The sequence below is a fragment of the Lemur catta genome, chromosome 1 (assembly GCF_020740605.2).
Source record: "Lemur catta isolate mLemCat1 chromosome 1, mLemCat1.pri, whole genome shotgun sequence".
Classification (NCBI taxonomy): domain Eukaryota; kingdom Metazoa; phylum Chordata; class Mammalia; order Primates; family Lemuridae; genus Lemur; species Lemur catta.
Genome location: NC_059128.1, coordinates 112,183,051 through 112,319,967, shown reverse-complemented (window position 1 = coordinate 112,319,967; position 136,917 = coordinate 112,183,051). Strand labels below are relative to the sequence as shown.

Here is a 136,917-nt window from a genome sequence, read left to right as displayed (position 1 = left end):
AAGTTATCCATCACCTCATGCATTTATCATCTTTTTGTGGAGAGAACATTCAAAAGCCTCTTTGAGCTGTTTTGTGATATGCAACATTAACCCTCATCACCCTGCTGTGCAACAGAACACCAGAACTTACTCCTACCAGTTGTACCTTTGTACCCACTGACCACTCTCTCCCCATCCTCCTGCCTCTGCCTCATTTTCCACCCAGGTCTCATGATAGCTCCAGAACCCAACCTGCTCTAAACAGCAGACGTGAAATGGACCTACAAATCAATCCTGCCTCCGCCACTTAGCCGCTGGGTGACCTTGGGCTGCCTCCTTGACCTCTCTCTGAGCCTTTATTTTCCTCACAGATGGGATGGGAATGACAGCATCACCTACTAGCGAGAAAAACGTTGCTCTGAGGGTCACAATTAGGCTAGCAGTTTCCACCATGCCTAACACACAGCAGGAATGAAGGAAACGGGTGGCAACCCACTAGAACTGATAACCCCCCAGAAAGGCCTGGGGAGGTGGGCAGGGTGGGGGCTGGGAGGGGACCTGACACAGGAAGGGCTCACTCAAGATCCAGCCACCAGGGTACAGGCTGAGCCCACGACGCTGCCTGCCCTGACTTCTTGTTCCCACCACCCCCAGGAGAAATGCCACTGACCCAGCAAGCCGCCAGGAGGCCGCCACAAGACCCGGCACCCAGGTGCCACGGGGCAGAGCGGGGAGGACAGGGTGGGGCGAAGCTCTGGGAGGACAGTGGAAGGAGCCCTGGGAAGAGAATGAGCACGCTTTGCTCACAGGCACCCCGATTCCTTGGGTTGGGGGGACCAGGAAGGAGAAGGCCTCCCAGCCACAGCAGGTGCCGCCCACGGACCCAAAGTTGCTGAAGCAGATCAGGAAGGCAGAGAAAGCCGAGAGAGAGTTCCGGAAGAAGTTCAAGGTGCTGATGCCAAGACAAGTCAAGCCAAGAGTCCTGGGAGGGCTGGGCCTCAGGCCCCGTGAATCCCGTCCTCAGAAAGAAGATGGGTGGGTGCCCAGGGGTGATGGCACGAGCAAAAGCTCTGACGTCTCACCCTCCAGTTTGAAGGGGAGATTGTGGTTCACACGAAGATGATGATCGACCCCAACGCCAAGACCCGGCGCGGGGGCGGCAAGCACCTGGGCATCCGGCGCGGGGAGATCTTGGAGGTGATTGAGTACACCAGCAAGGAGGAGATGCTGTGCCGGGACCCTAAGGGCAAGTGTGAGTGAGCCTGGCCCCGCAGACTGGGGTGGCCGCCCTGGTTCCCCGGGCGGAGAACCCACCCGAGCCTGCTCTCTCCACAGATGGCTACGTGCCCAGGACAGCCCTCCTGCCCCTGTGAGTGCCCTGGCCGTGGGGGGCTGGGGACGGGGGCCATGGGCCAGGGTGCCCGTGCTGACCCAACTGTGCTTTCTGCCAGGGAAACGGAGGTGTACGACGACGTTGGCTTCTGGGGTACGTGGGTGCTCCCGGAAGGCTGGAGGGGGCACGGTGATGACCTGGGGGGGGCTGCTCACTACCCTGCTTCTGGGGAAGGGGGTCCATGGGAGTCACCCTTCCTTGGCAGACCCTCTGGAGAGCCAAGCACTGCCCCGGGGACCGTGAAGCTGCAGATGTGGGCACCCAGGACAGCCGGCAGCCCAGCACCCAGGAGCCCCACATCCCGGTTTGGCAAAGTCACAGGGATGCCCAGGCTCCCGTATGGCCACATAAAACCCCTCTTTAAAGCAAGCCCTGCTTCCTGTCTCTTCTTGGCTCCTGATTGGCATGCACAGTGTAGCAAAGGCACAGGAAGCCACCTAGTCAAGCACTGGGAAGGGGGTGTGTCTGGCGGGGGGGCACCACCCCTATGGTCTCAGCCCTCAGGGATCAAGGTGGGACCATGGGTGATCAGACCCACCTGTCACCAGCAAGGGGGCAGGGAGGGAGCTGGGCAGGACGTGTGCCCACACCCTGCAACCCTCCACATGCAAGCAGGACAGCAGCAGCCGGGGTTCCACAAGGCTGCACACATCTGTCTGCCCTGGTGACCTAAGAGGGCACTTCACGGTGTGGAGAGGGGACAACAACCAATCCTGACAGAGCCTGGGTTATCAAATTCAGCCTGAACCTCTGACAGAGAGGAATATGCCCGGAAACTGCATACTGCTCAGTCTGTTTCGGCAAAGAAAAGCCCACCTGGAAATGAGCCTGACACAGGGCCTGTGCCCCACAGAAATGGCACAGGAGGGTGACAGGGTGGCTTTCCGGACAGCTCTAAACAGCCAAACACTCCATTATCAGCACTGGGGAATTAAAGACCACTCAGAAGGCAGTTTCCACAGAAGAGGTTTTTTTTCTTCTTTTTCATTTTTTTTTTTACCAGCAACGTGACCATACACAGACGAGTTTTCCAAGGTCCTCCCACCCCCAGGGCCCTCGGACAAGCAAGAACGGGGAGAGATCCCTGGTGGTCACTGCTCCGAGGGAAGCCGGGAGCCCCCGTGGCTACAGCTCCCCAAACCTCAGATGGTTGTCCCCAGAACACAAACACATGGGCACGCCCATTTCAGGAACTGGTATTTATTATCAAAGTCATATTTGATGTCAACAAGATGCCACAACTACAAAAAAAATTGCGCACATTGCAATCTCAATGCAAACAGTCAAATGGAACCCCAGTCATTAAAAAAGTAATTCAAATTACCCCAAAAAGCAACTGAATTTTTTAAACATCTTTATACATCCAGCCAACAAATTAAAATGGTTAACAAGAAAAAATACAAATTCAGAGGTCTGGTATCGATGTTTAAAAAAGGCAACTGCTTAAGCGTTTCTATCGATTCGCACGTCAATCTCCCGGCCACTCAGCTTCATGCCGTTCATCATCCGGCAGGCTCGCTCGGCCACCTCTGGAGACTCGAACTTCACCACTCCGCACCCCTTGGACTTCCCGTTCTCCATCTTGATGTCAGCGTACAGCACGTGGCCTGGCACAGAGAGGAAGAAAAGACCACAGTGATCAGGCAAACCCGGAGCTCAGCCTGTCTGGGCTCCACTCAGTCCAGAGCATCTGTTGGATTCTGGTTGACAAAGTCAAAAAGCAGAGAGGCCCCCACACCTGGAGTGTGAGTGCTCAGAACACAATGGCAGGAACCAGCGACTACGGGCCCTCAGCCACATTGTCATGCTCCTGCTAACAGGACAACAGCCTGAGTGCACCATGATAAACCTTCCTGGAGGCTTCAAATGTATGCTTTATGTTCCAGAAGGTTCAAAAAAGGAGCCACATAAAGCCAACTTCATGGGCAAATTTTACAGAGGCTTCATTTTCAATACGCCACCGCCCCAGTTACAAAGCCATCGCCAATCCAACTGACACCTCTGCGTTGCCCTGACATAAGCCCAGTGACAGTGAGCAAGCAGGCCACACTTATTCATTCGAGCACCTATTAGTGTCGGGATATGTGCCAGCACTGCAGAAGCAGGTCAGGTCTACAGGGTATGCACCCTAGAACCCAGGGTTCTAAGTGAGTGCCAAGGACACCACCATGCAAATGGAGCTGGAGGTCCACGATTCCAGCAGCACTAGCTCTGCCAAGGAGAGGACCAACATGGTGGTGGTGAGCTGGGGGGGGTCCTCTCAGGGAAGTTCTGAAAAAGCTTAAGTGGAAATTCACCAGAAGCTGGCACTAGAGCATTTTGGGGACTTGTAGCACTCGTGTTCTGCTCAGACAGAGGGACAGGAGGAAGACAGAGGAGGATGGGATCAAGCCTTCAAGGGCCTGGAGTTTGGACTTCCCTTGTAGGCACAGGGCCCCCCAGGCATCTCCGAAGCAGGAGGAGTGGCGTGATCCCATCTGACTGTTCGGAATATCTCACTAAAGTGTGGGAACTGAGGAGTTGGCCGTGCGTGACTCAACAGCTTGCCCAGAGAGAAGACCCAGGGAGAAACAGCAATGAGGGTGAAATCCGAGCCACTGCTGAAACAGGGACAGAGAACCCCAAGGCAACCACCACGAAGCATGCTCGGGCTTAATGTTGATGTAGCTGAAAAGAAGCCCGAGCCTCACCTCTACACAGTACTGCAGGTGCTCAGGGCCACCGAACTAGCTATGCTGGGGGAGAAAGCGACCCTGTTTGGGACATGGTTATTTAGCTTTGCCACCTAGAAGCCATGCACCTTTAGGAAGGTGACTGCCTGACATCTGTGAAATTGGGACAACACTGACTCCTTTCAAAAACTCCAAATAGGAAGACAAAAAGAAAGCTAAGGATGCAGTAAGAACACAGGTGGAAAAAAGCGTGCGACACATAACAGGACACTCAACAACATGCCGGAGTATCTGCACAGGCAGAAAACTGGCAAATCCCAGCGATCCTCCGGAGTCAATGGAGTGCTGTGAAGACCAGGGAGGAAGCTTCACTGCTCAACTCGGCAGTGTCACCAACAAGCCACAGCACACAAAAGCACCTAGCAAAAAAAAAAAAAAAAAAAAAAAAAGCACCTAGCAAAGCCCTTTCGACACACTTACCACATTCGTTGAATTTGTCCTTTAGCATCTTCCATGTGAAATCAAATGGGAGCTGGGGGGAAAAAGAAGACTGATGTACGATCCGACCAAATCCTACCACAGACCTCACAGCTGGCTCAGAGGCCACCGCAAGGATTTCTTACTCACAGAAGCTGGCTGCCCTGCAGACTCAGCAGGGAACAAAACAAGTCTATCTGGGACAAGACTGTGAGGCTCCACAGCCAGTTCACTCTTGGGACTCTGTCTGCGACGCTTTGGGCCTGTGCTGTGTGGCCCACAGAATCCCTCAACAGTGGCTAAAGGTGGCTGAGTTGGGACAGATAATTCAATTCCAGCCGCCTCTTTCTCTGAATCATCCTGCCAAGACTTAGTGGCTCTTCAAGCCACAGGATCACAAACTAGGGCCTTTTAGCTCACAGCGCTCTGTAGTCTAGCAAGTTGGAAAAGCCCAGGCTCTCCCAGAACCCAATGTTCTTGCCATACAAGTGCCTAAAACTCTCACACTCCCTCCTTGTCCCACCAGCACCAGCCTCTGGGGATGAGGTGTGCTATCCATGTTACCTGGTTCCCCATCGGGGACATCACCAATGACCTAGCCCTGCCATCATTCAGTCCCACCAGCCCTGCCTCCCTCCTTCCTTCATGCATAGCAACACCAAGAGACACTCACATTTCTCACAAATATCTGGCAGGCCTTCCTAGCCACCCCAGGAGCATGGCCTCCAGCTCCGCCAAAGGAACCTGCGAAGCTTCCTCCAAAGTTGCCACGCTCCATCTCGATGGCGCGGTCAAAGCTGGCACCGCCACCGCCACCCATGGCCAGGCCCATGCGCTCAATGCCAGCACCCAAGGCTGGGCCCATGGCAGGGCCCATGCGCTCGAGGCTGTTGGCGCCCATCCGCTCCAGGCCCATGCGCTCCAGACTGTTGGCGCCCATGCGCTCCAGGCCCATACGCTCCAGGTTGTTGGCGCCCATGCGCTCCAGGCCAGTGGCCATGCGATCCATCACAGGGCCCATGCGCTCCAGGCCAGCCCCCATGCCTGCGGGTACCATGCGCTCCATGCTCAGGCCCATGCGCTCGATGGCAGGGCCCATGCGCTCCACACCAGAGCCCATGCGCTCAATGGTTTGGCCCACGCGGTCGATGGGAGCGGCCATGCGCTCCAGGCCGAAGCCCATGCCGGCGCCCATGCGCTCCACGCCAGAGCCAATGCGCTCCATGGTCTGGCCCATGCGCTCGATGCTGGAGGCCATGTGGTCGAGGCCCAGTGGGCCCATGCGCTCAATGCCAGAGCCCATGCGCTCCACAGAGCCCATGCGGTCCATGACCAGGCCCATGCGCTCAATCTCGGAGCCCACACGATCCATGCCATGGCCCAGGCCTGCGCCCATGCGCTCCATGCCAGCACCGCCAATGCGGTCAATGCCAGGGCCCATCCTCTCAATTCCGGGAACGCTGCCTCCACCTCCACCTGAAACAGGGACACAAAACACAAGGGGTGTCAGGGGCTGGTGCACGTGTGTGCACACAATGCCAGGCCTGGGCACTTCAGTTTACAAGCACAGATCGGGAATTAAGCCCCGCAATAATTTCCCACTAAGACACCCCTCAAATGTTGACAACTGTTAAAAGCCGCATAGTAAGTACACAGGGTCCTTATCGTTCTTCCTATGCTGCACAGTTGCAATTTCTGTAGTAACATTTAGAAAGAGCAAAATCCCACCTCTGTGTGGCTTCCCAGGTGCTACTATCTGTGACAAGCTCTGTGAGCCACACATGTCAAATCCTGAGACCTGAGGTTTCCCCTTCATTAGACATTGAGAAAAAAAGCTCTTGGGGAAGGTGTGGGAACCCCACACTCAGGAGGGCCGCCCAATGTAATGGACAGGAGTCACATGGAGATGATGCAAAGTCACTCACAACCTTTAACCTCCCCCAGCTGTCCCTGTAAGGTGCTCTGCTGGTGGCCAGTCTGGCTGCATTTCCTTAGCACTTCCAGGGCACAGACAAGTGACTAGACAGCCACATAATCAAGCAGAGAGAAAGAAAACAAACAGAAGCACCAAACCAGATGCTCTGTATACAAATGCACACAGCTGGCCACTTCCAGGAACCTCACTGTCAGGGACACCTATGTCTGATTTTGCTGGCTTTGGAAGGAAGACGTCAGTGGCACTGCAGAGTAGGCTTGGGAAGAGGCCCAGGGTCAGTCAGCAGTCCACAGGGACCCTTGGCTGTGGTGCTGGCAACTCCGGAGAGGGAGGGCCTGGTTCCCCTAGCAAGGCCACCACCCACCACTTTGCACACACTGAGCGCAAGGCCCCTCTCTCAAGCTTCACCACCATGGCCCCGCTGAGAATGGTGGTCCAGTCCAAAGCCAGCCCATTACTGACCAAGCAGCCTAGTCCAAGATGCAAATCCAACCGGTACTCTGACCAAGGCTGTGACCTCGACAAGTCACTCCACTTCTCCGTGCCTGGTTCCTTAGCTGAATAGCAGCATACTCAGTGGCAAAAAACAAGCCCAACTTTAAGAATATCTGACTTTCAGAACAGAAATGTCTCAGAAACTACCTAACTTCCTCTCATTTTAACAGGAAAAGGCAAGGGACCTAGCAAGGGTGGGCAGTTTGCCCAGTGGCCTCAGAAATGAGGCAACTCCCAATGCTAACAGCAGAGAATTAGGAAGCAGCGGAGCCGGTCTGGAGCTGTAGAACCAGCCCACCACAGCAGGGGAGATGCTAAGGAAATACCAAGATACTCAGAGCCTTGAGGAAAATTGGGCTAAAAAGCATATTTAGTTCTAAGTACCCATTAAACTGCATTAATGGAAGAATACAGACCAAAATGTTTACCAAGAATATAGGCCAAAATTCATCACTGGGCATCACTACTTTCTTCAAAAAATTTCTGAATTCTAATAATGAGTACACGTGTATATTTTAGTAAGTATTTGTCATCTATTACGTGTACTTTCACTCTTATAATCAAGTTTATATAAGGAAAAAAATATTTACTTTTAGGAATTTACAATTTTGGAGTATGGAAAACAAGAAAGTCTCCAAATCACAGGGGCATTATAATAACGACAATGGCTAACACACAGCACTTACGTAAGTGCGCACGTGCATTAGCTCACTTACTCTTCACAACAACCCAGAGGTAGGTATTATTACACCCCCATTTTACAGATTAGGATGAGAAACAGAGAGGTTCAGTGACTTGCCAAACGTCACACAGCTAGGAGAGGGAGAGATGGCCCCACCCTGGGAGTCTGTCAGAGCCCAAGCGTCTTACCACTACACTCTACTATCCCCAGCAGTAACAGCCTATTCTAGAAAACAAACATCAAACTAAGCGTTTCCTACCTCCTCCCTGCTTTGCAATGATCTCTCCTCTCTTCAGTGCATTACTTAGGATTTCTAAGGAAATCAGGAAGAAAAAAAAATTAGCCAAATTTCTCTATGGTAATAGAAATTTGCTCATTATAGATTCCAGAGTAGAAATACTACTAATAAAAAATATAAATAAAAATAGAAAAAGGGAAAGGGGAAGGGGTTGAGAAATATACATATACAGACAAGATCATTTTGCAGAAAACTAGAAGAGTCCTTGATGGGTCACAATGCTAGGATCCCATGTGGCTCCAGAGTCTGAGGCCCAGTTTGCGGGGTCACCTGTGAATGCGCCCAGCAGAGCTAGGAACTGTGTGCGTCCATGGACTGAACTCAGGCAGTGTGAGAACAGGGCTGTCGGCCCTTGCCCAGTGGCACAGTTTTCTAAGCTGGTCCAGACCCCTAGGACTGAGGGTTCCCATCTCACCTGAGCCAGGAACTAAGGCCCCTTTCTTTGGAACTTCCTGTTCAGAAGGCCGAAGCCCACATCCGCCCACCCAGAACCAATCAGCACCTCTCATTACCCTAAAGCAAATTAAATCTTCAGCTCCACTTACAGCCTCAATGGCGGAGCCAGTAAGCACCTGCACACAGCGCTGGGAATATCACGTAACTAATGAGCTGTGTGTGGAAATACTTCCGCAACCTGAGCACGCCAGCCCTGCCTGAAAAAGTGGGTATAACAGTGACTAACTGACAACGCTTTGGGAAAATAAATACCCTCAACACATATGTGCACGCGCGCGCACACGCACGCACACACACACGCACACACACACACACATCACAAACAGAAAGCATTGCTGCTCTCTTGCCCACAGCTCATCCAAACCTCTTTAAAGATTGTCAAATGTTATTAATGTTACCGTTTCTGGTCACTCTTTTGTTATGTAGAAGATACTCACTTGTACCCACCTTCTCTGGTCCTAGAGTACATGCTCAGCAACCTGGACACCGGCCACAAAGCACATTTTGTATTATAACCACAAATCAGCTGTTTCTTGTACTCCAACTAACTGCTAAGGAAGGAGGTGGGGAAGTACACTAAGAAACAGAGACTTCAGGGTGGATAGGGTGGCTCACGCCTATAATCCCAGCACTTTGGAAGGCTGAGGTGGGAGGACTGCTCAAGCCCAGGAGTTTGAGGCCAGCCTGGACTTTGTAGAGACCCCATCTCTACAAAAAAGTAAAAATAATTAGCCAGGGATGGCGGTGCATCCCTGTAGTCCCGGCTACTCTCAGGAGGCTGAGGCAGGAGGATGGCTTGAGCCCAGGAGTTCCAGGCTACACTGAACTATAATGAAGCCATCATACTCTAGGCCGGGCAACAGAGTGAGACCTTGTCTTAACAAAAAAAAACAGACCAAACTTCAGCCTGCTAGCAAGTACGGAGTTATTCTTCCATGACACTTGTGGTTCTGTTTGTTGTGCCCAAGCTTAGGCTGGCTCCCCTAAGATAATACTTAGATTAAATCATCCCCTGCAGGGGCTTTCAACCAGGCACTGATCTGAAGAGAAAGGCCAGATACTTCCCATGGGCATCACACGCCTCCCTGCACTGACTCCCAATGGGAACCTGTTCTGCCCCTGTTCCCTCCAACCTGTGCTCATTCCCTGCCCTAGGCAGACCCTTACCTTGAAGCCTCTGCACCCGATGGCATTAGCCACTCCACCTGCAGCACATCCACGGACTGTGCCAAGCCCACTTGGACCCTCAGCCCCTCCAGCTGCAAATGCATCTCTGGCACGGAGATCCTGCGCTCCTGCAGATCCAGTGCTTGAGAGCAGAGCATGTCAACTGCCATCTAGAGCACACGCTTCCTCACTAGGACACTTCGATGGACTGGCCTCTGGCGCTGTCCTGAGCCACTCTTGTGCGGTGTCCTCACTGCACCATGCCCTCCAAGATCAAAGACCACAGACCTATCTATATTTTTGAGAGACCAAGTGCAGCTGTTTGCATAAAGAAGTGCCAAGATCTACTGCCTTGATGTAAGAGAAGGGAGGCACCCCAGAAAGCAGCACCAGTGATTCATTTTCAGGTAAACAACCCAGAAAAAAAGAGATCAAGAACTGAATTTGAAATCCAACCCAGGCAACCTCCCTAAAAACCCAACTTCAATATTTTATTTGGTACAAAGACCATTTTATTCACTGAGGTCTGATCACACGTGGCAGCAGGGAATTCCAGGACAGGACTCCATCGTCCCAATCAGAAAGAGGGGGCAAAGCAGCAGGAGATAGCAAGCCCTGCAGATGTTTCTATTCAGGTCAGGACAGGACATTTCCTGTTGCCATACGAGGTAACCTCACAGGCAAGAAGCCCACATCAACCTCCTGGTGTGTGGCTCATGCACACCAGGCAGGACGAGGCCACCAGAGACAAGGTGCTGCAGAGTGGCAACAGCCTGAAGGCTCACAGCAAGGAAGAGTTCCTGTGGGAGGACAGTCACGTCATCTGTTCTTGCCATAGGCACCCACAAACTGGTATGTGCAGTCAAATGGTAATTTTAAAATATTTTCTTAAATACCCTACCATTCCCAAACATACAAAAATGAAGCCAGTCATGGCAGTAGGAGACTTTGACCAACCTAGTCACATAAAGATATGAACCCACTCCTGAAATTCTAAAGCTTTAGAACAATCTGGAATAACGCTATAGGCAGCCATAGCAAGCAAGATGAAAATAAAGTCAGTCTTCACTAATGGCCTAGTAAGACGAGAATCATTCGCATCTAACCATGGTCACCAAGAAAAGAGAAACAAGTCTCCACCAAACAACCAACAGCCCGCTCTGAGAAACAGATTCCAGTAGTGCCTGACCCTCAAAAAGGACACAAAGCAGACAGAAGGCCTAAAGACAACTTGAAGAATTAAGAATCTTGCCCCACTCATGAGCTGAAGGATGAATCCAAAGACAACCTTTGTAGGGCCTTCCTAAATTCTAAGAATGTAGCTAACAGAAACTAGATATAAACAGCTTAACACCCTCACACCCTGCCCCCAGGCATCTACGCAGGATGAGAAGCAGAGAAGGTGGACGGAGGGGGAGTGTCCATGCTCTTATAGCCTTTCAGAGAAACAACTTCAGAACGCACGAATGGCCAATCTCCTCACTTCACACAAACGACAGAGAATTAAACTGAGATTCTCAGAAACACTGAAACTCTAAATGGAGAAAGCCACGAAAAAGAAGTAACTGCTCTGCCATGTACCCAAAACTGTAAAAAGAATTTCTCTGCATTTCAGTAGGCCCAAATACCCAAGGCTTTCCAACGTGAGACAGCCTCGTCAGCCCAGACCTCTTTCAAAACCACCGAATCCATCCTGCTGACTCAACCACAATACCACAGCGCCCTGCAGAAGGGGACTCCTGCCCCACTTCTGAGGGCCTGAAAACCCTGCCAGGGCTAGAGAGCAAGCAGGGCTATGCAAATGCAGCAGTTTTCATTCCTACAGCATGCAAAAACCTTATGCCAATTTTTAAAAACAAGCCATTTGAAAAGACTAAAAGACAGATGGTGTTATTGACAGCAACAAAAAATTAAAGGACCAAAAGTTTTTATCTAGGTCTAGAAAAAATACACTTTTTAAAAGCCTAAGGAAAAACAGCAGACTTTGCCTAAGAAAGACCCCTGACATCAGGGTAATGTCAGGCAGCCTGGCAGCCTGTAGCCCAGGGGGAGGACCCCGCCCACATGGGGCCCATGGGGCCTTCTTACCCATTCCTCTGCCAGGGGGCTCTCCAAAGCTTCGAGACATTCCCATCTCGTTTCTGGCAAAGTCTCTCTCAAATCCTCCACCCATGCCACGCTCCATCTCTGTGGAAAAAAATATTACCCTAGGCCTTTCCAGGAATGCCATCACGTTTTAGACATTAAAAACAAAACTACAGACACGCAATAGCCACCACCACATCAGTGTGCCGAATTCTTCTACAGGAAGCCATTATTCATCCTTAATTCCTTAAAAAAGAAAGTCACCACAAGTGAACCCCTGAAAACAACCTACCTACCTTTAGTCCCTTAAAGACTAACTTACAACTTCGATCATAGCCACATGCTGGGCACGCCAGGCACTCACTGCTACAGTCATGCCAAGTGAGAGGCTGCAGAAGGGCCACAGCAGGCACCACCTACCGGGTACCCAACGCGCACCGTGCACCAAGGGCTTAGTTTGCATTATCGTGATGACTCCTCACAACCACCCCACACACCTGCTACCCTCCGCCACCACTGCCCCTTTCTGAAGAAACTGAGGCTCAAATGATTTAGTAACTTCACCAAGGTCACATGCATGGTAAGGGGAGAGGCAAAGGCTGGGACCCAAGTCTGATACAAAAGTCCATGCTCTGATACGAAGCACACCCAAATGGAGAAATGTGCCCACAGATAAAGATTCTCTACTGACAACTGAAGTGGTTTCATCTATACAATGAATGGGGTTTGGGTAACAATTTTGTCATTTTTTACAATGTCTTTTAAAAACAAAGCTCTTAGCTTCTGCAGGGAAAGGCCCACCATAGCTGCCACCCGCTTGAGAAAGCCTTTCGAGATTCCTGTTGCTGGCTACTTCTTGTTTGCAAATTATACCTCAGTAAAGCTGCAAAATTAGGCATTGCTGTGTCCCAATTAATTATAGGCTTCTAGTTCATGGGCTATAGTTTACTGGCCTGTGGTATAGACTGGGCAGTCCACTGTTTGGCTTGCCTCCAGAGATGCAACATTCTATAACTATCATTCATTTTGGATGGTAAAGTACCACCAGCTGTTCCCCATTATGTCAGGAATATCTCTTAAACTAACAAGGACTGGCAAGGGTGAGCTTCATATTCATAGTCTGAATCAACCCACGTGAACCCCGCAGGTTAACAGCATGTTATCTGCTGGAAATACACCTGACTCCTACTAGTCTGAGGGTGGCGGGCAGGGGGCACTCAGCTTAACAGAGCGGGCAAAAGAGAAATCCCAGAGTGGCAGCATAACGGAGCTCTGCTGCTCTCCTTTCATCGTAAGCTAAGCCCGTGAAGAAGGCACCGTCCCCACTCTTCACACAAGGCGGGCAAAGGCCTCGGAACCCTGTGCAAACTTCAATTCACTCACCTCACTCCCCTCAAGAAAAGACAGAATCAAATACTGCCTCAAACCAGTCTGGTATTTGACAATCTTTTGACTTTTATAACTATCCTATCAAGATTTGACCTACACTGATTGGCCCTAAGAATCTGACTTATCATCAGTCTAATGTTAACACCTGTGACCATAACAGATGCATTATAGTCACAAACTAAATACTAAATTAAATCCAAAATGTCCACCAATTCTTTTCCCAATGTGATTTAAACTTTCCTAAGGGCTCTAGAGCTCATTTCACCCAAATCTCAGAACACTGATCAAGTGTGAGAGGTCCAACAGCAGGACAAAGACGGGTGACTCCAAGTGTACCTAGGAACACAGCACAAGAACACACACCCATTTGTAACTCTTCTGTCACTGGGCTCATATCTGGACTACTGAATTACACCTGCCAGTTTATAAAGGACTTTGTCACGTGGTTCAGCACAGGTCCCAGGCCCTCCCACTCTGGTTTTCATTTACTTCTAAATTGCATCACTCCACTCCTCACAGCAACCATCCAAATTCCCTCTCCAATGACTAATCTGTTGAGTAACATTGTCTCAAGCCAGATTCCTCAAACTTACTTTTTGTTAAAATCCCATTCACACATGAGCTACCGGCAAGCCTGAACACACATGGATATACAGACCTCTGTCCCTTTGTTACTAATTGTGACGACCTTCCTACACGTTTTTACCAGAACAGGGAACCCATGAAGGCAACAAGCATCCTGCCCCCTACTCCCTGTGCTCCAGAAGAAGCTCATCACAAAATACCCTCCTTCAAGTTTGACAGTTAATGTCTATCCTTGTAAGCTTCCTGCTTGCTGTGTGCTATTGTCACATCATACCTTACCACAGACCAGCAAAGAAACATGTAAACCCAAATCCCAATTTCCCATTCCAGGAAAAGTTTCTATGTATAAAAGAAGCTGCTTTCTTGCAGGTGGGGGTCCAAAGAGTCAAACAACAGAGGATTTCAGAAGGAAAGACTTCTGATTTCTCTCGCACACTTTACAGCTCCACTGGTGCCCCAGGGGCAAGCGCTGTGCTGGAGGCAATTCTAAAAGGCAGGATCTCCCACAAGAGGAAGAGGCAGGCTCTGGAGCCAAACAACCTGAGTTCACATCCAGGCACCTCCAGTTACTAGACACGTGACCTTAGACAAGTCACTCTCTGTGCCTCAGTTTCCAAAGAAATGGGGATAACAGTACCTACATGTTATGTGGTTCTCACAAGGACTGAAAACACACACTGTTATTATAATATTATCATAATACTTCTGTTAAGAGGTGGGGAGGGCTATAGGATTTGAACAGCAAACCAGAATTTATGAAAATTTATATAAATGCTAAATCAAAGGAGTCTGTAGTTTTTTTTTTTTTTTTTTTTGTTTTTTTTTTTTTTTGAGACAGAGTCTCACTCTGTTGCCCGGGCTAGAGGGCCGTGGCGTCAGCCTAGCTCACAGCAACCTCAAATTCCTGGGCTCAAGTAATCCTTCTGCCTCAGCCTCCCGAGTAGCTGGGACCACAGGCATGAGCCACCACGCCCGGCTAATTTTTTCTATGTATTTTTAGTTGCCCAGATAATTTCTATTTTGTTTTTAGTAGAGATGGGGTCTCGCTCTTGCTCAGGCTGGTCTCGAACTCCTGAACTCCAACGATCCACCCGCCTCAGCCTCCCACAGTGCTAGGATTACAGGCGTGAGCCACCGCGCCCGGCAGAGTCTGTGGTTTTTATTAATGCCTCTGCCTACAACTTGTAGCCAGGGCAGATGATTAAGAACTACCCATTCCAGCACTCCTAGGGAAACATAAACCTGATCAAAATCACCAAAGAATCCCTTTTACTTGGAGACCATTTTAAAGTGTGCAAAACATAACCACAGACGTGCACATGCTTTTTTGTGCTGGAGGTAAGAAAGATTTAAAACTTTACTGGACAAATACTGGGGAAATTTGGAACATAGGACATTTCAAGAGTTTAGTGACTAAGTGAATTAAGTCTATTATTAAGTCTAGCTTTTGAAATATGTAAGGCAATTCATAGACATTTGACTGAGTAGAAAAGTGGAAGTGAGAAATCATTTATTAAAAGTGGGCCTGCAGCTCAGAAGTCACCTGAGAGTCAACAGCCAGCAAAGGGTAGGTGAAGGTTGGAAGAAAACAATTCTTACCATTTATTCTGCCCATGTTCATCCCAGATCCAAATCGACCCATGTTTTCCATACCGCCACCAAACGGTCCCTCCATGCCTGCAAGAGAGGTCTGCATTTCAGCACCATCACAAGACAGTTTAGACTGACAGGGAAAGAAAAAAGTTTTCACATGTTCCAACTAGGGCATTTTCTGCCAAGAACTTTCTTATCAAGGGCTTTTGAAAAACAAAAAATGCTGGGGCCCTTGTTTAAACATCACATCTTCAAAAAACTGACCTGATCCAACCCCCTCAATGAATAGACAAGCAAAAAGAGGACCAGAGAGATGGAGCAATTGCCCAAGGTCACAGAGCTAGTTAGTGAGAAAGCCAGAACCAAAAGCCAAGACACCCACCAGAAGTGATGCACAGGTAAGAAAAGTAATTTGTAGACTCAAACTTTTAAGAAACCAAAGTGACAATTTCATGCAGGGCTTAAAAGACAAGAAAGAAAAGAGGAAAGAGAGAAAACTACACCTAAAAGTGGTAACATTTGTACTTCATTTTAAATTTCTTACCTCCCATTTTATTTATTCCAAATCCTATGCCTTCCATTCCCATTCCTTAAAAAGAAAAAGTCAGTGCAAACTAAAATTACGTCAAAGCAGTCAGTAACGTTTGAACTTAGAAAGCATAAGAAATTCCAAACCAGGAAATGAACAACAAAAAAAATCCCTGATGATGAATACATTTTAACTGTCAAGAAAAGGCCCTACCATTTCAACTATCAAAAGATCACATTCCAAGAAAGCTAATTAAGCTGTTAACAAAATAATCATTGTGTGGCTTGAAATTCCGTAGGGTCTGCATAGTTTTTTATTCAATGGCCAAGTCAGACGGTGTTAAACATGAAATACAATTATCAGACAGACTATGGAACATTCACTTGAAAGATTATTTTAGGGAACAGAAATGGATTTTTAAAAGTCTGTTAAAAATAAAATCCTCAAAATAAAAGGCAGTTCCTAAAAACACTGAGGCTTCCTCCCCCACCACTAGCCTTTCTTTCTTGGCGGCAGACACAGGTGTGTATGAGGTCAGGGTTCAGACTGGTGGAGCCATTTAAGGTTGTGGCCCAGGGCTTTGAGGTCAGCCAGATTTGACTCTGGAAGAAAAACTAGGGACATGCAAAACTGTCAGTGGTAATAGATAGGGGCATCCACACTGTAATTTCAAAGGATTCCAAGAAAGGCCTAAGTCTGAGATCATAAAAATGAAATAGTCCTTAATAACATAGAAATACCTCATTACATTGAACTGAAAATGCTAAACAGCAAAATTTAAGTTCATTCTAAATGTTAAACCTTTCATTCTTTAGCTATTCCTTGTCTTCTTAAACAAAGACAACACTGTCCACAGTTTTCCCCATGACAGCTGTGTTGTCACACACTGAGGCTCTCCCCACCCCTCTGCATCTATCGATGCCCCACCTCTAGAGGAAGCTGTGCCAACACCAGGTGAGAGCCCAAGAGGGTCTGGACAATGTACTTAGCGTACTATGGCAGTGCTGTGGTCCCATGGTCAGGAGACCTGCAGTCTCCATCATTAACTGACAGTGTGACCTTGAGCAAGACCAACTCTCTGGCTTGCCTCCTAAGTGGCATGACTATCTCAGCTCAGGTGGCTCTTGTAAGGATAAAATGAAAAGGTATAACAGCTTTTTTAAAAAAGGGACTCAACTCCATAAAAATACCTTTGTCAAGATGAAGCCGAGATGAATGAGAGAATTTTGTCCCAATTGAATCTTTATTCCATTTCAACTACTCAAGGTCCAATTATCCCAATAATTAACTTTTAATAACTTTAACTTCCCCAGAAACCCCCAAGCAAGGCGCACTGTAATTCTCACCTGCAGGCCCTAGGTTTCCCATTCCAATGCCTTTATTCAGGTGATTGGCATCAATAGGCTGCCCTCCTGGCCCTAACCCCATGCCAATGCCAGCAAGGCCGTCTGGAAGGAAAAGAGAGAGTCAGCAGTGTAGATTCCCTTAACCCACAGATACCCAGCCCACCCTCAGCTCCAAACCTCACAAATGCAAACAGGGACACAAGAATACAGACTGGACTCTGGAAACAGCCAACAAGGCCTGACACTGGCAATACTCTGGATACTAGGCTTAAACCAAGATCAGGTGAGACTTAAAAAATGAAAAATGGGCACAGCGGCTCACTGTCTATAATCTCAGCACTTTGGGAGGCTGAGGTGGGAGGATGGCTTGAGGCCAGGAGTTCAAGACCAGCCTGGGCAACAGTGAGACTCTGCCTCTACGAAACACTAAAAATATTAACCAGGTGCCTGCCTGTTGTCCCAGTTACTTGGTAGGCTGAGCCAGGAGGATCACTTGAGCCTGGCAGTCTGAATTTGCAGTAAGCTGTGATGATGCCACTGCACTCTAGCCTTTAAGACAGAGTGAGAGTCTGTCTCAAAAAAAAAAAAAAAAAACCCAGAAAGAGAAACTCCGAAGGATACATCTCAGAGAAAAATGAATTTAAAAAATGTAAAATGGAAGCCAGACACAGTGCCTCATGCCTATAATCCCAGCACGGTGGTAGGATCCCTTGAGCTCAGGAGTTTGAGACCAGCCTGATCAAGAGCGAGACCCCATCTCTACTAACGATAGAAAAATTAGCTGGGCGTGGTGGCTGCACCTGTAGTCCCAGATACTCAGGAGGCTGAGGCAGGAGGATCCCCTTGAGCCCAGGACTTTGAGGTTGCAGTGAGCTATGATGCCACTGCACTCTACCAAGGGCAACAGAGTAAGAGTCTGTCTCAAAAAAAAAAAAAAAAAGACACAAAATTCATTTTAAAAAAACCTGCCACCAGTTCCCAGGTATTTAATCAGATTAACATCCCCTTTTTTAACTGCATAGCAACAGCATCAAGAGATTACCAAGGTTACTTAATTCCCCAAAAGCACTGAAGGCTTTGAAGTCAACACTGAAATGTGCTAGGAGACCAAGACCCAAGGATAATGGGCTCCCTGGGGCCAGTGAGCATCTCCTCCTCCCTGGGGACCCAGAGTGCTGCTCCTCCTCTAGCACAGGAGTCAACAAGAGCCATGGCCCTGGTCCTGGGTGATCACTGCTCAAGTAACCACACTAAAAATTTACTTGGGAAATGGGTATGTTATAACCAGGAAACATGGCCCTTCTCTAAATAATAGTACCTTTCAATCGATAAGCCTTCTCCCACTCTTAAAGCCACCGACTTCCCCGTCAAGATCCGCCTCTATTATGCTGCCATATCCTAAACTGCAAAGGACTCCAGAGTCAATATTCTGGTTCAGGCTCCTGTTGAACTCGATCTGTCAGTGGGGTCCTTGGCTTCAGCTGCTGCCCCAAACCAGAGGCCCTCACTGGCCTCCCAGAGCCCCCAGCAGAGCACACACAGGCCCCCTCACCCATCTTCCTTCTCCAGGCTGGCCTTGCCTGCACCCTCACACCCACTGCTGTCTATGCTCAGGCTGCACCTTCCAGCCTCCTGCTCATCTAGAACTTCACATTAGCACAAGTCACTTCCACCATGGAGCAAACAATCAACTAGCCTTCCCTGTCACCAGACAGATTTTCACATGGATATTGCAAATAGCCAAGCTTTTTTCTCTCCCCTCATAAAAATTATTTGACTGATACACTTCAGATACCATAAAATCCACCCAAAGTATACAATTCAGCAGTTTTTAATATATTCAGAGCTATGCAACCATCACTACCATCTAATTCCAGATCTATTTTCTGCCTTTATGAATTTGCCTATTCTGAGCTTGTCCTATAATGGAATCACGGTTCACCCATGTGGCAGCATGTGTACTTCATGCTGTTATGAACATGTGTACAAATTCCTATGCACATGTACCGTTTGAATTGCTTGGCAACACAGTAATAACCAACCTTTTAAAACCATTCCCTTTGCAGTTTCTGATTCTTCCTTCCCTAGAACACTTTCAAAATGCTTAATTACATTTTCTACATCTTGCCTCACCACGAGGTAGCCTAACAATCCTTCTATTGTGAATCTCTGCCCATTTCTCATCCTGGAAAGTCTATAGCAAAGAACTGGCCAAGAGGACTGCAGGCCAACCCAGTACAAGTTCAAGTGAAATTGTACTAAAGTTTTCTGTAGTATAACTGAAATCCAAAATCTCAGCCATAATCACCGAAACACTTACGGGGAAGTTGTTGTGGACGCTCAGGAGGGAAAAAATCTCCCTTTGGTAAGGCCCTCTCATCCTGAAAGAGAAAGAAAATGGAGCAAATCTCAGCACCCAATGCAGCACTGTTTGTAATAGCAAAGGGTGGAAATGACCCCCACCAACAAAGTCCTGTTAAATCAATTATGGTACATTTGTGCCAAGGAATAACACACAAGGTGAAAAGGCATTTGGGAGCGTGCTTGCTACCTTCTGTGGCAAGGGGTGGGATAAGACTACACATGCACATTATCATGGGACACAGTAGGGACCTGAGCAAGAAGTATGAGCGGGACTCTCCCACTATCTTTTCATGCTTTTTGACTTCGGAGTCACATGAATCCATTTATCTATTCAAAGCACTGAACTGAATATTTCAAGTAATTAAAAAACTGCTTTATGGTTCCTTTTATCTTCTTCCTGAATTTGAGTCCCAACTAGACTGCCCTCAGCAGGTTCCAGTCATGATTGTATTAACTATTAATCTTTGGCACGGCTACAGCAGGGCTTATGTTTACTAAGACTGAACGCTTCAATAGACCTTTAAAAGCTGTCTAAATGGAAGACTTAATTATGTTCAATTCAATGCTAACTAACGTTATATCGTAATACTCTAAAAACTGGAAACTCACGTATATAACCACTCTTTGAAACGGATCACCTGCTCGAGGATACTCAACTGACTTCCTGAACACGCCACTAACAGCCAACTGTGCAAAGAGAAAAATATCTAAAGAAGCCAAGAGCTGTGTGTGCAAAAGGTTGTTTCTGTCACAGATTTGCTCGATGTACCGCACCCTATTTAACTTAGACTGGTCCATAAATATTGGATGTAGCCATGTGTGCACTCTTAAGAATTCCAAGTTTTTGTTAGACTTATTTGGGTGTATTATGGGGAAAGAGATCTTAATGACTTACCATTTTGACGTGCATTGGTCTATCAAATAGCAGTTGGCCATTGAACATAGCTGAAAGTACAATTAAGGCTATTTCTTGCAATTCTAAAAACATACACAATAAGAAAGAAACACAAAAATAAAAAAAGAAAGAAAGAAAGAAAAATACTCCAACTGCTACCAGCCCAAGTGATGACTGTATGAGCAATTTCATTGTTTCATCATACTTTCAAGTTATCTGCCTCTACAGTAAGCATAAAAGCAGTAACTTTTCACCAACCCAGCCTCTTGAACAGTGGCATTGCAGTCTTCTGTATGTGGCCAATGGGCCAAGTGTCCTACCGTTCTCTGAAGGACATTTTCTGGGTAAGAGACTCAGTGGCAGTCTTGCCTTAGTTGAATGACTGTGTTCGTTCATGTGTGGTACTTTCCATGTGATTAAAAAAGATGTAACTCCAGGGTAAGCCTAAGGCCAGGAGGAAGTGCCTCTTCCAAAAATGATGTCTACTCACAGAGAGGACCCTGTAAGGACTTACTGTGTACGAAATAACAGGCCAGGTGCATGGCTCACACCTGTAATCCCAGTGCTTTGGGAGGCTGAGGTGGGAGGATCGCTTGAGGCCAGAAGTTTAAGAACAGCCCTGAGCAACTTAGCAAGACCCCATCTTTACAAAAAATGTAAAAATTAGCCAAGTGTAATGATGTGCACTTGTAGTCCCAGCTACTCAGAAGGCTGAGGCAAGAGGATCCCTGGAGCCCAGGAGTTTGAGGATGCAGTGAGCTATGATGATGCCACTGCACTCCAGCCTGGGTGACAGAGTGAGACTGCCTCTAAGTAGAAGGAAAGGGAAAGGGAAAGGGAAGACAGACAGAAGGAGCAACTCAATTTCTCTCTAGTGGTGCATTTTTTGGAGTTCCCCCCTTTGAACTCAGACTCCTCTGAAAACAGTGGAAAAGATCACTTGGCAGGTGCTTCTATCCACACTGTATGGAATCAATTCTACCCCAGAGAACTTTCAAATTTCACAGTAATGCATTCCCTCTAGTCACACAAAAAACATCAATACATAAAGTTACCTCTTCCTCACACAATCCTGTATTACTAAAACAGCAATTTAGGTCAGACTGTTCCCCATGAGTTGAATCCCTGCAAAAGGATACATATAGCTTGCACAGCTTCAATGGACTGTTCAAAAGTAACAGTGCCTATTCCACGACTTTTTCCATCTTTATCCTCAAGAATGTCTGCCCGGACCACCACACCAGCCATACTAAATACTTCCTTCAGTTTCTTCCAGCCAACTTTATAATCCAGCTAATTGAGAGAGAAGTAAAAACCTCAGTGTAAACATCTTTTAAAAAACTTATAACATTTTTACTACACAAATGAGACATGCTTTGGTTGGAAACAAGCATTAGGAAATAATGTAACAAAAACTAATCAGCTGCAGAATTTTTCAAATTGGATCATAAAGCCTGGCCTTAACTGTGCTATTTACTGTCTCTTTTCTCAGAAGGAACAAGCTTAAGTCACCTCAAACATTTCAAATTAATAGTTATTTTCTGAACATTAAAAAAAAATTGTTCCCCTGCTAAATAAGGTTTACCTTTGCACCCCCCTTCCCCTTTCTTCTAGAAATATTTCCCTCTGCAAATGGTGAAGGCATCACCATTACCCCAGACACAAGAGAAGGAAAGTGTCAGGGCATGCCTCTGCTAATACACTTTTACCTGGCACCTGAAGCACAAAACAAATCCACAGAGAATGCAGATCCCGTTACCGCTTTTGTAAACACCTGCAAACCTCAGTAAACGCAGCCCAATGGGACCACGTTCAAGTTTTGACTCAGGAATGCAGTGGTCTTTCATGAACAAAGCCAACCCCAAGGCTGATTTTTAAATCAAGAAGACAACATAACAAACATTAAATTTTTCCTTGCAAATGTTGGAATTACTTTTATAATATTGACAAGGTCGCTTCATAAAGTTCTGATTTTCTACTTTAGATAATGGTTCCATTTACTTACATTTGCTACAAATACTGTGCTTCCAAGTCTTCCAGCCTGTAATGCATGGATAATCTCATTTGGGATGTTAGGGTTATTTAGGATACTGGGTGGGATATTAATCATTCCTGGGCCACCTGGTCCCATACCCATCCCACCAGTCGTAGCCATCACCTTTTGCATTGCTCTCCTGGCATGTTCACCATCAGGATCCTAAAACAAGCATAAAAGCGTTACATTTAACCGACCCAGTGACAACTAAAACCATGCCTGCACAATACATGATATTCTCAAAACTGGAGATTAAAATGTTGTTTGGAAGCAGCTCTCAAATCTATTAACAAGACAGTCAAATGAACTAAACCACCAGCCTAGGAAGAGTCCAGCTAAAGGAACAAGAAAGGGAGAAAGGGCATGAAATCTGGTCCTGAAACCACAGCTCTCAATTGAACTAAGTAAAAAAGAAAAGGGAGAAGGGGAGGGTGACATGATTATTAATTCAATGGGGTTTTGTAATTTCTGCAAACCCCATTAATGATTTTTCCAACAGTTTAAAACAGTTCTAGATCACCCAGATACCCCCATCCTCCAAGTCCTTCAGGTGTTTGACTCCTATGTATAAAGTCTGGACAGTGTGACAACATCTGGGCAGGTCTGTGAAGCTCTGGTATTGACTCTTCTTGAACTTTGTCCTGTCATTTACCACCATCAGCACTAAAAGAGACACCATGGACACGTAAGACACCTTAAACCCTACCACACTCTCCTTTCTGACCTTTGAAAATACTGATCTTCCTCGCCAAAAGGAGGTAAGAAGTCAAGAAGGGATTTAATCAATGTAATCAACAACAACAAAACCCTCTTGCTCCGGGAAGAGAAGGAAAGATATTTGATTTGGATCGGACAGGAAAGAGAATTTGAGTAATGACAAACTCACCTTAAAAAAAGAAAAAAGGTGGGCCAAGAATAGGGTTCAGACCGGGTAAAACTGTAGGTGCAAAGTCCTTTAATTGCACAAACCCAATTAAAAAAACCATGGGATCAGTTTGAGTGTCCCCAAGACAACAAAGCCTCAGACAAATCACAGAGGACAGTCAGCAGTCACCCTGCTCAGTCTCCACTCCAAAGTTCTTGCAGGAGTGGCTGCTGAAGGCTGTGACCAGCCCTGCTCATTAGGAACAGGGCGGGCTGCTCTGCACAGTGCAGTCAAGGACCATTACTGTCTTTCCCTAACTCTCAACAACCACACATGGTACCCACAGCGTTAATCGAGAGCTTACTTCTTTGACTTTCAGTGGTCTTCCACTCAGACTATGCTTGTTTAGGACTTCTGCGGCTTTTTTCATGCTCTCTTCCATCTTGAATTCAACAACGCTATAAAGAGTCAAAAGGAAATGAGTGAAACCAGTCCTACAAGTTGGAAGGTTCAAATGCCAGTAAGTAACTAGACAATACTTACGCACATCCCTTTGAGAGAAGCCACAGACCAGTCAGAAGAGCAAAGAAAGAGGAAAAAGAAAAGAAAAAAAAAAAAACCAGTAAATATCAATGACAGTTATAAACCAATTATGATTTATGTAACAAAGTTAGTTTGTTTTAAATTAACCCTTATATGGGGAAGCTGACAGAAGCACCTCGCCTAGCCTTCCTTATTAAAGCTGGGCTCCTTAATATCCCTTTTTTCCCTACACATTACCAGCATTGCACTGTGGTTGCTGAAGTTATAATAAGCAGACCTAAATTCAGGTTCTCCAAGAAATCACACAAACTTTAGATCTGCTTCCCTCTGTACTCAATCAATTCCTTAGCATACTTCTCCTAAATCCATCCCTTCCATAAATTAAGCTCATCCTGTTGATTATTCTAAGCCATTCTATTGCACGACAGAAAATAGTTTATGTTCTCTTTAAACTAGGTCAATTTTGAACGGTCAGGTTTTTAGTATTTGGTTTACAATTTACTGGCACAAAGGCAACTTTTCAGAATCTTTGGTTCACACAACTTTCAAATTCAGCAAACAACCAAGAGTAACATTTTCTAGACAAGAACACACGTTTTACATTAAATTATACCACCGCTAAAATTCCATGCATAATTCACACACAGCCAATTCCTCTGTTAACAAAGAGACAATGCTGCTGTTGGTCCCCAGTTATCCAAATTGGGCATCCAAACAGAATACCAAAAAGCTCTTTGGCCAGCCATTTGGAAAAGCGGGACTCCCATTTGCAAATCCCCTCCCACCCCACTCGAATGTTTGGCGAAATCAAACATAGCTACTGTAACATGAGCACTCACTGCCTTCCTGATTTCATTCGATTCCACGCCACCATACAGTTACATTTTTCATGTAGTAAATCCACAGAAGAAATTCTCTCAGACACTTACCCTTGACTTTCCTTCAGCGTCCATTAAGAGCTCCACGTATGTTACCTCACCAACTACAAATCAGTTTCCAGACGACACATAAACCAAGGGAGAAAAGCCAAGAAAACAATGGGAATTTAGAACAATCATCAGCAACCTTGTATGGAGCCTCTGCCTTATAAGAAAGCCCAGAAACACTCCATATTCTCTAAACCACCACACTAGGCATTACAGGTGTGCAGTAAAAGTAGGCGAAACACGTTAACAATATGTCCTTGATTTTCCTCCCACCACAAACAAGCTATTTCCACAGATTTCCATATCAATTTCCGTCTAGAAGACTCATTCATGACTAGAGGCAATCCAAATCTACAGGAAAGAAGTCTACAGGATTCACTTTTTTGGGGAAGGGAGGAAAACAGTTTTACACATACACTCTTGCTAGTCAAAGTAGCTACAGAGCACACAGGCTGTAAAGCCACTGCACTCAGCTCACATGCTATAAATACAAGAAAGCCTCTGTGTGTACATATAAGCTCAAAGGCACATACACACGGCCACAGGGCCAACTTTACGAGTGTGCAACCTGTGCAATCGCACAGAGCCCCATGCTTAGGAGGGCCCCAAGCTTGGTTTTAACACTGTTATTGTCGTAGTAAAATATCTTAAGTTTTAACAAGAGGCCCCCTGTTTTCATTTTGCACTGAGCCCCACAAATTCTGTAACTGGTCCTGCACACAGCACTGGGCTCCACGAATGTTAGAAGCAGAATGTTTGAATATAAGATCACAAAACCAGAGCAGCATCTGGATTCTCTTCAGTGAATTAAGCCAGGCTTTATTCTTGCTGCTTTCCAAACCTCCCCATAAAAGGACACAAATTCAAATTTAGGGCTCAGTTTTTGCATCTAAACAGTTAAACAGACTCACATGATTCTAACCTACACAAAGGGGGAAAAAAACAAAGCATTTCAAAAGTTTTTGCAGATTTTCCTCAAGGTTTGGATTGCCAATTCATGACCACCATGACCAGATGTTAGAATCCATCAAGACAACCACCAAAATGGCTGCTGAACTTGAAGATGGCACACACACAAAGCAGAAATGTAAAGCTTTGACTTGGAGGAAACTATCTCTAAGCAGGCTCAACACAGGGCTTTTGTTAATCAGGAATAGCTTTTTTCCCTTGAAAGATTGTTTTTATGATGTTAAATCCTTCTCCAATTCACTTTTCAAGTTTGGTTTAGCAGTAAAAGGGTAAAAATAACACACTTAATGGCCTCCACAAGTCCTGCCTATTCCAACTCCTTTGTTCAAAGGACATTAAAATTATTATGAGGATTTTCAATTAATATAGCAAGGAAAAATTGAAATCAAAAATAAGGTAAGATTACTTCACAAATAAAATTAACAATTTGAAGGACATGTTTATTAATGGTTTTGTACAGAGGTTGAAGGCAAGAAGGCCAAGCGTTCAAAGTTTAAGTCTACAGCCTCACCTTCCTTGTCCTTTCCTGAAATGTTACAAAAGCAAACTGGCACTTTGCACAAAACAGGAAGGGAGAGAATCAGTGCACAGGAACTAGGAGGGACTAGTACAGTTGAACTTTTGGAGTATGTACTCGTATACAGCAAACTGAAAACTGATCACAGCCAAGGGACAGTTGTACAAATTAGCTTTATTTCACCCTTACAAGAGTAAGGCAGCTCCAAGCAGTAGGGGCCCTTCCTGAAGCCCAGTTAAAAGCCATTTGCTTCAACAGCAGCAGCCATTCCAGGACCAGCAGCCCTTGTCTCCACTTTGATGAAAATGCCGTGTAGTGTCCAAACAGTGAAGAGACCCTGAGTTTATTTCCTACCAGCTGTGACTACCACCTAATAACCCTTAAAAAATAAAAGAATCACAAAATCTAACTCAAGACAGCTGTAGCCATATTATCAAAATTTAAATACTGTCCCATGTGAAGTTTCCAGGGCGTGTCCATAAAGACACTTTAATCAAAAAGCTGTTACTGCAACCCAAAAACCAAGCAATTCCAAACTATACTTTTTCCCATGGGCATAACCATTTTAATAGAGAGGTTTAAAAATCGGGACTTTTCCCACATAACATTCTAGTAATGGCACACACCTGACTTCAATCCTTTACACTAGAAATTTGCTTAAAATGTTCCTCGTTTCTTTCCCCTGTCAAATGGTATAGTTGTTTAACAGTCCTCTGTGGCACCAGCATGAGCAGTGCTGTCCCAGAGGTCACCAGTAATGACAATGCTCCTCACAAACTCATAAAATTCCCATCTCTACCCTGAGAGACTTCATCAAATCAGTGTTATGGGATCTGCAATAGTTGCTAATTCATATTTCCCTACAGGAAAATAATTATGAAGCCTTTAAAAGACCACCTCTCTTTTTATTCCACAATATTGAACACTTGTTTCATGTAGTCAGTACAACTATCGACAAGAATGTGAAGGCAAAATATGCCACGTAATCACAGTCTGGTCACATTCCACGAAATGAAGTGTACAAGAGCAGACCATCCAGAGCAGGTTAGGACCCGGAGGCAGAGGCAACAGCCCCGCAGTAGCAGCAGTTATGAATGAAAAATACTGTTGCTCCGCTTCCTTCCTGAACATGAGTGGAACTTATGGACTGCCAATTGTAGGCTGCTAACACAAATTCTATCGCAGTTTTTTAAACATCAAAATGAAAACATTAATTCTTTGAAAAACTTAACGCCAAGTGTTATTTACCTCTATTTAAAATGTTCCAAGAAATCATTTTAACCAACATTTAAGTGGATTACTAAAAATATTGGCCTTAAGAATAAAATGCATCATAGGAAAGGTAGACCAGCAATCCAAAAAAGAACTCAGATAGTCCCCCATAGAGTTATTCTGATTTTACACACCTGCACAAACTTTTACCAGAATGAGTGTTTTTGTGCTCCCATTAACTGCTCAAGTCTGAAATGGACAAAAAAGTAGAGGGAATACAGAGACCGAAGCTTCACTGAAGAGAATTCATATGTGACGAGGCCTGTAACTTTTTAAAAAGGAAGAGGAGCTTGAAAGTCAGCTATGTTGTCAGCTAAACATTATTCACCTCACAATAGTTCTCAGGCAGCCAGTCTAATGGAGGGGTGCACAGAATGTATGCACATTCTTTAATACAAAGACAACTTGAAACATGCCAAAATCATTATTCTACAGGACTGCTTGACTTATGGACAAATTAGAAAAAGACTGAGCCCACACTTGTTCTTAACCCCATGGCAAGAGCAGAAGAGCACTACCTCTTTAACTAGACCTAAGACCAGAGCAAACCGGACAGGCTGCACTTCTGCATTCACACATGTGAATGCTTTAGCAAAACAGGCCTTTCTAAAATGCAGGCTGAAATTACAACAAAGGAAAATATGAGGGACCCAATAGACTGGGTAGGGATTTTATTTAAATAGTTCTGCCTCACAGACCCACAATGCAAAATTATGTCCAAGAGCCAAAGAAGGCTTTCTATTGGACTACATTTGCCCTCTGGGCCTCAGTTTCCTGTCAGCTAGAATTTGAAATTTACTTAAAGTGACGCATTAAATAATAACAGAAAGATTAAGTACTTAAAGAAATCTTTGCTTACACAAGTTAAACTGACTGCTGCTAAACTCCGGATCAATTTGAGTAAACTACATCACTGACCTTCCTTTCTTCCTGAAACTGGGCTCCGTGTTTACTCACTGCTGGGGCAGCACAGTCCTGCCTTGGTTGTGGCTACCCGACCCCATGCTGCCAGTCCCCAGGTTAGGCCGGGAGAAGCAGCAGCCCAGCGACAAGCTTTCTTCATCCACATGGCATTTTAGGGTCTCAAACTAATGCAGCACAATGCTACGTAAGTTTAAAATGCCTAAGATCACTTTTTGCTCACAGCAATTTTTTGGGTTTGTTTAAGATAGTGTCTTGCTCTGTTGCCAGGGCTAGAGCTCACTGCAGCTTCAAAGTCAAGTGATCCTCCTGCCCCAGCCTCCTGAGTTGCTGGGACCACAGGCCGTGCATCACCACGCCCAGCTATATTTTTGTATTTTTTGTAGAAACAAGGTCTCACTATGTTGCTCAGGCTAATGCTCACAGAAATCTTCACTTTTCCTGCCCAGTCCTTATGGTCAATCACTTTAAGATATGTATCCCACGACCTATCAGAATAGCTGTGGACTGGTAAGTCACTTCCAAAGGCCTAAGTGACCGGTTCAGGTAATAAATGGATTATTAATAGGATCTCCGAGAATGCTGCTAAACGCTAAAATTAAAGACGGAGGACATACACCTGGTGTCAAAGACGGGAAGATCAGGAATTAGGGAGGGTGTGTGAGACAGTCTCACACATAAGTACCTTTAGAAAAGTCCCCCCTTGCCATGTCAAGGCTAGCTACATTAGTTCTGAGAGGCTGCAATTAGACACTGCTACAATGACAGAAAATTTAAGTTGACAATTAAGTTCAGTTCTTGTTCCACTGGTTTCCTGAACTATGATTTCATCAGGCGTGGATTCTTAAAATGCAGACTAATAAAGAGATCATGACATCCCAAATCTCTGTGGTTTGGGATGATTTTAACACTAATGCCTTTAGGGTAGGAGTGCCTCTCTCTGCCATTTTGTCCTGTGCAGTAAGTCTTCAAAAAACTTAAAATTTATTGGCAACAGATTTCAAGTAAATATTTCAGATTTAAAATAAACATTTAAACATATTTTTTCTACATCCAGTCAGGAATAAAAATGTATTTTTAAAACCTCATAATGAAAATAACAACATTTCCTAAGGAATCATATGCATGTAAACTCAGTAAATTTCTTTAGACTTCACATACTGAATGTAAGTATTACCATAAAATGATTATCTCTTATGAATCACTTTACCCACAATCCAATACTGCTAATAATTTAATTAAACAGCAAAGTAATTAATTTAACCAGTACTGGGGAGCTCTAAACAAGAACATTTTAAGGTTCATTAAAAAAACTGATTTACTGCACACCTGTAATTCTAAATTACACCACCAAAAATACACTGAAAGGGCTGAGCCTGGGCATTCGTAGCAGTATGCCAGGGGAATATGAGAACCAGTTTGGAAGTATCCAAATAAACCACCAGGCTGGCTCCACGCTTAGTAAGAGTGCAAAATAGTAAATTGAGGTGAACTGCTTCTACATCCAGAAACGTCATGGCTGCTGCTGCTACCAGCTTTAAAGCTTCCCAAACTGAATTACTGAATGGTAAAGCAGTAAAAATGTCACCTACTTTATCCATCATGTCCCAAAACTGGTTCACACACTCCTAAAAATAAAAAAATAATTTGGCCTGCAATCTCTTACAAAATTCTAACAATTGCATTTTCAAAGCCACATTCCTGGTTCTTGGAACTACTATACCTTATTATCAATGGAAATAGCAATTCAGCGGTTCAACCAAATCACGAGAACACAAATTTGGAGGTTATTCCAAAGGCTAATTCGAATGAGACCCAACTGTACTGTACAGAAACCCCAAGCTTGTATTGAAGCAGCAGTCCCAAAAACCAAGAACACTGCATCTGGGATGCCACATGACACGCCCTTCAGACAAAAAGAAGAAACTTCACTCTTGCCCTAGGAGCATTGGCAGGAATGATTTGGCTGATCAAGGCAGGGAAACAAACCTCACACCAGAACATTTTCCCATCTGTGTTATCTGGAGAAATACCGCAGGGGAGCAGCACACATGACTGTACAGAGAGGTTCACGGTGCCTAGTGCTTCTTGCATGTCATGGTCAAAGTAAGTGATGGGACAATGATGGCAGTGCCATTCATAATTTCAAAACCCAATTCGGGGAGCACCAGTACACATACCAAAATGGCCTATCCACAGGGCATCTCTGTCACTGAAATGTTAATCATTTGACAAATCAAGCTCACATCTCTTTTCATTATGAATGCTCCAGAAAACCAATACCTTTCAGTCCTTCAAAGACTCCAATAAGGGTAATTTGATTCTAGGTGTGGGGGTTGAGGGGCGGGCCTCAAGGCATTATACAAATTGTTCTCTATCAATATTTTTGTCTAAACCAGAGCTGAGCAATCTCTTGAGTCCTAAGTGCCACCAGCAGGGCCAAGAGTCAGGAAAGAAAGGCAGACAACAGCAGAACACGAGGAAAGATGGAAAGAAAGAGGACACATGTAGTGTGTACAGAGGTGAGGCAGAGGACCACGAGGGCAGCCTCCTCAGACCTCCTGGTGGCAGAAGAGCTTGGTTGCTTCCCCTGCACTAGGCTGGAATTTGGACACCTGGGCTGTAAACAATGTGCACCTTAAGGCACCACATTACAAAGCAGATACCTAATATTTTGAGCTCTCCAATTGCCAATCTATTCCCCCCCTCTGGGGGGGGGGGGCTAGGGGGGGACGAGGGCAGGAGAGCCTAACAGTTTAAATACACGCTGACATGTTATAGTTTGGAATGCGAGCAGCACAGGTCCAGCTACCAAATTTTGATCCCAGGAAGACACCCACAAAATTTAAACAATCTTCCTGCCCGATTTCAAAAGCTTAAAAAAAAAGAAAAAAGGAAAAGAAAGGAAAGGAAAAACCTAAGGTGAAGAACTTGAAAAATTTTCTTAACCCAGAAAGGCTCCCCTCAGGCCTAATCAAAGCCTTATTAACCATATTAACCCAGTAAAATCATCCGTAGGCCAAGAGACCATACAGACCACCCTGCTGACACACAGGGGCATGACCACAATAAAAGTGGGGTTGGATAAGAGGGCTTAACTCTAAAGCCTGGACAGAACACACGTTCTACCCAGAACAGCTTCCACTGACAAAAAAAAAAAAAAAAAAAAAAAAAAAAACCAAGGAATTAGCCACAGAGAAGATGACACACCAACCTTCTTACCCTACTCCACCACCAGTACCATTACCTTTTTCTTTAACCAGGTCTTTAAGTGACTGCCATTTCACATCAAAGGGTATGTTTGTAATGAAGGCTCTGTATCTTTTAGTTGGATTGGCATATGGCTCAAAGCGATTGCCTCCTCTCTTTATGTTTTTCTCCTTCCTCTTCTCATTCTGAGTAGGTCGTTCTCCTTCACTAAATGCAAAAGAGAAGAAATAAAGGGTTTACACGTTAGGACAATGTGAAAGATATTTGATCTGCCAGGTTTATAATTCCACACAAAGTTATATATGACACAAGACTAATATTGGTTTCTATTTGAGACATTCAAACTAAAGTGTTCCATAGGGCAGAAAGACGTAGCAGTGTTCCTTAGAATCCACCTGCCAAGAAACCATTCCCAAGAAGACAGCACTCTTAGGCTTATGAACATTCATATGGGCTGCAACCGAAACAGGGTGAGACTGAGCTGCTGCCCCAGCTGCGTTAAATCCAAGACAGAAACAAGAAAAGAGAAAACTTCCAAGATTTCACAGAACAGAAAAACCATTTAAGTTTTACAAATAAAAGCATCTTTCGTTGTGTTAAAAAAAATTATGATCAAAAGGAACATATAAAAAAAAAGTGGAAATGTAAAATGATGTAGCCACTATGGAAACATTTGGCAGTTACTCAAAATTAAACACAGAATTACCATATGACCCAGCAATGCCACTGCTAGGTATATACCCAAAAGAATTAAAAGCAAGGACTCAAATACATGTACATCAATCAATGTTCATAGCGGCATTATTCTTAAAAGCCAAAAGATGGAAATAGCCCAAGTGTCTATCAGATGAATGGAATAAACAAAACGTGGAATATCCATGCAATGGAATTCTACTAAGCCACAAAAAGGAAGAAAATTCTAACACATGCTACAAAACATGGATGAACCTTGAAGACATTAGGCTCAGTGAAATAAGCCAGTCACAAAATAACAAATTCTGTCTGATTCTGCTTATGAGATATCTAGAATAAGCAAATTCATAGACAAAAGTAGACCAGAGGTTAAGTTTTCAGGGTCTAGGGAGAGGTGGAAGTGAGGAACTTATTAAACAACAGGGACGAGGTGTGGTGGCTCATGCCTGTGATCCCAGCAACTATGGAGGCTGAGGCAGGAGTATCGCTTGAGCCCAGGAGTTGGAGGCTGCAGTGAGCTATGATCAACTGCACTCCAGCCTGGGTGACAGAACAAGACCCAGTCTCTAAGAATAAATAAACAAAATAAACAATGGGCACAGAATTTGTATTTGGGAAGATTAAAAAAAATTACAGGAATAGACAGTGGTGATGGCTGCACAACACTGTACTTAATTGTATACTCAAGACAGTTAAAAGAGTGTTATTTTATGTATATTTTAACCATTATTTTTTAAAAATCAAAAAAAACGGGGAAAGACACCATTCTCTACACAACCCTACTATTAATACTCTGAAGCCAAGAAACTCCAAGTCTGAACAATCCAGGTAAGTAGAAGACAGCATGCAAACTTTCAGCACAGGGCGGATGCTTTTTTCCATATGTAGTACTCTTTAGCTTTTTGTGTTAGGTTGCCTCCACGCTGTAACTTTTACCTCTAAGCACCAGACACCAAGCTTGGAAGCCCAGGTGTGTGTACTAGCCAGGGCAGGGCTGTTCCTTCAGCTGCTGGCTAAGTTCAGTCCCCTCCAACTACCGACTACCAGGAAGCCCTGAGAGCTGACCAGGAACAAGTGGGGAGCCAGCAGAGCCCAGCAAATTTTTCAGGCCACTGGGAACTTTCCAAGCCCTGTGCTTTACACCAGCAAGAATCCAGCAACTGCCAAACCACAGGTGCTAGCAGAGTTGTGATCCACAACAAAAACAGAAACTAAAAAGCCAAGACTATCATACTGATGATTTATAAAACTACCTTTATTTAATTAAAGGGCTGATCTTTACTCTGGGATATGCCTTCCTTTTGTGGGGAGGGGTAGTGTTCAAACACCTGATGGTAGCTGGATGACTTTCTTTTAATGTACTGGAAAAATTTTTAAGTTAACAACTTTTTATAGTACCCAGAGTCTCTTTCAGTGATCCCCCATATCCAAACACAAAGGTGCCAAGTGGTATCCCAGTGAAGGTATCATGCTGTGTGAGCTACACCCCCTCTGACACAAGGTAAAACTGGGGAAAGCAGCTTGCTCCATGATCTGAACTACACTCGTACAAAATCAATAGCTTCCCTTCGCACGGGCTGGCAGACAAGTTGATGCCATGGCTACTCCAACCCCCAGATGCCTAGAGTGCAGTCTCCCGGAGTCCACAAGGGTGGCTTCACCCCACAAAGCAGATCCCAAAGGGAACCCACCACTGTTACACAGGCCACCTGTCTACTCCATAAGAAAGTCCTGGACCAAAGAATGTCAAGCAGAACATATCTGCCAAAGTGTCTAACTCTTTCTTGGCAGATGATGAGGAATGTGTTAGAAAAATTCATAAAATATACATCAATCCACACATGGTCCACCAGAAAGCCCATAGATGTATTTTAATATAACTTACTTCTAAAACCCCAAATAGTTTAAGATTTACAAAATAAAAAACATTATTATGACACAGGGTGCTCGACACAGTAATATTTCCAGTCTGTGTTTTCGTAAACTTCTCAGCTCACCTATTAGTTACAAAATGTATAAATTAACCAATTACAGCCAAAGCAGGTAACAAAGTATCTAGCCCATATTCCGCTGATGCATATTACAGCTAACAATAAACTACCCTACCTAACCAACAGAAGCTGGGTATTTGGTATGGGGTTAATCCACATCACATGATTACACTAGCCACTGAGAAAGCAGTTCACTGTGTTTAATGCCCAAAGTAGGGGCACAGCACCTCTGTAAACAAATCCTCTGGCTAATCATTTCCTCTCTCCAAGTTTCCTCATACGTAAAAGGGGTTAGAGTCTCACTCTATTGCCCAGGCTGGAGTGGCTCAATGATCAAATAGCTCACTGCAGCCTGTAACTCCTGGCTCCAAATGATCCTCTCACCTCAGCCTCCCAAGTAGCTGGGACTATAGACACCACCAGGTCTGGCTAATTGTGTTTTTTTTGTCTTGTTTTGTTAGACATAGGGTCTTACTATGTTGCTCAGGCAGGTCTCCAACTCCTGTCCTCAAGCAATCCCTCCCCCTCAGTCTCCAGAGTTGCTAGGATTACAGGCATAGGCCACTGGGCCCAGCACCAATTCCATTCTTGGCAGAACTGTACAGAATGACTCTCAAATCTTACTCAAAACACATATTCAAGTATAGATGATATGACAGTGTAAGAGTAGCATCCTGATAAGTTTCTTTTTCTCATGTCTAATCCTATTTTCTCACTATCTTCAGTATAAAATTAGGGGGAATATCCCTCTCTAGCCCTAAAATATATATAATACTTAACTCTGAAAGCTTTTTAGAAGTACATTTAAAAAAAAATTTTTTTTTTTTTTGAGACAAGGTCTGGTGGCTCTGTCCCCCAGCTGCGGTGCAGTGAGTGACCCAAGCATAGCTCACTGCAACCCTAACTCCTGGACTCAAGCAATCCTCTCACCTCAGCCTCCCATAAAAGTACATTTTTTATAGGCAGATTATGATTTGGCAACACTGATAAAATAAATTCCTTTAACCTAATATACCCCAAATTTGGAATGTTAAGACATTAAAAATGACGTTTATAAAGAATGTATAACAGAAAAATGCTTAAGTTAAATTTTAAAAGGAGGATCCAAGATTATCTGACCACACATCCTAGCACATAACCTTGTAACTGTTGGCTATTTTTATGGAAAATAAAATTAAAGCAGTATTTAAGGAACTTAGAATTTAAAAGTCTCTTATAAAAGTTTTACCTATATGCAAAAAAATGAACTTAGATCCATACCTCGTACCATATACAAAAATTAACTTAAAATGGGTCATAAATCTAAAAAAGGAAAATTGATTAAGTCGATCTTCAAAATTAAAAACTGCTGCTCTGTAAGGCCAGGTGCAGTGGCTCATGCCTGTAATCCCAGCACTTTGGGAGGCTGAGGCAGAAGACTGCTTGAGGCCAGGAGTTCGATGTTACAGTGAACTAGGATCACACCATTGCATGCTAGCCTGGGCAAAAAGTGAGAGCCTGTCTCAAAAAAAAAAAAAACCCAACACTTCTCTGCGAAAGACATAGTTCAGACTACGAAAAGATAATGCCACAGACTATAAGAAAATATTTGCAAAGCATGTATCTGGATAAAGGACTTTATCCAGAATATATAAGAGAAAGGAACTCTCAACACTCAGTAATAAAAACTCAATTTTTTCAAAAGGGCAAAACACTTAAAAACAAATCACCAAAGATACATGGATGGCACATAAGCACTCAACATCACCAATCATTAGGGAAATGCAAACTAAAACCAAGATGCCACTATACATCTATTAGAATGGCTAAAATTAAAAAGAATGACCGTACCAAGGATTAGCAAGGATATAGAGGAACTGGTGGAAATGTAAAATGGTACAACCACTTTGGCAGTTTCTTAAAAATTTAAACATACACCTATCTGTGACCCCAATCATCCACAACTAGCTACTTACCCAAGAGAAAATAAATCATATATCCATACAAAAACTTGTACCTGAAAATACACAGCATTATTTGTAATATTTCAAAACTGGAAACCCAAATGTCTAAAAAGAAAATAAACTGTAGTATATCTTTATAACAAAATAATACTGAGCAACAAAAAGCAATGAGCTACATGCACTACCATGGATGAATCTTAAATTAACTATGCTCAAAGGAGTCAGACAAAAAAGGGAATATATACCATACGGTTCCACATACTCTAGAAAATCTTTTATCTAGCAAACTATCTGTAGCACAGTTTCTCAACCTCAGTGCTACTGACATTTTTGAGCCAGATATCCTTTGTTGTGGGAGGCTGTCCTGTGCACTGCACGGATGTTTAAGAGCACCCATGGCCTCTACCCAAGATACACCAGTAACTCTCACACCAAGTCAGAAAGGTGAAGATCAGAAACATCTCTAAGACACTTCCAGATGTCCAAGGGTTCCAGGGGGGTCACCCACTGAGAACCACTGATGTATACTGATGGAAAACTGATCAAGGGTTGTCTGGGGGAAGCAGAGTAGGTGCGGGGAGGAATTGGGGGAGATAAGGATTACTAAGGGGAAAAGGATACTTCTGGAGGTTACAGATATAGTTAGCTTGATTTCAGTGAGGGTTTCACATGCCAGCACTTACCAAACTGTACATTTTAAATATGTGCAGTTTATTGTGCCAATTATACAACAGACTTGCTTTTTCAAAAACAGTTTCTACTTACATTTGTTAAATTTCAAACCTAACCCAAACTCCACTGAGTAACATATTTGTAATCTTTCAAAGAAACTGAAGCCACAATAGGCAGATCTACCTAGGCCAGCTAAATGTCTAAATGTCTTACTAATATCTTCCTAAACTGGCGAGATCTGGTTCTAGCACCCAATCATTCACCTGAAGTTCTAAACAGACCCAGTATAATAAAAACCTTTTCTTCTTTTTCTTTCTTTTTAAAGAGACAGGGTCTCGCCCAGGCTGGAGTGCAGTGCCATCATCACAGCCCACTGTAACCTCAAACTTAGGCTCAAGCAATCCTCCTGCCTCAGCCTCCCAAGTAGATAGGACTACAGGTGCAAGCCAACACATCTGGCTAATTTTTAAAAATTGTCTGTAGAGACAACGTCTCTCTGTGTTGCCCAGGCTGGTCTCAAACTCCTGGCCTCAAGTGATCCTCCTTGCTCAGATTCCCAAAATGCTAGGATTATAGGCATGAGCCACCATATCCAGCCAAAAACCTTTTCTGCCATTCTATCAAGCTGCTGTTTCACAACAATATTTGCCAAGTACCTTCCCAGACATTAAAACACAATTATGTTTAATATGGCTTTGAAATTGTTTCACTGAGTTCTTTGGAAATTGACAATTTATCATGTTCCACCATGCTAGAATTACACCGAACATACAGATCACAACTAATAAAAAGACTGAGTGCCTACTGCACAAGAGACTGCTACATTTACTATGTAAAACAGTGATTCTCAACCCTCTTATGCCTCCATGCCATTCTGATGGATAATGCTCATCACGTTCGAAGTTTCTCAATCAAGGGAAGGGTGCAATTTGAAACAGCAATCCCAATACCCTGAAACTGTGATCACTGAGGGACAACGTCCCCTGCCCTTGTGAACTATACTTTAAGTGATTCTTCACAGAAATCCTTTAAATCCTGAGCTCCTCTAATGCATTTAAGATGTGGAGCACTATTCATAGCACTGTTCCAGCTCCAGGTCCACCACTTAACTACCCATGTGACTCAAGCTCTTTTCCTCTCTGGTTCTTTACCAGCAAAACCAGCATAACCTGTACCCATCTTAGCGCTAAGGGATGCTGTGAGAATCAACAAACAGAACAACAAAAAGCAGCTTGGAAAGTATGGAAGGGAGAGTACTGCAGGTGATTAAAAGCTAGGGTCTCAGCCCCAATTCACTAGGCCTCGGTCCCTTCATCTGTAAATGCAGGTTACTACCTACTTTACAAGTTTAAAGGAGAGGTTCTTGGCACACAGTTAAGTAACTGTGGCAATGATATATTTTTCTACCAGTAATTTTCTTGAGAAGGGTAGGGAGACAGATTGATTCACTCCTAGGTTCTAATGTTGCATCTACCGCCCAGATTTTAAAACTAGCCAACTAGAGCCATGGCTGAGGAAACCTAGGCATTATCCTCATCATAGGCTACCAAAAGGGCAATTCAGCTTTTAACTGCGACTGCAAAACATGGTAATGGGAGAACCCATTTGAGAATCCCCCCTCCGAAAAAAAACAAGCCAGTTAATCTTTACAAGCTAGTATCTCTTTCCCTAACCATGAATAAAATCAAAGGATAAAGTGAAAGCAAAGCCCTGGCAGCACGCTTTCAAATAATCCAGTGCCCCCTATTCTAATCTCCAGCTCACAATCTGACATGCCTCAAAATTCCTTTTTTACCAAGTATACAATTACTTTTTAACATCCAGCAAACACTCAAATCATTGCAGAGCAGAAGGAATCTGGTCCGAATAAACCAATTCAAATGACTGTTTAGTTAGTGGTCACCAGAGTAGCATTATGAAAGCAGCAAGGGCCTGGGAGTCAAGATGGCCTCCCCTACAGTCTACAGGACAAGTTCCTTAACCTGATTTTCTTAACTATGTTTTTTAAAAAAGCTTTCTTGATTGTAAAAGAGTCAATGCTAACAGTATCTCCTTGGGAATCGATGCTAAATATAAATCTTTTTTCAATTTTTTAAAGAAAAACATTTCAATAAGGGATAAATTTTTATTTTTAAAATATCCAATGTTTTCTGATTCAGCCACAAAAATTAATCAGGAAGCCACTGATTTTGAATATATGATGCAACCTTTATTTTAAAAAAACAAAAAACCAAAACCTAAATGAATGTTTTTTTCCTCTTGACTAAATATATCCTAGCTCTAAATCTTGACTGACTTTAAATGGAATAGATTTCTTATCCAAATAAAGCAAACCATTCTCTCACACCCAGGAAAGAAGTCAACTGCAAAACATTTCCAAACTGGGGTCCTCAATCAAACTCATGACATTTTTTTTTTTTTTTTTGAGACAGAGTCTCACTCTGTTGCCTGGGCTAGAGTGAGTGCTGTGGCATCATTCTAGCTCACAGCAACCTCAAACTCCTGGACTCAAGCAATCCTCCTGCCTCAGTCTCCCGAGTAGCTGGGACTACAGGCATGTGCCACCATGCCCGGCTAATTTTTTCTATATATATTTTTAGCTGTCCATATAATTTCTTTCTATTTTTAGTAGAGACGGGGTCTCGCTCTTGCTCAGGCTGGTCTCGAACTCCTGAGCTCAAAAAATCCGCCTGCCTCGGCCTCCCAGAGTGCTCGGATTACAGGCGTGAGCCACCACGCCCAGCCTAAACTCATGACATCTTTTTGCTCTGCTGCACACTCCACTTCTGGTGGAGACAAAGGTCAAAAGAACCAAGTTTCTATTTTCTTTCTATCTCTCAAAGACTTCCAAGATAAAAATCTAAATTCCTTAGCCTGGAATTCATTGCCTACCAGCTGGTCTCCAGGACTCCAACCTTAAAGGCTACAGTAACTTTAATTCTGTATAAATAAAGCATATACCCAAATCCCTGGTCTTTGGATACTCTCCTCTTTCTCTGCCTCTCCCCAACCATGTTCTCCACCACATCATGGTCCTTGTCCTACTGAACATGTCCCAGACCACAGCAGTTGTGGGGAGGGTTGCCTCCTTCAGGCCCCCTGCCATGCAATTCCACTTAACTTTATCACAGCACAATTATCTTACTAAAAAAAAATGTCCACTCTGGGCAAGGGCTTCTAAAAAGCTTTGCTTCCAGAGCTTTGTAACACACACATGAAAAACTCCTCAGGCCCCCTAAAAAAGATCTAAGTGTGGCCAGCTTCCTAGAGTATCCTCTATTAAGCCAGTAGTAGACTGAGGTTTTTTTCCAACAAGGACTATTTCATTTGTAAAAATTCCAGGTTCTAACAGTCCACGTGTGTTTGTCAAATGACTCAGTCACAAAATGACTATTTGAAAATGGACAGCAGACAATGGAAAATTTGAAAAACGTGCCTCAGATGCTATAATCTGAAACTAATTCAAACTGTCGCCTAGCAAAGTGCACTCCATCATGTAGACAGGAAATAAATTTACCTTAAAGCCCTCAAAATATGGCCCTCAGAAATCCTACTGAGTTCCCCTAGACAGACAGTGAAAAAGTCTAAATGAATACATCCCTTTCCAGAGTTTTCAACAGTAAAGTGTTGGGAATAATCAAAGGAAGCTTTTCTCTTGATTTCTAAGGACCAGTAACCATGGTATTTTGGTCCTCCCCACCTAAGGGAAAAAAGAACCTGAAAGCTTTTCCAGATTTGATGTCGAATATAGCTAGCATTTAGTGAACACTAACAGAAGTGCTTAATTACATTCACTTGTAATCCCCATATACTCTTAACTTTCACACATTAAAACAGAAGGGAAGGCAAATGTATACCTAGAGAACGTAGACTACACATTACCAGGGGCTACAGAGGAGGGGCACTAAGGGGAGTTTGTGTTTACTGGCTACAGTTTGAGATGATGAAAAAGTTCTGGACGTGAATAGTAGTGACGATTGTATAACACTGTTAGTGTACTCAATGGCACTGACTTGTACACTCAAAAATGGCTAAAATGGAAAATTCTATGTTATGTATATTTTACCATAATTTTTTTTTAAGAAGTAAGAAACACAATGTGCACCCAGGCTTCCCCCTTCCAGCCTCCCCGGCCGCTCATTTTGGAACCCCAGCATCCTTCTCAAGTGGCCGTAATCAGGACGCGTGGGTTTCAAGGGGGCACAAGCTGATGCTAACTCCATTAAGTAAACTTTAAAAACCAACGAGCCCAGACAGTGCTCCCAGCGGGACTCGAAAAGGGGACGGAGTCTTCTGGAAGTGGTGAGCACTCCTAACGACAGGACAGTTTCCCCTGAAACAAGGAAGACGGTATTTGTTCCTCCCCCACCCCGACTTTTTGCTTGTTTCCAAGGGTGAACCCTGAGCCAGCACATCCCATCTGTCCACTAATTCCTACTGCGCACCTGGGGAGGAGGCGCGGGAAGCGGCGAGGGACGTGAGCCGGGGCCAGAGCGTGGGGCGAGGGGGGGTTCCGAGGGAGGCACTTCCCGCGGGGCGGGGAACCGGGTAGGGACGCGCGAGGGGTGGGGGGCGAGGGGGGCAGAGGAGGAGCCCCCGACTCGGCCTCGCGGCCCCTCCCCAACACTTCTCCAGCTCCCCTACCGGCTACCCCGCTGACCGCGCGCTGAGCCCGGGGGCGCGCGCTCCCTCCCCTCCCCCCACTTTACGGATCGGGAAACTGAGACCTCTGGCGGCGTGGGGGTGGCGGGTGAAACCACGCGCCCAAGGTCACCCGCCCGGCAAGCGGCAGGGCTGGCCTCGGACTCGGGGGCGCTCCAGGCCTGGGGCCGGGCCTGAGACCTCGGTGATGGGGCCGGAACCGGCCCGGAGGAACTGAGGGAGAAGAGGCTCGAGGCCTGGGGCAGGGGGCGATCCCGGAGGCGCCACCAGGACCGCCTGGCTTCCCCCAGTCGCGGCCTGGGCCGCCCCCACCCGTGGCAGGCCCCGAGGGAAAGGCCGGCGCCGAGGCCGCGCCGGGGGTAGGCCGCCAACAGACCTAACGGAGCCGCGGCCGGCCGCCAACCGCCGAGACGAAACCCGCTCCGGGTTTAAGGGACCGTGGCATACTCACCCCTTAGGGCCAGGAGCCCCGTTGCCGGTCGGCACTCCGGGCGCGCCGCTCTCCTCCTCCATTTTGATCTCCGTCGCCGCCACCTCCGCCGCCGCTTCGACCCCTGCCGCCATTTTCTCCGCGTCTAGGCTTTGTGTGAGGGAGCGGGCTGCGAGGTGCTGCGCCTGCGCGCTCACGTGACCCGGTGCGACCAGTAACGCCTGCGCGGGCCGCTGCCGGCTCCCTCTTTGGCCCCCTCCCCCTCCGGGCCACGCGCCTACTCCGGGCCACGGCCTCGCCGCGCGCAGGCGCAGACCGGCAGCTGTGGATTCATTCATTCCCGAGACCAACTCGCGTTAGGCACCGCCTGGCTGTGCCGCCCGCCTGCCCTCGGGGTCTCGTAGGGGAGACATCTCCCCACCGACCCCACACTCACCCACATACCTGGACTTACTCACTCTCAGCTTTCTGCAACCAGAACTGGGCAGAGAGACAGAGAAAATTCTGTCTGGGGGGGCTTCCTGGAAGGCTTAGGGGATTATTAAAGACATTTTAATATTATTAAAGATTATTAAAATTTGGCTAACGCCAAACTAAAACTATTTTTTCTTTTTTTCTTCCTTTTTTTTGGTGTGTGTGTGTGTGTGTGTGTGTGTGTTTTCGTTGTATCCCTGTTGATTTTCTAAAACTCATAAGGAAGCCAGCCAAACTAAAACTTTCTTCTCACTGTAATAGAAAATATTAGAAGAGATGTGCAAAGAAAACGGCTTTCTCTCTTCTTGATGGCATGTCCTGGAGTATCCTTGCATCATCTCCCCAGGCACCGCACTCCAAAGTCTGCTTGAGGAGAGGTGGGTGCCAGGGTGTGGGGTAAGTACAGGTGCAGGAATGAGGCTGGCCCCCAAGGGCCAGCACAGTTAACACACCTGGGTGTGATCCTGTGTTCCGGCAGACCACCAGCCCATCAGCCACCCTACAAGGCCCTGCTCATCTCTGTGAGGCCCCTGCCCCTCCAAGGCTACGCCAGCCATGTGGTCCTCCCTACTGCTCTTCCTACAGGCTAAGTAGGTTCTAGTCTCTGGGGGGCCTTTGCACGTTGTGCTTTCTTTCACTCTCACAGCCACATTGGCTTCACCTTGCCCTTCCAGTTGGGGCAGAAAGTGTTTTTATTCCCCTGTGGGCGAGCTACATGCCAGGCAGGGATTCATGCAGAAAACAGACCTTGAGCAAGTGACCCCACCACACTGAGATTGCTCCTCTGCAAATGTAGTTATTAAGAACCCCCCAGGGGCCAGGGGTGGCGGCTCATGCCCTGTAATCCTAGCACTCTGGGAAGCTGAGACAGGAGGATCACTTGAGGTCAGGGGTTCAAGACCAGGCAGAGCAAGATTGAGACCCTGTCTCTACTAAAAATAAAAAAAATTAGCTGAGTGTAGTTGTGTGTGCCTGTAGTCCCAGCTACTTGTGAGCCTAAGGCAGGAGGATGGTTTGAGCCCTGGAGTTCAAGACCAGGCTGGGCAACATAGGGAGACCCCCCCTCTCTAAAAAAAAAAAAAAAAATTGTGTTTTAATTAGCCAGGCATGGTGGTGGGCGCCTCTAGCCCCAGCTACTCAGGAGACCGGAAAACTGCTTGAGCCAAAGAGTTTGAGGTTACAGTGAGCTATGCTCACACTCATGCACTCCTGCCAGGGTGACAAAGCAAGACCCTGTCTCTGAAAAAAAGAAAAAAGAAATACGCAGAACTCCCCTTTCAGAGCCACTGTGAGCATTAAAAGCAGGCAGATGCCAAAAGTCCTTAAATTTAAACAGCTCACCACACAGAAAGCACTCAAGGAGTAGGTGTTGTCCTTAGCATGACCACATTCTAAACCTTTCCTGAGTCCTCATGGGAGATGGGCCACGAAGCTCAGCACTGGGACAGTGCAGACCTGACCTGGGGTCACCCCAGCTCTACTTCCTACAGCTGTGGGACCTTAGATAAAGGCTTCTCTACCCTGGGCTTCAGTCCAGGAGATACCATTCCTTCCCCCAAGGGTGGTAGCAAGAGTCGGAAGAGGGGAGGTAACCCATGAAGGCTCAGAAGTGGCCCTCACCCATAGTAACCCTTAATAAGTGTGGATACTGTCACCATCAGTTGTTAGTGAGTGTAAGGGGTCCAGCATGGTATCTGGCCCTTGGCAGATGCAAAGTAAGTGGAAATTGTTCTTCTTACATATACTTGTAAAATCAGGCCAGGCACGGTGGTGCAGTCCTGTAATCCCAGCACTTTGGGAGCCGAAGGCAGGAGGATCACTTGAGATCAGGAGTTTGAGACCAGCCTGAGCAAGAGTGAGACCCTGGTCTGTACAAAAAAATAGAAAAATTAGCCGGGCATGGTGGTGCACGCCTGTGGTCCCAGCTACTTGGGAGGCTCAGGCAGAGGATCGCTTGAGTCCAGGAGTTTGAGGTTGCAGTGGACTATGATGACACCACTGCACTCTAGCCCAGCTGACAGAGTGAGACTTTGTCTCAGAAAAAGAAAAAACAGAAAAATTAGCCGAGCATGGTGGCTGGTGCCTATAGTCCCAGCTACTTGGGATGCTAAGGCAGGAGGATCCCTTTAGCCCAGGAGTTTGAGGCTACACTGAGCTATGATGATGCCACAGCACTCCAAGCTGGGTGACAAAATGAGACTCTGTCTCAAAAAAAAAAAAAAAAATTCATTTATTATATAACCCTGCTACCTGTTCTTTACTTGAAAACTCACACTTTGCTTCGTCCTGTGGGCTCCAAAACAGATCCCTCAAAATGAGCTGAGTGGTGTTTGTTTTTTACCTCCACATGGTCCCTCACCGTGAGGCCTTGGTTCAGAAATGTAACTGACAAGTCCCTTTTGTCCAGCAAGGGTTCCTTTTATTCAATCAGGGGTGGGTTTTTGAAACACAGTGCAACTTTATATAAAGTCGAGGGCGCCAGGAAAGCGAGCCTGCCAGGTGCGAAGAAGCGCAAGAAGCTTGCTGGAACCTCCCAGCCCAAAGGGTGCCCTGGACACACTGGCCATGGTTGCTGGCCCGCGAGGTGCCAAATGGACCTCAGAATGAGATTAGAGTGCCTGTTCCATCCAAAGCAGCCCAGGACCACCGTGTCCATCTGTCCTTGTCATGTACAACAGTGTGCAAAAAACCTGAAAATAGATTCACACACAGGATCACAGAATAGGTTCCACTTGGCATCTCTTGGCCTAAGAAGCGCTCTGGCCGTGCAGGAAGGGTCGGGCAGTTTCCGTCCTTCCAAATGCCAGGGCATCGCCAGCTACCTCTGGCCTCTCTGCCGCAGGGCCCCGCCAGCCTCTCTTCACACGGGTGTCTCCTCTGCCACCTTCTTCAGGAGTCCAGCTGCCAGTGGGGAGTGCTGGGGGCCCTCAGAACCATCCACATCCCGGATCTTCAAGCGAACCTTCTGGTTGGTCTTTCTCCACTCCGAGTACAGCTGGCAGTGGTATCGGAAGGATACCTGCAGGGCAGTCCTGTGGTGAGCAGGGAGGCTGAGAAGGTCTCCACCCCCAATGAAGGAAAACAGGCCCCCATGGCACCCACCTTGGTCCAAACCAGGAATGCGCTTGCGCTTCCAGAAGCAGAGCTGGCATGTGGGCATTCTCTGCACAGGCTGTCTCTCTCTCTCTCTCACACACACACACACACACATTCACCCTCCTAGAGACACTCCCCACCAGCTTTCAGTGTCCTGCAAAGGCGAGGCACCCTTCTCGCCCCAGCAAGGAGCTCCCTTTCTGCTCCTCAGGGGGAAGGGAGTGAAATAGCCTCTTGGGAGGGATTGAATGTCAATCAGTCACACAACTGCCCAGACTTGGCAATACCCAAGATGTTCCTCTGTAAGAAGCTATGATGAAGCCACTGCACTCTACCCTGGGCAACAGAGCAAGACCCTGTCCCCAGTGGATAAATAAATGGTGGCACAACCAGAAAATGGAATTTCATTGGACACTAAAAAGACATGAGCTCTCAAGCCATGATGTGGAAGGCTGGGTGCAGTGGCTCACACCTGTAACCCCAGCACTTTGGGAGGCCAGGGTGGGAGGATCTCTTAAGCCCAGAAGTTTGAGGCTGCAGTGAGCTCTGATGATGCCACTGCACTCCAGCCTGGGCAACAGAGTGAGATCTGGTCCCCTCAAAATAAATAAATAATACTAAATGTCAGTGTTTCATACCCTTTAACCAAGCAAGTTCCAAAGAAACATTCGCACAGGCGCTGCCCAAAGCACTATTCATAACAGCAAAAAAAAAAAAAAAAAAAAATGGTTGTAGGGGGAGAAAAGCACACATTTGGAAAGCATCCCAGCGTCTGTCAAAAGGGATTGGTTAAATAAATACGGTACACCCATACAATGAATGCCTGCTGGGGGGCTGCCCTGTTGTTTTTCTTTCTTAAACAACACTAGCAAAATGAAAACAAGTAGACTGCAACTCGGTAGCTATGATTTCATCCTATTTATATTTTAAAATATATGCTAGTGGTGGGCAGGGCTGTTTCTCTTTAAGCAAGGGTTGTCCAGGAGTCTAGGACAACCCTCCAACCTCAGTCACTCTGTCTCTGTCTTTCCTGTTTCTTTCTTGCTCAGTCTTCGTGCCTTTTTTTTTTTTTTTTTTTTCTAGAGACAAGGTCTCACTCTGTTGCCCAAGCTGGAGTGCAGTAGCGTGATCACAGCTCACTGCAGCCTTAAAATCCTGGCCTCAAGGGATCCTCCTGCCTTGGCCTCCTAAAATGCTGGGATTATAGGTGTGAGCCACCGCCCTCATCTGATTTCTTACTATCTACCCATTCCCCGCCCATCTTGCTCTCTCACTCTTTTGCTCCTCGCCTCCCGGCCACCACCAGCCTTGGGGGTTCATGGATGGGAGGTGTGTACTCGGGACTAGCAAGCAGGTGCACTTGGACCCTTAGAGCACAAAGTTCACACCTAGCTGAGGGCTTCTTTGGCCCTTTGCCAAGCTTGGCATGTGGAGCTCCATGAAATGTTGGGTGAGCTCAGGGGCTCCCCCCTGCCCAAGGCCAAAGGCAGAGGCAGCCAGCCAGGGAGCCCCACGCCCCGCCCCGTCACTGGCTGCTGCAGGTGGCAGAGCCCCAGATGCCTGCCCCGCAGCTGGCGGCCACTCACCAGCGTCCAGAGGACGTAGATGGTGAAGAGGGCGATGGTGAGAGCAATGAGCCCCACAGCCTCGAGCCGGCTGTGCAGCCGCAGGTGATCTTGGGCCCCACGCAGGCACAGCCAGCCGGAGATGGCGGCCAGCGGCGTGATGAACAGGAAGCACACCATGTCGCAGCACAGCGTCCGCTTCTCCGTCCTGGGCCCTGGGTCCTTCAGCCACTGCAGGGGGAACCGATGGGGGGAGGGGCTGCTGAGGGCTTAGGAACCTCCAGGCTCCGTCCTTTCCTTCTTTCAAACACTTATTGAGCCTACAGGAAGCCAAGCCTGGCCAGGCGGTTGGCACTTTTGCATTCATGTTACAGATGGGGAAACTGAGGCACAGAGGGGGTTAACTCATTGGAGCAAACTCACACAGCAGCCAGTGTCTGCAAAGCCAGGGTCAGAACCCAGGAAGTCTTGCTCCAGGGCCTGAGCACCGTTGGCCCATATCCTGCTATGCTTGGCCTCCCCCATATGATGGGCGAAGAGAAATGGGCTTTGCTCCTGAAATCCTGGTGCTGGGGACTGAAAGGGTCCCTGCCCTCCCATGCTGGCCGGGGGAGGTATGACGTGGTATTGCTCCATATGTGCCCCACTGTCTGCAACACATTCGAATCATAGCACCATTGCTCCCAGCAACCACTGCTTCGTTGGTTTACTGGACTTAAATCTCCGTGAATACCAGCCTTACGTGTCTTGTTGGTGGCTGGGTCCCCAGTGTATAGCAGAGTGCTGGGCACCCTGGAGGTGCTCAGGAAATACTTGCTCATGAAAGAGTAAATCCAAACATCATGGGGGTACTGGGTTTGGCAGGTCTAGAACCTTAGGCGTGGTCCCCCACCCCCATCAGCAGAATCTACCTGGGGAGGGGTGTAGGGAGGTCCCTGGCCCACCAGAATCCCCTAGGGTAGCTCCTGCCTCCGACCCCCATGCATGCTTTCTTCCCCTCTGCCCACCCCAATCTCAGGCTCCGACGGGTACCTCTGTGAGGGGCCGGGGCCGCTTCTCCACCGCAAATTCTGTGTGGCACAGCTCACAGTAGCTGGTATTGGACGAGGACAGCCATCTCTCCAGACAGCTCTTGTGCACGGCTCCCAGCGTGCCAGTACAGCCACATGGAGATAGCAAGCTCTCCCCGTTTGCTCCCTCATGGCAGATCCGGCAGAAGGGACCATCACTGGACACAGAGATAGGACCCGTTAGCAATGATTTGGCTTCTTGCCTGCCTCTGCTTCACTACCTGCTAGACCACAAGCTCGCTGCTGTCTCCATGCTGCCACTTGGCGAACTCCTACTCATCTTTCAATGCCCAGCTCCAAATGTCCTCTCCTTTGGGAAGCCTTTCCAGACTCCTACAGGTAGAGTGATGTGCTCCCTTCCCAGGACTCCTGTGGCACCTTTTTAAGCCCAGGGCAAGCATCTCTTATACCTGCCTACTCAGTGTCCTCTCCCTGCCCTACAACACCACCCTGATTGTCCTGGGCAACTACTCCACTCTCAACTCTTGGTCCTCAAAGACCAGAGCAGAGCTGATGACACCCCTGATGACCTCAGGCCTGACAATCAGGACATCACACACCCCTGGTCACGGGGACCGACTCAGGGAAGGGCTTGTGTAATGCAATCAGAGCCACTGGGAACCAATTCCTAAAATTCCTTTTTTCCTTTCCCTAAACTCTAGAACCGTCAGCAGCAAGGCTGACGTAAGCTTGGAGCTGCTGGCAGCCGCCTGGTCTCTGTGCAGAGCCTGTGAATGATGCCAACACAGAAGAAAGCAGAGGCACGAGACAGGGAAAGGTGGACATCATCAGAGGCCCTGGATCTAGCCACACTTGAAGGCCACACTGCCTGAGAAACCTATGCATCCAGACAGAAGTGCTCACCTGCTCCTTTGCTCTTGTGAGAGGGAAACAGACATAAAAAGCAGCCGCAGAAAGCTGCCTCGGGAAAGTCTCCAGTCCCCAGGGATGCTGTGTTCTTCCTGGGGTGGCTCAGGAGGCGGGGGGGTGTGGCCTTGGCGGGCTCAACGCATGAGTCATTGTTTCCCAAACATTTCTGCCCAGAATGCAGACATCGGAGCACAGAGAAGAGCTATTTTCCAGATAACACCGTTTCCCCTCGGAAATGACTGTCTTCTACCCTCTTCTCAGACTCTCCTGCTGTGGGATAGGGCATGGCTGTCTTTAGAAGAGCCTGCTTTCTGGGCAGACCCATGCCTGGGCTCCTATCTCCTCCCAGAGTGGCCAAAGGGCATGCATGCCCTGGTCCCACCCTCTCTCCCCACCACACACACACACACACACACACACACGTGCGCAAAAAAAAAAAGTTAACAGAAAAAGAATTGCTCTGGAAACCAATTCAGTGATAAGAAGTGTCAAGAAATGACAAGAACCTTCAGGAAGAGCCATGTCAGTTTGGACTTTGTTCTGGGAAACCCTCGAAAACTTGCAAAGAGCGAATTCAGAGAAAAGGAAAAAAAAAAACAAAAAACCAAAGCTTAATATTTATTGAGCACTTACTATGTACTAGGTACTATTCTAAGAGCAACATCTGGGTTCATTTATCTCATTCTCACAATGAGCTTAGGAGGAAAATACTATTTTTTTTGTTTTTTAAGACAAAGTCTTGCTCTGTCGCCCGGGCTAGAGTGTCATATCATCATCATAGCTCACAGTAACCTCAAACTTGTGGGCTCAAGTGATCCTCCTGCCTCAGCCTCCCAGAGTACTAGGATTACAGCCATGAGCCACCGCACCTGACCTTTTTTTATTTGTTTGTTTTTAAGAGACGGGATGTTGCTCAGTAACCCAGGCTGGAGTGCAGTAGCGTGATCAAGATTCCACCTGTACAAAAAATAAATAAATTAGTTGGGCGCGGTGGTGCACACCTGTAGTCCCAGCCATTCAGGAGACTGAGGCAGGAGGATCGCTTGAGCCCAGGAGTTTGAGGCTGCAGTGAGCTATGAGGATGCCACTGTACTCCAGCCTGGGTGACAGAACAAGACCCTGTCTTTAAAAAAAAAGGGGGGGGTGGGGAATGGAGAAGGGCTGGGGATACAGACATGCTCAAGAAAGCTTTGAAAAGGGCTCAGCTCACTCACAGCCTAGTGGGCAGAGAGCTCAAGACCCTGAGTCCTAGGCTTTGTAGACTGTTCTGGGCCCTGGAGACTCCTCCTGGGCCTTCCTCTTTGACCTCTGTAGATTTCAGAGTCCAGAACGCTCCGCCCCACCTAGTTTCTACCAAGGTCTCTGCCATGTGCCCCCAGGAATCAGGGTCTGCTTGGAGGCAGGAAGACTTTATTTCTATAGTCTTGGAACCAACCAAGGCACTGGATGTGACATCTTTAAGTCCTACAACAGCTCTCCAATGTCAGACGCTAAGAAGAGTTATAGGGTCAGCAGGGGACTCTGGTGACCTTTTGTGTGTGGCCTCTGCCAAGCCCAGCTCCTTCCAGAGGTGGCAGGAGGCAGGATCCCCATTTATTTCTTGAGAGACTAGCCAGGAGGCTGGAAGGAAGGCCACATCCCTGGGCCTCTAGCCTGAGAATGTTTGGGTTGAGATGTGTCCAAAGGCAGAGGGGAGAAAGGGCAATGAGACCCTCAGGCTGCGGAGCTACCAGCTACCGGCAGGGACAGAAGCTGCCGGCAAAGGGGCCAAGGAGCAGATCCAGGGGAGCCCTGTGGCCGCAGGGTGCCAGGCAGTCCTGCCCACCAGCCACGCCTTGATTGGGCAACACCTACGAAAGGGTCCCTGAGAAGCGGCACATAGTGGCCAAGACAAGAGAGGGGACATCCAGGATCACAGAGAGGCCACTCTTGCTGCATGCCACATGCCTGTGGGCTCAGTGGTCTGGTGGGCTGGTGGGACCAAAGGAACTTCCCTCCCCTGAGCTGGAGCCCTGGGCTCAAGCCTCAGGTGTGCACAGTAACTGTGGCGTGGTGGGTGTCTACCTCCCTTGGAGCCTGGGTTTCCCCAGATGTGAAAAGGGAGGGTAGAGCAAGGTGGGGTCACGTAGGGAGACCCCAGCTACAGCCAGCCTCCTCCCCTGTGCCCAAAAAGGTTCCCCTCACTTGGCGCCTGGCTCTACCAACATGGACCACTCTCTTGCCTTCTACCTAAGGAGATGGAAACGTACAAGCCAATGCCTGGGAAGACGTCACAAGGAGAATATCCCATCGGATCTGGGCTCAGGCAAGGCTTCCCAGAGGAAGTGACAGCAGGTAAAGCCCTAGAGAGTAAGTTCAAAGTGCCTCAAGGCTTCTGTCGGCTTATTTTTATTTCTGAATAAAAAACTTCATCAATTGATTCTGACACTTGCTACAACACGAATGAACCTTGAGGACATCATGTTCAGTGAAATAAACCAGCCACAGAAGGACAAATCCTGTGTGATTCCACTCACACGAGGTCCCTAGAGTGGTCAGGTTCACAGAGACAGGAAGTAGGATGGTGGGTGCCAGGGGCCAGGGAGGGAGCGGGCAGTGAGTGTTTCATGGGGACAGAGCTTCAGTTTGGGAAGGTGAGAAAGTTCTGGGGGTGGAGGGTGGTGATGGTTGCACAGCACTGTGAATGCGCTTAATGCCACCGAACTGTGCCCTTAGCGGTTAAGATGGTAAATATTATGTATATTTTATCCCAGTTTTTAAAATTTGGGGGAAAAAAAGCTCATGAATTAAATCGTATCAAATAAACTGAATGACAATTCATAAAACTCAAAAAACTGAAAAGAGAAAGAAATCATTTAGAATCCTATCCCCCTAGCCAACCTGGTGGCTATTTTAAATTCAAGCGAGTTAAAATGGATTTCAACGTGGGAGAAGTTTTCTTAAAGACTCTTTCCCTGGGAACTGATAAAAAGTTGGCGAAGCAGACAGATTCAGCACACAGATGGATCTAGAAGGCCAACACAGAGTTTTAAATAGATCTATTGAAGGTTTACCGGGTATTGAACCAATGCCCTTGCAGACACTGCACGGGGATGATGGCACTGTCTTCTCCCGAGCAACTAATGAGGAAGATTGTCCCTTCAGAGGCTATGGCGGTGAAGTGACTTGGCCCTGGTCACTCTGGGAGAGAGAGAGAGGCGGCCACTCAGGATGTGAGCCCAGCGCTAGTTGTCCACAGCTGGCACGCCTAACCACTCCCTAGCCTGTCTCTCCAACGCATGAGTTACTTGCCAACATCTGACCTTCAGATTTCATGTAATAATCTGGAATTTTGGCTTTTCCTGGCTGGCCTGGGCCTCTGTTTCCACGTGGTGATTACTATTTGGGCCCCTTTCTCTGGCAGAATTATGCATCTGGCCTCCCGAGATGGTTGGATTTCTGACCCCAGACTGGGAGGCCCAGAAAGAAGAGGGAGTGAAGACCAGGACACCTGCCTGGTCACTACTCACTCACCTCGGCATGTCCAAGGCCCGGATGACGGTGGAGAGGAGCCGGCCATCCCTCGAAGTCACCTGTGCCACATACTGGGGTGGCCCAAGGCCCGTGGCCTCCACGACCTTGGAGAAGGCGGGGCTGCCAGAGCAGTCGCACAGGGAGCCAGGCAGGTGGCAGCAATCACCCGTCGTCATGGCCACAGGGAACCCAGTGTCATCAGGGCCTGAGGCCCATGGTTCCAGGAGCCTGGGGAGAGGGCAGCGGGGAGGTTAATGAGCCCAACAGACCAGGGGTTGAGTCCCCTCTTGTCAAGGCTCTAGGGACCATAGGCAAGGACCTGCCTCTCTGAGCCTCAGTTTCTCCAATCTGTAACAAGGGCCTTTGTGGGGGCCAGGGATGAGTCAATGAGGTGACACATGCAGCTCAGCCCAGGCCTGCCACACAGCGAGGGCCTGGGTTATATTACATCTCACTGTCCTAAGAAAAGCTAGGCCTGCTCCCGCCATCAAAGGCCACCTTCCAGTCAATGTCACCTATATCACCTTTCCAGATATGATAACAGCATCTGACAATGATTGAGCACCTCCTGTGTGCCAGGCCCCATGCTTGGTGTTTTCTGGGGCCAGAATCTGTCCCGTGCCCACCATCCATGTACAGACTTGACCTCCAAGGATTCAATTCCTGTCTGGGGCTGGGCCCGGGGCACACAACTCTGCCTCTGAGTGGAACAGAACAGAGCTGGAAACTTGGCTCTACAGACCAGAAAGGTGAGTCACCTGGACCCTCCTAGTTCATGGCCTTTTGCAGGACTGTGCACTCCTTGGTAGCTCAGGCCATCCGGGAAGTGGCAGATGGCTGGGGAGGATGGTGGCAGCCTCTCTCCTCACCACCAGACCAGCTGCTCTGAGCCACACCTCTGTGCCCAAGGGGAGGCTATGGGAGATGGTGGGAGCCTAAGTCAGCAATTCCAAAGTCTGTCTGCTCTGGGAGATGACAGGAGGATCCTGCCCTCTGCTCTGGGGTCTGACCAGCAGAAAGAAACCCTAGGCAACCTCCTCCTCCGTCCCTGTGCTAGCCAATGAGGTTTGAAGAATAGCCCACAGATCCCGATGTGTGTTCCCCTCTGAGAATTTCATGAAAGTGACAGAGGCCTCTCTAGAGACCTCCTTAAAGCCAACACAGGTGCCCCAGAGCCAAGGATCTCTGTCACCAACTTGTCCAACCCCCAGGCCTTTGCTTCCAAGAGTGAGAGTCCAAAGCTCCAGCGGCAGGCCCTATAGTGTTGAGAAACTCCAAGCGAGGGAAGCAGACAGGTGCTCACTAAAATACCCCACCCCTCCCCCAAGTCAGCTTTTACCAATTCCTACCAGGCAAAATGCGAGCCCCAAAGCAGGGAGGAGCAGTGTACGTTATTATCGTTTTTAGAGACAGGGCCTCGCTCTGTTGCCCAGGCTGGAGTGCAGGGGCACAATCATAGCTCACTGCAGCCTTCAACTCCTGGGCTCAAACAATCCTCCTGCCTCAGCCTCCTGAATAGCTGGGACAACAGATGAGCGCCACCATGCCTAGCTAATTATTTAAAGTTTTTATTTTATAGAGATGGGGTCTTGCTATGTTGCCCAGGCTATTCTTGAACTCCTAGCCTCAAGTGATCCTCCCACTTTGGCCTCCCAAAGCGCTGGGATTACAGGCGTGAGCCACGGCACCCAGCCCTATAGGTTACTGACTAAGTTTTGCACCAGGACACTCTGCCAATGGACTGACAACTCTCTGAACTCAGCCAAAAGCCCTCCTGGTCCGATATGGCCTTCTGAGTGCCCACGGTAGGGCCCCTGTAGGGCTAGATAAGCAAGTATCAGCCAAAGGCAGGAAGAGACTGGGAGGAAGGCTGCAGGCCTGAGATAACAGCCCCAGGACAGTGGCCAGGGCTGCCATGTCTTACATGCTGCTGTTCCCCCTGTGCACCTGCCACCAGAACCTCCAGCACAGAGGTCAGAATGGAAGCCACTTGGAGGTTGCCCTCCAAGGGAACACAGACACAGAGGAGTCCGTTCCTCCTGCCTCTCTGAGGATCGGTCTTAACATTCCTACAAAAGTTGTGCATTACAAGAACAATCACAGCTCCTATATGTTATGTTCTATCATTTCTTTTACTGTCAGAGGGGGAAAAAAACCCCACTGGTGAATCTGCTAATGCACGGTCTGCAAATGGCCAAATAATAATTGCAGTTCCTGTTTATTAAGGACTGGGTGCTGCTCCAAGCAATCTGCATATATGTTAATCATCTCACTGAGCTCTAAACAGTTGTTGTAAGTGTCCCCTTCAAAGGTCACCTTCCAGGAGGAGCCATGCCCAACCAGGCTGGCTAAAGTGACACTGAGGTCCACATTACTCCTCTCATGGCATATGCCCATCTCTGAAATGCTCTATAATGCATATTCATCTACTTATTTAACCATGCATGTCATCCCACTCTGCAGTGAACTCTGTAGAGGAGGGGACCCTGTGAGATTGCTCCCCCCTGTCCCCAGCACCTGTGTCTGGCTCAGAGTTACTGCATCCATCGCTGCTGCATTCGTTGCTGCTGCATTTGTTGTAGCTGCAGTCATTTCTCAGCCCCCACTCCATGTCAGAACAGAGTGGGAGAACCACATCTCTTGGCTTTCAGACCCTGAGCTGCCAGCCCCTGTGGTGGCAATCAGAGATACTTAGAGGAGAGAGGTTCATGTAAACCACCCTGGTCTGGGTTTGGAAGAGGCCATACTCAGGGCTGGGCACAAGGAGACAGTGGCTGCAGGCTGGACTCAGCTCTGGGGCTGCTGGAATGGGGGAGTGAGCCAGTGCCTTGGGCAAACTTGGCCTAATGCCCAGGAGACGGATTGCATAGAGTCTTCACAACCAACCAACAGTTACCCCCATATGATAGGTGAAAAAGCTGAGGCTCAGAGCGGGACACCTACTTGCTCAAGGTGACACAGCTACAAAGGGACAGTGCCATGATTTGACCTTAAGGCAGTCCAGTGAGTGGATCTGGGTCTTCAAGTCCTGGCTCTGCCACTGCCACGGCCACTGTGGGTCCTGATTCAAGTCAATTTGCTTTTCTTGGCCCCCTCCTTCTCCTTTGTCAAACATGCTGTTCGAGCAGGTGGGCTGAGTCTACTGAGGGTTCTCTGGAGAAGGAGCCTCCAGGCTTAATTCCTCCACCAAAGCTCACCCTTGGCTAGGTTTGGGGTGGCACTGAGGCATCCCAATCTTTTCCATGCCTTCCCAGCCTCCAGCCTCCTTTTCCTGAGGGAAGAGGAGTCAGAGGGCCCTAACTCCCTACAGTGTGATCTCGAGCAGCTGCTTCACTCTCTGAGCCTCAGTTTCCTCATCTGTAAAACGGGTGTCATAATGATACCCTGTTCATGCATCGGTAAATATTAAGAAGTCAATAAATATTAGCTCTTGTTATAATTACCCTTATCAGCTTACAGAGCTGTTGGGAAGGTTTGATGAGAGGACACACAGCACCTGCCACACAGTAAGTGCTCAATTAATGCCCACTGTTATTATTGTTTAGGATAAATGTAGAGTCTGGCAAACGCATTCACTCCTCTTCACTCACCCAGAGAGGCCCCTGTATGTCCTCCAGTACTGGATGGCTCTGCATCAGAAGCCAGGTTCCAGTCCCAGCGCTGCTCCTTGTCTGCTGTGTGGCCCTGGGCAAGAGACTTAACCTCTCTGAGCCTCGACTGCCTCATCTGCATAACAGGGAACATTTTTAGGACTTCCACCTAGTTAGTGGGGTTCCTAGAGGGCTGAATGAGCTAATCCTATCAAGGCTGACTACCCTGTTTTGAGCACCCACACAGCAAGCAGCATCCTGTTGGAGCATCTTTGTGCATAGTGCCTGACTTGTTATAATATTTACTATTGTCCAGGCAGAGCCCCCTCTGAGAAAGAGGCTGGGGAAAGACACTTATTGACCGACTACTGTGTGCAGGGCGCTTTTCCTCATCAGCCAGCCACCTCCCGAAATCCTCCCAGCAGCCGCATCTGGTTGGCAATGGAATGACCCAGTTTCACAGATGGGGAAATCGAGGCTCGGAGAGGCGCCTACTGTGTGGCGGGCTCCAGATACCTCCCACCGGCCTCGAGACGGGAATTGCGGTCCCCGAGTCGGGGAAGGTTGCGGCCAAGAGTTCCAGCCCGGCTGTCACGCTCGGGGGGCCGAGCTCCGGCCTCGAACCCGGGTCAGCCCCGCGGACCGGCGTCCTCTGGGTCTACCTGTCGGCCTGTGCCTACCTGATCCGCGGCCGGGCCGGGCGGCCGCGCAGGCCCCTCGGTTCACCCCGGCCCGGGTCCCGGCCCGGCCCGGCCCGTCAGCTCCGCTAGCTCCGCTCCAGCCGGCACCTGCGTCCGGGCACCGCCCGCCGAGCCGACAGCGCCGCGGACCAATGGTCAACGCCGCTCGTACGCATCGGCCAATCACCACGCAATCCCGCCCCTGGAGGCGGGGCCGGAGGCGACGGGGACGTCCTAGGCCGCACAGGCCCTGGTTCGCCGCAGCTGTTAGCTCCGCCCCCGCCGCGTTATGGCTCCGCCCCCAGACAGGGCTCCGCCCCCTCACTGGCCCCGCCCCAGCCCAGCCCAGGGAGCGCGCGGAGCTGGCTGCGCCCCCTGCAGGCCGCCCGAGTGCCTTTTAATAAATAAAACCGTTTCAGAATTCAACTTGACACCAGGCAAAATGATTTGTAACTGTTCTTCACCTCCCCTACGCTTCTCATCGATCCTGGGGAAGGGAGAGATCGTTTGATCACATTTTACACAGGCGAGAAGCCTACAAGGGTTAGGAAGCCGTGCAGGAGCCTAAAGCCAACATCATTTATTCATCATTCATCCATTCATTCATGCAGTAGATCCATTCAATAGATGTAGTAAACATCAGTAGGGAGGGTCTGTTATGAACCAGGCACTGTGCTAGGAGCTGGGGACACCACGCTGGGTGAGACAAAAATTGCTGCCTTTGTGGGCCTCTAGGGAGTGAGACAGAATTAGTAATAAAATTTTTAAAACATTAAAACCAGAATATTTATTGCATTGTTGAAATTCTTTTTTTTCACCAAATGCCAGAATGAAATTCTTAATCAATTATTAATTACAAATGTGATACAATGCAGGAAGTGTCCGGGCGCAGCGGCTCACGCCTATAATCGTAGCGCTCTGGGAGGCTGAGGCAGGAGGATCACTTGAGGTCAGGAATTCAAGACCAGCCTGAGCAACAGCGAGACCTCGTCTCTACTAAAAATAGAAAAAATTAGCCAGGCGTGGTGGTGTGCGCCTGTAGTTCCAGCTACTCGGGAGGCTGAGGCAGGAGGATTGCTTGAGCCCAGGAGTCTGAGGTTGCTGTGAGCTAGGCTGACGCCACAGCACTCTTCTGGAGAACAGAGTGAGACTCTGTTTCAAAAAAAAAAACATAAAAATGCAGAAAGTAAGGATAAGGAAAGTGTATCATGTTATGAGAACTTGGAATAATTTGGGAAGTCCAAAAATATTTCCTTGAAGAAGGAGCAATTGAGCTGACATATAAGGTATGAGTAAAGATTAGTTACCTAGGAGAAAAGGATCCTTGGCAGAGAGTTCTGGAACACACAAAGGCCCTGAGGCAGGATGGAGAGTTACCCAGTACTCTCTTCCCCTTCTGCCCTGCATTTATTGAATATACAGATCTGCTCAACTACCTCAGTTAAATTCTGTTACATTGTCCTAGCCTATATTTTTTATAATGGAAAGATAAATCATAAAGCTTTTTAGAAGATTACTCATAGAGGGAAGGAGTAGGAGGGAGGGGACAAAGGATGGAAGTTAGGCTTTTAAAAATATATCTTGTTTTATATATTTGACTTGACATCCATGTAAATATTTTATATACAGTCATCCCTTGGTATCCATGAGAGATTGGTTCCAGCACCTCCCTCAGATACCAAAATCCACGGATGCTCAAGTCTCTGACATAAAATCGTGAAGTAGTTGCATATAATCTATGTACATCCTCATCTTCCTGCATACTTTGTTTTTTCCTTTTTGTTTTAGAGACAGGGTCTCACTTCATTGCCCAGGCTGGAGCGCAGTGGCATTGTCATAGCGCACTGTAGCCTTGAACTCCTGGGCTCAAGCTATCCTCCTGCCTCAGCCTCCCAAGTAGCTGGGACTACAAGTATGCACCCCTACGCTCTGCTAATTTGTAATTTTTTGTAGAGATGGGTGTCTCTCTCTGGTACCCAGTCTAGTCTGGAACTCCTGGCCTCAAGCAATCCTCCTGACTTGAGAGGAAATACATATAAAAATATATATATTTCCTAAGTATAAGCACACTTTTCCACATAATCACAGTATAACCTTCAAAATCAGGAAATGAATACAGATCCAATATTACCACATCACTCCCAGAGCCCATTCAAAGTTTCCAAAAATTCTATCCCAGGATCAAGTGTTGTATTTTGCTGTTGTGACTCTAATTTAGTCTGTTTCAGATCTGGTACATTTCCTCAGTCTTTCCTTGTCTTCATGACCTTGATACTTTTGAAAATGACAGACTCGTCATTTTGTAGAAAGTCATTCCATTTGGAGTTGTCTAGTATTTCCTTATGATTAAACATTTGTGGCAGGAACGGTAGAAGTGATATTGTATTCTCAGGATGCATACAATGTTGATTTCGTCCTCTGCTGATTATGCTAACTTGATCGAAACAGTGTCTGCCACTTTCTTCAGTATAGGTATGTTGTACTTATTAATAAGTGCTTTATGGGAAGACACTATGAAACTAATTACATATCCTGTTCTTCAACAAATTTAATATCCACTGAAGATTCTTGCCTGAATCAATTATTATTATAATGGCTGCCAAATGATGATTTTCTAATTCCATCTTGGAGCACTTCCTTACTAACTTGCTAAGAAAGATGTTCTGGGCTGGCTCGTCTTGTATTTTTCCTCGACCCAGCCCTGGGATCGACTATTTCTTCAAGGAGCCCTGGTTTCTTTTAGTGAAAAATGATATTTAGAAACGAAGATCTGGGTGCCTGGTGTACTCATTGCTACTATGAAATCATTAATTCCTGGCTTTCTCATCATAATACATATGCATATATAAGACATTTACATATCTATCTATAAAACCATGAGTAAACACCAATACCTCTAACCATGCCCTGCCTGTTATGTGAATTTTATCTCAAATTTTAAAAAAGAAAAAAACATGACACCATCGGAATGCCATCAGCAAAATTCGACTGAGAAGCTGCAATATAAAGGATGCATTTCTTTAAAAAAATTTTTCCATTTTTGTATGTTTAGATTTTTCCATAATAAATATATTTAAAAATTTTTTGGTACATTCCTCCTAGTCTTTTACCTGGGCATTTTATCCACATCTTAGAGCTTTCTGACTCATAGAAGATGTTCAATAAATATGGGGAAAGGCCTCATAACTTGGAACAGCTCTGGGTTGGGAATCTGCTTGCAACTTACTAATTGTCGGACCTTCCTTGGGTGAGTCAAATTTCTGTTCTCTGTCTATAAAATGGGGCTAGTACATTATGCCCACCGCCTACGGTTGTTGCAAATACCAGCTAATGATTTGGCAAAGATTTAACATGCTTCCTGAAAGACAGTAAATGTAGAATTGCCATATGAACCAGCAGTTCCACTTCTGGATATGTACCCAAAAGAATTGAAAGCAGGGACTCAAACAGATATTTGTACACTGATGTTCATAGTGGCATGATTCATGATAGCTAAAAGGTAGAAGTAACCCAACGGATGAATGGAGAAATGCAATGTGGTGTGTTTATGCAATGGAACATTATTCAGCCTTAAAAAGGAAGGAAATTCAAACCGGGTGTGGTGGCTCACACCTGTAATCCCAGGGCTTTGGCAAGCCAAGGTGGGAGGATCACTTGAGGCCAGGAGTTCGAGACCAGCCTGGGCAGCATAGCAAGACCCTGACTTAACAAAAAATTCAAAAATTAGCCAGGCATGGTGGTGCAAGCCTGTAGTCCCAACTACACCAGGAGGCTGAGGCAGGAGGATCGCTTGAGCCTGCGAGTTCGAGGCTGCAGTGAGTTATGATTGCACCACTGCACTCCAGCCTGGGTAACATAGCAAGACCTGTCTCACAAAAAAAAAAAAAAAGAAGAAGAAAATTCTGACATGTGCTATGACATGGATGGAACTTGAGGACATTATGCTCAGTGAAATAAGCCAGTTACAAAAGGACAAATCCTGTGTGATTCCACTCATAGGAGGTCCCTAGAGCTGTCAGATCCACAGAGACAGAAAGTAGAATGGTGGGTACTAGAAACTGGGGATGGGGTGGAGAGTTAGTGTTTCATGGGGACAGAATTTCAGTTGGGGAAGGTGAGAGAGTTCTGGAGACAGAAGGTGGTGATATTTGTACAACATTGTGAATGTGCTTAATGCCATAGAAGTGTGCACTTAGGAATGGTTAAAATGGTCCATTTTATGTTATGTATATGTCACCATAATTATAAAAGACTAAAAACAGAGCCTGGCACAGAGTGAGCATGACGTGCTTATTAAGTCACTGAAATTGGAGTAATTAAAATAGCATCACTGGCCTGTGACTCCCAAAGGGACAGACAGCATGTCAGTCTCTGCCTCCGGCCTTGGCGAATAGGGGAGGCCCCAGAAATATTTGATCTTTTGACTGTTTGAAACTCTTTGGGGTGCTTCATTGCTTCCCCAGGCTCCCCTGAAGCTTCTGTCTCCACACACCCCAGCCTGGGTCTGTGGGAAGGGACCCTGGCGTGTGCGGTGCCCTAGAGTGTGAGGTGCCTGGCTGTCCCCACGCTGCCATCATTAGCCTTGGCCCTCACACACCCTGGCTCCCTCCAACTCCCATCTCAACAGCCCCTGGGCTCAGAGCTCCTCTGGAGTGGCTGTGTCTGGCAGTGCCTGTCCCTCCAGGCAGGGAACCAGAGCCCAGGATCAGGAGGGAGCCAGCCCTCCTCTCCTCCGGCCTCCAGGTACCCAAGGCGAGAATGGCCTCTTTAGCCATAGGCTAAAGCTGGAGCTTCCGGGACAGCGGCTGGTTGCACCCACCGGGTCAGGAGGTCACCTGGGGCAAAGTGGAGGGCCTGGCCTCCTCACCAGCGTAGCCCCGTGCACATGGAGAAGCTGGATCCTGGGGAGGGCACAGGAATCCCAGGCCACCCACTTTGCCCGTCATGGGCGTTCCCCCACTGGGCCTTCCTCTAGTGACAGTCTAGAGCTAGCATCCTCTGGGCAAGGCCCCCCTTGCCAGGACCCCAGGGGAGCAGGTGGCCTTAAGAAGGGGTCGGAGGTGAGGTGTGCTGAGCACAGCACACGGCCCCCACCTCCACCAGGGGGCGCACCGGCCGGCTGGGCTGCCCGTCCCAGGGCCAGGGAGTTAAAGGTCAAGGACACTCTCTCGGGCCACACCCCCAGCTGTCCCTCCCTCCCTACCACCCCACCCCACCTCGCCCAAGGACCCCGGTGGCCATGCGGTGACATGTGGAAAGCCTGCTGGTCAGCTCGGGGGCGGGTCTCCGTGTTGCCCTGGGCCAGTGCTGGAGCCCAAAGCCCCCCAGGGCTCCAGCCTGGTCTTCTAGCTCCCCGTGGGGCTGGGACTGGACGGGTAGGGGAGGTGGGAGTGGGGGGGGCCCAGCCTGCATTGGGGAACATGCACAGAGGGGCCTTGGTTCAGGAGTGGCCGCCTGGCGGAGAGAAAGAAGACAGAGGCGCAGTGGCAGATTTCTGTACAGGAAGTCGGATTATACATTTTAGTAACGGGCCAGAGAAACGAGGCAGGGTGGGCTGGGGGGGGCAAAACAGTGCGGGGGGGGCACAGGGAGAATAAGAGATCCGAGAGCTGGGGTTTGGCGTAAATCTTACAAAGTGTATAAAGTATCTGTGTTTCTCTACAATAACAAAAACCAAAGGCTACAAGAGCGGTTGTATATACAAAACACGGAGATATTGCTTCACTTGCAAACAGGTTCCAGACCAGACGGGAGACAAGACAGAAGGGGGCTGACGGGGAGGGCCAAGGGGGCGCGCTGCGTGCAAGAGGAGGGCAAGACGGGAACAGGCTTCTCCCAGCGACAATCTGCAGGCGGAGCTGGGGTCGCGCACGCACAGAGGTGGGCGGCCAGTGCGTGGGCAGGTGCCCGCAGCCAAGAGGGTCTGCCTGTCCGGGCTCTTCGGGCTTCAGCCCCGAGTGGGGTTCTGGGTGGGGGCGACCGGCCAGTGTGGCCAGCTGGCCAGACAGGGAGGAAGGCAATCGTTCCTTGGAGTCTGCCGAGGAAAAGAGGAGAAGCCGGCTCCATCTGCCCGTCCTCCTTGTCTCCGGCCGGGCTTGTCCAACTTGCTGCCCTTCCTAGCCTGCCAAGATGCCGGCGGGGACCCGAGCTGAGTGGGTACAGCGAGCTGGGGCTTCCAGCTTTCCCCGGGCAGGACAGGAGGTGCCACTGACTCCTGCTTTTCCTGGGCCCTAGCCCTGACGCGAGGAGCTCACTGGGAGGGCGGGAGCGAGCCGGTCACAGAGGGACAGTGGGGAGGGGCCGGGAGGACACCGTGGTGGGGGCAGGCGGAGGACGAGCACGCACGCTGGGACCGAGGCGCGGGGCAGTCACAGGTTCTGGCAGCACTGCAGCTTGTTGGGTTTCTGTCCGTCGGTGGTAGGCGGCACGCTAATGTCCACCACGTTGTTGCCAGGGGACTCGTCGTGGGCTGCGCGGTCCGCGATCTGCTTCTGTGACACGATGCGGTAGATCTCTGCAAGAGGGGGAGGGGGATGCCAGGTGAGCAAGCCGCATGCCCTGCCGGCCCGCGGTGACCACCTCCCTGCAGGTCTCCAGAGCTTCCCCAAAGCCCCCCACCATGCCCCATGTACATATCAGAGACAAGGACAGGGGCTGGGCTCCAGGGGCTGCCACCCACTTGCCCAGTAAGGGCAGGACCCACATCTGGTCACAGCCAGCCTGGCCTCTTGTTCCCCAAGAGCAGAGGCCCCCTCCTCCCTCAGAAGTGAACTCCCGGAAGCCAGGCCAAGGGGCTCTGGGCCGCTGTGGCACCTGCCTCCCCTGCTGGCCCTGATGGCTTTTTGGTCTCGGGGCCGAGGCTGGGCCCACCCACAGGAGCTGGGGAGAGAGGGTCTCTGTATCCCGTGTGCTAGCAAGGCCTGGATCTGGCCTGACCCCAGGGAGCATGCCATGTCCAGCCTTGGCAGGTTTAACAAGTGAAGGTTCTGGAGCTGCACTACCCCCTGCGAGGCGGGCACCCTCCCAGGCCCAGCCAGGCCCTGTGGCCACCTGTGAGGATGTTCTTGAACGCTTCCTCTACGTTGGTGGAATCCAAGGCTGAGGTCTCAATGAAGGACAAGTTGTTCTTTTCTGGAACAGAGAATACCGCCCAGTTGAGCAGGGAGGTGTCTGGTGTCTGGCTCCCACCTTCTGTCTTGGGGATCCCACCTGCCCGCTCGCCTGGCTCAAGACACCAATGGCCAGTCTTCAGGGAAGGGAGGCTGGTGCTGCAGCCAGGGGCCCCGACACTGTGAGGGGACCTCCTGCTCCCCACACACATCTGTGATGCTTCGGTCTCCATTCTGCCCTTGGAGGCCCGGCCGGACTCACCTGCGAAGGCGCGGGCCTCGTCGGTGGGCACAGCCCGCAGGTGGCGCAGGTCGCTCTTATTGCCCACCAGCATGATGACAATGTTGCTGTCCGCATGGTCCCGCAGCTCCTTCAGCCAGCGCTCCACGTTCTCATAGGTCAGGTGCTTGGCGATGTCGTACACTAGCAGGGCACCCACTGCGCCGCGGTAGTACCTGTGGGGCAGGGTCCTGTGAGCCACTCTGGGCCTGGATGCCCTCTGGGGCCACGGGCAGCAGTGGCCTCACGGGAACGCGGCACACGTCATGCAGAGCCCAGCCAAGGGGCAGCCATCGTGGCCTTAGGAGAGGGACACGTGTCCAGAGGCCCCAGCTCTACTCCCTGCCTCCAGCTTGGGAATGTGGGGGCCTGAGAGGGAGCTGGGGGCCTCAGGGTAGAAGACACCATGAGGTCACCAAAAAAAGGGGGAGAAGGAAACAGCAGGTGTGCAGAGAAAAGGCCACTGCTGGGCAGAGCACCGATGGCCCCTGTGCAGGGCCAGGCACAGACCACCAAGGAGATAGGTGGACACACACCTGCCAGAGCGCTGAAGGAGACAGGGAGGGAGTGCAGAGGACAGCAAGGTGGTGGAGTGACGTGGTAGGGAATGGCCATGGGTTGGGAGGGGTTCAGGAAGCAGTAGCCCAAGTGGGTTCTGATGGCTGGGAGGCCCAGAGAGGCACAGGGACGAGGCCAGGGTGGGAGGACAGGATCAGTGTGGACGAGGTGTGAGTCGCAGCTCAAAGGGGAGCAGAGGGAGGAGGAAGGCTGGGGAGGTGGCCAGGCAGGGCCCTCGCTGCACTCCCGACACCCAGTAACACCCCAGTGCTCCAGTGTGGCCAGGGCTGGGCGCTGCTCTGCCTGAGGGTCCCACAGCTCCTGGGGGCCTCTGAAGGTGGGGGCTGGGCATTGCTCTACCCTCCACTCCCATGCTCTTGCCTCATCCTGCCCAACTCCTACACATCCTTCCAAGCCCCCATGCCCATGCCCCTCACTTGGCAGGGCCCCAGCCGCCCGACACGCACGCGGAAGTGATGGCGCGGTAGCGCTCCTGGCCAGCTGTGTCCCAGATCTGCGCCTTGATGGTCTTGCCGTCCACCTGGATGCTGCGGGTGGCGAACTCCACGCCGATGGTGCTCTTGCTCTCCAGGTTGAACTCGTTGCGGGTGAAGCGAGACAGCAGGTTGCTCTTGCCCACGCCCGAGTCCCCGATGAGCACCACTTGAGGGGGTACAGAGGGGTGGGGAGGGTCTATGAGTCCCCATGCACCGCCCATGTCCACCCACAGAAGCTTCCAGGTGGTTCCCTGGGCGAATGACACAGAGGAGCCCATGGGCACTGTGTTAAGCGGTGCAGAAGTGAAACAGCCACTGTGGATGGCACAACACCCCTGCCTGTCTCTGGTCCTCAGAGCAGGGCTGCCTCTGCTGGGGCAAGGGACCTAGGCACCCCAGCAGGCGGTGGCTTGAGATGCATCTGCCCCTGAGCCTCCACCTGCAGCCTGGTGGCTGGGCAGCCGGGTGCAGCCCAAGAAAACTCCAGAGCTGGGTGACCTTGGGCAAGTCACTTAACCTCTCTGGGCCACCTTTTCCAAATGTGTGAACAGGAAGGCAGTAATAGCAGCTGTCTCAGGAGGAAGCTGAGAGCACACATGGTCATGACCCAGCCAGCACATGGTGACCCAGCCGGCACACAGCACACAGACAGGCACACAAGTGAGCAGCTGTCATTATTATAATTGAGGTTTTGGCCAGAGCTTGGGAAGGGTCAGTGTTCCTCCCACTTCTCACCTATGAGGATCTGTTTCTGGAGCTTTAAGTGACAGGAAATGAGGAGCCTCCCCACCCCATGCCCTCAACCCTCCAGCCAAACCCATATTCAGCTCCAGCAGCCTGTTCAGCGACCTACAAGAATGTACCCCCTGGGGCATGGAAGGGACAGAGCCAGCGGCCAACTCCCACCACAAGGGGAGGTCACACAGCTGTGCGTGTGTGCATCCTCACAGGGATCAGGCACAGTGTGTGCTGTCACCCTGGGCCCCTGCCTGAGAGCTGGCCTCGATGCCGGGGGAGGGATGGTCTCCACCCAGCCCAGCCCAGCCCAGCCCAGCCAGATGAAAAGCCCCACCTAGAAGGGCAGTCAGGGTGAGGGGCTAGGGAGGAGACAAGAGACTGTGGGCAACAGCCCCTCTGACAGCCATTGGGAACAGGAGCCCTCTGAGCAGAGTAGGCACGGGCTGGGCAGGCTGGGGGGACGTCCCTCCCTCCCTCCCCCGTAAAGCATTTCCTGCCCCAGCCTCGAAAGCACCGCCTCTAGGGTCCCAACTGCCCAGGCTCTGGAGTGAGGCCATGTGACATCACCCAGGAGGGGCCTGGACCCAGAGCATCCCACGCAGGGGAGATCAGTGTGTGCACATGCGTGTATGCATGTATCCAAGTGCATGTGGTGCAGATGAAACTACAGGTAGCGGCCAACCAGATGCCCCAGCCAGACGTGCCATGGAACCCCAGCAGGTCTGCCTGGTGGCTTGGTCACCCATGGCCCCGAGGAAGGGGTATCCACTGAGCCTGGGGAGAGATGGGCGGGGCTGGCCCTTCTGGGACTGGGGAGGTGCAGGCTGGTGGGCTGAGCCCTGACTGACACAGAGGACCCCGGACCCCCAGGAGTCCTGCCCCATGGAGGGAGCAGGGCCAGGGCCCACCAGGCCACCCTCCACTCGGCCACACTGAGCTGCCGTGCTGACGGGCTCAGCATTCTCCCTTTAGAAAAGATTCACATCCCAGAGCTGATCCCGGAGAAAGGGGGTGGAGGGGTGCCCCGGGAGCTGGTGTTTCTGTTTCCTGATCCACGTGTGGGTTACACAGGTGAGCTCAGGTGGTAAAAACTCACTGAACCATATGCTTACATGGAGTGTTCTTTCCTGTCCGAATGCAACTCCTTGGGGGAAAGTTGTCGGTGTGCCTAGACTTCTTATCTCCTTCACTACTCCCACCTCAGTCCAGGCCACCATCATCTCTGTATGGGTTCCGTGCCAGCCTCCTACCTGAGGTCCCTGCATTCACTCTCATCCCCAACCAAAAGCCTGTCCTCCCCACGGCAGCCAGAGGGCGCCTGTGAGCACCTAAGTCAGGTCTGGTCCCTTCTCTGCCCAGAGCCCTCCATGGCTCCCACTTTGCTTGGGGAAAAGCCCAAGTCCTCCCCACAGCCCACAAGGCCCTGCGCCACCTGCCCTGGCATCTCCCTGCGATCCCTGCCTCCCTCTCTCCCCCAGTTCCCTCTGCTCCAGCCACATGCGCCTTGGGGCCTTTGCATGGGCTGTGCCTCTGCCTCGAGCCCCCTTCCCCAGGCACCCGCTTGGCTCCTCCCTCATCTCCTTTGTAGGACTCCTCAGATGCCACTTGGCCAAGGAGGCCCTTGCTGTCCCCCAATCTTCCTTGTTCCCCAGCCTGGCTTTCCCTCCACCAACTTTTGCCACCCTCTCGCTTGCCAGGTTTCACTTATGTGTTTTCTTGCCAGTCTGCCCCAAGGGCAGGAATCAGGCCCTGGCACAGTGCCGGGCACCCAGTAAGCACCGGATGAATGTCTGTCAAATGAGCAAACACCAAAGCAGCTGGCAAAGCCTCCCAGGCTTACCCCAGAGATACACACATACCCCTGGAGGGTGCTCAGGTCACCACTCCTGGGCCACAGGGGAGGGCAGATCAGGCAGCCCCCCCCCGGCCCAGCACCCCCTCCAGCTGGCTGCTTTAGAGCCAAGTACAACAAGAACAAGAACACAAAGAACACTTAATGAGTCTGTGCTGAGGAAGTTCTTGGTGCATCACTTCGTGGAAGCCTCACGCAGCCCATTTTACAGATGAGCAAACTGAGGCTCAGATGGGGAATGAGCAGCCCAAGGCACACAGGGTGGGAAGGCAGAGAAGGGGTCTGAGCCCCTGTATATTTGCCAGCTCACCCCCACTTCCCAACTGTGCCCGTCAAGCAAGCAGTGACTTGTCCAGGGCCACACGTGCGTGGGAAGTCCTTCAGGCAGGATTTAAACCCAGGTCTTCTGGGTCCAGGGCCTAAGCTCTTTCTCTGCCAACTCACCACCTCACCCGCTGTCCTCCCCCACCCCTCAGCATGTGGCTTGGGGGTCTTGGTTCCACCTCATAGAGGACATTGGGGTCCTGGGCACCCCAGCCTGGCAGCCTCCCCAGCTCCGATAGCACCCTGTCCCCCTGGGGCAGCCAGCAAACTCCTGCTCATCCTTCAAGACCCCCTTGGCTCAGGCCCCTCTGCTTCCTGCAGACCACCACCTGGCGGGCCTATGAGACCTGTGACGGCAGGGTGGGCATTCTCTGACGACACTGTGGGTACCCACCAGACCGGCAAGTTGACTTCAGAGAAAGACAAGAGATGGAGTGAGCATGGGCGTGTGCCCAGGGCCAGGCTGGACTGACAGTGGGGACACCGCCCATACCACCAACCTGTCACCTCCTTCCCACAGCAGCTACAGGAGCCTGGCCACAGCCGGAGGGGGGCGGGTTGCTGAGTCCTCAGGTACAACACAGGACACTTGGGCCCTGCCTGGGTCTCCCACCACCCTCACTCCCTTCTCAGCTGTGTACCAGTTGTACAGCCTTGGGGACCCCTTGGCCCCATCAGTTGTGTCCTGGCCTGGCCAAGAATCTCCTCAGGACCTGGGCCAGGCCCAGTCCTAAGTGCTTAGCAGGCCTCAGTTTACCACGTTCTCAGGGACGCCTTTGGGACACACGTAAATATTGTTATTCCCACAGAAGAGATGGGGACACTCCACCCAGTGTGACCAAGTCCCTGGCCCACTGGGTGCGATGAGTGGAGGCTGTCGCCCAGGAGGACCGCAGGAAGGCTGCGCTGCCTGGGCAGTCCCTGGCACAGGGCGTCCAATGCAGACAGGTGGCCCCACATCCAGGCTGGGCATGAACACGGCATTGTCGAGGGCACAGAAAACAGTCTGTTGTCTTGAGGAAATAAAGGGCCCTTCAGGACACAGCTCCCAGCATTTCCACAGAAGTTGGTGGCTTCGCTGGCCAGGAAATGACCCCCTAGACACGCCACTTGGCTCGCAGAGCAGGCAAGCCCAGTTGTCAAAAACAAAAGGCTGGCACCTCTCAGAGCTCCAGGTACTCTGGCCTGCCCATGACAGTGTGGTGCCCCCAGGGCCTGGATCCTAGCGCTGAGGCGGACTGAGTGGCCATTCAGGGGGCTGTGCCCCCAATTCAGGCAGCACCAGGACCCCTCATTCTAAATGGGGAAGGTGGTACGTTTGGGTCCCCCAACAGCAACTAAACAATAGGCCAGGCGAGGCCTACCCAGGCAAGAGGGCTGGGAGCTGCCTGGGAAGCTGGCCCATTCCCAGGGGACCAGCAGCCACTCTCTCTTTGGGCAGGGGTGGACACACCCAGAGGACAGGGCCTGGGGCCACCACAGCCAGTTTCCCACATAAGCCATGGGCCAGGGGCTCCAGGGAAGTGGGAAGGGCCCTGGGAAGGCCTCAGTGACCCCTGGGGACATAGCTGCTCCCAATTCGGACCCATAGCACAGTGTGCATCTGAGGAAAAGTCAGGGGCATCCCCGGGATCTATGGGCAGGTTGGGAAAATGGCATGGCAAAAAGGATAGAATGTTAGGATAAATGCAAGGATCTATAATTAGGCACAAATAAACAATCGCACTCCCATGGGAGGTGGAGACTGTTCAGGGAGAAAAACAAACATCGTTCAGGGGACTGCCCAGGGGAGCTGCTAGCCTTGGCCGCTGAGGTCAAGGGAGCCAACAGGAGTGGCCACCAAAAAAACAAGGCAGTGGCAAGAGGGTGGCACAGGGAGGCAGCCAGTGTCCCAAGTAAAGTGGTGTGGCCCCTCCATGCCAAGGGAAGGTGACTAAAGCCTGGGGCAAGGAGACAGGTGGAAGAGCAGGGTGGGCAGGCTTGGCACAGGGTGGGGCGGGAGGATGGCTGTCCTCTCGACTCCTGGGGGGCTCCCCACAGGTGGCCTGGCCGGAGAGCAACATGGTGACAAAGTTGGCCCCTCGTCAACACTTCTGGTACAGTTGTGACTTGGATGTCTCTCCAACGGCAGCCCATCACCCTTGTTGGGCAAGGGTGGACAGGCCCAGGCCGGAACCTCTGCAGGCCCTGGGGTCAGCACATCTGTGTTTCCGAAGTTGCATTTCCACATTCGTGTTTCCATTAACCCATGACATTATGGCAAGCGACGTGACGCTAGGGGCCTGCCTGCCACCTCCCTTCCTTCCTTCCTTCTTAATTTGCCAGAGCCATAGGCAGCGTCCTTTTCCTATATAATAGGATGAAAATCTGAACGGATTTAAAGACAAATATTGAGAGAACAGAGGGGTCCTCCGATGAGGTCTACATTGTGAAGGTCACACACATCAGCCGACCAGTTGGGGAAACGCTGACCTTGTGGATGAGACTTTTGCTACCAAAAAGCTCGAGAAGGTCAGCAGGGCACCCGTTCCACCCAGGGAAAGGAGGCCAGGCAGGGAGGGCAGTGGGGCAGGCGGGCGCCCCCGCCCCATGCCAGCTGCCCTAGAAGCCAGATCCGTGTTTCCAGGAAGCGTTGCCTAGAGATGAGTCTCAGGAACCGCATGGCCTCGCTGCTGCCCCTGACCCAGTAACTGTCCTTCTGGGAACACACTTCAAGGAAATAACCCAAAGGCCAAAAGGATGACTCGGGCAAACACTCGAAGGTGGAGCATTTATAACAAGCGAAAATAACAAGCAGGGAATGACCACAGAAACCTAGATGTGGCCCTTGGGAGAAATGCACCCTGCCCTGGCAGTGCCACCTCTGGGTAGGTGCCCAGCCACAACCTGGGAGCAGCTGCCCCAGGGTGGAGTGACTGGACTGGCTGCAACAGGACCAAAATCTGCTCCCCCTGTCACCAGAGGGGACCGTTCCGATCTCCAGTCCCCAAAACCTTTCCAAAGCTTCCCTTGGCCACTAGGGTGAGACCTTGGGCCCGACATCTGCCAACCACACAGCTGCACCTGTGTCGACATTATAAACCTGCATGCAGCTGCCAGAGTCCACAGTGTGGTGGGATGACTCTAAGCCTTTGCAGAGGCACTCCCTCTCCCTCTACCTGGAAACCTTTTCCCACACGGATAGCCCAGGTAGGCAGACCTCTGCCCCACTCTCCACAACCCCAAGATGCCAGATGATATCACAGACTCAAGGATCATCCAAGGCCAGCTCTGGACACAGAGGTCACTCCCAGGGATGGCCAGCTCTCTCAATGAGGTGAAGACGTCAACAGCTGGCATAGGAGGCAGACCCTCCCAGAGCAAGCAGCAGAGGGAAAAGGGACCTCGCGTGGGCCCAGGCGTTAGCTCCCAAGAGTTGCTATTGTCAGGCAGGGAGCCCAGCATGGACAGCACAGGGCTTGGCCAAAGCCCAGCTTGGCACAGAGGTGCTGTGACGCCAGTGACCCCTAAACTAGCCCAGCTGAGAAACAAGGGACTCCAGAAACGTGCAGGGAGGCTCCCCAGCTTGAGGGGCAGGGTGAAGAAGCTTCCCAACTGGCCCCAAATCAGCAACAGCTGCCTGATCTGCCTAGGTCTTACTTAATGTTCCTAGAACCCTCAGTCCCTTGGGTGGGGAAGATCCTCCAACAGGATGCCTGGCCATATGCACGCATGTGTTGTGGGGAGGTGATCTGACAACCCCAAGTCCCAGATCCTGGCGGCAAGCCCCCAAGACCCACGTCCAAAGTGGTAAGGTCCACAGCTGGCCTGGGCTCAATCCTGCTCCAACACCTATCAACTATGTCCTTGTTTCTCTGGGTCTCAACATCCCAGTCTGTAAAAAGACAGGCTGGACCATATCGACCTCCCAGGGATGCGGACAGGATTTAAATGAGTTCTCGCAGTTAAAGTGCTCAGAAAAGTGCAGGTACTGGGTTAGTACTATTAAGAGTTCTAAAGGTTAAGAGACACAATTGTTGCACCCCCACAGGAGCCCCTCCACGCAATTCCAGGTCCGCACCCCAATCCAAAGCTTCCCTCCAAAACACACCTCGCTCCCCAACCTCGACCCAGGTACCACTGCCCGTCCCGCCTTCCCCTCCCAGGCTCCGCCTCCAGACGCGCTGCACCCAATCGAGCCAGGCTTCATGGAGCCCCACCCCGATCCGTCAGGCCCAACCCACTTACTGGACACACCCACTAGTTCTGGCCCCGCCTCCAACGGCCCCGCCCCCACGCCGAATAGCGCTTTCGACCCACCCCGACCCGCCAAATCCAGGGGAAGCCCCGCCCCCTCTCGAGGCCCCGCCCCAACGGCCTCGCCCACAACTCCAGGCCCCACCCCCTCTGGTCCCCGGCCCCGCCCCGGCGCATCTTGGGCCCCCAAGCCTCTCTGGGCCACCAGCTCCGCATGGCCGCACACCCCGGCCCGAAGCTGAAGAAGCCCGGCCTGGGTCGGCCTTCCCGGCTGCCTTACTCGCCGGTACCCAAGCCCCGGGCTCCGGCCTAGGCCTAGCAGCCTGGAGCGCAGCCTTGGCCCGCCATCCCGCCGACTCGCCGCCGCGCCCTGGCCTGTCTATGCCCCACTCGCCGCACCTTTGAATAGGTAGTCATACTCGTCGTCCCGGGTCCCCATTGTCCTGGCGCTTCCGGCGGGATCGGCGACTCCGCAGCCCCACCACAAATACCCGACGGGGGCGGAGCCGGCGCCGCGCAGAGCGGCGGCTAGATGGCCAATCAAAGAGGGGTGGATTAGCGACTGGCGTCCAACACAGCCAATCAGAGCTAGAAGCGGAGCTCCAGGGGAGGGCGCTGCCTGGTATCCACCCTCCTCGCCCTCGGTGTCCTGGAGAAAGGCGGAAGGAATGCGGACCTTTCTGAAGTGACGGCCGCGCCAGCCTATCAGAGACGAGCTCAGGAAGGCGGGGCGGAAGACTGGAGCAATGGAACAGATTGACAAATCAAGTAGCCAATGGAGAGGCTTCATTCAGACCCGACCCAAGTGTCCAAGGACCTGTCCGGGAAGGGAAATGAGGCTTCCTCCAGGTGATGCTACGCTACTAAACGTCCCGATGACGTCATAGGTCAGTGCTTGCAGCTCTGGCCTCTCTCCGCGGCCCATAAATGACCGTTTCCGGGGGCCTCTGTGCGGGGGTTTTTTTTGTCTAGGTTGCAGTTTCCATCCTTACATTGGTGACAAGTTACATTTGCCTTCTGTGCCTTAGTTTCCCCCTCTCTAAACAGGGAGGGAGCCCACCTCAAGGAATCTTTTGCGACTACCTAGATCCTTTCCTTGAACACATACCAAATCGACCTGCCACTTTCTGCCATTAAGTCTTTATTTAACAAATATTTATAAATCCTTGTTGGGCACCAGGCGCTCTCCAATATGACCTCCCGCCCCTCGTTGTCTCTGAACTCTATTTTATCACCCCCTGGCATAGGATTTATCACTATCTGACATTAATGGTTGTGTTTATTTTATGTATTTAAAGTATATAACGTGCTGTGTTTTTGTTTTTGTTTTTGTTTTTTTAGAGACAGGGTCTCTCTGCGTCACCCAGGCTGGAGTGTAGTGGCATCATCATAGCTCCCTGCAGCTTCCTATTCCTGGACTCAGTTGATGCTCCTGCCTCAGCCTCCTGGGGAGCTGGGACTACAAGCATGTGCCACCATGCCGGGCTAATTTATTTATTTCCAAACGCCTGACCTCGTGTGATCCTTCCACCTAGGCCTCCCAAAGTGCTAGGATTACAGGTGTGAACCGCCAGGCCCAGACAGATTTGACTATCTTATATTTATCTCTCCTGATTTCTGGGAAGGTTAGATAAACAACTTAGTTTCGGTTTGATGACCTGGAACTTTAGCATGAGTAACTCCCTGTTGGTTTGATGTGTTGGGGCCTAGTGCAGGAGCTCAGTTCAAAATAATGGGCCCCTATAATTTGTGTGTAACACATCCCATACACAAATTCGACTCTTCCCATATCCACTCTTCCTCCTGTGTCTCCGTCCCTCTCTCCCGGCTGTCAAAACCGGAGGTGATGGACTCCCCTCTTCGCATCTTCTTCTCCTCTCCGCCTCCCTCCCTCCACCACCCAAAAGTGCCTCCTCCCTCCTACATTTCTCCTTATTCTGAGCACTTCTTACCCCCTCCATATCTGCCACCTGATCCTGGTCCCCTTCCTCACTGCCTGAACTCGTGCAGCTGCTTTGCCCACAGCAGTCTGAAGGAGTTTCTAAAAACATTAAGTCAAGGCTGGGCACAGTGCCTCACGCCTGTAATCCTAACACTCTGAGAGGCTGAGGAGGGAGGATTGCTTGAGCTCAGAAGTTTGAGACCAGCCTGAGCAAAAGCAAGACCCCCATCTCTACTAAAAATAGCCAGGTGTCATGGCGCACACCTGTAGTCCCAGCTACTTGGGAGGCTGAAGCAGGAGGATCCCTTGAGCCTGGGAGTTGGAGGTTGCAGTAAGCTAAGATGATGCCAGTGCACTCTACCCAGGGCAACAGAGTGAGACCCTGTCTCAAAAAAAAAAAGGAAAGAAAGAAACATTGAGTCAGATCACATTACTCCCCTGTTTAAAAACTTTTTAGGAGGCAGGAAAGCATCCTGGAGGAAGTGGTATTTGCACCAGGTCCTGAAAGATGAAGAGTGGACCATGGGAGGGGGAGGAAGTGGAGGGAGCAGCGTTTCAAAGGCACAGAATAGCAAATGAGAGAGACTCAGCAGGGTAGGAGCAGTCAGGAGGCCATGGTGGGTGGAGAGTGGGGCTCATGGTGCCAGAGATGAGATTAAGCAAAAAGGCAAGGCTGGAAGTCAGACTCGGAAGGACTCTACCAGCCTTGTCAGCAAACTCCTGGGCAGTGGGCTTGAAGCCATGCATATTCTAGCCCAAACCCCCTGCCCTGCCCACCCTTTAGCCACCCAGATTCCTGTGGCAGCCAGGTGAGACCACCTACCACTATGCCTTTGCTCTCACAGTGTCCTCCTCCTGGAATGGTCTCCCTAGCAAATTTCATCCTTCTTAGAAAACCAACACAAGGCCAGGTGCGGTGGCTTACACCTGTAATCCTAGCACTCTGGGAGGGTGAGGTTGGAGGATTGCTTGAGGTCAAGAGTTCAAGACCAGGCTGAGTAACAAGCGAGACCCCCATCTCCACTAAAAATAGAAAAAATTAGCCAGGCGTGGTGGGTCATGCCTGTAGTCCCAGCTACTTGGGAGGCTGAGGCAGGAGCATGGCTTGAGTCCAGGAGTTTGACATTGCAGTGAGCTATGATGATGCCACTGCACTCTAGCTGGGGCAACAGAGTGAGACTCTGTCTCAAAAAAAAAAAAAGAAAAGAAAAGAAAATCAGCTCAAATGCCACCTCCACCATGAAGCCTTCCTTGCTCCTGTCTCCATCACTGCACTTCCCAACCCTTCTCATAATGATAATACTAGTATTAATAGTAATGATGGCTTGAGTGTACTGTGTGCTTACTGAGAGGCAGGCACTGTGCTGAGTGTTTAAAGCCACATTAACTCCCCACAGCACCATGAGGACAGGAAGTGGGTGGTGGGATGGTGGGGTGGGATATCAAAACCATCCCTGTTTCCCAGATGCAGGAACCGAGGCCACAGAGCTTGAGTGCCCTATTCCCAGTCCCCCAGGAGTGGGGTGTGATTTAGAGCTCTAGCTCTGGGATCCTCCTGCCTCAGCCTCCTGAGTAACTAGGACTACAGGCTTGCACCACTGCACCTGGGCAATTAAAAAAAAATTTTTTTTTAGAGAAAGAGGGTTTTTTTTTAAGAGTCTCACTATGTTGCCCAGGCTGGTCTAGAACTCCTGGCCTCAAGCAATCTTCCCACTTCTGCTTCCCAAAGCGCTGGGATTACAGACATTACAGGCATGAGCCACCACACCCAGCACATCTCTCTTTAACACTTTTTATCTCTGGTCTCCCATTTTAACAAAGCATAGATGCAGGCTTAGGGCCTTCAGAAAGCAACAGGGTGTGGCTGGAACTTTTTCCCACCCATTTTATTGTGAAAAAATTTGAAACATTCAGCAAAATGGGAAGAATTATACAGAGAACACCCATAGCCCCACCACCTGGATTCCACCGTGAACATTTTGCTTTTATCTTATATCCATCCCTCTATCTGCCCATCCATCATGTTATTTTCTGGGGCATTTCAAAGAAAATTGCAGACAGCAGTCCACTTCACCTCCAGACACTTCAGCGTGCATGTCATTCATTACAGATCAATACTGGGTAAGGCTCTTTCCGAAGTTGGTTATCCTTTAAGGTAAAATTTGTATACAATGAAATGTACAACTCTTAAGGGTACAGTCTGCTGAGACAAAGGCAGACACCCAAATGACCCACTTGTCTCGAGGTTCAGAATGTCAGGATCAATCCAGAAAGTTCCCTCATTTCTCTTCCCAATCAGTTCATCAGGCATCTGTTCAAAGACAAGTTTCCCTATCCTTTCAGGGGCAGCCATGCTTTGGATTTTTTTCGCCATAGATCAGTTTTGCCAACTACATTTTTTTTTTTTTTTGAGACAGAGTCTCACTCTGGTGCCCAGAGTAGACTGCAGTGGGGTCACCATAGCTCACTGCAGCCTCAAACTCCTGGGCTCAAGTGATCCTCCTGCCTCAGCCTCCTGAGTACCTGGGACTACAGGTGCGAGCCAGGACATTTGGCTAATTTTTCTATTTTTAGTAGAGACGGGGGTCTCACTCTTGCTCAGGCTGGTCTCGAACTCCTGAGCTCAAGTGATCCTCCCACCTCAGCCTCCCAAAGTGCTAGGATTACAGGCGTGAGCCACTGCACCTGGCCCTGCCAGCTGGATTTTTAAAGGATGGACATTGCTTTATTTTCATTGACTTTAGTTTCACTGAACTATTCATGGCCAAGGGTGTTGGTTTTCCAGATGTTTACATTTTTAAAAACTATGTTGGTAAGTCCCCATATGTCTCGGAGTGAGCTGCTTTACATCTGTGATCCAGCTTAATTAATAGCACCCCATTTCACTCTCATAAGTGTCCCAGTTTAGGCTGAATGTGGTGTCGAACCTGTAGTCCCAGCTACTCAGGAGGCTGAGGCAGGAGGATCCTTTGAGCCCAGGAGTTCAAGGCTGCAGTGAGCTATGATGACACCTGCACTCCAGCCTGGGCCACAGAGCGAGACCCTATCTCTCTAAAACAAAAAAAAAGTGTCCCAGTTTGGATCATCGATTACAGGTCACCATCTGTAATGGGAGAGACTTTGAAGGTTAGTTCAGACAGGGCAGGGATCTCTGTGTTCACTAGAATAAATATCCTAAGCACCTGATACAGAGCTTGGCATATAGAAGTTGCTCAGTAAATATTGATTGAGGCCAGGCATGGTGGCTCATGGATGTAATCCTAGCACTCTGGGAGGCTGAGGCTGGTGGATCATTTGAGCTCAGGAGTTCGAGACCAGCCTGAGCAAGAGCGAGACCCCATCCCTACTAAAAATAGAAAGAAATTAGCTGGACAACTAAAAATATACAGAAAAAATTAGCTGGGCATGATGACGCATGCCTGTAGTCCCAGCTACTCGGGAGGCCGAGGCAGAAGGATTGCTTGAGCCCAGGAGTTTGAGGTTGCTGTGAGCTAGGCTGACGCCATGGCACTCTAGCCCAGGCAAAAGAGTGAGACTCTGTCTCAAAAATAAATAAATAAATATTGATTGGATTAATATTACCAAAAAGAAAAAAAAGGTCAATTTCAAGGAAACCTTGAAGTAAATTTCAGTATAGGAAATATTTAATATGTAGATATAGCAAAAAAAAGTGAAGAATTTATTAAAATCCTGTATTTGTGTTTACAACATAATGCTGTCCATACATGACTGGTCCAAATTGAGATATGCACGATCATGAAATACACACCAGATTTAGATGACTTAGAACAACAACAAAAAAAAACCCAAGGTAAAATATCTCAGTAATAATTTTTATATTGATCACATGTTGAAATACTAATATTTTGGATGTATATGGGTGAATAAAATATATTTTGAAAATTCATTTCACCTGGTTCTTTATCTTTCTTTCTTTTTTTTTTTTATTGAGACAGAGTCTCACTCTGTTGCCTGGGCTAGAGTGCCGTGGCATCAGCCTAGCTCACAGCAACCTCAAACTCCTGGGCTCAAGTGATCCTCCTGCCTCAGCCTCCCGAGTAGCTGGGACTATAGGCGTGAGCCACCACACCTGGCTGTGACCTGTTTCTATAACAATTGAACTATATGAGGGTTTGGTTTTTTCTTGTCATTTTGAGAACAAAACCAAGGGAGATACACATCCTGAAATCGTAAATGAAGGAAATTGCAGTCAGCCGTTAAGAGGTGGGAGGATTAACCGGTGTTGTCTTTAAGGGACCCAGGAGTCGTCAACTTCCACCCTGGGAACATGTTTATGTGGACTTTGAAACTGTCCACTTTTCATAACAAACCGAAGGACAAAAGAACGAAACGTTCTGAGGTTGTTTTTATTCCAAGAACTCTGTGAGCTCCGCCTGGACACCGTTGGCACTGGCTGGTGCCACGGGACCCACATACAACTGCACCATGAGGGCGGCGCCCGTGGCCCCTGGGAGCCCTGGTCCTCCAGCCAGTCAATGTGACTGAGTCCGCCAATGAGGTCGGCCTGGCCGTCCCCAAGTGGTCCTTCTGCGTCCTCCACACCTCGGGCGGGTGAGGAGTGGGTCTCAATGTCCTGTGGTCCCACGCTTCCAGGGTCAGTGCATGCCCTGTTCTCAGAGGGCAATGTGTGCAGCCCCCCACGAAGAAAGGGGGCCTCTCTGGTCGTGGACTTCCTCTCTGTCCGCAGGGTCCAGATGGCCTCTGCTTGGAACCCCTGCCCGGGTAGGGAGCAGCCACCTCCTGGGCCAAAGCCAAAGTCACTGTCCTCCATGAGCCTGGGACCAGGCCCCAGCTGGGAGACTAGGAGGCTGCTGCAGACACTGTGGGCTGGATCAACATGGTGGTGGCCTGCAGCGGGTAATAGCGGCCCCTCCAGGTCTTCCAGAAGATTCCCTTCTTACGCTGCTGCCGCTGCCGAGGGATGGAGCGGAAGTACTGGCCGTTGAGGTTAGAGTGGCTGCAGGTGCCGAACCACCAGCCACCTGCCGGGGTCAGAGGAGAGGGAACATGGTCAAGTCCAGTGGGGTGAGGAGGAGAAGGGGATGGGGCTAGTGCTGGGACAAGGCTAAGCTTTGGACTTCATGATTTATTTTTTTAGAAAGTTTTTAATAAATGGGGTCTCACTATGTTGTCCAGGCTGAGCTTGCACTTGGGGGCTCAAGTGATCCTCCCACCTCAGCCTCTCGAGTAGCTAGGACCACAGCCTGCTAATTTTTTCTGATTTTGATTAAGATGGGTTCTCACTCTTGCTCAGGATGGTCTCGAACTCCTGACCTCAAGCAATCCCCCCCGCCTCGGCCTCCCAGAGTGCTAGGATTACAGGCATGAGGCACCACACCTGGCCACACCCAGCTAATTTAAAACATTTTTTGTAGTGACAGGGTCTTGCTCTGTTGCCCAGGCTGGAGTGCAGTGGTATCATCATAGCTCACAGCAACCTCAAACTCCTGGGCTTAAGCGATCCTCCCACCTTAGCCTCCCGAGTAGCTGGGACTACAGGTTCACGCATGCCTGGCTAATTTGTCTTATTTTTCACAGAGATGAGGCCTTGCAATGTTGCCCAGGCCAGTCTCAAACTCCTGGCTTCAAGTGATCGTCCCCTCTCAGCCTCCCAAAGTGCAGGGATTACATGTGTGGACCATCATTTTTTGAGCCATCAAGAGGGAATTTTGTATGTTTCCCTTCACAGAGCCCGAGGTCTGCCTCTGATTTTACACATTGTCTCATTGAATTTTCCATAATAATCCTACGGAGTGGGCACTATGGTTATACCCATTTTAAAGACGGGCAAACCGAGGCTGGAGAGGTTAAGTCAGTGGTCCAAGGGCACAGGGCAAATAAGGAGGAAGTCGGGGCAGGGAATAGATGCCATTTGGGGTTGAAGGCAGGATAGGCAGTGAAAGGAAGGAAGGGAGGCCCTGGCCGGTGGGGCATGGCAAGGGGTGGGATGGAGGCCACTCACCGGAGAGGCTCTTGGCACAGTTCTTGTCCCCACGGAGGTCGTGGGCCTTGTCCCGAGTAGAAAAGGGCAGGGAGAGGCCACCGGGTGTGACCATGGTGGCACCCAGCTTGCTGGCCACATGGGCCGTGAGCTGCAGGCTGTAGGCCGTGTCCTCACCCCCCAGGTGGACGGGGAACTGCAGAGACTCTGCATTGCCATCCCAGTCCTGCAGCTGCACGGCCAGGCGGCTGCTGCGGTCCCCTGTGATGCGGTGCACCTTCTCCAGGCCCAGCCAGAACTCGCCTAGAGCAGGAGAGGCCGCGTGGTGAGGCGGGCCCAGCTCCGCAGCCCCCTCCTCCTCCCCAGCCGCTGGCCCCACAGGAAACACCCACCTTGGGGGTCCCCAAAGCCAGCCTTGTAGGCTTCCCAGGGCCGGTCAAAGTCCACAGAGCCATCTTGGCGCCTCTGAATTACTGTCCAGCCCCCATCTGCCCAGAAAGGTACAAGGTCACCAGGAGGTCCCTCCTCACAGGGGACCCCGATCCCCACATCTGGCTCCCAGACCCCAAACCCAGGGAAGGCAACATCCCCACAGAATTCCTCAGACTCACCCCAAGGACGACCCCTCAGACTCGTCCCAAGGAGGAATACTGTGGTGGCCCATAGGCAGGGGGATCAGGACTGGACCTTTGTCCCAAGGACCCAGCAAGGGAGGAGGAGGGAGGGAGGGTGCAACATAAATCTGCAAAGCCTCTCTGGGCCAATTGAACTTGGTCCTCCCCTGCCCTTGTCAACCACAGAACCCATCCCTGAGCTGGTGATACAAGTCAAAGGGAAAAGGGGTACATTTTACTTCTTGTCTTTTTTGTTTTGAAAAATGGAATCTTGCTCTGGCACCCAGGCTGGAGCACAGTGGCACAATCACAGCTCACTGCAGCCTTCAACTCCTGCGCTCAAGTGATCCTCCTGCCTCAGCCTCCCGAGTCGCTGGGACTATAGGCACCTGCACTGTGCCCACCAAGGGCTGCATTTTAAAGAAAAACAATGGGGCCCATGGCAAGAGGGCTCCCTGGCAGGCCAGCACATCCTACCTGAGGTCATCTTGCAGTTGACCAGGAATGGTGGGGACCCCTCAGGCTGGATTTGAAACAGTCCGCTCTGCCTCTCGCCCTCCTCAAACAGCTCCTGGCAGTCCCGGGGCAGCCCTGCAGGTAGACAAAGCAGGGGGTTAAAAGAGTGGAGCGGGCAGCCTGTAAGGATCTAGGGAGATGCCTGGGGGGTTGGGCAGCAGGTGACAGGGAATTGAAGGGCAATCTTGATCTCATGACCACCCCCTGACATCTGCCTAAGCTCCTCCATGGCTCCCTATGGCCTTCCCCAGCATGGTCTACAAGGACCAGTCCCTGCGCCCATCCTTCCTCCTCCCACGCTGCACCCCACCCTCTCCAGCCACACAGGTGACCTTCCCACCCTGGCACCACACCCTCCTGCCACAGGTGTTTTGCACAGGCTGGTCCCTGGGCTTGGGACTCTCTTCTCTGGGTCTCAACTTCAGGAAGGACGCCTTTCCTCACCCCTGGACCACACTACCCCTCCCCATATGGGCAAAGAGGACTACTTCCCACCCCCCAACACTGTGGTCATCTGGTGGGCTCTCCCCTCCACACACAGCCCCCCTAGCCCCGCCACTGAATGGGGTGGGGGTGGGGAATGCTCCATCGGGCTGGTGACAAGGAATGGCTCTGCCCAGTCCTGCCGGGATGAATGAATGATTGACAGAACAGGGCCAGAGCAGGGGTGGCCAGAGCTGAGTTGAACGGGAGGGGCTCTGGTCTGCCTGGTGGGGACAGAGAGGCTCCGCGTGGGGTCGCAGCTACCAGAGGGAGAGAGAGGGCAGGAGGGAGGAGGGAAGGATGGCGATGGCTGGGCAGTCCCTGCAAGGAACCGCCCCCAGCCCAGCCAGAAAAGTAGGGGAAAGGTCAAGTGAGTGAGTTGCACAGCGGTGGCAGAGACGGTGGGGTGGGAGTGGGGTGGGGAGGGGAGGAGGGGTGAGGGCAGGCCCAGAGTGACCGAGGACACTTCCTCAGCCCCTCAGGCAGCTCCCCTTTCCCCTGCTTCTCCCTCCCTCCAATCAGGACAGGCACTGGGCCAAACCGGCAATGTGGCTTCCATTAGTGCCAGCTGTTTGTCTCCCCAGCTCTGAACTTTTGCCTACTTGGCAAGGCTGAGCCCAGAGTCTGGGAGTCCCAAACCCACAGGACATGCCCCCACGTCCAAGGCATCTCCCAGCTGGGACCAGTGCCTGCTAGCCTTGGAAGTCCCTCATCCCCCCACCTCCAGTGGTGGTCTGGGGAGGACTGGCCCCTCACCACCCAGAGATAGCAGCCTTGGGGTGGGGAGGGAGGAGAAGGAATGTGGGGTGGGGACAGCCCTCAGGACTGCAGTGCTGGGTGCCAGCCACTGACCCTGGGGCATGAGGGGGAGATCCGAACTCTCACCCAGTTGGCTATGGACAGCCACAGATGCTGGGGAGGAGGACCACAGGGAAGCTGGGTGTGGGGCTGTGAACCTAACACGGGGAACTGAAAGTCTGTGTCAGACACACGCAGACACGCTGAGGTTTGAGGTTAGGGTGGCTTTCAGACTATAGGAGTGAAAACACGAAACTTGAAACGTCTGCAGGGATTTGGGGGGAGGAGGAGGATGGGAGAAGGGTAAGGAGAGGGTCTCTGCGACCAGCAGCCCTGGATTTGTAAGATGCAAGAGTGAGTGTTCCTGGCCAGGGAGCTGGGTGAGTCCCTGCCCTTGTTCCCCCTGCTGGATTCACACTCCAAGAGACTTCGGGGAGCCCAGATCTCAGAACCCCCCTACCAGGCAGCTTCTTATCCATCGCACCCTCCTAGAAGGTTCTAACCTTCAGGACTGCATCCCCAAGCTACACCACGGCCTGCTAAGCACCCCTGCAGCTCAAGTCCCCCAGCTCCAGTGACTGGCCAGCAGGGCTTGAGGACAGTCCACTGGCTGGCTGGCTGGTAAGAAGGGTGGGGTGACCTGGTGGGGCAGAGTCAGGGCTGAGTAGGGAGATGCCTCCATCAGCCCTTCACCAGAGACTGGGGAGCCCACAGGGACCCAAGGCCACAGCCTCTCTACTTCTCCTTAAGGTGGACTTGACAAGGAACCCCAAGGACAGCCAAGGGCCAGACACTCACTGTGCAGGCGGCTGGCGTTGTGAGCTGGGCCAACAAGCTGGGCCATCTTGGGCAGCCTCTTTTTTCGGGCAGGCTTGGCCACCCCATTGCTCAGGTGGGTGGGGGCCAGGAGGCCGACCTGGGATGGGACGGGAGAGGGCGGGCATCAGGTACAGCTGGCTCAAGCTGCCTGACCTGCCTGGCTCCACATTGGGACTCACAGGTCCAGCTCTGATGACCTCCCTCCCCGCCTGGGACAGGCCTGGGGTACCTGGCTCTGCAGATTCTGGATTCGTAGGTGCTGTTTCTCCAGGTGCCGCTGTTGCTGGGCCACCTTCTGGAACAGCTGCTCGATCCTGCTGTTCTGGGCCTTGAGTTGTGTCTGGGGAGGAGTGAAAACCTTGGTGAGGACCCAGCCTTCTGCCTCCAACTTCTCTATTCATCCACCCTTTGAGGCCAGGGCAGGGGAGCGCAAGGAGCTTCGGAGGCGCCCCTTCTGTCCACGCCCTACCAGGCCAGTAGGAGAGCCAGTAGGGGCGCACGTACCTGCAGGCTGCGGAGGGCTTCGGGGGCCGCCTCGCCTCCGGCCACCGAGCTCTCGGGGACTCGAGGGGGCGCGGCAAATGCCCCAGGGTTCTGGCAGGCTGTCCCGCACGCGCTCAGGCGCTGCTCCAGCGCGCCCAGGTGACCGCGGGTGCGCTCCACGTGTTCGCGCAGCCCGTGGCCAAGCTGCAGCAGCCCGTGCGCCAGCACATTCATCTCGTCCCAGGACGCGAAGCGCGGCGACTCGGGCGGCGCGGGGTGGCCCTGAGCGCTCAGCAGCCCGGCGGTGGCAGCGCAGAGCACCAGGGCTGCGCCAGCCGTCGGCGCGCAGCGCATCCTCTCGGGCAGCCTGGGTGCAGGGACACTGAGACTCGGGGACTCAGGGGCGCGAGGTCTGGATGTGCGACGGCTGGAGATGCGAGGGACCTGGTGGAGACTTGCTCAGTCGGGCGCAGAAGCCACTGGAACGACTGGATCGCAGCTGCAGGCCCGCTCAGCTCAGCTTGCTCCTGGTGGAGCCCAGCTTCCCCTTTTATAAGCCGCGTGAGAGAGTGGGAGGCGGGGCATGGGGAGTGCCGGGGGCGGGGTGTGTGGCCGGGGGTGGGGTCCTGTGCGCTGGAGGCCTCGTAGTTCTGGGGGCTGGGGGGCGCCCTGGGGGTGCAAGAATCTAGCTTCCCCTGGCGCTAGGCTCTGGCGGGCCTTTCCCTGTGATCCAAGGGAAAAGGGACTCTCCCTCCCGCCACCAGCCCCTTCTGGGGTCCGGAATTCCAAGCCCCCCCATCCCGCCCCTGCGGTGTTGAATTCGGGGGGTGGAAGGGGCCTCGCCTTAGCTGGAGCTGGGCGACGTTCCTGATGCTCCTCGCCACGTAGAGAGGGCAGTGGAGTTAGCTAATGAGAAAGACCCTTCCTGGTGCTTTGGATTAGGCGGGGCAGGGCGCGCGGGAAACCCGGGACGCCGCACACCTCCCCGCCTTCCGCGGAGGCTTCATGTGATCGCTATCCTTCCCCTAGACCAGAAGGGACATCTCCGGGTTCCCACGCTCCTTCTTGCGCAAGGGTTCACCATTGCGGATGTGTTTTTGACATTCTTTGATGTCCTTATCCTTCCCTGCCCCCCAAATTGTGAGCGCCCTAGTAGCAGGGCCCAGGCCTGCCTTGCCCAGTCTCCAGCTGAGGGTCTCACCCTTCATTGCCCACCCTCCACCTCTAGGGTCTTCAGTGTCGCAGTCTTTGCCTATATTAAAGCAGGACTCTAGAGGACAGCAAAAGGGGACACGAGGAAGGCCTCCCTTATTCACTCGTTCAACAAAGAGACCTGCTGCCTTCTCAGCCCAGAGCCTGCATGAAGTTCCCAGGCTGGTGGAGCGACTCCAAGACTCCCAGCCTGGGGTAGAGGCAGGTTTGGGACAAAAGAAGAACTGAATGAGACTGTGGGGCTGGACAACGTTCATGTCTCAAGGTTAAACATTCATTCAACAAACTTAGACTGACCGCTTCCCCCACCTGACCCAATCATTCCCCTCTACCGCGTCCAGGCACAGAAAACCCGCCTGCCAGGAAGAACCCTGGGGCAATTTGGCTCAGAGCACTGGGCAAAAGGAACCAGTTGACTCAGCAGGGCTTGCAGCCAGCTCAACTGGAATCCGAAACTGCACGCCCCAGGGCTGACGTTCAGGACACCACTCATACGCCTGGATCTGCCCACTGGGCCAGGTCCCAGGATGGGCTGATCCTGGCAGCAGTGAGAGACAGACAGGAATGGCAGGGAGGAAAACCCCGGCGACGGCAACGAGTAGGTTCAGCTGATCACCATCTGGCATATCCACTGCCCAGCCCCCAGCCTCTCTGTCAGTGGGGGACATAGTTGTCCCAGGCCATCCTGGAATGCCATCTCCTCCTCTTCCTGCACTGAGAGAAATGATGAATGCTTTCCCAACCTGATGGCCTTTTCATCAGCCACTTTTCAGGGATTTCTTCTTAGAGGAAGTTGCTATGAGCAACCTACAAAGTAAAATGGCATTAGCAAGTTGACCAGTGAGCTGGAATCTCTCAGGAGAAAAGGAAGGTATTTTAACTTCCGAATATGTACTTGATCGTGAACCACACGGGGATGTCTCATGCAGTGGTGGTGGAGGGAGGAAGAGGTGTCTGGCAGAGGAATGGCCTGAAGTCACGTCTCCAAGAAATGGACCATAACTTTTTTAACAAGTCCCCTATTAAAGGATATTTGTATATTTTTCCAGTTGTTTTTTTTTAAATTGAGATGGGGTCTCAAGATGTTTCTCAGGCTGGTCTTGAACTCCAGAGATCAAGCAAGTCTCCCGCCTCGGCCTCCCAGAGTGCTAAGATTACAGGTGTGAGCCACGATGCCTGGACTGTATCAAGTTTATGTTTGAAATTTTTCTCAGTGAAATCTTGGATGTGAGAGATAGGAAGGAAGTGACTGCTTAGTGGGTACAGGGTTTCTCTTTGAGGTAATGAAACAGCTATGGAACTAGAAAGTGGTGTTGATTGCACAACATCATGAATGTACTTAATGCCACTGAATTGTATACTTTAAAATGGCCTTAGTTGGGCTTGGTGGTGGGCACATGCTTTTAGTTCCAGCTACTGGGGAGGCTGAGGCAGGAGGATCACTTAAGCCCAGGAGTTTAAGGTTGCAGTGAGCTATGAGGATGCCACTGCACTCCAGCCTGGGTGACAGAGTGAGATCCTGTCTCAAAAAATAAAATTAAATATTAAATTAAATTAAATTAAAAAATTAAAATGGTCAGTTTTATGTTATGTGTATTTTATACAATAAAAAAAATTTAAGCTAAAAAAAAATCTTTTTTTTTTTTTTTTTTGAAACGGAGTCTCACTCTGTTGCCCAGGTTAGAGTGCCATGGTGTCAGCCTAGCTCACTGCAAACCTCAAACTCCTCGGCTCAAGTGATCCTCCTGCCTCAGCCTCCTGAGTAGCTGGGACTACAGGCACACACCACCTTGCCTGGTTAATGTTTTCTATTTTTGGTAGAGATGGGGTCTCGCTCTTGCTCAGGCTGGTCTCAAATTCCTGATCTCAAGCAGTCCTCCTGCCTCAGCCTCCCAGAGTGCTAGGATTAAAGGCGTGAGCCACTGCACCCGGCCAAGGTTCACCAATTGTTAACATGTTTTTCCATTAGCTTTATTATTCCCTGTGTGTGTATCTCATATATATGTACATATAACATACACAGAAATATATATGTAAATATATGTAATACACACAGAGAGACAAATACCATTTATATATACATAAATGTATACACATATATAATATACACATGTACATAGAGATATTAATACACACAGTATATATATGTAATACACACAAACATACATATGAAGAGAGCCACATTTCTATACAGAGATATACATATATATAATATACACTCATATAATACACAAGTACATAGATGAAATATACACACAGAGACATATATAGAGAAATATATATAATATAGACATAGAGGAAGATGATACACACTCTTTCACATACCTCCACATCATTTTTTTCTGAACCACTTGGGGGTATGTTGCACACATAATGTATGTCTTTTGCCCTTTACCAAGAACAAGTACAGACTTATATAACTGCAGTACGGTTAGCAACTTAAGGAAATTTGACCCTGACATAGTACTGTTATCTAATCTACGGTCCATATTCCAATTTTATCAATTGTGCCACGCATGTGCTTTACAGTTGTGTTTTTTTTCCAATCAGTCTCTCATCCTTTGGTCCTCACTAGTCCTTTATTTAGAACACTGACTTTTTTTTTGAGATGGGATCTTGCTATGTTGTCCAGACTGGTCTTGAATCCCTGGGCTCAAGCGATCCTCCTGCCTCAGGCTCCCAGAGTGCTAGGATTACAGGCATGAGCCACCACGCCTGTCCCAATATCTTCCATTTTTAAATCAACATCTTGCAACTTCCTTTCCCTGAGAATGCTCACCTTTATCTGTTGCAAAGTGTAGATTTACTGGACACTAATTAAAATCTCACAAAAATGTAACCATTTGCTTCACCGCCTACCCCATCTCTTCCTACATGTCTTCTCCCCTTTAAAGAAATGTATAAATCTTGAGCCTTCAGAAAACTGTTCCAACAGCACGATCCACAGACATTTCTGTGACTCATGTTTTTTTCCTCCGGGTGTGTCCTGAAGTTGTGGCTCAATAAACTGTGAATGATTGAGGAGAAAAACCCCAAGAAAACCAAAAAGCTGTCATTCTTTCAGAATTCACAGTTTTTCCTAGCACTCTGGGAGGCCAAGGTGGATGGATTGTTTGAGTTCAGGAGTTCGAGGCCAGCCTGAGCAAGAGTGAGACCCCGTCTCTACTAAAAAAAAAAAAAAAAGAAAGAAAGAAAGAAATTAGCTGGACATCTAAAAATATATGTAGAAAAAATTAGCCGGGCATGGTGGCATGTGCCTGTAGTCCCAGCTACTCGGGAGGCTGAGGCAGAAGGATCGCTTAAGCCCAGGACTTTGAGGCTGCTGTGAGCTAGGCTGACGCCACGGCACTTTAGCCTGGTCAACAGAATGAGACTCTGTCTCAAAAAAAAAAAAGAATTTACAGTTTTTAATGGGTAAGATGTTTACATATTGCCAAACCGCCAAAGTCTAAAAAGCATAACCAGAGAAAAGTCTTTTTCCCCCATGGAAGTATCCACCAAAACCTTGTTCCAGAATGTTTTATCCACAATCATGTTCAAGGTTTTTGTATGCATAAACAGCTTCCTTTAAAGAACACTGGGAAACATTTTTTCCCACTTTATAGAAGTGTAATTGATACACCATAATCTGCACGTTTCGACCACATGATTTAATAAACTTTGACATATGTATACGCCCATGAAATTATCATCACAATTAAGATAATAGACATATCTACCATTCCCGAGTTTCTCTGTGGCCCTTGGGAACCCCTCCTGTGCGGTCCTCCCCCCCTAGGCAATCCTGATATGTTTTCTGTCACTGTAGATTGAGTAGTTTGCATTTTCTAGAATTTAATATAAATGGAATCACATAGGATTTGCTCTTTTTTGTCGGGTTTCTTTCACTTGGCATGACTGTTTTGAGATTCATCTCTGTTGGACTGTGTATCAATAGTTCATTTATTTTTATTGCTGATACAGACACATAAACCACAAATTCTTTATCCATTCATCTGTTGAAAGACACTTGGGTTGGGTCCAGCCTTTGGCTAGTATGAACAAAGCAGCTATGGAAATTCATGTATGAGTGTTTGATTGGATGAATGCTTTCATTTCTCTTTGGGGGGAGGATGTTTTAAATTTTAAATTTTAATTTAAATCTTCCTGTCACTTCTGTCCTCATCTGTCCCCCTACATATGCCCACAGATAGCCACTGTCTGTAGTTCCTTCTCTGTCCTTCTTAATTTTATTTATGTAGATAATAGCAATATCCCCCACTTTTTACACAGAAGATAGAATATTACACTCACCGTTTTGTGCTTTTTTTCACTTAACGTAAATCTCAGAGCTCTTTTTTTGGCAGCCTGTAGGAGCATTTTTGGTTTTGATAGCTGTATATTATCCCATATTATGTTTGTACTGTAATTTATTTAACCAGTTCCCTATAGATTGGCACTTGCATTGTTCCTAATGTTTGCATGCAGTCATGAATAATCTTACAGGTGGTATTTTTTGTTGTTGTTGTTGTTTTTGAGACAAGTCTCACTGTGTTCCCCAGGCTGGAGTGCAGTGGCATCATCATAGCTCCCTGCAGCCTCAAACTCCTGGGCTCAGGGGATCCTCTCACCTCAGCCTCCTGAGTAGCTGGGACTACAGGTGCGCACCACCACGCCAGGCTAATTTTTAAAATTATTTCTTTGTAAAGATGAGGTCTCACTATGTTGCCCAAGCTGGTCTTGAACTCCTGGCCTCAAGTGATCCTCCCACCTTGGCCTCCCAGAGTGCTGGAATTACAAGCATGAGCCACTGTACCCCACAACATTTCACATAGTTTTTAATTTTCTCTAAGTACGCAATTAATTTTCAAATGTTTAATAGCTGTTTTTATTTCCTTTGTACCTTTATTTATTGGTATGTTCTTTTTTCTTATTGATTTCTAGAAGCTCTTTAACTTGCCTGTGATATGAATTATTTAATACAAACTTTATTTTTTCAGTTTGTCATTTGTCTTCTTTGAACATTTTTGCTTTACAGAAATATTATGCATGTGTGAGAGATAAAGAGAAAATTTTTCAATGTTCACTCTTATGGCTTCTGAGTTTTAAGTCCTATTATATTTGGAAAGTCCTGGCCAGTACTGGTGGCTCACACCTGTACTCCTAGCACTTTGGGAGGCCAAGGCGGGAGGATCGCTTGAGATGAGGACCAGTCTGGGCAAGAGCAAGACCCCCATCTCTACAAAAAATAGAAAAATTAGCTGGGCGTAGTGGCACACCTGTGACTTCAGCTACTCAGGAGGCTGAGGCGGGAGGATCACTTGAGCTAAGGGGTTTGATGCTGCAGTGAGCTATGATGATTTCACTGCACTCCAGCCTGGGCAACAAAGCGAGACCTTGTCTCAAAGATACAAACCAAACCAAACCAAAACAAGACAAAAACAAAACAAAACAAAACAAAACAAAACAAAACAAAACAAAACAGAAAAACCCCAAAGATAGTGACTGATATTTGTATCACTAAAGAAAGTCAGTTCGGTATTACATACCTCTTTTTTTCCTTTTTTTTTTTTTTTCCAGATGGGGTCTTGTTGCTATGTTGCCCAGGCTGGAGTGCATTGGCTATTTATAAGTGCTATCATAGCTCACTATATCTGGAACTCCTGGTCTCAAGCGATCCTCCCACTTCAGCCTCCAGTGTAGCTGGGACTACAGGCGTCCCTCACCACGCCTGGTTTACATGGCTCCTAATGGAAGTACACACCATCACCAATGGACTTGTATTGCTGAAAAGTCAAACTTGAATCTGAAAATGTGTCTAGGATGTCCAATGTCAAAAAAAAAAAGTCCAAAACAGTAGCTATGAATTACATGTGGCTGCCAAGTACTTGAAATGTGGCCAGTTTGAACTGAGATGGGCTATCAATGTAAAATACACAACAGATTCCCAGATTTGGAAGACTTGGTTAAAAAAAAAAAGAATGTAATGTATCTAACTTTTAAAAATATTGATCACATGTTGAAATGATCACATTTGGGATGTGTTGGATTAAAATTAAATAATTAAAATTAATTTCATTTTTTTAAATACTTTTGAATTAAAGTGACTACTAGAAAACATAAAATTACATACACAGCTTGCATTTACGGCTCACATTATACTTTTATTGTACAGCACTGGTCTCGTCTTTAGATCTCTTTACCAATTTTTAGCAAGTACAAAGTCTGAGGAGCATGTGAAATGATAGCATGAGTTAATTGAAAGGGAAAAAAAAGATGGTGAGAGAATTTTTAGATACAAAGAGACTTAAAAAACATTTCAAGCAAATGTAATGTATGGCTATTTTGTGATCCTGATTCAAAAAAATCTCTAGGGCCGGGCGCGGTGGCTCACACCTGTAGCACTCTGGGAGCCCGAGGCAGGAGGATCCTTTGAGCTCAGGAGTTAGAGACCAGCCTGAGCAAGAGCGAGACCCCGTCTCTACTAAACATAGAATGAAGTTATCTGGACAACTAAAAATATATATATAGAAAAAACTAGCCGGGCATGGTGGCACATGCCTGTAGTCCCAGCTACTCGGGAGGCTGAGGCAGTAGGATCGCTTAAGCCCAGGAGTTTGAGGTTGCTGTGAGCTAGGCTGACGTCACGGCACTCACTCTAGCCAGGGCAACAGAGTGAGACTCTGTCTCAAAAAAAAAAAAAAAAATCTCTAAAATGATAAAACCAAACATTATTGTGATGGACTGAATGCTTGTACGCATCCTTAAATTTATATGCTGAAGCTCTAACCCCCAGTGTTGGCTGTATTTGGATATAGGGCTTTGAGGAAGAAATTAAGGTTAAATGAGATTATAAGGGTGATAGATTAGCTCCCTTATGAGAAGAGACATCAGATCTCTTTCTCTCTCTCTCTCTCTCTCTCTGAGCCAGTGTGGAGAAAGACCCAGTGAAGATATGGCAAGAAGGCGGCAGTCTGCAAGCCAAGAACACAGCCCTCACCGGAAACTGAACTCGGCTGGATCCTTTACTTGGACTTTCCAGCCTCCAGAACTGTGAGAAAATAAATTTCTGTTGTGTAAGCCACACTGTTGTGGTGTTTTATTCCAGCAACAGACACATACAATAACAAAAATAAATTATTATAACATTGATGAGACAACTGAAAATGTGAATGCTGAATATTGGATAATATTAAGTATAAAATACAACAATGCTATGATGGGCTTAACAAATGCTTTTAATTTTTAATTATTATGAGTACATAATAATTGTATATATTATGAGTATTTTTAAAGAAATAGTCCCTTATCTTCTAGAACACATACTGAAGTAGTTACAGAGGATGGCATGTCTGGGATTTGCTTCAAAATAACCCAATTGCTGAGGAAGTGGGACTTCTTAGGTGAAATATAATAGAACTGATGGGCCAGGCATGGTGGCTAACGCCTGTAATCCTAGCACTTTGGGGGGCCGAGGTGGGGTTTTCTTTCTTTCTTTAGAGTTTCTTAATTTCCTACAATGAATATGTTGTTTTTTTGAAATTCAGAAATTATTTTTATAACAATAGAGATTGGGTTTTTCCCCCCCTCTGAAGGAAAATTCCTTGTTTCTCTCTTTTTAATTTTTATTTGGTTCTGCTCATTCAATTGTCTCAAGAAAATTCCTTCTCTATTACAAGTTTGCAGGAGAAAACTGTGGGTCCCCAGGGTTTACCCGGGAGAGACGCGCCCTCTGTTGGCGGACCCGAGAGAACCCTCCGAGGCGGCGCATGCGCGTTCCTTTCCTGCAGTTTCTGGGATCCCCAGGCGAAGCTCAGGGGCTCCTGGCGGCTGAGCGCCACCCCTGTCCCCGGCTCAAGAAGGCAGACGGGGCACCCGAGGAGACAATGACCTTCTCTTCCTCATCCTTCTTTCTTCCTCCTTTTAGGACATCCCATTTATTCAACAGCAATTCATTCATCCAGTCGTCAAACATTTATTGAGCACCTACTGTATGCCTGGCCCTGTTCCAAGCCCTCGGAACAAAGGACAAAGATTCTTGCCCTAATGGACCTGACCCAATTACTGCATAAGAGTACTAAACAAAGGTAAGTCAGGAAAATATACAGCATGTTACGTGGTGATAAGTACTAAGAAAAAAAATAAATCCAAGAAGGAGGATAAGGGAGATATAGAGTCGGGGTGGCGGAAGTGCGTTTGCAGTTTTATTTTATTTTATTTTGGAACGCTTCACAGATTTGCTTGTCATCCTTGTGCAGGGGCCATGCTAATCCTCTCTATAGCGGTGCAATTTTAGTATATGTGTTGCCCAAGCGAGCACTGCAGTTTTAAATCGAGTGGCCAGGAACGAGCTCACTGAGAATAGGGTGTTTAAGCAGGGAGTGGAGGAAGTTAAAGGGCAAGCCAAGCAGATATCTGGGGAAGATGGCTCCAGGCAGAGGGAAGAGCTGGTGCAAAGGCCCTGGGGCAGGACGGCACCTGGCATGTTGGAGGAACAGCAAGAAGTCTCATGTGGCTGGAGCAGAGTGAGCAAGGGGGAGGGGGCATTACAGGGAGGAGATAGGGCAGGTCCTCGTGGGCCACTTCAGAAGGACTTGAGCTTTTCTTAATTGTGGGAGCCATGGAGGGTTCTGAGCAGTGGGAAGACATGGTAAGCCTAAGACTTAGGTGTTAGGAGGCTCCAGTTTGTTTTTTGGGTTTGTTTCCGTTTTTTAGAGACAAGGTCTCACTCTGTCACCCAGGCTGGAGTGCAGCAGCAGTATCCTATCTCACTGCAGCCTCCAACTCCTGATCTCAATTTATCCTCCTGCCTTGGCCTCCCAGAGTGCTAGGATTATAAGCGTGAGCCACTGTGACCAACCAGGTGTTTTTTTTTTTAATTTTAATTTTTATTTTTGAGACAGAGTCTCACTCTGTCACCCAGGCTAGAGTGCCATGGCATCAGCCTAGCTCACAGCAACCTCAAACTCCTGCCTGGGCTCAAGCGATTTTCTTGCCTCAGCCTTCCTCCGAGTAGCTGGGACTACAGGCACACACCACCACATCTGGCTAATTTTTAAATTTCTTTTAGAGATGGGGTCTCGCTATGTTGCCCAGGCTGGTCTCGAACTCCTTGCCTCAAGTGATCCTCCCACCTCGGCCTCCCAAAGTGCTAAGATTATAGACATGACCACCCTCGCTTGGCTATAGATGTATCATTTTAAAAGTGTTTATTTGGAGCTGGTAAGTTTAGTTGCTTTAATACAGTTTTACTTTTTATTAAAAAGTTTTATAGGTAGGCTGGGCGAGGTGGCTCATGACTGTAATGCTAGCACTCTGGGAGGCCGAGGTGGGCAGATTGTTTGAGCTCGGGAGTTTGAGACCAGCCTGAGCAAGAGCAAGCCCTCGTCTCTACTAAAAATAGAAGGAAATTAGCTGGACAACTAAAAATATATGCAAATAAAATGAGCTGGGCATGGTGGCGCATGCCTGTAGTCCCAGCTACTCGGGAGGCTGAGGCAGAAGGATCACTTGAGCCCAGGAGTTTGAGGTTGCTGTAAGCTAGGTTGACACCATGGCACTCTAGCCTGGGCAACAGAGTGAGACTCTGTCTCAAAAAAAAAGTTTTATAGGTATACACACTATATATGTGCACATATATAGGTATTGTATATATGTATACACGCAGCAATAAGTATGAGTAGGAATGTAATTTTGAGAGTCACAGGCAAGACTCCATTTATTCCTATATTATTTAATATATATAATTCAATTCATATTTCCTTAGAATAAAGAACATTCTCTTACACAGATTTGTGGACATCTGGGGCCCGACCCTTCTCCGTGGTGGTGAGCCTTACAGGGTGGAGAGCAGCATTTCTGGTCTCCATCCACTAGATGTTAGCAGCCCGCACATCCTGACAACGCAAACCATCTTCAGACAGTGTCCAATGTGCCCTGAATGGTAGAAACGCCCCCAGATGAGAACCATTGCTTTACATAACCACAAGACAATGCTCACAGTCGGGAAATTTAAGATTGATATAATATTGTTACCTAAACTACACGCCTTAATCAAATTATCATGTGTCCAATAATGTCTTTTATAGCAATTTGTATTTATCCAGGATCACGTATTGCATTTGCATGTCATGTCTATTAAACCTTCTTTAATCTGGAACATTCGTACTCCCTTCTCCTTTCTTTGTCTTTCACCACAGTGACATTTTTGAAGGTTGTAGGCCTGTCATTTTGTAGGATGTCCCTGTTTTGGATTTGTGATTACTTTCCTCCTGATTAAATTCAGGTTAGGCATCTTTGGCAGAAATACAACAAAGGTGCCAGGGCATGGTGGCTTGCACCTACTGGCTTGCAGCTACTGGGGAGGCTGAGGCAGGAAGATCATTTGAGGCCAGGAGTTGGAGACCAGCCTGGACAACATAGCAGGACCCCATCTATAAAAAAATAATAATAAAATAAAATGCAGTGGAGGTGAGAGTGTGTCCTTCTCTGTGCATAGACCACAGTAAGAGGCATGTGATATCTATTTGCCCCATGACTGGTCATTTTAACTATGATCACTAGGTTAAGGTGGTATATGTCATTTTCTCCTCTGAAAAGTTACAACTTCCCCCTTTGTAATTAACTTGTATCCTATGGGCCCATACACTGGACCTACGCAAATGTCCTGTTCCTCCTGAAACTTTCCCCCACTAGTTTCAGCATCTATTGATGAATCCTGCCTGAATCAATTGTTCTCACTGATTGCTTTTAATAAGAGTTTCAAATACTGAATAAGGACAAAAAACCCTGCTTTTTAACATATCTGTATGGTGTAAAGAGTAACAATGAAATACACATTCATGTAACTTTCCTTTTTTTTTTTTTTTTTTTTTGAGACAGAGTCTCACTCTGTTGCCCAGGCTAGAGTGCCATGGCATCAACCTAGCTCACAGCAACCTCAAACTCCTGGGCTCAAGCGATCCTCCTGCCTCAGCCTCCCGAGTAGGTGGGACTACAGGCATGCGCCACCATGCCCGGGTAACTTTTTCTATATATTTTTAGCTGTCCAGTTAATTTCTTTCTATGTTTAGTAGAGATGGGGTCTTGCTCTTGCTCAGGCTGGTCTCGAACTCCTGACCTCGAGCCGCCTCCCAGAGTGCTAGGATCATAGGCATGAGCCACTGTGCCTGGCCACATTCATGTAACTTTCAACCAGCCTAAGAGAGAGACACTGCGGGGATGCATGCCAGGGATGGTGAAATCTTCCATTACTAAAGGTGCGAGACAGGGAAGCATTTCAGGGGGTGAAACTAACAGGATGTGGACCAGCTGGATTTGGAACCTTGGGAGGGGGGTGGAAGATGAAACTGGGGACTGTGTGGGCAGAGGAGATGCCACCCTTCAAAGCCCCCAACTGGGGCCAGTCAGCCCTCAGGTTGGGGGTGTTAGTGTTGAGAGTCAGGCACAGCCTCTCTGGGGCAGCTGGGCATTCCAGACCCGGGCAGGGGCTGCTCTGGAGTTTCTAGATGGCCCTCAAAATGGTGAAGGGGCTGAAAGTGGCTAACAAGGGGCTCACGTGCATTCTGGAGTGGCCAAGGGCCCACTTCTCCCTGCCTCTTTTCTCTTCTGACTCAAGTCTCAGCCTGGGACAGGGTGGGACAGAAAAGGATCATATTTTCTGCCATGAACACAGAGTATGAGGAATCCATGGGGAAATAGTTACTTAAGTCTAAGAGCATTGCATCCCTTCCCCTCACCCTTCAAAATGCCTTCTCGGCCGGGTGAGGTGTCTCAAGCCTGTAATCCCAGTACTTTGAGAGGCTGAGGCAGGAGGATCACTTGAGGCCAGGAGTTTGGGATTATAGTGAACTATGATGGCACCACTACACTCCAGCCTGGGTGACAGAGCAAGACCCTATCTGTAAAATAAAATAAAAATTAAAACCCCTAATTCATCACCTTCAGAGGATGACAGAGAATCTAGTCATTATTTTGCTTTTTCAATTTTTAAAAAAATTTTTGGAGATGGGAGGGGTCTCGCTTTGTCACCCAGGCTGGAGTGTGGTGGCACAATCATAGCTCACTGCAGCCTCGAACTCCTGGGCTCAAGCGATCCTTCTGCCTCAGCCTCCCGCGTAGCTGGGACTGCAGGTGTACTACCATGCCCAGTTCAACCCTTATTTTGAAAATAGTTGTACAAATGGAAAAAAGGAAATTCTTGTCTTGCCTTTCCTCTGTGAAGGTGTCACTGAGAAACTAAGTGGTACATAAGGAGAATTATCCTATGAAGGAAGAATTCTAGCTAATAAACGAGGACTACAGAGGAGAGGACATCACTATTTTGCAAACCCAAAGAGTTGATCCTCAGTGCCTGCGAGACTCAACGAAAGCAGAGACAGCCAAACAGAACGACCCTCTTGTGAAAGGACACACCACCATCCATAGCTGTGCCAAAGGAATCGAACCTGAGTTTGATCCTTGTTCTAGAACCAACTGCCAATTTGCAGGGAATACAGAGGAATATCCTGAACTAATTGCATTATGAGTGTAGGATCAGCAACACCCTAGATTAGGGGAAATGCTTCAATACAAGCAGTGAGTTGTGCAATCATTTTATTTTAAGGGAAGGAAAGGATGCAGAGGAACATGCGAATTATAAGAGGCTTCAAAGACATCGTGTTCTTTTTGAATGAGCAAAACTAAACTTCGATGTCCAGAGCGTCATATTTGGGTGATAAAACTACACAGAAGTATAAGGCAGGGATTACTAAAAAAGTCACAACCACAGTTACTTTGGGGAGTGAGGGGACAGTTGTGATTGGAACACAGTTCATGGAGGGGCTTCTGGGGGAGCTGGTGAACTGCTGTTTGTTGACACGGGGGGGGGGGTTACAATAATGTTCACCTTAGAGCTGGGTTTCTCAAACCTGGTTGACGTACAGGCCAGATAATTCTTGGTTGGAGGGGCTGTTCTGTGCATTTAGGGTATTTAGCTACATCCGGGGCTCCTACCCACTTGATGCCCAAAACACCCTCCTCCCCCAGTCAACCAAAAATGTCTCTAGATATTGCTAAATGTCCCCAAGGGCAAAATCACCCTGGTTGAGAACTACCCCTTAGAATAACTGCTTCAACTGTACATTTGTCTCCCGCAGTTTTTCGGATTTGGCTGCGTGCGTGTTTGTGCACACTTTATTTTACAATAAAAAATATTTTTAAAATTCCAGTGGAGACCGGGTGTGGAGGCTCATGCCTGTAGTCCCAGTGATTTTGGAAACTGAGGTGGGAGCATCACTTGAACTCAGGAGTTGGAGGTTGCAGTGAGCTATGATGATGCCACTGCATTCTAGCTGGGGCAACAGAGTGAGACTCTGTTTAAAAAACAAAAAAACAAAAAACAAAACGTTAGCTCAAAACTCCATCTCCACTTCTCAACTATGAAGACCCAACCCCCCTGCCAAAAAAAGCTATAAAGTCCAGGATAGCTGGGATTGTGTCCCCTGAAGGACCTACACAGTGCCTGGCACACAGTAGGTGCTAAATTAATGGGGGGGAAAACAATCTGTATAGTCACTTTAGATCACAATATACTCCAAATGGGTTAATGAGTTAAATGTAATGTTAAACTATTATTATTATGTTTTGAGACAGGGTCTCCCTCTGTTGCCTGGGCTAGAGTGTAGTGGTGTGATCATAGCTCCCTGCGGCCTCAAACTTCTGGGCTCAAACTCCTGGGCTCAAGTGCTCCTCCTGCCTCAGCCTCCTCAGTAGCTGGGACTACAGGCGAGCACCACCATGCCCGGCTAATTTTTCTTATTTTTTGGTAGAGACGGGGTCTCGTTCTTGCTTAGGCTGGTCTCGAACTCCTGGCCTCAAGCCATCATCCTTCCTTGGCCTCCCAAAGTGCTAGGATTACAGGCATGAGCCACCACACTGGACACTTAAGTCATTATTTTAACAAACACTTATTAAGCACCTACTTTGTGCCAGGGTCGCTGGATAAAGCAGTGACCAAAACCAATCAGTTCCCTTTTCCTATGGCGCTGACACTTTAGTGGGAGAGGCAGATAGCAAATAAGGAAACAAATACATGTTTAGTTTTGCTTTTCACATAGTGAAAGTAGCTATTAGGTCCGTAAAGCAAAGTGATGGGGAAAATATTGACTGGGGAGGGGCTACATTAGGCGTTTAGGGGGCGGTAACACACAGGTTGAGCCTCAAAAAGTACGAGAAGGTGGCCACATGTGCAAGGAAAAACATTTCAGGAAGTTGCAATAGCATGTGCAAAGGCCCTGCGGTGGTTAAGATCCAGGGTCCTAGTACCTCACCCTGACCCTGGGAATTAAGCGCCGGTCACACAAATCCACTGGATTACTCTTCTACTCAGAGTCCTTCCATGGCTCCCTAGTGCCCTGTGGGTCAAACCCAAGCTCCTCAGCCCGGCGCTGGGCAGGACTTGACTGCAGCTGGGGCAGAAATGCCGCCCGCGCGTCCGCCCTCCCTTGGGGAGTGTCACTTCAGGCCACGCCCTCATCTGCAACCCACACTCCAGGCCCCGCCTACGAGTCCCGCCCCGCCTCACCATTGGACAGCTTGGAGAGCCTCGCGTGCTGGTTGGCTGGCGTGACCGTCAGTTAGCGTCAAAGCCTTGAAAACCGGGTCCCAGAGCTTCGAGGGGGCGGGCTCGGGTGCGGGCGCGGCTGGGGCTGCGGCTTCAGGTAAAGCGCCAGTTTGCCGGGCCAGCGACGGGGGTCCTGGCGAGGGATCCGGGGGGACGCACGGGACTGGGCGCTGCGCGGCGCTGCGCTTCCAGCCGGTCTTCGGGCGCAGCACGCTGCGACAGGGCGGGAGCCGTGTCCTCCGGCTGGGACCCCTGCTGCGCTGGGAGCCCCAGGTGGGTAGCCCCAGGGGGGCTCTGGGTTCCTGATTTCGGCCCCCCCTCGCCCTTCAGGAGCCAGTGAGGGGGCCTGTTCGCCCTCCGAGCGCCCCAACCGGCCCTGGGACCCTTTCCCAGCGTTGCTCCCTGACGGCTGGGGGTCCCGGGTCCAGCCCCTCGCGTTGGGCCGGGTGAGGGAGGGCCATATGGAAGCGGTGCTGCGGGGAGGGACGGATGGCCCCCGGACCTGGAGACAATGGGCAGCGGATGGGACCGCCCGGCGGCGTTTCCTGTAGGAAACAGCTCTGTCTCTGCGAGGCCGACCTGGAGCGGGATGAGTGTGCAGCTGACCTGAGCAGCTCCCCCTCCTTCTGTCTTCAGCCTCCCCCTGTCCCTTCCTCCGCCACATCTCAGGGGTCTGAGAGTCCCCCCCCAACATTAGGGGGTGCCAACACCCAGGGCCTCCTGGAAGGCGCCCCCTCCCCAGGATTAAGATCCGCAGTGGCCCGCCTCGTCCCCCACCCCTCCGGTTTTGTTATCATAGCTCGGCGTCCCGAAATAGTCCCTGGGGCGGGAGAGGGGGCGTATGGCGTCGGCTGTGATGGCCTAATGAGGGGGTCTCAGGCAGAGGATCCGGATCTAGTGGTGACAGCCAGAGGTTGGAGATTGGGAGAGGGGAGGGCAGGGGAAGGGGGAGAGGGGCCCCCACTCCAGTGAGTCTGCAGCCCCTGGAGCGCCAGAGGTGTGGGCCTGTCCTTCCACACTCCCCCCAGTCCCAATCCGGGATACAGGCTGAGACTGACATAGGTGCAGGCTGGGAGGGCCAAACCTCCTCAGGCTCCCTGCCCCTCCCGGCAAGGCGAAGGGGCTATTTCTAGAAGCCATTCAAGTTTAGGAACCAATTTACAGACTCTGGACTAGCTACATGGGTTCGAATCCTACCTCTGCCCATGTGCAATCTTGGACAGGACATTGAATCGTGCCTTAGTTTCTCCATCCGTACAATGGGAGGACAATGAAAATAGGAAAGCTAGTCTCAGAGGCTTTAGCTAAGATTTTAAAAAATAACTCAATACCCATAAATTGCTTAGAATAGAGGCTGGCCCCTAGTCAATGCCAAAAGTGTCATTATTGTCATTTGCCATTCTGAGGGCATCCACCCATTTTTCAGCCCTGCCTCTGGGTCTAGCTGCTCCAGCTGGTTTAGGTCTTAGGAATGGCCCACAGATGTTTTCTGAGATCCCAGGGGCTCAGATTTAGGTGTGACCAGGTCACCGGAGGAGGGAGCTGACCTCACTGAGTCATACGGCCAACTGTGAGAGAGGCAGATGCAGACCCCTAGGCCTTGGTCTGGGCTTTTCCCATAACCCTGTTCTTCCCTGGCAATTTCCTGAAAACAAGCTGTCATCAGAGGTACTGGCTGTCCTCCGAGATGACCTGCTGCCCTGCTGGCCTGCAGCTGGTGTGAGAGGACCGGAAACAGCTGCTTGGGGACTGGAAAGGGCTCCCCACCTGGCCTTGGGGTGAGATGGAAGGTCTCAGGGACCCAGGGTTGACAGAGGTGGGACGTGGAAGGGGTGGAGAAGGGTGATGAGTCAGGCTGATGGGTGCTCAATGGCTGGTGGTGTCAGGCACACAGGTGGACATCTGGAATGTGAGAGGTCGGAAGGGGTGGCTGGGAGGGTTGCCAGGTGGTTAGCACAGAGGGCAGTGGGCCAGAGAAAGTGTCAATCGGGTCTGGCAGGTGCCTGCCAGGGGAGGGCTGGACAAGCAAGGGGGTAGTGAGAACTTGTAGCTGGGCTCTGCTGGCAAAGAGTTCCCAGAAGGTGGGCAGAGCCCAATCCAAGATCATTTCCCAGAGGGAATTGACTTTGACTTAAGCACTCCCTGCTTCAGTCTCCCCATCTGTAAAATGGGAATGACAATATCTACCTCAGAGGATTGTAGAGAGATTACATGTAATCAGGCAGGGCATACAGTAGGCACTCAATACAAGCTGCCTTCCACTCCCCAAAGGTTTTCCATATGGACTCTCCAAAATCCCATCTTTCCCACCCTGTGCTTTTTGAACCTAAGTTCTGGACTCAACATTTGTCTTTGTTAAATAGCACATTATTCAATGTTGCTCAGTCTTCCTTATTTTCTTAGAGTCACTTTCCCCGCTGGTCCCATGGAGACCCACAGCTCTAAAAACCTGGGTGCTTGTGGTTCAATTATAAGCTCTTACAAGCCAAGGACAAAGCCCTGTGGCACTCCACTAGAGACATTCCAGGGAGACAAATATCCACTGATTTGTAGCCTTTGGTGCATCCAGCCCACCATTCTCCATCATTCCTACAAGGGTCTCCTAAGTCTCCTTGGCAAAAATTCAGATGCACAATTACATCTTATTTGCATTTGTCTAAGGAAAAACATATTCAAATATCCTCTTCATTCATATATATATATAGATACATACATGTGCAGAATCTGTGCAGATGAGTTTTTAATGAGCTCATGAAGGGCTTCCAACTCTCACCTCCCTTTTCTAAAGGCTCACAGCTCACTTCTTTGACCATGGATTTCTTTTCTCTTTTTTTCAGAGACAGAGTCTTGCTCTGTTGCCCCAGGTAGAGTGCAGTGGTGTCATCACAGCTCACTGCAGCCTCAAACTCCTGTGCTCAAGCGATCCTCCTGCCTCAGCCTCCCGAGTAGCTGGCACTACAGGCGCACACCACCACACCCTTCTAATTTTTCCATTTTTTTGTAGAGACAGGGTCTAGCTCTTGCTCAGGCTGGTCTCAAACTCCTGAACTCAAGTGATCCTCCTCCTCGGCCTCCCAGAGTGCTGGGATTACAGGCGTGGGGCACCGCACCTGGTCTTGAGCATGGATTTCTAATTTTCCCTGGAAGTTAACAGAACCCTTCCGCAGGTCTGAATGCCTCCCCAACACCCAGCTACTCTCATTTTCTTGTTCATCTTCCTCTCTGGGCTTGATGCCTTTCCTGCCTCCTCTTGCCCAGCAGGCTAAGGGCTGGGGACCCCTTCATTCATTCATTCATTCATTCAATCCAAAGTTTCCAGGTCTCTTCTTGGAGGAGGAAGGAGAGGGCATGTGTGTGGAGGGCGAGTGAGTTGAGCCCGCAGCCGGAGCCAGAGGGGCAGGGCCCGGCCCCACCCTCACCCTCTCTGGGACCCTTTTTCAGGGTCTGTCTGGCAGCTACTGGAGAAAACATGGCCAAGTTTGCCCTGAATCAGAACCTGCCTGGTGAGTGTGCAAAATGGGAGAGGTGTGTGTGCACAGATCCCATACTTGGTGCCCACGTGTGTGGACACAGCCCTGCAGGTAGAGGTCCCCTCCCAAAGGCCTACTGGGCAATGTCATGACCCTGCTTAAAACCCAGAGAGCCCCCTAGTTTGCTCAGGGCACCTGTCCTCCACCCCGCTGGGCTTCCAGCCAACCTTCCTCACCCTCCTCAATCCCACCGAGGCTCTTTGCATGGGCTATTTTCTTTTAGAAACCATCCGTCCCCAGCTGCTTCCTCCTTGGTCATGCACAGCTCAACTTTTAAGTCCCCTCCACAGGAAACCTTCCCTGACAATCAGAGCAAAGTCTGGCGCCCTCCAGTTACTCCCTATTTCATCATTGTGCTGTTATTATTATCGCCCTAAGCACCCTTTGGAATGATTCCGTTTATCTGCTTCCTACAAGAGGGCAGGGATGTCTGCCTTGTTCACGGCTTTGTTCCCAGGGCCTAGAAAATTGCTTGGCACACAGTAGGCACTTAATAACGCGTGATAGCGTGACTATTTGGGTGCAGATAGGCGTGCGAGCCTTGGGCATCGGTGTGTGCTCTGGTAGTCATGCAGGCGCATGGTGGGGCGGTGGGGGACACGCTCTGTGACCTCCTCCACCATCTCCCCGTCCTGCCCGCAGACCTGGGCGGCCCTCACCTGTGCCCGGGCCCCACCGGGGGCGCCCGCAGCCCAAGCTCACCTTACTCGGTGGAGACGCCCTACGGTTTCCACCTGGACCTGGACTTCCTCAAGTACGTGGAGGAGCTGGAGCGTGGCCCCTCAGCCCGCCGCGCCCTGGGACCCCCGCCCGCACGCCGCCCCCGCGCGTCCCGGCCCGGCCTGGCGGGCGCGCGCAGCCCAGGCGCCTGGACATCCAGCGAGTCCCTGGCCAGTGACGACGGCGGAGCGCCCTCGGGGCTCCTGCTGCCGCCACTGTCACCGCGCGCGCCCGTGCGGAACCCACGCGTCGAGCACACGCTGCTGGAGACCAGCCGACGGCTGGAACTGGCGCAGGCGCATGAGCGCACGCCCAGCCCCGCCCGCGCGGTCCCGCTCAGCCCGCGGGGGTCCGGTCACAGCAGCCCCGCCCCCAACCGCGCCCCTGCCTCGCCGGGCCCAGCGCAGCTGCAGCTGGTGCGCGAGCAGATGGCCGCGGCGCTGCGGCGCCTGCGCGAGCTCGAGGACCAGGCGCGCGCGCTGCCCGAGCTTCACGAGCAGGTGCGCGCGCTGCGCGCCGAGAAGGCCAGGCTGCTGGCCGGGCGCGCGCAGCCCGAGCCCGACGGGGAGGCCGAGGCGCGCCCGGACAAGCTCGCCCAGCTGCGGCGGCTCACCGAGCGCCTGGCCACCTCTGAGCGCGGCGTCCGCGCCAGGGCTAGTCCCCGGGCTGACGGCCCCGACGGGTTGGCTGCCACGCGCACTGAGGACGCGCTCCAGGTTCTCGACGGCGCGTCCCGGCCGCCCGACTGGGCGCCCCAGACCCGGGAGGCGGGAGCCCAGGCCATGCCCGAGACCCGAGATGAGGGTGCCTTGGCCGTGCCAGAGACCCAGGAGGCCGGCGTGGAGGCGGCCCCCGAGACCGTTGAGGCGGACGCGTGGGTTACGGAGGCGCTGCTGAGGCTGCCCGTGGCCGCTGAGCGCGAGCTGGAGCTGCTGCGCGCCAGCCTGGAGCACCAGCGCGGGGTGAGCGAGCTCCTGCGAGGCCGGCTGCGGGAGCTGGAGGAGGCCCGCGAGGCTGTGGAGGAGGCGGTGACGGCCCGGGCTCCGCCACGCGAGGCCGCCACCCAGACCCCTTGGAGAGGTACCGAGAAGGCCACGCAGACCGAGCCCCCAGCGGAGGCACCGTCCCTGACTCAGGAGGACGCTCCGGGATCCATGGAGGGAGACAGAGCCGTGGCCCCCGTAGGTGAGTCCAGACCCCTGGCTGCGTGCGTCCTGGCCTTTAGGCCCCGGGACTCGAACTCAGTGTCCTCGTCTGATCCCCGCCAGGCATCCTCAAATCCATCATGAAGAAGAGAGACGGTACACCTGGTGCCCATCCCAGCCCTGGACCCAAAATCCTGCAGTTTGTTGGGGTCCTCAACGGAGAGTGAGCATCTTCCCCCTCCCGGTGGCAGCATCTGCTGAGACGTAGACTGGGGTTTCCCAGGGCTGCTCCTTTGCTTGCAGCGTGGTGTTGGCAATCCTGTTTCCTCATCTGTGAAATGAGGACAGCCACTCCCACCTCGCAGGACTCCAGAACGGGCCCACAGAGGAGGCTTAGCAGACGCCTCCCACCCCGCCCCCAGGTACGAGAGCTCGTCCAGCGAGGACGCCAGCGACTGCGACAGCGAGGACGGTGGCGGCCAGGTCCCTAGGAGCTCCTCCTCGGGCTCCGAGGACGACAGCCGTGGGGGATCTGACTCAGGCCCTCCTACCAGCGGGGAGGTCCGGGACCCTGAGCCCGAGGCAGAGGCCGAGCCTCAGCCAGCGGCACAGGGGAGGTGAGCGGCTCAAGGGGTTTGGAGCCGGGTGGCTGCACCCCTCCCTGTTGCCACTGCCCCCTGATCCCTGAGCCTCTCCCCGCCGCCTCGGCAGGTGCGAGTTGAGCCCGCGGCTGAGGGAGGCATGCGCAGCGCTGCAGCGCCAGCTGAGCCGGTCCCGCGGAGGAGCCCGCGACAGCGTGAGTGCCAGGAGAGCCGTCCCAGGGAAGTCACACGGGCCCCACCCGGACCTTCCGTGACCGGGCTCTTCAAAAGGATCTCTGCCTCAGGACAGAGACGACCTTTCCTTGGTTACCCAAAAGGGGCCTGTCCCCAGCCCCAGTCCCCGACTCCCCAATGGCAAGCGCTCACCGCGTTCCCCAACTCCAGGTTGTGTCACAGATTGTCCCCCAGAAGGACGCCCTCCCTCTCTGGGTTGCAGCGCCAGCCCCCCCCCGCCCCCCAGGACAATTATTGATCTGCCTTCCCTGCTTGAACACCAAAAGGGTCTTCCGAGCCCCCACCCTGTCCCTGCCACCGCCCCTGGACCATCGCTGACGCTGACGCTGTCTTTGCCCCTGTCGCTGCAGGGCGCGGCACGCCTGGTGGCCCAAGAGTGGTTTCGAGTGTCGAGCCAGCGGCGCTCTCAGGCAGAGCCCGTGGCCAGGGTGCTGGAAGGGGTGACGTGCCTGGGACCAGAGCTGCTGGCGCACGTGGTGAACCTGACAGATGGCAACGGGAACACGGCCCTGCACTACAGCGTGTCCCATGGGAACCTGGCCATCTCCAGCCTGTTGCTGGATACGGGTCAGAGCCAAGGAAGGGTGGGCGGGGGACCAGGGAATGGGGGGCCGCTAGGGTGAGAAGAATGCTGAGAGGGGCTGGCCCCGCACAGGGCGCCAGGGGCCCCTCTTCGGGTTTCTCGTTTAATTTCGTCACCGATGGATTGCCAAGGGCCTTTTGACCACACCACTCCCGGAGCTCTGCCCTGACCCTGCTCCCACTTTGCCGGCAAACGGAATTCTTGCCTCTGGGCTTAGGTAGACCTCAATTTAAGGGCATTACTTTGGGGGGCCCAGGCTGGAGGGTCGCTTGAGGCTAGGAGTTTGAGACCAGCCTGGGCAACAGAATGAGACCCTGTCTCTATAAAAAAAAAAATAAAATTATCTGGGGGTGGTGGCGCCTGTAGTCCCGGCTGCTGGGGAGGCTGAGGCAGGAGGATCGCTTGGGCCCAGGGGCTCGACGTTCCGCTGAGCTATGACCCACCACTGCACTCCCGCATGAGACCATGCCCTCTGTCCCTGAATCTCCAGCCTGCACACTCACAGAGTTCCTGAGCCCTGATGTCCACCCTCAAGAGGAGGTACTCACCGGGCAGGGCTCTGACTACCCTCCTGGGCTGGGTCACTGGGCCTGCTGCCCCCTCCCCCCCAGAGCCCAAGCTGGCTCCATTTCTACAAGTTTCTATCACCTGCCTCCTGCTGCTCCTCCCTTGCCTCAACATCCCCCCTCTGGAGCAGACAGGCACACAGCCAGACATTACTGAGAATCCGTGAGGCACCAGTGCAGCACTGGGGAGAGAGGGTGGGCCACCCACCTCCAGCTGCGTTCCCCATGGGATGCCACACTGGCTGGCAAGAGCTTCCCTGGATACCCTCCTGCAGGTCCAGTAACCTCTGGGACTCACTGCAGGCCGAGGCGGGTCTCACTGTCTGTCCCCCACCTCCCAAACACACAAATCCCTCTGGTCCCTGCAGGTGTTTGTGACCTGGGGAAGGATAGCTGCTCTGGGGGCTGGGGGACAGTGAGTGAATTCAAATGAATTTCCTGGGCATCTTGTGCCTTAAAGGGGGCTGGGGCTGCAGTAGGGGTGAGGCAGGCACAGGCATTGGTCACCACAAGAGGTGACAGGCTCTTTTGGGCCCCCTTTAGGCCTTGCTTTTTTTTTTTTTTTTTTTTTTTTTAAAGAGACAGGGTCTTGCTCTGTTGCCCAGGCTGGAGTGCAGTGGTATCATCATAGCTCACTGCAGCCTCCAACTCCTGGGCTCAAGCGATCCTCCCACCTTAGCCTCAGCCTCCTGAGTAGCTGGGACTACAGGTGCAGCCACCACTCCTAGCTAGTATTTTTATTTTTTATATAGAGATGGGGTCTCCGTATGTTGCCCGGACTGATCTCAAACTCCTGGTCTCCCAAAGTGCTGGGACTACAGGTGTGAGCCATCGTACCCATCCCCTACATTCTAATCCCATTTGAGTCCCAGCCTGTCCCCTGGGCCCCCCAGTTCTTGCCCATATCCCTCTGCCCCTACCTGTTGCTGTCATGTAAACCTGGGGGCTCTCCCTCCCCAGGACCCTGAGTCTTCAAGGCCCTCCCCGTATAGGGCTGTTCCTCTTTCATTGCCCTAGAACTCCAGGCCTGGAGGTGGCTGTGTCCACCTTGCTTTGCTGTCCACATAGGGACCTTTCCCCTCTCTTCCTCCTCGAACCCCACCTTGGACTCTCGTTATTGACCAGATCACTACCCCTTGCCCCTTCTTCTGCCTTCTCCCTCCAGCCTCAAGTCGCTCCTTGTTTCTTGAATTTTAGCTCCTGCCAGTTCTCCCTGCAGAGCAGGTTCACTGTCACTGGTTACCACGTCAGCCCGCTGAAACTTGGGCTGCACTTTCCTGTCTGCCTAATCCACCCACACACAACACTCACGCACACAGCAAGTTACATGCAGCGTGGGACACAGAAGCCTAGGGTTCCTGTGAGCCAACCCCCTGTGGCTCAAGAAGGTGGCCTCAGGTGGATTGGATGTGCATGTGCACTGCAGGGCAGGGACCCTGGAAAGCAGCCCACCCCAGGTTTTACACCCTGGGTTACGTGACTTGCTGGGCTAAAGCACTGGAAGACATCCTGTTTCTAGGTGGGGGACAGGAACAGAGCTTGGGCTATTCCAGCAAGTTCCTCCTCATCCCAGGATGTTGCATTCCCAGAGCCATTTACAGTTATTCTTGAGAACTACAGTGAGAAAGGGGGAAGAAAATGGGTTGATCCAAGACCACCTGGAGAAATGTCTTATACTTGTCAATTTCAGTATCCTCCTGGAAGTCCCTCCATCCTCCCAGCTTCTGAGGTCCTTGGCCAGCTCCCCTCCCTTGACCTTGAGCTCTGCCTCATGTCAGAGTCCAAGATGGGAGGATCACTTGAGGTCGGGAGTTCCAGACCAGCCTGGGCAACATACCAGATCCTGTCTCTAACAAAAAATTTAAAAATTAGGCAGATGTGGTGGTGTGCACCTGTAGTCCCAGTTACTTGGGAGGCTGAGGTGGGAGGATCACTTGAGCCCAGGAATTGGAGTCTGCAATGAGCTACGATCATGCCACTGTACTCCAGCCTGGGCGAGACCCTGTCTCTTAAAACAAACAAATAAATAATTTCCAATGGGGATAAGGACCATGAAAAAATACAACCAAGGCATGAAATCAAGAAGTGGAGTGATCTTTTAGGTAAGCAAGGCCTCAGGGTAGCTGGACAAGGGAAGATGGGCGGGGTCCCTGGCTAGCCTGCAGAGACCCCACTCTGGTTATTTCTGCGTGTCCCCCTCCCCACCTGACACCCTCTACTGGCATCATGGTGGAAGGAATGGACACCCACACAACACACCACCCAACTAGCGAATGCCCCTCCACCTTTGATGCCACTCCCCTTTGCTCCCCAGCCCACCACTATGAGCTACTTTTCAAACAGAGATTTTTCTTTCAGCTCAGGAGGCCAGAATTCTGAAATCAAGGTGTTGGTGGAGTTGGTTCCTTCCTAGGAGCTCAGAGAGTCTATTCTATCCCTTTCTCCTCCCTTCTGGCAGTCGCGGGCAATCCTTAGCGTTCTTGGCTTGTGGCTGCTTAACTCCACTCTCTGCCTCCATTGTCTCATGTTCACCTTGTATTTGCCAGCTTCTTCTCATATGAAGACACCACTCCTGTTGGCTTAGGGCCTACCCTAATGGCCTCTTTTTAACTTGATTGCATTTGCAAAGACTTTCCAGATAAGGTCCCAGTCACAGGTACTGCGGGTTAGGACTTCAACATATTTTCTCTAGGGGAGCGAGGATGGGGGCTTGGTGGGTGGCAGCTGTGAAAACAGATTTGTCTGTTCATTCAGTTGACAGATGTTACTGAGCACATGCTGTGTGCCGGGTATTGTAAGTACTGAGGGACACAGCAGGGAACAAATCAAAGTCCCCATCCAGTTTGAAACAGGGAGGTACAGGGAGGCTTCCCGAAGGGAGTGAGATCTGAACAAAACCCTGTTGAGGGAGGGACCACGTAGCTATTTCAGGGAGAGCACTGAAGTGACCACCACTGTCGGGCAGATGACATCCCTGAGGCTTGGAGGGAGGTGAGTGGACCGGGTTGGGCTGGGACTGTTGGCCTCTCGGTGGATGGGTACCCTTCTTTCCCAGGGGTCTGTGAGGTCAACCGCCAGAATCGAGCCGGCTACTCTGCCCTCATGCTGGCTGCGCTCACTTCCGTGGGGCGGGAGGAAGAGGACATGGCTGTGGTACAGAGACTCTTCCACATGGGTGATGTCAACGCCAAGGCCAGCCAGGTGCGTGGACACCCCCACTCTGGCTCTGAGTCCGGGGGTCACTTCCACTTTAGGAGTCAACCTGTCTCTGACCTCCCTGTCCCCCAGGGTCTGCTCCAGCCTCATTCCCTTGTTCCCCACTCACCAGACAGGGCAGACAGCGCTCATGCTGGCCATCAGCCACGGCCGACAGGACATGGTGGCAGCTCTGTTGGCATGTGGGGCTGATGTAAATGCACAGGATGCAGACGGGGCCACAGCACTGATGTGTGCCAGTGAGTATGGACGCCTGGACACCGTTCGGTTGCTGCTGGCCCAGCCAGGCTGTGACCCTGCCATCTTGGACAACGTGAGCCACCACCATGGGGCTGGTGTTTGTGGAGGGGCCCATGCTTGGCCCAGGGACCCAACCATCCCTAATGTTCCTCAGGAGGGCACCAGCGCCCTGGCCATTGCCCTGGAGGCCGAGCAGGATGAGGTGGCCGCTCTGCTGCACGCCCACCTGAGCTCGGGCCACCCTGACACCCAGGTGAGTGCAGCCCAAGAAACACAAGCTCCCAGCTGTGAATTCAGGTGGGGAAGACACTAAATTCACCCAGGGAAGCAGGAGGGATGGGAAACCTGTGTCTGGATTCTGCCACATGGCTGGGATTTTATGTCTAACCTGCAGAATGCCTATGAGGTAGACACAACCTCAGGTAATGAGACCTTTAGAGGGGAAGTAACCTGGCTAAGGTCACACAGAGGAGAGCTGAGGGAGACCTAGCTCAGACCTCTCCCATGTGTCTCCGGGATCCTGTTACCTGCCCCCAGAGAGCTCACATCAAAGGAAAAAGAAGCCCTTTGGCTTTAGGCAAGGTGGGTAAGGGGTGCAGGCTCAGAGCTTCAGGACTGGAAACTGGGTGACAGCTTGCCAGCAAGGAGGACAGGTCTGGGAGAACACACAGGGTTTGTCCCCAAGGGGTGGAAGCTTACTCTCAAGTGTAAGTGCCAAGCTCTGTTCTCAGCACCTTCATAATCAAATCATCTAAATCAGCCCGGCCATCTGGTCAACTTAAAACAGGCTTTGTGTTAGATGACTTTGCCCAGCTGTAGGCTAATGCAAGTGTTCTGAGCATGGCTAAGCTATGATGTTCAGCAGGTTAGATGAATTAAATGTATTTCTCACAAGATTTTCAACTTACCATGGATGTATGGGGATATAACTCCATCATAAATTGAGAACCATCTGTACTTGCCCCACTATGACAGACGTGAGAAGAGGCAGGGTTCAAACCAGGCAGCCTGGCTCCAAGGCCCCTCCTTAGGCCTGACCGCTGTAGAGAGACCTCCACCAAGTTAAACATCCTTTGTTTTTTTTTTTTTTTTGAGACAGAGTGTTACTCTGTTGCCCAGGCTAGAGTGCCATGGCAAGGTGGCGTCAGCCTAGCTCACAGCAACCTCAAACTCCTGGGCTCAAGCAATCCTCCTGCCTTAGCCTCTTGAGTAGCTGGGACTACAGGCATGTGCCACCATGCCCGGCTGATTTTTTCTATATATTTTTAGCTGTCCACATAATTTCTTTCTATGTTTAGTAGAGACGGGGTCTTGCTCTTGTTCAGGCTAGTCTCCAGCTCCTGAGCTCAAACGATCCACCCGCCTCAGCCTCCCAGAGTGCTAGGATTATAGGCATGAGCCACCGCACCTGGCCCAAGTTAAACATCTTTAAGTCTGGTGGGGCTGAAACCTCTCCTGCACCAGCCTCCTTCCAAAGGAGACTGCAACAGGACCCCCCTCTCTCTCTAGAGCCTGTCACCTCCTAACTCCCCCACAGCCGCACCTGGTGAAGGAGGATCCAGTGACAATGGTGGAGACTCCCAGCCTCAGTGAGCTGCTGGACTCAGTGGACCTGGACCTGCATGAGGGGAGATCTTTCCTTCTCCTACCTGAGCCTCTGGGACACAGCAAGGGCCAGGGTCCTCTGTCCAGATGATAACCCCAGCCCAAGAGCAAGGCTGTTTCTGCGTGGATGGCTGTGTCAGGGAAGGGTTCACGCCGGATCCACGAAGGTGAGGTGGAGGCTGAGGAGTGATCCAGCCTTGGTCCACTCACTTCCCCAAACTTCTTTCCCAATAAAACATTTCTGCTAAATGTGTTTTGTCTGGAGTCGGGGGTGTGTGTGCACATACAGACACATGGTTCCCCCTCCTCAAAAAGGAAATGCCTCTTTTGGGCAGAACCCCCTCAGAGGCCTCACAGAGTGCAGAGAGTTGACCACCTGTGGGCCCCCCAGAAAACCTAGCAAAACTTTAGACAACCGAGATGAGAACCAGAGTCTACATACAACACAAACGCTTTATTTAACAATGGCAGATCACCCCACTGGGCCAAGCGGTCTTGACCCTGACATCCAGGACCCTGTAAACAGAACCAAGAATGACATGCTGACAGGCCGCCTCAGCAACTGGCAAACTCCCCTCTTGCCAGTCTCTTGTACACCCTTTCTGCCTCCCGAATTTTCTCACCTATGGGATTAGCAGAGCCTCCCTACCACCAGCCCGGGGTCTAACAGGGGCCGCCTCTCCGCACTCACCAGCAGCCAAGGTCAGCGCAGCCTCCGAGCTTCTCGCTCTGACTCTAACAAGGTGAGCACGTCACCCTCGCGCACGGGGCCTTTCACGTTGCGGATGATGGAGCGGCTCGTGTCGTCCATAAATTCCACGCGCACCTACGGGCCCGACGGATAGGAGTCAGCGCGGGCCACGGACTGGCACCGCGAGGTGGAAAGCAGATTTGGATTCAGAGGACGTGCTGGGGTCGGATCACGGATACTTGTAAGGGGACACTGGAGCCCGAGGAACGGGCTGGACAGAGCTCGAACCTGGTTGGCAGGGTATTGGTGAAGGATCAAGCGCTGGAATAAAGGGAATATGGGTTTTCGCATTCCAGCAGGTACAAGGCTGGGGCCACCATCAGCACTCAGACCCCGGGGAGTCGCCCGGGGGCCCACACCCGCTCACCTGCGTGCACTGTCCCTGCGAACCGGTCCTGCCCAGCACCTTGGTGACCTGGCGGAAAGAAGCTGGGGTCAGATCTGGCCCTCCCGGCTTCCCTACTTCCTTCTTTCCTCCCGCGAACCCCAAATTCGGACCCCCACCTCACCCTGGCCAACTTTATGGGCTGCACGCGACTGGTGTCCATAATGGCGGCGCTGTGGCGGTCGGGCGGAGAGGAGTCACGTGGTTCGGAGAGCGACTTTATGTGAAGCTATAGCTCCACCCACTTCCGTTCTCGCGAGAGAGCGCCGTGTCCTTCCCAGAAGCCTTCGCGGTAGAGACGTCAACGACGCCCTTCAGCGCTGACGGAAGATGGCATCGGCTACTCGTTTCATCCGGCGGCTGCGGAACTGGGCATCCGGGGTGCGCGGGGCAAGGGCGGGACCGCGCTCGGGGGCCATGGGCTCCGTGTGCCCGGACCCGCTCCCGCTCTCACCTCCCTCCTAAGCCAGGACCCCTCGCTCAGCCTGGGATCTCCCCGGGACCCCCCTAACTCATGATCCCTTCAGCCCGGGACACACCTGCCCCATCCCACCAGACCTTGACCCCTCCTCGCCGCGGGATCTCCCTGGCTCCCTACTCGTCGTCTTGGATCTTGAGGGTCCGGACCCCAGCTTTCCTCTTCACTTGCAGGACCCATATCTCTGTCTTCATCTGTTCAGCCCCGGGCCTTCCCTGTCCCCTCGCCCGCCCTCTGCTAGGTATTTTGCAGACTGACCTCCTCTCTCCTCCTCCCACAGCAAGACCTGCAGGCGAAGCTGCAGCTGCGCTACCAGGAGATCTCCAAGCGGTGAGCAGGCCCCGCTCGCTGCCCTAGCCTGTGGCTCCGTCCTTCCTCCACCAAAAATAAAATTCGTGTTCCTTTAGACCCCTGAAGCGCTGGGCTGAGATCCTGCCTCCAATCCCCTGCCAGGCCATGGAGGCAGAGGTTTGCCTTTAACCTTGGGGAATCTGTGGAGACAGCTTTCATGGAATATCCATGCTGGGCGTGCGTTACGAGTGGGGATCATGAGTAGGTTTGTAGTCCTTATTGCGGCCATGCCAGTTAGTGTTATCCCCAAGCTACAGATGAAAAAGAGTCCCAGAGAAGCTAAGTCACTTGCTAAAAGTTACTCAGAAGCTAGAAAGTGACAGCTGGGATTTGAACTCAGAAATGTCCTGATTTCAAACTCATTTATGTCCAAAAATTCGTTAATATTTACAAAGCCCTGCCGTGTATGTCCTTAGCCTTGCGGATAGCAGTTAACACAAGCTCTCTCATCCACATTCCTTTCATGGAGCTCACTTCCTAGGGAGAAACATAGTAGGGAAACAAACACAGCAGGTACCATTGTTCTGCAAAGGTTTGAAGACAAAACAAAGTGATTGAGCAGAAGCTGGACATTGCAACCTGAAGTCAGGGGGTTGGGAAAGGTCTCTGCTCAGATAGTGGCATTTGAGTCACATGAGTGTTGGGAAGAAGCCAGTCAAAGGATAATTACTGAAAAAGCATTCTGGGTAGAGGGTACAGGCCAAGGCTGTGATGCTGGACAGAGCCTGAGTAGGAAGTAGGTCAGTGTGGCTGGAACACTGAAGGAAGAGACTGGTGGTACATGAAGTTATAGGAGTAGGCGGAGGGAAGGCAGTCACTGAGTGTTATGAAAGGAAGAAAATTAGCATTAGAATAACCAAACTTATGTGAATGTCTGCATGTTATGACTAATTCCAAATATTAAAAGTACTGAATTGTCTGGGAAGCTGAGCGAGGAAGGAGGATTGCTTGAGGCCTGGAGTTCAAGACCAGCTAGAGCAAGAGCGAGACTCCATCTCTACAAAAACTAGAAAAATTAGCAGGGCATGGTGGCTGATGTCTGTAGGCCCAGCTACTTGGGAGGCTGTGGCAGGAGGATCATTGAGCCCAGGAGTTTGAGGTTGCAGTGAGGTATGATGATGCCACTGCATTCTAGCCTGGGAGACAGAGCAAGCCCCTGTCTTAAAACAAAACACAACAAAACCAGAAAAACCTACTGAATTGCTTTTCTATCAGGGTAATTAGTAGGCCAGTTGAAGAAATGGTTTTGTACAATTTTCAACTTCTTTAGGGTAACAGCTCCCCCTAGTGATTCATTTGGGCCCTGGTTCTTTTTACTTTTTTTCTGTGAGAATGCAGAAAACCATGGCCTTGCATATAGAAGGTCGTTTCTGTATTCCTTAAGCAAATTCTACCTTTCAAGGCCGGGCGCGGTGGCTCACGCCTGTAATCTTAGCACTCTGGGAGGCCGAGGCGGGTGGATTGCTCGAGGTCAGGAGTTCGAGACCAGCCTCAGCAAGAGCGAGACCCCGTCTCTACTAAAAATAGAAAAATTATGTGGCCAACTAAAAAATATATATAGAAAAAAATTAGCCGGGCATGGTGGCGCATGCCTGTAGTCCCAGCTACTCGGGAGGCTGAGGCAGTAGGATTGCTTGAGCCCAGGAGTTTGAGGTTGCTGTGAGCTAGGCTGACGCCACGGCACTCACTCTAGCCTGGGCAACACAGCGAGACTCTGTCTCAAAAAAAAAAAAAAAAAAAAAAAAAATTCTACCTTTCAGATAATATAGAGCTTTTAATATTAAACATTTCACTTTCTTTATATCTGTGTTTCTTATTTTTTTAAATACCATAAGTATATTACTTGTTCTAAGAAAAAGTTAAATTCTAGCAAAACGGTTACCAGACAAAAAAGCTGTTTAAAAACATGGCTAAATGTTTTTAGCCATTATCTTTAGCCAGATCTCTTTTTGTTTGTTTAAGGGACAGGGTCTCTTGAGCAACTAATGCTATTTTGAAAAATTAAAAAAGAAGAGAGAGAGAGAGATAGGGTCTTGCCCAGGCTGGCCTCAAACTCCTGGGCTCAATTGATCCTACCACCTCAGCCTCCCGAGTAGCTGGGACTACAGGCATGTGCCACCACGCTTGGCTAAAAACCAGGTCTTTTTACAACTTTTTTCCCCATCTTCTCTGCCCTGTCTCTTTCTGGGAAGTTACTCTTGTTTTGAGCTTAGCGTTTCCTTTTAAGGCCTCAGGCTTCTAGGTAAATTCAGCCCAGGGTTTAGCCCAAGCCAGGACTGAGTTCTGTTTAGCCCTCCAACCTCCTCTGGCTGCAGAGAGAGAGTCCTGGTGTCTGACCACATGTTGGCAGAAAATGCAGAGACCTGGGCAGGCGCCAAGGGCAAGGTGTTCCTTGAGCAATAAGCCTTGATCCCAGCGGGGTTCTCCAAAGAGTGCTTGTGCTAACAAGAAATCTAGGGCTTCCATAGAGTGGCCTTTGGGGAAAAAACAAAGTAGGCTAAATCTGGGGCTGTACCTGCAGGTGGAGGTGAGGTGTCGGGGTGGGGGGCATGTCTGGACTTCCCCTTTCCCTGGGAGACTCACAAAGATTCCTCCACTCCCACCACATTTGGAGCAGGTAGGGGATCTGGGGTGGGGTAGACCCCAGCTTTGCCTTCCAGTACCTTCATGTCCAGAGAAGGGGCTGTCACCTGCTTCTGGGCCCTGGACCCCTCCCCAGGCATAAGTCCATGCCAGTGTACCAAGGGACGCCCCTGGCCTGCAGCCTATCCCGGTGGCTGTCTGTGTACCCGCAGTGCAAATGACTGTCCCTTTGTTTCAGTGCCAATGTTCTTTTCCCTCAGTACTCAGCCTCCTCCCAAGCTCCCCGTGGGCCCCAGCCACAAGCTGTCCAACAACTACTACTGCACTCGAGACGGCCGCCGGCAATCTGTGCCCCCTTCCGTCATCATGTCATCACAGAAGGTGCTGGGGTCAGGCACACCAGCAGAGAGGTGAGGATCTCCAGCCCTGCTTACCTAGACCTCCCACACAGCCCTTCCTGCATCTGACTCTTTCTCCCCCACCGTGGACAGGGTGCTTGTCTAGATCCTGTTAATCAAGTATCAGCTACATCAGGAACTGTGCCACTGTGGGCTTTTAGTCCAAGAGCTCATTTAATCCAACCCCACTCAAGGTAGGGGTTAGCACCTTATCTGGGGGTGGGTGTCCTGCCAAGCAGCTGAAGTTCCAAGGTCCCTTCAGGGGCCCTGGGAGAAGGCCATACTTACTGTTTTTATAGCTGTGTATTATTTACTTATTTATTTAAGAGGGTCTTGCTCTGTTGCCCAGGCTGGAGTGCAGTGGCGTGATCATAACTCACTGCAGCCTCCAATTCCTGGTCTTGAGCAATCCTTCTGCTTCAGCCTCCTGAGTAGGTAGGACTATAGATTCGTACCACTATGCCCAGGGTTAATCTTCATAATTAATGTTTGTAAGCTCTTAGTCAATGCCACGCCTACCTCCTAATAACTCCATGGGTTAGACAGAGATGACCCCTGTTGCAGAAGACAAAATGAAGGCTCAGAGAGGCCAAGTGAATGGCTTGGGTCACACAGCCTGTGGGTAGCAGAAGCAGGATTTCAGACCAGTTTGCCTGGACCCCCATTGGTGCTGGGGCTCCACAGCTGACTTGCTATGTGGCCCTGGGACAGTCCCATAGCCTTCCTGAGACTCAGTTTCTTTGTCTGTAAAATGGGGGCAGTAGGCATGCAGTGTGCTGAGATCTGTGAAATGCTGGGGCCAGGCAGGCCTGCTGTGTAGTTAAAACTTGGTGGACAAGCTGGGTGGGGCCGTGTGAGCCCAGCGACTTAGGAGGCCAAGGCAGGAGGATTGCTTGAGGCCAGGAGTTCAAGACCAGCCTGGGCAACATAGTGAGACCCTGTCTCTATTAAAAAAAAATTTTAGTTTGGGTGCAGTGGCTCATGCCTGTAAAATCCTAGCACTCTGGAAGGCCGAGGCAGGAGGATCTCTTGAGCCCAGGAATTCGAGACCACCCTGAGCAAGAGCAAGACTCCTGGCTGGGTACGGTGGCTCACGCCTGTAATCCTGACACTCTGGGAGGCTGAGGCGGGTGGATCATTTGAGCTCAGGAGTTCGAGACCAGCCTTAGCAAGAGCAAGACCCCGTCTCTACTAAAAATAGAAAGAAATATGGACAACTAAAAAAATATATATATAAAAAAAAATTAGCCGGGCATGGTGGCACATGCCTGTAGTCCCAGCTACTCTGGAGGCTGAGGCAGGAGGATTGCTTGAGCCCAGGAGTTTGAGGTTGCTGTGAGCTAGGCTGATGCCATGGGACTCTAGCCGGGGCAACAGAGTGAGACTCTGTCTCAAAAAAAAAAAGACCAAGACTCCTTGCTCTTGTTACAAAAAATACATAAATTAGCCAAGCATGGTGGCGAGAGCCTGTAGTCCCAGCTACTCTGGAGGCTGAGGCAGGAAGATTGCTTGAACCCAGGAATTTGAGGTTGGAGTGAGCTAGGATGATGTCACTGCACTATAATCTAGGCAACAGAGGGAGACCCTGTCCCTGCTTCCCCCACCAAAAAAAAGAAAATTTAAAAATTTTTAGAAAAGCAACTTGGTGAACGGTCAGTGAAGTGGTCCCTGTCCTTGTCGTCACCTCCCAGTTCTCAGAAGTCGGGCACAAGAGCATGGCAAGCTATCCTACTCCCACAAACACCCTCACCATGCCCCTGATGTCTGCGTTTCCTAGGGCTGCTGCCTGCTGCCTCTTCCACTCTCTTGAGGTTCTCAGGAGGGTGGGAAGCCCTGGATCCCCTGCTCTTGGTGGCCTCCTTTGTCACCCAGCCCTCTTGCCCCGTTTCCTGTCTTGCTCACAGTGTGGTGTGTGCTCAGGTGGGTGGGAGGAGAGGAGAGGCTTTTGCCCTGGATTTGCTGCCACAGTATCTCCTAAGGCGTGGTTTTCAGTCGCCAGTTGCCTATTGACTCTTGGCTTCACCTTCCTGAGGGCAGGGCCTCGTCCTGCTAGCTCTGTGCCTAGGAGTGGCGATGCCATGTGGCTCGCGCTCAGTATCTGAGGAAGAAAGAGCAGTGGGCAGGATCTCCTGATTGCCTGGCCCTTTTGCCAGTGTCCTGTCCTTGGGCAGCAGAAAATGTGGGGGGCTTGTCCACCTCGGGGGCCAAAAGTGGGAAGCGGGGAGCCCAGTGGGGGTGGTTCACACAGGGCTTGGGGCACAAAGGGGGCTTGCCAGCTCCCAGCAAGAATTGGCTGACCCTGTGAGGAACCCCACTGGAGGGGACCAGGCATTCTGGAACACCCTGTACCCTGCCTGTCACATCCAGAAAGTCCCAGCAGGTGTGTTTGCCTGGGGTGGGGGGCAGGTGTGGTCTCTTTCATATCTTTCATCACTGTTCACTGGAAACCTCGCTCTAACTGAAGTCTCCTCTCCTCCTCCAGCTCAGCTGTGGCAGCCTCTGAGAAGAAGGCAGTAACTCCAGCTCCTCCCATAAAAAAGTGGGAGCTATCCAAGGACCAGCCTTACCTGTGACACTGTGCCCTAGGGCCACCTGTCTGCTTTTCCTCCTTGGACTGGGTCCAGGGAGAATATGACTTAATTTATTACAAATACATCGAACTCCAGGATCATTTCTGTTTTTACTTTTTAAGTGACACTCGCCTATCTGGGATTTTGGGGTGAAGCCGGTGCCGAGTCTCCCAACTCTGTCTGCGCTTCAGGGACTGGAGAGACACTGTCCCTGGGTGCAGAGTCAGGTGACGTGGCACACAGGCCTGGGAGAGAGCACCATCCCTCCCCTGAGGGCCTGGCTCTGCCCTGAGAGTGGTGGGAATGGGTGATCCCTCCTCGGAGTTTGGGTTCCAGGGCCTCTGTGGGTCTGGGGAACATTGACTGCAAAGGCACGTGGGAGGGGGGTGTTGACAGCAGGCCACCCGCAGGCCGCTCAGTTCTATCAGTTGAGAGCTTCGGCCCTTGCCCATGTGGGCATTCAAGGGCACCTTCCCACTGAGGCCCCTGCTTGATCTCTGCCACCCTGCAGCTCAGCCGGGAACAGGACAGCCAGGGTGGCTCATGGGGAAGCCCACCTAGGGCAGGTCAGGGAAGGCCTCCCTGTGCCAGAAGCCATTATTCGAGGACTGGGTTGGTGAGGCCCAGTTAGCCTGGGAAAGGAAGGTGGCTGGTCCCTGAGGAGGAATGAGCAGGAGAGAGGAATCTGCAATCCTCCCTTTGCAAGTTTTATGATTCTTAAATTAGGCAAAGGAGTGGAGTGGGAAAGAGGGCTGGCGCCTGGGCCCATCCTGCACAGGCGCCGTTCTGGATGCATTACAGCCATGATCTTGGCTGGTTCTTACGCATTTAGAGCTGGCTCTGAACCCGGCAGCTGAGGAGTCTGTGCTCGACTGACTGCTATGCACACATCCGTGGCTTCCTCAGTTTCTATCCCCGGGCCCCAGACACCTCCCTCACCAAGTTCCTGAGCCTCAAAGGCAGGATGTTCCCCACCCTTCATCTCCGGGCAGTCCTATGGGTCACCCTTGCCATCTGTCTCCGTAGCTGTACAGTACTGCCTCTCCCCTGGGAACTGGGGAGATTATTATGAAAAAAACACACTCCAAAAGAGCTATAACCTATAACATTTTCAAATAGTGAAACACCATTAACCTGAAAATAAAACCCTTTCTTTGAAGATCGGGACACCTGAATGTAGCCTCACGGGAAACTTGCTGGGGGGTGGGCGGAGAGTGGGGTGCTGGCAAACATTTGCACACCTGTCTTAGTGCTGAGGGACATTGTTTTGTGTCCTGCTGGCAGTTGGACTGGCTGCTCCTCCCAATGGCAGAATCGTGAATGAGATATTTATTTTCAAGAAGAAAACACTGCTGCCAGATTAGATAACCTGTTTTGGGGTGTGTGTGTGTGTGTATTTTAAGATGGGGTCTGGCTGTGTTGCCAAGGCTGGTCTGGTACTCCTGTCCCCCAAATGATCCTCCCACCTTAGTCTCCTGAGTAGTTGAGACTACGGGCTGGAGCCAATGTGTGCCTGGCACAAAAGCTAAAAAGCCTGTCTTGTGCACTTACCCCGTGCTAGAGGGAAGAGAAAGCCCAAAGGCTGCCTTCACATGATCTTTTTCCTGCAGATCAGAATGATACCCAGACCTCTCTGGGGTCTGTGAGGACTAAATAAGGCAGTGAGGGTGGGTGGTCATATCCAGGTGAGGGGGACAGAAACCGGAATGGAAGCCAGAAACTGGACGTTTCATCCATATACTCACTAAATATTAAGAGCCTATGCTATGAGTTAGGAACCATGTGTCAGGCAGGAACTGGGGATACAGCAATGAGTAACGGAGCATCTCCGTCCTCCCGCAGATGGCATTCTAGTGGGGACTCAGACAATAAACCAATAAGTAAACAAAATATTAAATATATAATCTGTCACGGGGCTTAAAAGCAGCAGGACAGCTGGGTGCGGTGGCTCATGCCTCTAATCCCAGCACTCTGGGAGGCAGAGGCGGGAGGATCGCTTGAGGTCAGGAGTTCCAGACTAGCCTGAGCAACATAGTGAGACCCCCGTCTCTACTAAAAATAGAAAAATTAGCTAGGTGTGGTGGCCCACACCTGTAGTCCCAGCTACTTAGGAGACTGAGGCAGGAGCATCGCTTGAGCCCAGGAGTTTGAGGTTGCAGTGAGCTATGATGACGCCACTGCACTCCAGCCCGCGCGACGACGGCGTGAGACCCTGACTCTCAAAGAAAAGAGCAGGTGCAGAAGGGATGCTGTAGGGAGTGCTCCACCGGCGTGGGTGCCGTATTAAACAGGACCATTAGGCAGTGTGCACGGGGAACGTGAAGAAGTGTAAGTGGACATCGACAAGTCCGTTTACAACCTGGACGTTTCTAATCTTAAGCGGGCGGGCTTCATGCCCTTCAACTGACCTTGTCATTGGGGAAAGTGGGGAAGGTCCTCGAATTCTATTTCCCTCGTATTCGGACATTTACGGTAATACATTGCCCCGGGCGCCTCTGGAGTTGGGGGCGTGGCGCCTCCCCCCCCCCCCCGCCCCGGCCCCCTGGCTTGCGCGTGCGCGTGCGCAGGGATAAGAGCCCGGCAGGGACTGCGCGTGGCTGGCAGAGCGGAGGGGGCGGCTCGACTAGCGGCTGGATGGCTCGGGGCGGAGCGCGGTGGACGGCGGCCCTGGGCCTGGCGCTGCGGCTGCTGCTCGGCCTCGGCGTAGGCCTGGAGGCCGCCCCGACCCGGTTCCCGACCCGGACCTCGATCCAGGCCTCCGGTGAGTGAGCCCCCCTGCAGCGCGCGCCCCAGCCCCTCCGGCGGCTCCATCCCGCCCCCGCGCGCCGGCGGCGCCTCTCCATTGGCTGCGCCGCAAGTCGGTCTCAGACACTCCCCCAGCACGTGCATCTGGATTTGGTACCTTGCACCCAGTTGGGTATTGGCGCGTGGGATCCCCGAATGGGGGACCCTCCGCTTGGGTACTGCCACCTGCCTTTAACTGCCCTGCCCTGGCCCTGCGCACACACACCTACTGTGCTTTGTCGCGCCCCCATCGTCACCTCCAAGCCACCCTTTAGCCCAGTGTGGTCGGGAAGGCTTACAGCAGCAGCAGGCTCGGGTTGTCTGACCTCTAACCGCGCAGGGCCGTTCACCTGGCGCCTCCTGTAGCTGTGCCTTAAAACGCTCGCGCCCAGGCCTTGTGGTCGTTTTCTGGGGGCGCCCTCCGCATCCCTCCTCCTTTGTCCTCCAGCCTTAGAGAAGGAAAGATCTCTGCCTTCCAGGTATTCTTAGGCCCTTGGAGGGCCTGGGGTCACAAGCTAAATATATTCTCATAGGCATATTTGCCCTAGCTAAGTGGTGTTGGTGGCCAGGGGACAGAGGCGCCCTCTTTGAGGTCGCCACTGGCAGCCAGGAGGGTTGGAGCGGCCTCCCTGTGCACACAGATAACCCCCGACTTTCAGCTCTGGGCTGAGGTTCACACACTTTTCCCAGCTCCTCTGTGTAGGTCCCCCAACTCGCTCCGGAGGGAGGGTTCACATTAACCACGCACAAAACACTTTATGCACTAGTGGTTTCCTTCCTGCAGGATGCTGAGATATGGGTTCCTAGCACGCACTTTTTATGGATGAGGAACCAAGCCTGGGAAGAGAAGTCACTGGTCACTCCAACTCCTGTCTGAGCCACTGCCCCATGAGCCAGGGTCTGTCCCCGGCTCTGCTGCCTGCTTTATAGAGGGACACACAAACACACTACCAGGCCAGGGAGGGGAGGACAGAGGTGTCAGGGCCGTGGGTGTCTGGGCCTGGAGAGGAAGCCACTCCTGGAGGCTGCCAGACCCCCACGGTCAGGGAAGGAAGCTGGCTCCCGGTTGTCCACGGCTTTTCCGGGCTCTGCAGAGCTTAGGGACGGTGTGGCTTGCAGGTACAGTTGGGCCTGAAGGCCTGGGTTGGCTGGATGTGGGAGTCGGGGGTTGGAGGCCCAGTGCCAAAGAGTGAAGGCGACCCAGACAGAGCAAAACCAAGCCACAGTTGGATATTCACCACCCACCTTGCCGCACCCAGAAGGAAGCCCTAAAGGCCACTCCTTTCCTCTGTCCTCAGATTCCTTCCTCCCGCTGGCCCAGGTTTCGGGCCACTCTGTGTCCCTCTAGATTGGCCAACAGCCTGAGCCTCTCTGCTCAGAGTCCGGGACGTCTCAGATCTTATCTGGACTCAGCTTGGACCATTGTGTGACCTGTGTCCACTTGCTGCCAAGCACTGCCCTGGGCTTAGGGCACCAGGTCGCAGCCCTGACCTCCACTGAGGGTCGGGTCTGTGGGAGTACAGGCGCTACTGGTTCAGGGATCGTGGTTAGCCGTGGGAGGCAGAGCTTCCCAGGTTTCTGAGAGTGACCTAGGAAGACCTCTCCCAGGAAGTAAGCTGAAATCTGAAGGCTGAGCAGGAAAACAGAGGGTATAGAGTGGAGGGAGGGAAGAGCAGATGTCTTCTGGTGTCTTATTGGAGGTTGGGGCCTTGGGTTTGGGGGTCTGGGGAGGAGGTCGTGACACATTCAGGATGGGGAAAGTGGTCAGGTATGGGAGGAACTCAGGCAGTGAGGTGACAGGGCTTGGTGGCTAAGCAGGTTCTCTGTCTAGGGCCTCGCTTTCCCCTTTGCTAAGCAGGTGAGATAGAACAGGCCCTGCTGCTGACTTTGACAATGAACCTGACCCAGAGCCCTTTGGGAAATGGCCCCTCCCCCAGCAACAAACTTAAACATAACCTTGTAGCTTGGAGGTCACCCGGGTAGTTTATCTGGCTATTTGGAGCCTGGTGAAGACCCTGGGATCACTGAGACATGGGTTTGAACCCTGACTCTGGCACTAGCCTCCTTTTAGCATCCTCTTCTCCAGACTGGGATGGCGATAATACCTGCCTACTAGGGCTCTTGGTGAGGCTATGAACTGCTGGGCTCCAAACCCCACAGGTAGTAGGTGCTCAGCAATGGGTGGCTGCCAATGTCGCTCCTGCACCCTGGGACATTACCAGTCTCCTGGTGGTCGCAGCTTGCTCTTCGAGGTAGGTCCGGAGTCAGGCCTCCCGGGTTTCACTTGCACGTATATCGCTCGCCCCTCCCCCGCACAGGCTCGTGCCCTCCTGCCAACTTCCAGTGCCACATCAATGGCTTCTGCGTGCCCCTTACCTGGCGCTGCGACGGTGACTGGGACTGCAGTGATGGCAGCGACGAGGAGGAGTGCAGTGAGTGGCCATGCCCCTGGGTGGGGCTTACAGGGGTGTGGCCGGAGGCTGGGCGGGGTTTGGATGGCATGGGCCAGGCTTGTGGGACGGGCGGGGCCTCATGGGGGCGGGGCTTGCAAGGCAGGATGGGGGTGTCTGTGGGTCTTGCATGTAAGAAGTAAGGTCTAAGGTGGGCTTGTAGGGAGATAGAGCTAGTGGGGTCTTGGGGGAGGAGCTTGCAGGGAGGCCAGTCCTTACAAGGCGGAGCTAACAAGCAGGGGGCGGAGCCTTGGGAAGGGCAGACTTTCCCAGGCCAGGTGTTCTTAGAAGGTAGGGCTTGCGGGGTACTGTGGTCTCGGGGAGTACGTGGGCCACTCTAGGTGGGTGTTTGGGACCTGACTGACCCTGTGCCCCAGGGATCGAGCCATGTGCCCAGAACAGGCACTGTCCACCACCCCTTGGCCACCCCTGCTCCTGCGATGGCATCAGTGATTGCACCGATGAGAAGCTCCGCAACTGCAGCCGCCGGGCCTGCCCAGCGGGCGAACAGCCTTGCACGCAGGGTGATACATGCATCCCCCACACGTGGCGCTGCGACGGCCACCCGGACTGTCCCGACTTCAGTGATGAGCTTGGCTGTGGTGTGTGCGCCTTTGGGGGTGGGGAGAGTCAGTGGGTAGAGGAGGACACCTGCCACCTGCCAGCATGTGACCAGGCTGGGGTCTGTGGGAGCTGTAAGACATCGTTAAGGGCAGCAGTTCTCACCAACTTTACCCAGCCTGGGATGGAGGGTACACACCAAGGGTTCCCCTGGGCACCCGGCACCCCTATGCATCCCCCTCCATGGCCTCAGTGCCCCCTCCTCAACTTCTGAATGCCTGGGCTTATTGCAGGACCCAACGAGACCTTCCAGGAAGGGAATGCCACAACCATGGGGTCCCCTGTGACCCCAGAGAGTGTCACCTCTCTCAGGAATGCAACAGTCTACTCCATCGGGGACCAGTCTGGAAACTCAAGTGCCTATTGGGTTATCGTAGCTGCCAGTAAGTCTGAATGACTCTCCCATGCCAGGGGTGTGGCACTCCTGGGAGCACAGGGTCAGAGAGGAGTGGGCTAGAATGCCCATCCCTTCATATTCGGAACTCCTGCCTCTGTCCCGCTTACCTTTCTGTCTGTCTGTCCCCCATAGTGATGCTGAGTGTGAGCCTGGTCACCGCCACCCTCCTGGTGTTGTGCCGGCTCCAAGCCCAGGGGCGCCTGCGGCCGCTGGGGCTATTGGTAACCTTGAAGGAGTCTCTGCTGCTGTCAGAACGGAAGACCTCGCTGGTCTGAGGACAAGTACTTGCCATCATGTCACCCCAGTCCTGAGTGCAGCCAAGCCGGGGGGGCAGCAGAGATTGGGACGTGCACCCCGCTGCCAGCACACCAGCCCTCCCGGGCTCTTCTTGCCACGTGGAACCTTGAACCTGAGCTCCTACAGACATGGCGCTGGAGTTTGGGGTGTCCCCAGACACTCCCCCTGGACTGGGCGAGCTTGGATGGGAAACACACCACAGCCAGAACCGAGGGGCTGGCCCCAGGCCGCTCCCAGATGGTGGGACGGCTCTGAGCTTAGACACTCCGGCTGGCCCCGTCTAAGGGTGGTGATTAAAGTTGCTTCACATCTTCTGCCTGCCTCTGGGCCTCTGTCTCCCTCAGCCAGGGCAGCTCGGGGTCTCTGCTATAGCCCTCCATGGTGATGTGCCTAGCCTAGGGAAGGGGACACAGCCCTGGGTGCCTCCTCGGCCACTCTGCCTCTTGCTTCCTGGGAGAAGGGGCACGTGGCTCAGGTGGGGAGGTGGTCTGCATTAACATTTGCCTTCTGGGGGCTGCGTCCTCCTTCCCCAGTTTGGGGGACCTCCATCCACCATGACGTCCTCCTCGGTGAGATGGAAGCTGGGCTTCCTGGGGTAGTCTTGGCTCCCCTGTATTTATTTATTTATTTTAGAGACAGGATCTTGCTCTGTTGCCCAGGCTGGAGTACAGTGGTGTGATCATAGCCTAGTGCAGCCTTGAACTCCTGGGCTCAAGTGATCCTCCCGCCTTGGCCTCCCAAAGTGCTGAGATTACAGTCATGAGTCACCATATCTAGCCTCCACCCTGTTTTTTTGTTTTTGGTTTTTTTTTTTTTTTCAGAGAGTCTCACTCTGTTGCCCGGGCTAGAGTGAGTGCCCTGGCGTCAGCCTAGCTCACAGCAACCTCAAACTCCTGGGCTCAAGCAATCCTACTGCCTCAGCCTCCTGAGTAGCTGGGACTACAGGCATGCGCCACCATGTCCGGCTAATTTTATATATATATATATATTTTTTTTTTTTTTTGGTTGTCCATATAATTTCTTTCTATTTTTAGTAGAGACAGGGTCTCGCTCTTGCTCAGGCTGGTCTTGAACTCCTGAGCTCAAACAATCCTCCTGCCTCGGCCTCCCAGAGTGCTAGGATTATAGGCGTGAACCACTGTGCCTGGCCTCCACCCTGTTTTAAAAGGTAGATTTTGGCTGGGCGCAGTGGCTCATACCTGTAATCCTCGCACTTTTTTTTGGAGGCTAAGGCAGGAGGATTGCTGGAGGCCAGGGGTTCAAGACCAGCCTGGGCAACACAGCAAGACCCCATCAGTATAAAAAATTTTAAGGCCAGGTGCGGTAGCTCACGTCTGTAATCCTAGCACTCTGAGAGGCCGAGGCAGGTGGATTGTTTGAGCTCAGGAGTTCAAGACCAGCCTGAGCAAGAGCGAGACCCCGTCTCTACTAAAAATAGAAAGAAATTATATGGACAACTAAAAAAAAAAAAAATATATATATATAAAATTAGCCGGGCATGGTGGCATATGCATGTAGTCCCAGCCACTCGGGAGGCTGAGACAGGAAGATTGCTTGAACGCAGGAGTTTGAGGTTGCTGTGAGCGAGGCTGATGCCATGACACTCTAGCCTGGGCAACAGAGTGAGACTCTGTCTCAAAAAAAGAAAAAAAATTTAAAAAATTAGCTGGGCATGGTAGTGTACGCTTATAATCCTAGTTACCTAGGAAGCTGAGGTTGGAGGATTGCTTGAAGCCAGGAGTTGGAAGCTGTAGTGAGCTATGATGTGACAGAGCAAGACCCCGTCTCTAAAAATTAAAAAAAAAAAAAATGTATATATATATATATATATATATATATATATATATATATATATGTATGTTATATTATTCAGGCATAGTGAGGCCAACAGATCAGGAAACAACTGCCATTGGAATAATACTTTATTTATTACGGATTCCCAAGGTGGGGGGGGGCATGCCCGGCCACACCATTTGGGGCCACATGGGAAATACCCGGGAGGCAGAGGGAGTGAGGGGAACACATGGGCAGGAGCCTCGGTTGTGGCTCTGCAGGAAGGAACAGGGAAGGCAGGGTGAGCAGGCTTTGGATGGGCTAGTTTAAATCATTTCACCAGGCTCTGGGGTATAGGGGCTGCCGCGAGTTGGCTGGCACCTGGCCCTGGGCTGATTAGGGTTAGGGGAGTAGGAAATACTGACTTGGAGTGTAAGAGCTGCATAAGGAGGTGGTCCGGTGGTGGGTTTCCACTTGCAAGTTGTTTACCATCTCTAGGAATTCGCTAGCCCTGGGAGGGGCTGTCCCTCTCCGGTCATTGAGGCCCCAGATGCCAGAGCCTTGAGAATGCAGAGGGCATGGTGGTTCACACCTGTAACCCCAATACTCTGGGAGGCCAATGTGGGAGGATTGCTTGAGGCCAGGAGTTCGAGACCAGCCTGAGCAAGAGTGAGACCCCTGTCTCTACCAAAAATAGAAAAATTAGCTCTGTGTGGTAGCTGCACCTGTAGTCCCAGCTACTCAGGAGGCTGAAGCAGGAGGATTACTCAAGCCCAGGAGTTTTAAGGTTGCAGTGAGCTATAATGATGCCACTGTACTCTAGCCCTGGTGACAGAGCAAGACCCTGTCTCAAAAAGAAAATATAGTTAATGTAACCCTGACTTCTGGGTAACGGGTTAAAAGGTCTCTGACCCTCAGTTTTCTCATCTCTGAATGGGGTGGCGAGAGCCCCAGCAGCCTCCTTGCAGGGGAGTGACCTCCCGGGCACCCTTGAGATGGACTCGGGGTCTCTGGGCTGCATCGTCTCGCAGGCAGTGAGCTGGCCCCAGATGACGAGATGGTGGTTGGGAAGAGATGGAGCAGATGCACCAGGAGGGCTTCCTGGAGGTGGTAAGCCTCAGATCTGGGACTCTGTCCCCCATGGGAGAAGTTGGATGAAGCGTGGTTTGGAGTCTGGGCCTTGGGTAGCGCGTTGGGGGCCAGGTTGTCTGCAGTGGGAGTTGAGGCTGCAGCCAGAATGGAGGGTCCTTGACCCATGGCTCAGTAGTTGGAGCCTGAGCCTGTCACCTCCTCCCCCAGTTGGGCCTGCTGGGTGCTTTCTGCCTGTGCTGGGCCAACACGTCGTCCCGCACCAGACACGGAACCTTGGTGGGCTGCTTCCAGTTGGTAGGAAGAAGTTACACCAGAGAGTAGGGCTTTATTGTTTTCAAGTTTTTCTCCTTTAACATGCGGTCAGACATGTGTGTGTCAGGCTGCGGGGCTGGCTTCGGGTGTCACACACCACCTAAGTGGACTCCTGTGATCTGGATCTTCCTAATATGTCATTTGGGTTCTCAGTGGAGCAAATCACCAGGTGCTGGTGGCTCCAAACACCTGTCTTATTCTCTCATTGTTTCAGGTTGCCCAGGCTGGAGTGCAATGGCGTGATCACAGCTCACTGCAGCCTTGAACTTGTGGGCTTGAGTGATCCTCCTGCCTCAGCCTCCTGAGTAGCTGGGACTACAGACACGCGCCACCACGCCTGGTTAATTTTTCTATCTTTTGTAGAGATGGGGTCTCACTATGTTGCCCAGACTGGTCTTGAACTCCTGGCCTCAAGTGATCCTCCTGCCTTGGCCTCCCAAAGTGCTGGGATTATAGGTGTGAGCCACTGTGCCCAGCCTTTGCTGGCGGTTCTTTTGTTCCACTTGATGGTGGCTGCTATGATCTGGAGGCTGGGCTGGCTGGACATTCTAGCGGGAATGTCTCTGTTGTGTCTGGGGCCTACTGGAGACGGGGGGAGAGGGGAAGCTGGGACAGCTGGGGCTCTCCACGTGGCCTCTGGGGTAGGCTGGCTGCATTCCACTGTGACTTGGGTCTTTCCAAAGTGCAAATCCCAGGCTGCCGGACCAGCATAACTTGTGCTGCATTTGTGGGTTCAGCGGAGTCCAGGTCAGCCCACATCCTGTGTGCATGTGTTGGGGTGGGTAGGGACCACACAAGGGTGTGAACACCGGAGGGGGGGGTTCATTGGAGCCGCCACAGATGTGACCAGAGGGCATGAGCCAGCCTTGAACGAGGCAGGCTGGGCTTGGGGGCTCCCTGTGCACTTGAGCCTACTGCCTCACCTGGGCAGGTGACTTTGTTTTTCCGCCACCTTTGTCATCTGTGCACTGGGGCAGTCGCAGGTACAAATGACTTGTCACACACGAGCACACCGGGATCTCAGCTGTCTTTGTTCCATCAAGCGGGGTCACTTTGTGGTGCCAGCCACCCCTTCTGTCCCCATACAGCCAGCTTGGTGACTCATTTCCAGGAAGCTCCAGGTTCAAAAGGGAGTGGGGAGGTGGGGGTGGAAGGAAACCTCAGAGAGGGGAACAGAGCCCAGGTCTCTCTGCCCTGGGAGCCCAGACCTGAAGTGGTTCCCTTCCTTTACCCAGAGACCAGCCCCCCAACACGCATCTCTAGCTCAGGTCCCCCATTGTCCTCCTGGCACTGAGCTGGGACTCTGCCACCTTTTTTCTCTTTGCCCCATTCTGATCACTTGCCTTTTGGGGGAAGGGTGGCTCCGCATCTCAGCCCTAACAGGGCAGGGTCCCAGGGTGGCTGGGAATGCCGTTCCCACCCCACGTCATTGGGCACTGTGGCCTGGAACACCGAGGGAGGCGTGTCTGGGGAGCCCATGAGGATGTGGACCCCGTGGGTGCAGATCCCGGCACCTGGGCAGAGAATAAGCTCTGCATGGGCTCGGGGCCGGGGGCTGGCGCGGGAAGGCGGGGAGGGGATGAGGAGCCACGTGTGTATTCTTGCCCAACTCCTGACATTCCGCCTTTTTCTTTTTCCTCTTTTTTATTGAGGGAAATTCACAGAACATAAAATTAACCATTAACCATTTTAAAGCTGCAATCCAGTGGCAGTTAGCACATTCACAGTGTTATGTAACCACCACCTCTATCTAATTCCAAAACATTGTTGTTGCCCCAAAAGAAAACTCCATTCCCACTAGCAGTCATTCCCTGTCCCCCCAGCCCCTGGCAACCCCTGATCTGCTTTCTGTCACTATGGATTTGCCTGTTCTGGATGTTTCCGATAAAAGGAATCACATACTACATGGCCTTTTTGTGTCTGGCCTCTTTCACTGAGCATGATGTCAATGTTTGTCCCTGTTGAAGCATGTGTCAGTGATTCCTTCTCTCTCTCTCTCATTTTTTTTTTGAGACAGGGTCTCAACTCTGTCACCTAGGCTAGAGTGCAGTGGTGGTGTCATAGCTCACTGCAGCCTCAAACTCCTAGGCTCAAGCGATCCTCCTGCTGCAGCCTCCCAAAGTGCTAGGATTACAGGCGCATGACTATGTGGTCCACAAATGGTGGCAGCAGCTGTAAAGGCAGCAAAATTCTACTTCCTGCAGCCTCTTAGGGTCCCAGCTAGGCCTGAGAATTAAATTTACATAAGACAGATTAGCAGGAGAAAAGCACACACAGATCTACCTATTTATTTATTAATTATTTAATTAAAAAATTTTTTTGAGACAGGGTCTCGCTATGTGGCTCCAGGTAGAGTGCAGTGGCATCATCATAGCTCACTGCAATGTCAGACTCCTGGGCTCAGGCGATCCTCCTGCCTCAGCCTCCTGAGTAGCTGAGACTACAGGTGCGTGCCACCATGCCCGGCTAATATTTGTGTTTTTTGTACCTCGCACTTGCTCAGGCTGGTCTCGCACTCCTGGCCTCAAGCGATCCTCCCGCCTTGGCCTCCGGAGTGCTAGGATTACAGGTGTGAGCCACCGCGCCCGGCCACACAGATTCATTTAATACAAGTTTTGAGTGGCATGGGAGCCCTCAGAAGGGAATGAGGACCCGAACAGCTCGAGTCCGTTACCTACATACTGAATTGTTCGAGGAAGTGTAAGTCATGAAGAAGAAACAAAATCACGTGGGAGGCTTAAAAGATATGAGTTATTTTATCAGGGTCGACCCAAAATTCTCTCGGTGTCTACCTCCCGTCCTCGAGGAAAAGACGTATCGGGAGAACATCTTCCACATGAGAACTTCAGCTCTTGTTTTTAAGACACAGCACAAAGGTCAGACTGATCTTTTTTGCACCTGTTGTTTTTCAAGTGCCTTTAACTTAAATAGTCAATATGCCACAGTGGCATAGTTTGGGTTGCATATTCTAACTTCTTTAGAGCATGAGTCACAATAGCCAAAAGGTGGAAACAACCCAGTGTGCATCAGTGGCTGAGTGGATAAATACAATGTGCTCCATCCATGCAATGGAATATTATTCAGCCACAGAAAAGAATGAAGCACTGATCGTGCTGCAACATCATGGACCTTGGAAATGTGCTTTGTCAAAGAAGTCAGATCCAAAAGGCCACATAGTGTATGATTCCATTTATATGAAATACCCAAAATAGGTAAATCCAGAGAGAAAGGGAATTAGTGGTTGCCAGGGGCTGGGGGGAATCCAGGGAATGGGGAACAACCACCTAATGAGCACTGGGTTTTATTTTGGGGTGATGGCTGCATAGCACTGTGAAAGCATTGTGTGAATTTCACATCAGTAATAAAAAGATGCATGAACACATTTGTGTGCTGATAGGAATTATGCAGGAATTTGCAGAGCATTATGGGGGTGGCTTCTTGCCTAGGACAGTGGAGGCGGCAGCTGTGGCAGAGGCGGCCTGGCTTTGTCTGGGTTCAGGGCAAATTGATTCTCATAGTGGCAGAGGGAAGAGCTGTTGGTGTGGGTCCCCACGCGGGTCTGCACGTTGGTGGCAGCCCTGGAAGTTCGCTTTTGCTGGTTTCTATTTTCCCAGCAATGCCACCTGTTCTGCCACAAAGATTGGCAAACAGGAGAAGGCTGTCAGCATAATGAAGGAATTGTAGGGGTTCCTATGCATGTTTTGTTCCCAGCTGAGAGAGAACACTCCAGAAGGCAGCAAATCGCCCCTAGGTGGCGCTCTCTCCCCGTGCCCCAGGCTGTCTTTGGGCTCGGTTGGACCACGTGCCTATGTTGCCGTTCTTTCCCACCTTTATGCATTTTGCTTTTGCTTCAATCCTTCCTCACTCTTTCCAATCCAGTGACCTTCAGTGTTTTTTAAAAATTAAGTAAATATATAAATACATAAGTATTGTACCTAAGTATATTATAAAACAGACCATTTTAACCAGTTTTAAGTGTGTAATTCAGTGGCATTCAGTATATTCACATTGTTGTGCAACCATCACCACCATCCATCTCCATAACTTAAAAAAAATGTGCCTTTATTTTATTTTATTTTATTTTATTTTATTTTATTTTATTTTTGAGACAGAGCCGCACTCTTGTTGCCCGGGCTAGAGTGCCATCAGCCTAGCTCACAGCAACCTCAAACTCCTGGGCTCAAGCAATCCTCCTGCCTCAGCCTCCCGAGTAGCTGGGACTACAGCCATGCGCCACCATACCCGGCTAATTTTTGTATACATTTTTAGTTGTCCAGCTAATTTCTTTCTATTTTTAGTAGAGACAGGGTCTCGCTCTTGCTCAAGCTGGTCTCCAACTCCTGAGCTCAAACAATCCTCCTGCCTTGGCCTCCCAGAGTGCTAGGATTACAGGTGTGAGCCACCACGCCCAGCCCCTTTATTATTTTAATTGACAAAAGTTGCGTACATGGCATACAGCATGGTGTTTTGATGTACGCACTCATTGTGGAATGGCTAAGTTAAGCTAATTAACGTAGCGATTATCTCATATTATTTTTTTTCTTGCAATGGGAACATTAAAAAATCTTCCTTAAGCTTGTCAAGTATAATACGTTACTATTAACTGTAGTCACCATGTTGTACAATAGCCCAGAACTTTCTTCATCTTGCAAAACTAAAATTCTTGTCCCCAATGAAACACTTAACCACTGTGCCTGGACTAAATTACCTGATTTTCTAAGGGTGACTTATCTGTGCTTTTTTTGGCCAAACTGTAGGTGGCTATGGTGTAATCCCTCCGACACCCATGCTGCTAGAGTTGGGTAGCAGTATTTTATTTAGGATTTTTGCTTCTGTGGACATTACTGAAAATTAGCCTGAATTTTCCAATCTTGTTCTGTTCTCATCTGTTTTTGTTTTTATTAAGGTGAAATTCACATGAGATAAAAACTAACCATTTTGGCTGGGTGCAGTGGCTCAAGCCTGTAATCCTAACACTCTGGGAGGCCAATGTGGGAGGATTGCTTGAGGTCTGGAGTTTGAGACCAGCCTGAGCAAGAGTGAGACCCTATCTCTACTAAAAAATAGAAAAATTAGGTGGGCATCATGACATGTGCCTGTAGTCCCAGCTACTTGGGAGGCTAAGGTAGGAAGATCACTTGAGCCCAGGAGTTTGAGGTTGCTGTGAGCTATGATGACGCCACTGCACTCTAGCTGGGGTGACAGAGCAAGACTCTGTCTCAAAAAAAAAAAAAAAAAAAAAAAACCAAAAAAAACCTAACCAGTTAGAAGTGAATGACTCATTCAGTACATTCACAGTGCTGTGTAACCATTATGTAACTCTGTCTAGTTCTAAAACATTTTTTCTTTTTTTATGTACGATGTACAGCACTCTAAAACATTTTCATCACCCCAAAAGCAAACCCTTTACTCATTAAGCAATTGTTCCTGTTCCCTACCCTTGGTAACCAACAATCTGCTTTCTGCCTCTACGGATTTGTCACTGAACCCAACTGGGTCCATTTGCCCATGTGTGACAGAAAGCCAAACACCAAAGCACTGGGTTTTTGCAGCAAGAAAGGTTTATGGTTAGGTGGCCAAAACAAAGAGACAGGAGTCAGACTCAAATCTGTCTCCCTGAGCTGGTTTTATGATCGGAGGGTAATAAGGAGGGATCTGATTGGATCATACCCAGGATGATGGGTGCCACAGAAAACTTATTCAAGGAAACAACAGCAGAAAATTTTCCAAACCTGGGGAAAGATACAAATATTCAGTTACAGGAGGTCAGAATACACCAATCAGATTCAACCCAAATAATACCACACTAAATAATAAAACTCAAAGGTGGAAGAAAATAAAGAGGGTCCTAAAAGGGGCAAGACGAAAGATACGAAAAACATATAAGGACATTCAAATACACCTGACAGTAGTCTTCTCAGCTACCTATGAAGAAAGGATGCTAACATGTAACACACAAAAGCTTAAGGTAGGAAACTCACTGTAGTGGCTACAGAGACATATTCACATGCTTCAATACTCTATCCATGGTTTTTTAATAACACATGTGTGTGCATATATGTGTATATATATATATATAGTGCATATATGTGTATATATATATACATATATGCACATGAAAACTAAAAGACAAAATTATTCACAATAATAATAATACCTTAAGGAATAGGCAGATTAAAAATACGTAAACTCTGACATCAAAAATTCAAGCATGATGACAGTGCAGTAGAGTGTGTGTTTTTCTTTGTTCACCTATGAAAGGTAATGGTTATCAGTTTAAAATAACCTGCTATAATTATAGGATATTTTTGTGGAGTCTTGTGATGAGCACAAGAAAAAACCTAACAATATAGATATACTATACAGATATACTAAAATAAGAAATGAATCAATAGATGTCACTAAGGCTGGGCACGGTGGCTCACGCCTGTAATCCTAGCACTCTGGGAGGCCGAGGCAGGTGGATTGCTCAAGGTCAGGAGTTCAAGACCAGCCTCAGCAAGAGCGAGACCCCGTCTCTACTAAAAATAGAAAGAAATTATCTAGCCAACTAAAAAATATATATAGAAAAAATTAGCCGGGCATGGTGGCGCATGCCTGTAGTCCCAGCTACCCGGGAGGCTGAGGCAGTAGGATCGCTTAAGCCCAGGAGTTTGAGGTTGCTGTGAGCTAGGCTGACACCACGGCACTCACTCTAGCCCGGGCAACACAGCAAGACTCTGTCTCAAAAAAAAAAAAAAAAAAATAGATGTCACTAGAGAAAATCACTTAACCATAAAAGAAGACAATAAGAGAGAAAGAAGGGATCTACACAGAAATGAATATAAAAATAAAAAAACCAACAGCACTAAGTAATTACCTATCAATAATTACCTTGAACAAAAATGGAGTAAATTCTTCAATTCAAAAACATAGAGTGAATGAATAGAATAAAAAACAAGACCCAGCTATATGCTGCCTCAAAAGGACTCACTTCATCTATAATTATATGCATAGCATGGAAGTGAAGCTATGGAAAAAGGTATTACATGCAAATGGACATCAAAACAGTAGGAGTAGGTATACTTCTATCATGTAAAATAGACTTTAAAGAAAAAGCTAAAAAAAAAAAAAGGAATACGCCTCATTATAAAATCATAAATAGGTCAATACAGCAAGAAAATATAACAAATTTATATATTTATATGTTTTATAAATATATATGCATCCTACTCCATGGCATCAATGGACATACAGCAAATATTAATATACTTAAAGGCAGAGATAGACTGCAATAAAACAGTAATAGGGACTTCAACATCTCATTGTCCGGAAAAGATATATCATTCAGTCAGAAAATCGTAAGAGAAACAGTAGAGTTAAACCGCACTCTAGACCAAATG

At 50.3% G+C, this 136,917-nt stretch overlaps 10 protein-coding genes and 1 non-coding gene across 33 annotated transcripts in view; 4 read left to right on the top strand and 7 right to left on the bottom strand.

Moving 5' to 3' along the window:
* PRAM1 (PML-RARA regulated adaptor molecule 1) overlaps positions 1 to 1,741 on the top strand; it is a 14,854-nt gene extending 13,113 nt beyond the window's left edge. Inside the window, exons 10-15 of the mRNA XM_045549992.1 lie at positions 634 to 691; positions 820 to 928; positions 1,069 to 1,231; positions 1,315 to 1,348; positions 1,431 to 1,465; positions 1,578 to 1,741. Of these exons, the coding sequence (XP_045405948.1) occupies positions 634 to 691; positions 820 to 928; positions 1,069 to 1,231; positions 1,315 to 1,348; positions 1,431 to 1,465; positions 1,578 to 1,615 (437 nt within the window). The 3' untranslated portion in view covers positions 1,616 to 1,741. The remainder of the gene's footprint in view (positions 1 to 633; positions 692 to 819; positions 929 to 1,068; positions 1,232 to 1,314; positions 1,349 to 1,430; positions 1,466 to 1,577) is intronic.
* An 815-nt stretch (positions 1,742 to 2,556) lies between these two features.
* HNRNPM (heterogeneous nuclear ribonucleoprotein M) lies at positions 2,557 to 42,368 on the bottom strand. 9 transcript variants are annotated; one of them, XM_045548036.1, is made up of 17 exons: positions 42,012 to 42,368; positions 31,637 to 31,806; positions 24,714 to 24,766; positions 23,785 to 23,792; positions 23,606 to 23,699; positions 22,500 to 22,538; positions 22,347 to 22,382; positions 21,481 to 21,634; positions 20,342 to 20,391; positions 19,403 to 19,463; positions 17,083 to 17,184; positions 15,752 to 15,796; positions 15,214 to 15,291; positions 7,894 to 7,947; positions 5,195 to 5,997; positions 4,525 to 4,576; positions 2,557 to 2,979 (listed from the first exon to the last, which is right to left on the bottom strand). In XM_045548036.1, exons 1-17 carry the CDS (start codon positions 42,326 to 42,328, stop codon positions 2,816 to 2,818), a joined length of 2,280 nt encoding a protein of 759 aa, XP_045403992.1. In that variant the 5' UTR covers positions 42,329 to 42,368; the 3' UTR covers positions 2,557 to 2,815. The 9 variants fall into 9 exon arrangements, with proteins under 9 accessions (XP_045403992.1, XP_045403983.1, XP_045404035.1 ...); XM_045548027.1 differs by adding an exon at positions 11,644 to 11,742 and having other exon boundaries at positions 22,347 to 22,538; positions 42,012 to 42,308; XM_045548079.1 differs by lacking the exon at positions 15,752 to 15,796 and adding an exon at positions 11,644 to 11,742 and having other exon boundaries at positions 42,012 to 42,199.
* A 2,493-nt stretch (positions 42,369 to 44,861) lies between these two features.
* Positions 44,862 to 56,997, bottom strand: MARCHF2 (membrane associated ring-CH-type finger 2). 5 transcript variants are annotated; one of them, XM_045547997.1, is made up of 6 exons: positions 56,169 to 56,304; positions 55,096 to 55,247; positions 52,579 to 52,806; positions 48,158 to 48,353; positions 47,147 to 47,356; positions 44,862 to 45,483 (listed from the first exon to the last, which is right to left on the bottom strand). In XM_045547997.1, exons 3-6 carry the CDS (start codon positions 52,752 to 52,754, stop codon positions 45,325 to 45,327), a joined length of 741 nt encoding a protein of 246 aa, XP_045403953.1. In that variant the 5' UTR covers positions 52,755 to 52,806; positions 55,096 to 55,247; positions 56,169 to 56,304; the 3' UTR covers positions 44,862 to 45,324. The 5 variants fall into 5 exon arrangements, with proteins under 5 accessions (XP_045403953.1, XP_045403943.1, XP_045403969.1 ...); XM_045547987.1 differs by lacking the exons at positions 55,096 to 55,247; positions 56,169 to 56,304 and adding an exon at positions 56,849 to 56,997; XM_045548013.1 differs by lacking the exons at positions 55,096 to 55,247; positions 56,169 to 56,304 and adding an exon at positions 56,849 to 56,955 and having other exon boundaries at positions 44,862 to 45,496.
* Positions 56,998 to 62,463: 5,466 nt separating this feature from the next.
* On the bottom strand, positions 62,464 to 73,032 carry RAB11B (RAB11B, member RAS oncogene family). Its single transcript, XM_045547966.1, has 5 exons — positions 72,842 to 73,032; positions 65,263 to 65,458; positions 64,220 to 64,413; positions 63,899 to 63,979; positions 62,464 to 63,362 (listed from the first exon to the last, which is right to left on the bottom strand). The coding sequence occupies exons 1-5, from the start codon at positions 72,879 to 72,881 to the stop codon at positions 63,217 to 63,219; spliced, it is 657 nt and encodes a 218-aa protein (XP_045403922.1). The 5' UTR covers positions 72,882 to 73,032; the 3' UTR covers positions 62,464 to 63,216.
* Positions 73,033 to 78,732: 5,700 nt separating this feature from the next.
* ANGPTL4 (angiopoietin like 4) lies at positions 78,733 to 84,598 on the bottom strand. Of its 2 annotated transcripts, XM_045547944.1 has the most exons (7): positions 84,081 to 84,595; positions 83,806 to 83,916; positions 83,556 to 83,673; positions 81,438 to 81,551; positions 80,739 to 80,834; positions 80,368 to 80,649; positions 78,733 to 79,387 (listed from the first exon to the last, which is right to left on the bottom strand). In XM_045547944.1, exons 1-7 carry the CDS (start codon positions 84,411 to 84,413, stop codon positions 79,206 to 79,208), a joined length of 1,236 nt encoding a protein of 411 aa, XP_045403900.1. In that variant the 5' UTR covers positions 84,414 to 84,595; the 3' UTR covers positions 78,733 to 79,205. The 2 variants fall into 2 exon arrangements, with proteins under 2 accessions (XP_045403900.1, XP_045403910.1); XM_045547954.1 differs by lacking the exon at positions 80,739 to 80,834 and having other exon boundaries at positions 84,081 to 84,598.
* Positions 84,599 to 93,463: 8,865 nt separating this feature from the next.
* On the bottom strand, positions 93,464 to 93,570 carry LOC123631175. Its single transcript, XR_006733043.1, has one exon. It is a non-coding gene; the product is annotated as a U6 spliceosomal RNA (small nuclear RNA).
* A 1,393-nt stretch (positions 93,571 to 94,963) lies between these two features.
* LOC123637033 (proline-rich protein HaeIII subfamily 1-like) lies at positions 94,964 to 100,313 on the bottom strand. Its single transcript, XM_045549869.1, has 3 exons — positions 100,228 to 100,313; positions 99,814 to 100,176; positions 94,964 to 95,186 (listed from the first exon to the last, which is right to left on the bottom strand). Exons 1-3 carry the CDS (start codon positions 100,311 to 100,313, stop codon positions 95,123 to 95,125), a joined length of 513 nt encoding a protein of 170 aa, XP_045405825.1. The 3' UTR covers positions 94,964 to 95,122.
* KANK3 (KN motif and ankyrin repeat domains 3) lies at positions 99,912 to 112,542 on the top strand. Of its 9 annotated transcripts, XM_045547902.1 has the most exons (12): positions 99,923 to 100,125; positions 101,509 to 101,630; positions 103,294 to 103,355; positions 104,025 to 105,287; positions 105,371 to 105,470; positions 105,670 to 105,864; positions 105,959 to 106,043; positions 106,434 to 106,650; positions 110,288 to 110,433; positions 110,561 to 110,761; positions 110,843 to 110,941; positions 112,226 to 112,542. In XM_045547902.1, exons 3-12 carry the CDS (start codon positions 103,322 to 103,324, stop codon positions 112,382 to 112,384), a joined length of 2,499 nt encoding a protein of 832 aa, XP_045403858.1. In that variant the 5' UTR covers positions 99,923 to 100,125; positions 101,509 to 101,630; positions 103,294 to 103,321; the 3' UTR covers positions 112,385 to 112,542. The 9 variants fall into 9 exon arrangements, with proteins under 9 accessions (XP_045403876.1, XP_045403858.1, XP_045403869.1 ...); XM_045547920.1 differs by lacking the exon at positions 101,509 to 101,630 and having other exon boundaries at positions 99,912 to 99,949; XM_045547913.1 differs by lacking the exon at positions 101,509 to 101,630.
* A 184-nt stretch (positions 112,543 to 112,726) lies between these two features.
* RPS28 (ribosomal protein S28) lies at positions 112,727 to 113,662 on the bottom strand. Its single transcript, XM_045547854.1, has 4 exons — positions 113,554 to 113,662; positions 113,412 to 113,459; positions 112,985 to 113,119; positions 112,727 to 112,809 (listed from the first exon to the last, which is right to left on the bottom strand). The coding sequence occupies exons 1-3, from the start codon at positions 113,590 to 113,592 to the stop codon at positions 112,997 to 112,999; spliced, it is 210 nt and encodes a 69-aa protein (XP_045403810.1). The 5' UTR covers positions 113,593 to 113,662; the 3' UTR covers positions 112,727 to 112,809; positions 112,985 to 112,996.
* Positions 113,663 to 113,708: 46 nt separating this feature from the next.
* On the top strand, positions 113,709 to 119,910 carry NDUFA7 (NADH:ubiquinone oxidoreductase subunit A7). Of its 2 annotated transcripts, XM_045547841.1 has the most exons (5): positions 113,788 to 113,810; positions 114,188 to 114,237; positions 114,315 to 114,459; positions 117,102 to 117,251; positions 119,722 to 119,910. In XM_045547841.1, exons 3-5 carry the CDS (start codon positions 114,416 to 114,418, stop codon positions 119,810 to 119,812), a joined length of 285 nt encoding a protein of 94 aa, XP_045403797.1. In that variant the 5' UTR covers positions 113,788 to 113,810; positions 114,188 to 114,237; positions 114,315 to 114,415; the 3' UTR covers positions 119,813 to 119,910. The 2 variants fall into 2 exon arrangements, with proteins under 2 accessions (XP_045403789.1, XP_045403797.1); XM_045547833.1 differs by lacking the exon at positions 114,315 to 114,459 and having other exon boundaries at positions 113,709 to 113,810.
* Positions 119,911 to 122,414: 2,504 nt separating this feature from the next.
* CD320 (CD320 molecule) lies at positions 122,415 to 126,429 on the top strand. Its single transcript, XM_045547821.1, has 5 exons — positions 122,415 to 122,570; positions 124,912 to 125,025; positions 125,421 to 125,645; positions 125,898 to 126,047; positions 126,194 to 126,429. Exons 1-5 carry the CDS (start codon positions 122,444 to 122,446, stop codon positions 126,334 to 126,336), a joined length of 759 nt encoding a protein of 252 aa, XP_045403777.1. The 5' UTR covers positions 122,415 to 122,443; the 3' UTR covers positions 126,337 to 126,429.
* Positions 126,430 to 136,917: the final 10,488 nt, after the last annotated feature.

Bases quoted from the DNA above. Each gene is read 5' to 3' on its own strand.
- HNRNPM (XM_045548027.1), bottom strand. From the start codon at position 42,124: ATGGCGGCAGGGGTCGAAGCGGCGGCGGAGGTGGCGGCGACGGAGATC. The intron at 24,767-31,636 runs GTAATGGTACTG...ACTGATTTGTAG, and splicing joins AGACCTGGTTAAAGAAAAAG to TTGGTGAGGTAACATACGTG. The intron at 4,577-5,194 runs GTGAGTGTCTCT...TTTTCCCCCCAG, and splicing joins GCCAGATATTTGTGAGAAAT to CTCCCATTTGATTTCACATG.
- MARCHF2 (XM_045547987.1), bottom strand. From the start codon at position 52,754: ATGACGACGGGTGATTGCTGCCACCTGCCTGGCTCCCTGTGCGACTGC. The intron at 48,354-52,578 runs GTGAGTGAGTAG...CTCTGTGTCCAG, and splicing joins CGGGCCTTGGACATGCCGAG to TGATGGTCCCTTCTGCCGGA. The intron at 47,357-48,157 runs GTACCCGTCGGA...TTCCCCCTGCAG, and splicing joins GGCCCCGGCCCCTCACAGAG to TGGCTGAAGGACCCAGGGCC.
- RAB11B (XM_045547966.1), bottom strand. From the start codon at position 72,881: ATGGGGACCCGGGACGACGAGTATGACTACCTATTCAAAG. The intron at 64,414-65,262 runs GTGCGTGTCGGG...CCTGCCCCACAG, and splicing joins TACCGCGCCATCACTTCCGC to GTACTACCGCGGCGCAGTGG. The intron at 63,363-63,898 runs GTGGCCACAGGG...CCCCTCTTGCAG, and splicing joins GTTCAAGAACATCCTCACAG to AGATCTACCGCATCGTGTCA.
- ANGPTL4 (XM_045547944.1), bottom strand. From the start codon at position 84,413: ATGCGCTGCGCGCCGACGGCTGGCGCAGCCCTGGTGCTCTGCGCTGCC. The intron at 83,917-84,080 runs GTACGTGCGCCC...ACTCCTCCCCAG, and splicing joins AAGCCCTCCGCAGCCTGCAG to ACACAACTCAAGGCCCAGAA. The intron at 80,650-80,738 runs GTGGGTGTTTCC...CTCCTGCTCTAG, and splicing joins TGGCTTTGGGGACCCCCAAG to GCGAGTTCTGGCTGGGCCTG.
- LOC123637033 (XM_045549869.1), bottom strand. From the start codon at position 100,313: ATGGCCCTCCCTCACCCGGCCCAACGCGAGGGGCTGGACCCGGGACCC. The intron at 100,177-100,227 runs GCCGGTTGGGGC...TGGCTCCTGAAG, and splicing joins CGCTGGGAAAGGGTCCCAGG to GGCGAGGGGGGGCCGAAATC. The intron at 95,187-99,813 runs GTGAGGCGGGGC...TCTACCATTCAG, and splicing joins GCTCTCCAAGCTGTCCAATG to GGCACATTGGACACTGTCTG.
- KANK3 (XM_045547920.1), top strand. From the start codon at position 103,322: ATGGCCAAGTTTGCCCTGAATCAGAACCTGCCTG. The intron at 103,356-104,024 runs GTGAGTGTGCAA...TCCTGCCCGCAG, and splicing joins CCTGAATCAGAACCTGCCTG to ACCTGGGCGGCCCTCACCTG. The intron at 110,942-112,225 runs GTGAGTGCAGCC...ACTCCCCCACAG, and splicing joins CGGGCCACCCTGACACCCAG to CCGCACCTGGTGAAGGAGGA.
- RPS28 (XM_045547854.1), bottom strand. From the start codon at position 113,592: ATGGACACCAGTCGCGTGCAGCCCATAAAGTTGGCCAGG. The intron at 113,460-113,553 runs GTGAGGTGGGGG...TCTTTCCGCCAG, and splicing joins AGCCCATAAAGTTGGCCAGG to GTCACCAAGGTGCTGGGCAG. The intron at 113,120-113,411 runs GTGAGCGGGTGT...TCGGGCCCGTAG, and splicing joins CGCAGGGACAGTGCACGCAG to GTGCGCGTGGAATTTATGGA.
- NDUFA7 (XM_045547833.1), top strand. From the start codon at position 113,760: ATGGCATCGGCTACTCGTTTCATCCGGCGGCTGCGGAACTGGGCATCC. The intron at 114,238-117,101 runs GTGAGCAGGCCC...CTTTTCCCTCAG, and splicing joins TACCAGGAGATCTCCAAGCG to TACTCAGCCTCCTCCCAAGC. The intron at 117,252-119,721 runs GTGAGGATCTCC...CTCCTCCTCCAG, and splicing joins TCAGGCACACCAGCAGAGAG to CTCAGCTGTGGCAGCCTCTG.
- CD320 (XM_045547821.1), top strand. From the start codon at position 122,444: ATGGCTCGGGGCGGAGCGCGGTGGACGGCGGCCCTGGGCCTGGCGCTG. The intron at 125,026-125,420 runs GTGAGTGGCCAT...CCTGTGCCCCAG, and splicing joins CAGCGACGAGGAGGAGTGCA to GGATCGAGCCATGTGCCCAG. The intron at 125,646-125,897 runs GTGTGTGCGCCT...GGCTTATTGCAG, and splicing joins CAGTGATGAGCTTGGCTGTG to GACCCAACGAGACCTTCCAG.